Source organism: Sceloporus occidentalis, unplaced genomic scaffold (genome assembly GCF_023333645.1).
Source record: "Sceloporus occidentalis isolate IW3139 unplaced genomic scaffold, rSceOcc1.0.p SCAF_3, whole genome shotgun sequence".
Classification (NCBI taxonomy): Eukaryota; Metazoa; Chordata; class Lepidosauria; order Squamata; family Phrynosomatidae; genus Sceloporus; species Sceloporus occidentalis.
The window spans coordinates 144,486,057-144,630,235 of record NW_028316983.1 but is presented as its reverse complement, the minus strand read 5'-3'; the positions used below and the strand labels follow the sequence as shown (position 1 = coordinate 144,630,235).

General features: G+C 40.4%; 3 protein-coding genes across 8 annotated transcripts; 1 reads left to right on the top strand and 2 right to left on the bottom strand.

Moving 5' to 3' along the window:
• Nucleotides 1–39,325: 39,325 nt before the first annotated feature.
• Nucleotides 39,326–62,308, bottom strand: LOC149316928 (mitochondrial adenyl nucleotide antiporter SLC25A24-like). Its single transcript, XM_089516553.1, has 10 exons — nt 62,020–62,308; nt 58,123–58,249; nt 55,841–55,928; nt 54,322–54,433; nt 50,872–51,030; nt 49,063–49,212; nt 48,144–48,251; nt 46,448–46,615; nt 43,293–43,443; nt 39,326–42,594 (listed from the first exon to the last, which is right to left on the bottom strand). Exons 1-10 carry the CDS (start codon nt 62,203–62,205, stop codon nt 42,416–42,418), a joined length of 1,428 nt encoding a protein of 475 aa, XP_089372679.1. The 5' UTR covers nt 62,206–62,308; the 3' UTR covers nt 39,326–42,415.
• A 20,104-nt stretch (nt 62,309–82,412) lies between these two features.
• Nucleotides 82,413–121,008, top strand: LOC149316927 (EEIG family member 2-like). Of its 2 annotated transcripts, XM_089516551.1 has the most exons (11): nt 82,413–82,854; nt 103,256–103,376; nt 104,472–104,501; nt 105,739–105,855; nt 106,825–106,871; nt 109,908–110,014; nt 111,469–111,564; nt 112,004–112,181; nt 112,278–112,405; nt 114,937–115,006; nt 118,575–121,008. In XM_089516551.1, the coding sequence occupies exons 1-11, from the start codon at nt 82,694–82,696 to the stop codon at nt 118,615–118,617; spliced, it is 1,098 nt and encodes a 365-aa protein (XP_089372677.1). In that variant the 5' UTR covers nt 82,413–82,693; the 3' UTR covers nt 118,618–121,008. The 2 variants fall into 2 exon arrangements, with proteins under 2 accessions (XP_089372677.1, XP_089372678.1); XM_089516552.1 differs by lacking the exon at nt 111,469–111,564.
• Nucleotides 120,992–140,937, bottom strand: HENMT1 (HEN methyltransferase 1). 5 transcript variants are annotated; one of them, XM_089516546.1, is made up of 7 exons: nt 140,787–140,937; nt 135,655–135,775; nt 133,244–133,356; nt 132,005–132,139; nt 130,884–131,066; nt 128,263–128,437; nt 120,992–122,766 (listed from the first exon to the last, which is right to left on the bottom strand). In XM_089516546.1, the coding sequence occupies exons 1-7, from the start codon at nt 140,858–140,860 to the stop codon at nt 122,341–122,343; spliced, it is 1,227 nt and encodes a 408-aa protein (XP_089372672.1). In that variant the 5' UTR covers nt 140,861–140,937; the 3' UTR covers nt 120,992–122,340. The 5 variants fall into 5 exon arrangements, with proteins under 5 accessions (XP_089372672.1, XP_089372675.1, XP_089372674.1 ...); XM_089516549.1 differs by lacking the exon at nt 140,787–140,937 and adding an exon at nt 138,887–138,928; XM_089516548.1 differs by lacking the exon at nt 140,787–140,937 and adding an exon at nt 138,662–138,871.
• Nucleotides 140,938–144,179: the final 3,242 nt, after the last annotated feature.

Sequence of the window (144,179 nt, the reverse complement as noted above, 5' to 3'; positions counted from 1 at the left end):
GACTGAACAGTTAAACTGATGGTATGGTGGGACTACTTTTATCTCAAAGTTTTCTAGTTCCTTCTAGGGCAAAGAAATCTATTAAAATATATATTTTTAAAAAACGAATAATCCTAGTTTCTTGAGTTCTAAATTGTTCCAGTTATGATTCCAATTCCAGAAGACAATTCCTAAACACAGACAGTATTTTTCTTGGTTCATCCCTTTAGCAAAAATAAAATACAATAGTGTCACTAGTTTCAAAATGATGTCGAGAGAGTAGCAACCATGGGAATGTAGAAATTTCCTAATATGCTAAGGGGAAAAAAGAAAGGAATAGTGGTGGAGGAAACCACTATAACCTCACTATAGGTTATAGTTGCTTGTCTTGTGTAGATCCTTCTTCCTCCCCCATATTTTAACAACAACTGAGAAACTAACAGAGGAATTGGTAAAGAAAATCAGTCTATGGAAATCAAACTTTTTCACACAGCTCTTACAATCCACACAACCATCCTAACAAATGAATGCAAGAGACTATGGACTCTATCACACGGAGGAGGCAAGTATCATGAAAATGTGATTAAAACGTGGTAATAGCATGTTCAGGGGAAACATTATCACACACCCACATGCTTCTCCCATTCATGTCCCATGCGTAAAACTATAATGGATGCGTCTTTTGACAGGTCCTTCTTCCTCCCACATATTTTAAATGGGAGTTTCCGTTACCCAAAGACACATCCAGTTTACCACATTTTAATCATGTTTTCATGATGCTTGCCTCCTGTGTGATAGAGTCCTATGTGGTGTTAGAGCCAGCTGCATAATATGCTATTTGTGTGGTATATAATGATGTGCTCCTCCCCTTTTCGTTTTTGCTATCCCTAATTAATCAATTAGGAATTATATAATATAATGTATTTGTTTAAACTGTTAAGGAAAATGCAACATGGGATATACAGTAATAGAAATAAAACATGTATGTGAAAGTCACAGTGACTAAGCAAAAGCAATTAAGAAGCCATACAGGTGTAAAAGCTAATGTAATTTAGCAGTCCTGAATGCCAAGGACAGATTTATAGAATGTACAATTGAAAACACCTGAGAATCATTAAGTGTACAAGGTGAAATGATAAAATTCTTAAGTATGGGTTGAACTATGAGAACCAATCAAAATGAATGTACACGCCCACTGGGTGGAAACTGACTAAGTGGGTGGTGTTTAACAATGGCTATAATAATTGCTATGTTTGCCAATGTATTTTGTGGGTAGTTGTGTGAGTAGTTTGGTGCTTGTAGAGATTGTGATTTGTAGGGCATATAGTATTTGTATATAATAGAATAAAGTAGATCTTTTGTATAAGACTACTGAGTTGTCTGGTGTCTTGAGTGAAGATACAAGAGCCAGCAGGATCCTGGAGAAGTGTGAAGACTTCTGAGGAAGAAGAGTGAGAAGGCTTGGAGAGTTTGTCAGGGTCTTCAGCCTATTCTCTGAAACTCTGCTGCTTTGGAGAAAAGCATTAACCACCAAAACTGGTCAGCGCCGCTGCATAACAAGGTGGTGAGTTAGAGCCAGAGGTAAAGAGCTACAACTCCCATCATCCCTGAAATAAACAATGTTATTCTTATCTCCCAACTCTCTCTGTCTTTCCATCTTTTTCCATATACTATTATGCAGAGTCATTTCCTGGTAGCCACTGTCATCATTTGTGGCTTCCCCCTGAGTCACTACATTTCTCATCCTATATGTCCTCCTAACCATCTCATGTAATTCCATCTACACTGATAAATGCTGTTCTTGCAAATGTGGTGTGTGTCCAACAGGGATGTAGCTACAGGAAGGACAAAATGAGGGCACTGCCTCCCCATAAGAATTCTGCACCCCCAAATGAAAATTTCCTTCAGTTTCAATTTCTAGCACTGGAGAGGCTAAGCAGTGCAAATCATGTGTGCCTTTCTGTGCTGTATTTGCCTCCCATGGTCACTGTCTGCCACTTTGGTTTAGATACCTAAACTATGTTTCTAAATGATCCACTGAAGTTTTAAGTTACTATAACACAAAGGAAAAAAATCAGTTTTTTCAGCACTAAAAATACAGTAAGAACAAATTCTATAAATAACAATTTGCTGGCATATCATGACACTGCAAATGTGCTGCCTCAGGTAGCTGCTTCACTCTTTCTAAAAGGAGGACCAACTAGACCTGCAAACCTTGAACAATAATATGGAGGTCCTCTAACAATTATATTAGAGGGCTCGTGGTGCATAAATTATAATACCTTACAATGCCCACATTCCTGTTGGCCCACAGTCCTCAGATATAGTTATCCCCAAAGGACCCTTTCACATGACACAATTATACCATAAAGCTTGGTATAATGTACTTCTAGAGGTGTGAAACACTAATTCTGCAGGGTAAACTGCATCTGCACAGTACAAATAATGCAAATTGGCACTGCTTTAACTGCAATGGCTCAGTGTTATGGAATTCTGAGAATTACAGTTTTGTGAGATACTTGGCCTTCTCTGTCATATTGCTCTGGTCCCAGAACAAACCACATCAACTTCTTATGGAAATCTGGAATTTGCAATTTTGAGGCACTAGAACTCTCTCGGAGAATTCTAAGTGCCTTCCCAAAAGCGCAAATCCCAGGGTTGCGTAGGATGTTGCCATGGCTATTAAACCAGAATCGTAGTGTTATAATTATGTTAAAAGGCCCAAGGTGGCAATATTTTACCGGTCTTGTGAAAGACAGCAAGTTCTAAACTTCTTTGCTTCTTTCCTGCAGATCTAAAACAACTTATTGATCAGGCCTCATATCATTTTGCTATGTTGTTCCCTGAGGGAAAGTGTCACTGCTTTGGCTAGCATAGCCAATCTCTAGACCAAAGATTTGTAATTCATATGCCGTTTCTCAAAATGATAATTATATCCATTTAGATAAATTACAACATAATTGTTTCTCAATGTAAATCATAATTTTCAGATGGGTTCTGGCCCTTACAACTCCAGTTCACACTATTAACCACACTGAAATATTGCTAGTTCTGACTGTCAGTTGGGTGATTAACTTCAACATCAATAATCTTATGCCAAACTTTCTCTGCTATGTGAAACAACAAAACAAGGGTAGGTTATTAAATAGATGGAGTGACAGCACTTGAAGTGGTGTCAGACTGCTTTATTTCTACAATGTAGATGCACTCATGATGACCCTAAAGTGACCTCCCATTAAGGGTTTTTCTTCAGAGTGGGTTTCTCCTAGGCTGAGAGAATGCGACTTGCTTAAGGTCACCCAGTGGGTTTCTATGGTCAAGTGGGGATTTGAACCCTAATCTCTCAAAGTCCTAGTCCAAAACTCAAATCACTATACCAAACTGACTTTCAAACACACCATACTATATGATTTAGGCGCGGTTGCATCATACTATATGATTTAGGCACGATTGCATTTTGTAGAGAGGCGAGATATAAATAAATTTTATTATTTATTATTACTAAAAATGGTGCCCTGCCAGCGCCTGTTTTCTCTCCACAGGGAAGCCGCAGCCCCCAAACTGTGTGGCTTCCCTGCAGAGTAAAAAGAACCTGCTAAAAGCGGGTTCTTCTTATGCCGCAGCTGCAGCATAACAAGTGCACCACTGGCACACTCATTACACAAGCACTGTGCGATGCCCATGTTTACAGGGCACCATCATTTTGATGCCCTCATCACGTGCTAGGGTTGAGGGGCGTCTGGAAGTGCCACCCTGAGGCAACCCTAGCACATGACGAGGGTGTCTTAAAGGGCCATCTGTACCGGCCTTTAGTTTCCTTCTTATACAGAATCATGAAACTCTTGGTCCTTGTTGCTTATTATCATCTATGCTGTGTGGCATTAGTTTTTCATATGCCAGCAATGAGTAGGGTTTCCCCAATCCCAGGACCTTCTCTGGTCCCCAAGGTGAGGGGAAGGGATCACAGGAAAAGAGTACTGCCATGAAAACCATATGTATATCTCTGTTGCTTGACTTGTGTGTGTTTTTTTTTCCATTTGTAACTGTGCTTAATGCTTAATGGCATCACTAGGGTCATCCTGTGATGTCAAACTGGCCAATTGTAGGTCTGGTTTGGGCCTTGAAATCTCAAGACTTGGAATAGACTGGCAACCACAGCCAGAAGTAATCTTTGGCATGGAAAACAAGTGCTCTACCACAGGGCTATGTTCCTTTCCTCAGAGAGGCAGAAGAATGTCTTTAGGTCTTTAGGTTTTCTGTACCTTCTGGAACAATATGGAGGAGAGAATTTGCTCTTCTTCATGACACGTATCCTCCCAACCATAATCCCTCCACTCCGGGGTACATTCTGTAACTCGCCAGGTGTCTGAACAATTAATCCCATCCTTGGTGCTCTATTTTTCTATCCCCCACCCCTAACATTTTCGGTGTCTCAGCCACAGACATAATTTATAGATAGACACATATATGTATTCTAGATGAAAAAGTCCTCATGCGCTGACAGTAAGGAATCAATCTTTTCTCCTTAACCAACTTTCTGCAGCACAGAAAAGCCAGGGAATATTGCAAGTATAGAACAATGATTTCATAAGCCCTCATAAAATTCAAGGAATTCGACCCAGAAATGGCATGATAAAAGTCACATCTGAAACTGATTTCTGGTTTCCTCAGATGTGTTTTCTAACCCCAAGTTCAACTGCCAACAGAATTATGTACATCCTTGAAGTTTACAGGTACCTGTCAGGCAACTATGTGTAATATTTTAAAATCTAAATACACACACACACACACACACACACACACACACAAATGTATGAAGGTATGTATGTGTGTATACTTCTACTTATATACAGAATCCTCCAAGCTTTGATGTTCCCAAAAGCTTGGTAATGTTTGCTTCTTATTTCTCTGATGCCCAGTTTTTGCACTGTTGTCATTCACCAGCTAAGTTGGAAAAAGTAATGATAGCTACATTCATTATCCATGTTCATAAATAGGGTAGCTACTTAATGCATTGCTTGAAAAGATTAAATGTATCATCGCAAAAAAAAGAAGACAAAAGACTGATTTCCACAAAATGCCTATATGCCAATTATTAATTTAGAAATATTTGCTGTAATTTACATAGAAATGTAATTCAGCTCATCATTATGCAAAGGGATCTTGTAGCATTTTTGAGACAGAGAAAGAAGTTTGTAGCATAAGCTTTTGTAGACTGAGGTCCAAAACACACTGCAGAAATTAGTCAGTTTGAGACAGCTTTAACATCCCTGGCTCAGTGCTAGGGAATTTTGGGAACTGTAGTTTTGTGAGCCATTGAGCCTTCTCGGTCAAAGAGTTCTAGTGCCACAATAAACTTCAATTCCCAGGATTTCCTAGAACTGAGCCAGGGCAGTTAAAGCAGTTTTCAACTGCAGTGTGTTTTGGACCTAGGTTTACTTTATCAGATGCATGGAGTGAAGTGCCTATGGACAGACATTTATAACCATGAATGAGCAAGTGTGTGTGTGAATAGTAATAAAAATGCAAAACTTGTGGGTGATGAGGTGACAAGTTGGGTCAATGGTTGTTGGGGAACAACACTGGGAAGAAAGCTATTGCCTAAAGCAAAGGTGAGTTGATAAGCATATGAATGATGGAGAACATTCTTGGGATATGGTATGATGCTGACTTGGAACCAGCAAGGACTAGTGATAAAATGGGCAAGAGAGCCCTCAGGATGCTGGGGTATTAACTATCATTATGATATGTGTAGTGTGTCAGGAAACCATTGTTTTTGTTAACCCAATGTTGATGGACTGGAGTTTGTGAATATATCCCAGTTCTGCTGTTTCTCTTCCCATATCCACAAACTCTACTTGAGTCACCTTACGTTCTTACAACAATCTGCCTCATTCCCATTTGCAGATAAATTGGTGTGCTATCCAAATTGATGGATCGATTAGACATCGGACCATGGCTCCCACTACATTTGCCCCAATCTTATTTTCTATCATTTTCTGGCATCAAAATAACCCACCTGTGGTTCACATTCCCAAATGAATCAATTCAAAATGATTCAGTTCCAGCCGACTGAAGGGCAAATTTGAATTGATTCTGATCCACCTGTGGTTCACACTTGCGTTGAATCGATTTGGTGAAAAAGACACAGAGAAAATCAGCATCAAAAAGACACAAGTTAAATGGGTCTACTGCATGCCCCCCCCCCCTTCACCGAATTGCTTCAGCAAATCGATTTAAGTGGGAACCAGGGTCATTTGAACTGGTTCAAACCAAATTGCGATCTGGTTTAAAAGGTAGTAGGAATGAGGCCTATATGTTCCATTCACACCTGGTGTTAGTGCCAAACTATTTTCAAGAATACACATGCACTCAAGTGGCCTGTTGAGACTGGCAGTAATGTTTTCTGAGAGTCCTTTCATAAAGGTAGAATTACATGCCATGTTGCCATTTCTTTTGACCTGACTCTTGTCATGGCTACTACAAGTCCATTGGAAAGTATGACATTTGAGCAAGAGATGAATTGCAAACCGGTGAGTCTCTTTTTTGTTCAGAGTGCTGAGACCAAACATTTTGCTTAAAAAAAACACCTCAGTACCTGCTAGGACCATTACTTTGTATGGCTTGGTAGACAGGGAATGATTAATGTGGACTGCTTTCTTGTTTAACTGTGTTGCTTTAAAGGCTCCCTTGTGAAAGTAGGTTAGCTGGAGCTCAAGTAAATGGTATGAAACTAGGGGAGGTGACATGCATTGACAGCCCACCCTGCAAAAATAGGATCAGATAGAAGTGATTTATTAGGTCCTGGTGCACATTAAACTGAACATTAAAACAATAGAACTCTTAGTTAATGTAGAGCTGGGGAGGAAGTATCACCAAGAACATTTATGGTACCACCTAAAGTTCACTTTAAGCAGGGCATTTTGCTGCTAAAGACAAAACAGAAAACTGCAGCACCCAGTTCCAGTGAGGATGAGACTATACAAGGCAGGCCACCTATTTTAGCACCACAAAATCCTGTAAACATCACTTCTTGTGAGTAAAGCTGCAAAAACAACATTAGCAATAAATGAAATAAACAATTTGCTACCTGACTACGTCACTCTTTCTAATGACAGGGCCAACCATCCTCATCTTGTGTGCTCAGCACAAAGGCTGTTTCAAAAATGCAAATGGTAATCATTAAGTTTTCTTTCCTTACTTTGCCTTCCACTTCCTTCAACTATTTCCTATTTGGAGCATTATGTAAACCTGATATTGCTCAGCACAGCCAGAATGGGCCTATGCAACTCTCCAGAACTGGCTTGAAATATCAGAAATTATTAGTGTTACAGGAAATGCTATACTTTCATCTGTGCTACTGTTCACTTTGGGGGAAGCTAAGTACAGGCCAAAAATATAGAACAAATGATGTCTACTTTATCTACCACTCACACAAATAAAGCATAAACACTAAACACTGTTCACATGCAGACACAAGCTTGCTGTTGGGGCAAAGAGCATGTGAGAGAGGGGAAATTGTTAAATAATTCAAATAACAATTTGTGGGGAAATGCAGTATTCCATTAATATTGCAAGTGGAAAACTCTCAACATTTTCAGAAGTACATTTGTGAGTGGAAACTAGTCAAATCCATTTTTAATAGCTGGCATTTTAGTCTATTTTTGCCACCAGAAAATAGCCAAATGGCAAAAGTATGCCTACTATTTTTAAGGGGCAATAAATCCTTTTCCCCATCATCACATAATTTCTTTCATTAATCCCCCACTTGTCTTTTCCCACATGTTGTACTTTCCTAATCCATATTTCACATATGAATGCTTAGCTTCCCCCAAATTCAGGAGCAACATGGATGAAATGGGAATTAGCGTGTACATTTTAAAAGCTTCTCTTTGTTGTGGTCTTTATGGATAGAACTTTTTACTCTCTTATGCTTTTGTTTAGCTGTTATCTAAAGATATTGATGGGCAGAAGATTCTTGGTTAAAGTTAACATGGGTGGCTTTTGACAGCTTGTGCCTACTAGTCTTTCTCAGGTTTAGGAATAGTCTTGAAATGAGTGCCTCTGCTGTATATGAAGACTTCATTACCCAGTCTAGACTACTGAAAAATCAGTATTCCCAGTTGTGGGCCACATAGAGAATGTGGGGATAGCCTGCTCCCTCTTCTCTCTCTCCTGGATGCCTGAAATGAGCTGTTCATTTGGGACACTACACCTGTTTAGATATAAAATGAAAGAGAAATCAAATGGTACTTTGGAATATAGCCAGCAGACACTGAAGCCATAAGATTTTTCAGGTGGTAGGAGAAAGGTGAAAAGAGAATTTCCTTAGGAACTGATACTTCTTTGAAGACGAACATTGGCCTGCTACCTCACCCTGATAGTATTGACAATTGACTCTTTTATGTACTGATTCTACATGTCACAGAAAGTCAGTCCTGGGGAAATCATGTTTGTGCAAGATAGGGAAAACTGTCACCATGTAACTGGCAAATTGTCCTGTCTCATATTTTTCCAGAGGGCTGAGTAGACAGTTTCATGGATTGTTTAGAATTACCAGCCAGAGAGCAATAAAGCCTCACCAAACTACAGATCAAAGTACTGTAATGATCCTGTGTAGATACATCTTAACATGGCACCCTGCAGGTTGAAGGCATATTGATTTTTAAAATTGTCCTCCTCCCACATCAATTACTTACATTCAGCTCTAAATTTATCCCAGGTGCTTACAGCCATTTCTCACATACTTAGATGATATTGGAAGCAAAAATATCTAATGCAAAATCCTCACAGTTATTTTATTCTAAATATTAGGTTTACAAATCCAGCACCAAAGAAACAGCTTGTTATCGAAGATAACTATTCCTTTATCCTCTTCTTGATTTTTGATAAGCATATTGTAATCCATAAGTTGTTACAAAAGATTTACGTAAATTGGGGTGGGAGGCCATTTTCAGTTATATTCTATGGTTTTAGGCTCCTGCTGGCAGCATTAATTCTATAAAAGCTGATATAATTTTGCAACTGTTGCCCAGCAGACATCATAATATCTGTCTGTGAACAAAGTTAACCTCAGCTCCATATCTCATTAAATATACATTTATATAAATAGATGCTTTCAGTTGAAACAGCTGGGAGTCTTTCCATTTCCGCATTTTTTTTCACTAGTGAGAATTTCTATAAGGAATTGGCAACCGGCAGGTCCAGGGTCAAACACAGCCCTCTGATGTGCACTGAATTCTCTCTGCCCACCTGCTTTGCTGACACACAAAGGTGGGGAGCAGCAGCAGGAAACCATCTGTTGTTTCATCCAACCAGTGCTAACAGCCTGTGCCACTCCTGAAAACTAGGATCCAAAGTAGCATGGCGTAATGGCATGGGACAGGGTGTTTGTGGGGCTGGCTGAGTGTTGGCATTTGGCAGTGAACACTTAAGAAGTAAGGAGGTTGGTCAAACTTTTAATATATCCTCCAACATTTCATGGATGAAGACCAGGAAATGTGTGGCCATGCATCATTAGACTCCAGCCAATGTATAATTAATGAGAAAGAACACACAAACTACAAGAAGCTGCAGCCGTTTGCTTTTGCTAGAGCCTACAAGGTTCTGCCCCTCCTGTCCTCTGCCCCCACTGCATTAATGTAGTGCAAACTACTTTTGTACTTTCAACTCGGTCTGCAGCAACTGAAGTAATCTGAGGATAAAGAGTGAAAGTAGAAGAATGGAAAGGAAACTGGGACATTTTAAAAATTGCAGGGAAAAGTGGAATGACAGAGGATTAATCAAAACTGCCTCTGCCAATTGAAAGGTATACTTTACCAGGATGTATGTGTAAAGGGATGATAGACAACAATGGTCCTCCAGTTGTTGTTGGTCCACGATTCTCAGGATTCCTCACAATTAGCTACACCAATTAGGTGTAGAGCAGTGGTTCTCAATTTTTTTATTCTTGTGGCCCCCTTTACATCTACATGCAGACATCATGCCTCCCCATTGATGTAGTATATGGATAAAAATATTTTGTTTGTTTAGTGTGCATATTTTCAGTCATATATTCATATATTCTCTTATTTTAACATTTTATAAAAGAAATAGCTCTGCTTCCCCGCCTTCATACAGAGATGCCTTACCTTTCTCTTCCCCTCCAGGACAGAAAAAAGTTGGGGAGAGGATCAGGGCATTGAAGTCTCATGCCCCTGTAAGTAATTCTCACCCCTCCCCTGGAGTCCCGCCTCACAGTTTGAGAACCACTGGCCTGGAGGACAACATTGAGAGGGTGGTATGTTTGCACACCTTTGTGTAGACTGAGAGATACATCTAACAATGAAGCTGCCCTCTTCTTCTCTTGGCCACCTACCAACCATCCCTTCTTAAAAGACATCTGCCAGTAAAATTGACTACTGGCAGGAATTTACAACACAACTAGATATATTTTGTGCCTTTACCTTAGGGGTTTAACTATAAAAAGGCAATGTATGCTTTTCAAAAATAGATAAATAATTTTGATGTCCATTGAGATTTTTAAGGGCATTTGGAAAGTAATAATGATAGTGATAATAGAATACACTTGGAAGGAACCACATGGGCCATCTAATTCAACCTCTTGCCATGCAGAAATGCACAGCCAAAGCACTCCTGAAAGATGCCCATTTAAAGACCTTAGAAGAAGAAGAAGAACCCACCATCTCCTGAGGCAAACTAGACTTTATAATAAGCTTTATTACTAATACCTAATATTTTCCCCAGAACTGAGACTCAAGGCTGCTTACAAATGAAAATGACTACAATATAGTTACAATGTACAAAAGGTCAACATTAAAACTGACCTGAACTATTAACAATATTAAAATATAAAGCATGGAATAAAGATGAAAAACTGAAACAGTACAAGATGCTCCTAAAAATGATCCCCTTAAAAAGTGTCAGTTCTAAAAGCCTGTCAGAGAATAATAGTCTGACAAAAAGGCAGCAAATAGGGCCATTCTAGTGTTCCTAGGAAGGGAGTTCCAGAGCTTAAGGGCAGCCACTGAGAAGAGTCCGCTCTGTACCTGTGAAGGAGGTGAAACTGAGAAAAGAGCCTCTCCTGAGGACCTTGGAGCCCTGGGGAGACTCGTGTAGGGACATGACATTTGTCAGATAGCCTAGACCTAAGCTGTTTAGGGTTTTGCAGGTCAGCACTTTGAGCATTTATAAAATGACAGCTTTTAAAAGTTTGATTTGGCATGTTGCAGTTGCATGTTTGAGTGATATGTTGTGGGCTTCTGCTTGACTATTCAAAAAACATGAGCACTGTTCCTGGACCTCTGATAAATTTACACATTGATGTGTGATGCTGAAAGATGGGTGTTCTTTCATTTGCTTTCTATCACTGACCTTGTCTGAGCCAGTGCTTAAATGAGCAAAGGCACAAGAGACATTAAGGTCATAACCCTGGAACAACTATTTTGGAAAACAAAACAAAAATTGGGAAAGTTTATTCTCTTTCAGTCCCACTCTTGTTTTGTTTTGTTTTGCCTTGGCAAACTCCTTAACTTCAGATCTAGCTACTGGCACATTGGAGTAATCAAAACTCATGCTTGGTGATTCCCATGCAGAAATAAGTTGGCACAAGCCATGCAGACATGCTTTGGGCTTGCTGTGCATGGAGCAAAGAAGGTCATGAGATGAATGCCCAATTCTAGGGATTTCCAGTGGTAGCTAGCTAGGGTTCATGGGACTTGAAGTCCACCAGAACAACCATTGGCTACAGCTAGTTTAAAGTCTTCATCTGAAAAAATCCCCAATTTTTAACTGGTATAAAATGGGTCCCAGTCTTGCTGTCAGCCCATGGCAATCTTCTAACTAGCATTCTGAAATGATTGGTTGTTGTAATTGAACATAGCAGAATTTTCATTTGGATTTCTTTATTGAAATAAGAAGTACAACATTCTGTATCTGTTAGTCTTTAGATGTAGTGAAGGGGAAGGAATGGAAATACAAGCCTTTTTATTCTTCACTGCCTTAAATAGCTCCTCAGATAGTTCCATTTGGCTTTAGTGTGCTCTTTGTATCTGTTTAGGTGACCAAATCTCCACATTTTAACTTGTAAAATCTTTTTTTACAAGTTAAAAACTTTTAAAATCTCCACATTTTAACTTGGGCCTACCTACCCAAAAAGGGCCCACAGTTGTGGATTTGGCAAGCCCAGCAATTTAGGTCTGCTGTCATCATTCATTTGCATGCAGATGTGCCGGGGAGGGGGGGCAATTCTTTTAATCCTTTGATTAAAAATCACAATATGTCTCTTTCACATAATTGATGGCAACGGTTCATGCTATGTGTACATAGAATCGTGCTATGTTCACAGAAAACAGCCTACTGTTGTAATGAAGAGGTGCTTCTGGAAAATGTACATGAAGTGGTCGGTGTTAAAACTAGAAGCAAAAGGTACCTTATGGTTTTTCTAAGGTCTTGTCTGCACTGGCCAGGATACTCCAGGGACAGCGCAGAGTATTCTGGCCCCCCAGCTGCCCCAACCTCCTCCCCTACCTGACCTCCATTCCCGTGCTGCAGTGCATGTTTACACGAGCATCCCACCAAGCTGTTCAGTGTGTTTGTCACTGCCATGGATCATTTGCTTCTGTAGTCAGCACAAGGCCCCCAGAAACAGTCACACAGCCAGGCATTTTGTTCTGACCTGAGAAAGAATGACCCAGAGAAAGAGCAGCAGAAGCAGACATGCCAAATAGCTCGGCAGGATGCCCATGCAGACAGCCACCATTGTGGAAGAACAGAGGGATACAGAGTAACAGGCCAGTTATTTTAATGTGTTTAAGGCCAATTTACCCAGTTCTGGTGTAGAATGTGTCATCCAGACTGCTTGCACCAGAACTGGAATTTGGGACATGCATAATCCAAACAGGATAATGCCAGAACTGGCCTTTTGGCCTGTGCATTTCTGGACTATCCAATTTGGTATTTTGTGTAAAAAGTGGCAGTTTTAAAAGTGTCCTTGAACAGAAGTTGTTCCAGGCTCAGATCAAAATCCTACTCAGGCATTTCCCAGATGCTGTTAATAATCATGCAAGGGAAGTGGAGAAAAAGAAGGTGGAGAAACAGAATGGTTCCGAATAGTCAAGGGGATCAGTCAAGGCTGCATTCTATCACCCTATTTGTTCAAGTTGTATGCAGAAAATAAGAAGAGCAGAGTCAGAAGGAGGAGGAGTGAAGACGGGAGGAAGGAACATTAACACTCTCTAAGATATGCTGATGACACCATACTACTAGCGGAAAACATCATAGACTTGGAACAATTACTAAGGAAGGTCAAAGATAAAAATGCAAAGGCAGGCTTAATGCTGAATAAATAAATAAATAAATAATAATAATAATAATAATAATAATTAATGACTATGGAAGAAATACATAAATTCTGCCTGGAACACAAGATGCAAAAAATACTCCAAAAATGTCCTCCAGTGCATGCATGCATGTGTGCATGTGTGTGTCCATGAACATATCATGTACTGCAGAGAGTAGGCCTGAGAATGGAAGTAGAAGGATCAGCAGCAGAAGAAGTTCTGTCAAGGCATTATGAGTGGTCAGTCTTAAAAATCTTTGCTGAAAAAGCAAGTTTTAAAGTGAGTTTTGGAGACGAGAGATCAGAAATGAGTTCATGAAAATGGCGATCACCTACCAGTCCAGTTGGTTTGAGTGCATGGAATGGGGTAGGCACCATATTGTCCTTTGCCACAGGCAATAACATGTCCTAGGGGTGTGATGACCCTGTGTATGCCTGCATGTGCTTTAATCAAAGTGGTATACTTCAAACTACAAATTATTGTAGACTAATTTAACTGTCCAGAGTTCTCTCAAAGAATATGAAGGCTTGTGGCTTGTTTAGCTGTTTGCTCAGAAATTCTCATCAGTCTTCAGTTCACTAAGTCCTAGCCCCAGTTAAGTATTTAATGTAGCTATGACCTATTTGTTTTTCACATGTAGTTTTAAAAAAGACATGAAGCCATTTCAGATATTACCATTGTAGTGGACAAAGCTTGCAGCAATTTCGTGTGGTATTCTTACTAAAAACTGTAAGATTGGAAACAACTCTATGACTGCCTCCATCAATGCAGCTCTAAAAATACTGGTTAATGCTCTGCTTTTTCTTTCTTCTTGTTAAACTGAGGTGTGTAATATATTCACCTACTCATAGATATTGACCAATTAATCCTTGCAAACCACTCTCCAAAGATAAAAGCATTACATTAAAGTGAAACATTTATTAACTAAGACAGGGTTAATACCACAGATAGAAAATGTCAGTTCTCATCATCTGTATCCAAGCTAATCCTGGGATTTACGATGATACAGATGTGAGCAGTCTAGTAAAAAATTAACATGATTGTTAGAAAAAAGAGGGAGTGAAAGAAGTTCCTTTCCACTGGTTCACTGGAAAATGAGAAGGAAAGAGAGTGTGAAGTTGCTGTGATTTATCTCACTTATTGAAATCACCGGCACTCTTAGTAACTCTGGAGTGCATGGCCTCTAAATGAAACAAAGGGAGTAGGTAATGAAAGCTCTCAGCCCCAGTGGAGGAAGGAATTAGCAACGTCAGAAGAAGCAATATAGCTGAACAAGGAAAAGTTAAGATGATGAACAACATTCATCTAAAGGGCTACCAAAGAACATAGCAATCCCACAGATAGAGCAACTCAGTGTCGAGAGTAGATGGAACAAAAAAATGGGGAAGGGAGGCTTTTCTACCTATTCCTCTGCTCCAGTTTCATCCCTTTTGTGAGATTCCAAACACAGATTTGCAAATACAGTCGCCCTTTGAAACTCGTGGGGGAATCCGTTCTGGACCCACCCACCCAGGCAAGTTCCAAACCTTGTGCATTTTCAAACCCATAGGACAGTGGTGGCGAACCTATGGCACACATGCCCTCTCTGGCACTCAGAGCCCTCTCTGTGGGCACGCATGCCATCTGTTACTTCAACAGGAGTACAATAGGAGTGCATACCTGTTCCTCCTCTTCCCCTGCCCTCCCATCCCTTGTTGAGGCTGAGAGAGTGTGCCTTGGGAAGTCCCACCCCCTGGACATCCTGCATCTGGAAAGCAGATGTCCCACCCTGGAAGTCTCACCCCCAGAAGGCACAAGTCCCACCTCACGGAAATCCCTTGAAGTGTACTGGAGTCTCCTTCCCTGGCCATCTGTCATGGGGATGCTTTGACTGAGAGTTCCTGCATGGCAGAATGGGGTTGGACTGGATGGCCCTTGTGGTCTCTTCCAACTCTACGATTCTATGATTCTATGGATGGCCCTTGGGGGTCTCTTCCAACTCTATTATTCTATGATTCTAAGTCCCCCCGGCACCCGCTGATACCCGGTGTGGGAATGCCACTGAGTTTGGGCACTCTGTCTCTTAAAGGTTCGCCATCACTGCCATAGGATTTAATGGAACGCATGCATGCAGGGTATGCACATTAGGGTTAATGCTGGTCGCCCCTCCGCACATTTTCAAGTCCGTGGACTTGGAGGGGCGACTGTATACATGTAGGAGAACAAGCAGCTGGTGGTGATCTACTAGAGTGGAGAAGTAGTGGTTGGGGAAGAGGTTAGGCATCCCCTTTCCCCTACTGTTTCTTTTTTTAAAATGTTTCCCCTCCTCAGCTGCTTTACGGGGAAAAAATCTATGGGTCTGTTGCATACATTTACAATAATATACACTTCTAGAGGCTGAAGAAAATGCTAGTTTGAAACCTGGGGTATAATGGAACAGAATCACAATTTATAAGAGATTCTACAAATGATACATTATCACAGTCAGGAAAGCCCTGGTCTTCCTCCTGCTGAGCCTGCTTCACATACATGTACATGCACTTGATTTCTCTAGACTTTATTGCTATCAGCTGACCAACAAATGTGTGAAATGACTCCACTAATGTGACTGAAAGTTCTGTCTCTGGTGTTAATGCCATACCAAGACACTATTAAAAGGCAGAAACTGGATTAGAAATAAAAATAGCATTGCTTCACATGCTGAAAATTTTGTTTACAGTAGCAGATACTGCTTTTCCATTTATAATCAAAGTTATCACCTGATGCTGTAGTCATCAAGAGATGAACCCACATCTCAAAACCAACCATTGACCATTACAAAACACAAAGCGAGAGATTTTCTTTTCTCTTGTACATCTGACCTCATGTGCAGCTAGTTTTTTCAGATGTTTCACCACATTCTAAGTGTCTATGTAAGTCCCACATCTCTCTCCCAAAAAGTTGATCAAGTAGTGCTAGAAACACAGAGTGGTAACTGTTTTTATCTAATTGTGGCCTCCTTCTCTCTAAGCTTGTCAACCGATGTCCGACTTATACTTTTCAGACTGCATCAGAAAGCTCATAAGATTTCATATTCTTCAGTACTAATAAAAATAAATTTCAATGCTGTAGGTTGTTCCAGAAGTATTTAGAATAAACAGCAGGATAAGAGAGGAAAAGAAAGGGATAGACAAGAAACAATCCCTTCCAAACTAGGCTAAACATGGCTGAGCCCTTCCACTTCTGAGAAAATTGGACCACCAAGACTCCTATGTAGTTGAACCTCCTGAAGATTATCAATCAGAAGGGTACAAAATAATCATTATTTTGTTGTTGCTTTCACGATACTCAGAATTTTACTGACTTTAGCTAGATGATGATGATGATGATGATGACGACGATGATGGGAATGTTTGTTTTAATGCAGTGTATTGTGTTTTTGTTGTTTTGTAAAAATGTACCTGAAAGTAGTCAAGATTAATAACAACCTAACTGCCAATGTGGAGGGGGGCATCAAACTAAAAAACATGCCAAAACTCTGAAAGAAGCCCTCATCTGATACCAAAAAGGCATAACTCACAATATAAGGCAAGCCTTCCTGGACAAAGCACTCCAGAGTTGGGGTGCGACAACTGAGATAGCCCTATCTCTGTTCTCTGAGAAAAGCTATTCTGAACTCCTCTGATAAAAGTTAAGAGTACAAGTGTACAGATTATTGGTACTGTTCCTATTTAAAAAAAAATTAAAAAAGGAATGTAGTGCATTTCAGCATAATCCTTGAGAATGTAAACCTACATCCATTTACCGAGGAATAAACCTTACTCAGCTGTCACAATGTAGTCTTACACACAATATAAGCCTGTCATTGTAACTTGCATTGTCATTATTGTCATGTGTGATCAGGTTGGCTTCAACATATGGTGACCTTGTGAATGAGAGACTTTCAAGATACCCAGTTATTAAGAGCTGTGCTTAGGTCTTGCAAACTCAGGATCATGGCTTTCTTCACTGAGTCGGTCCATCTGTAATGGATCTTCTCTTTTTCCTACTGACTTCCACTTTACCAAATGTTATCAACTTTTCTAATTAGTCAGATCCTCTTGTGATATGAATGACCTCATTTTATTCATTTTGGTTTCCAGTGAGTCTAGGTTTGATTCACTGCAAACTCAAATAGAAGAATTTCTTCCAGAAGTGATACCCCTTCATACATGGATTGGGATGTCTGTCTTTTTAAAATATATAATCTATATACTTATTTTTGTATGCAGTGTACTACACATACATAAAAGACATACCCACAACTGTTCATACATGAGGTGGGTTAGTAATGTCACAAGCCGTAGCCAATAGATACTCTGTGTAGTAGTAGGAGTTTCCTACTTATCTACACATGGAAAAGCTACACAACCACTTCTATTTATTTGCAAGAGCTGGGCCCAGAGCAGGAAAATTGTCCATCTGTTTAAAAAGCAGCAAAGCAGCCTTTGCTGCTATGAAGACATTATGTTTGTGACCCCCAAGAAGTAATTTCATATCAGTCCAAACCAAGTAGGGCAATACAACTGAGTGCTTATGAAGTCAGTGCATTCAATTTCCTGTTTTTTCTAATCTTCCAGATTTGTCACATCAGCACAGATTTATTTTTCAGACAGTCTGAATTCCTTCGCTTGCTTTCAGGAAAAATGAAAAGGGCTAGAGATCTTCCCCAAGGCTAAGATGCACATTTTCAGTGGCTGCTTGACAACAGAAGTAACTGGTTCTTGTTTCAGGAGTTTATGGTAGACGACAGGCACCCTTGGTTCAACAGCTATTTCCAAATCTTTGGGAAGGAAGGTGGAGTTATCCTTCATACCTGTTACTTGTCATGATCACAGCCCCCAGCAGGAACCTGGGCGCAACTCCAAGGAAAGAGAGAAAGTGAACCCAGGATGGGTGGGTAAGATCATTCAGCTAAGCAACCTATTTGAGGCAATCTTGCAATTTTAGTCCAAAAAAGTAACTTTTCGAAACTCTGACAAGAACATAAAGTCAGCCATGACAGAACTGACTAGCTGTTGTGTTGTTCAGTATTCTATTCCTACAACAGGTAGTCAGATACCAGTGGAAAGCCTAAAGGCTGGATGCAAATTGAACATAACTGTCATGCTCATGTTCTCCTTTAACTGGTACTGGTAGTGATAGCATCTTGGATACTAGAGCTAATATATATCCATCATGACTACTTAAGCATTTTAGTAGCCTTATCATCAATGAGTTTCTCTAATCCCATTTTAGAGCCATTCACATTGGCAGCCATTACTACATCTTCTGGTAAGCAATTCTATAATTAAACTATGCAATGTATCAAGAAGCTCATATCCAGGAGTTCCCAGTATGAACACCAATAGAAAAAAAGCCCAAACCCTTGAACCAATACTGAACAAAAATCTATTAGCTCAGACCCTATGTAAATTGGGGCCTCCAACAGGGATGTAGCTAGGATTTTAGGAAGGGGGGGGGGGTCCAACCATTACAATGGGGCTTGGGTGCGGCAGCGCAGCAGCACACACCATTCATTTTTCTAATGGAAGGGGGGTCTGGACCCCAAGAAACCCCCTCCTTGGCTCCTGCCTCCAATCTCTGAAGTCCTTGGAGAATAAAACTAACACTTCATTATTTCCCTTCTGTCTTACTACAGTTGACAGTGGATCTGCCAAGATACTTTCAGACATTAACCAAGTACCAGTGTGGAGCATTCAACATGTCCTAGACAAGAGGATCCTGGGACAAAAAATAGTGCTGGAACCTGGTCTAGCTACAGAATGAATTGGAGAAAGGAAACTGCCAGCAAGGAGCTGTCCTTGGTTTTGGAGACAGTGACTTGTTTTCTGTTTCAAACAAAACAAAAACAAATAGCTTCATTTATATCCCGCTTCATACTGAACTAACAGTGTCTAAGCAGTTTACAACTGTAAGCTAACTGCCCCCAACAATCTGGGTACTCATTTTAGCGAACTCCTCGAAAGGATGCAAGCCTGAGTTCAATTTGAGCCCTTTTTGCTGGTATTGAACTCGCAACCTTATGTTTTGGAGTGTGTGGCTGCAGAACAGGCATTTAACCACTGCGCCACCAGGGCTCTTTTCTCATTCTTTATTATATCCACCACCATGAGCCTGTGACAGACAGGGAATTAATTCATCCTTGTCCATAGCTCTGGTCCAGAGCAATCCCCTACAGCTACTTTTATTGGCCCACCTATCTACTTTGGTTTTATGTCTAGTGCTCAATATTTTACCAATAACAAACCTAAATGGGGCCACACGAATAAAAAGAAGGCTACATACTGTATGATGAGGCCAATAAAGTTCAATGATTAATCCCCCATGAATTTTGGCTGCCCTTGTATTTTTGATCCAGCTAGATTTTGAAATTGCACCTTTGGATGTCGTCATGTGCTTTGGAGGTTGTGATGACCTTTGAAACACCAAAGAAGTAATATTTTGAATGAGGCAAAGGGCTATTGAGTCTTTTTTTTTCTCATGAACTCACCTTAGTTTCAAACTGGTTTTAAGATATAAATATAATTTAAGAAAAATTTAGCCTCCTTGCTCTCAGATCAGGGAAGAGTGGTTTCTGGACCTGGGCCCTACATGTTATTGGAAATTCTGCAATCTCCAGCCTGCATAACCAATGGTTGGGGATTCTGAGTTTTATTTTAGCCACATTTAAGGACCAATGATTGGAAACCAAGGGAGGAATGTGTGAGAAAACATCTTGTGATGTTCCTGGTCCACAGTCTAGACACTTTGATAATACTGTCCTAAGTTTGTGAGAGGCTTTGGAAGGAGAAAGAGATCAAAAACAGGCTTCCATGCAGAATTAGATAGATACTTTTCCATGGCTTTTATTGAAGTGAGAACTAGATTTTTTTTAAAAAAAAAAAAACTTTCCATCATCCTTCCTGCCCCACACTTGCCTTTAACCTTTGATCTTGATGCCAAGAAATTAAGCAGATTAACGTTTTCCTGACATTGAGATAAAGCAAAAATAAAAGCTTCAGCTGCAGAATTTTTCATATCAGACAACTGTTAAAAGGCAGGAACTGGATTAAAAACAAAAACAAAAATAGCATCTCTTGATGGCACTAGCCTTAAGTATGGGAGAGACAGAAGGGGCAAGCAGGGCCTTAAATCTGATCCTGCCAACTTCCCAGCAGGACTGGAAGTGGCCTGTGTGGCTTCTTTTCTCTCTTTCTCTCAAATCTGTTTCTGGAGTTTTTCTTCTCACCATGTACTTTCAAGTCATTGTTCTATAATTAGTTTTTCATATGTGCTTGGACTTGTAGGAAGGCAAAAAGTTACTGATCTTAAGATTTATATGTTAATTTATATAAATCTTAAGATCAGTAACTTTTTGCCTTCCTACAAGTCCAAGCACATATGAAAAACAGAAGCCCTCTTATCTGGACATCCCCAACGTTGTTATGATGCATTTTGTAACATTTTCAACAGCTTATTTGGGGTAAGATACCATCTATACATCATGTTATACAAGTTTTCTTTTAAATCACTGTTATGTTATGGCTTTGGACCACATTTTGTCCTATACATCCATATGGACATTATGCCCTTTTGGGCTCATCTATCATGTATTCTTTTTCAGGCTCATCTTGTCTCTAATTTTAAGAGCAATTACAGAACAATGGGCCGACTTTAACTGCCATGGCCAGCTCCAATGGAATCTGGCGATTTGTAGTGAGCCACACAAGGCACTTGTTCCTAAACTACAAGTCCCAGGATCCCATAACATGTTGTCATGGCAATTAAAATGGAATCTTAGCTTTATAACTGTATAGTGAGAAAGGACCCTGAGCACCTGGGGAGAGAGACCCACCTCCTTACTGCTTTTTTTTTTTAATATTGTCATTGTTGATACCCTTTGTTGTGTGTGTCCATTTACTCTTTGTGTAGCCATTGGACTGTTGATCTTATGTTAATTAGAATGGGATTTTCTGGCATATGGATGCATTTCTCATGCTGGAGCAAGAGTACAAACCCCTCACAGTATGTATAACATTATTTAGTTCTGCAACTGGGATGATTGGTTGATCTGTTGTTGCAGAAATGGTGAGTCCACTCTAGATCTTAACATTGTTCTTCTTGCTGAGATGAATGGGATCCCTGCTGCAGCAGAACAAAGGTCCCACACCAGCAAAGTTCCTATTCAACTCAGAACCGCTGTGGGAGAAACAGTGGTGAAATCCAGAGTGCTAGTAGTCACCCTGTCATGTAATGGTGTTGCCAGAGCATTTAAGGTGACAGAGTTGGCATCTGGAATTTGTCACAGGGCCTGACATCTCTGTCTATATTTCGGTTACACGTTCTGTTGTTACTAGTGAATAACAATTTTGTGTTGGGGTGGGTGGGTGGACTGTCTCTAACCAAGCACAGATCTACAGTCCCTGAGAGAGGGAGGTGATATAATTTAGCATGATTTGTAGTTCATTTATGGATTTGACTGGATTTAGTTGGGAACAGTGGCTGGTGGCTGGTCAACATCTCTTCTGGGCACCAATCTGGCTGTACTGGATGTTCTTTCTTTCTTTCTTTCTTTTTTGGCCAAAATCAGACGACTCTAAAGGGGTGGTGTCACACTGACCCTTTGTGCACTGGACCGGGGCTGCTGTGACTGGATGCTGTGGCCCTGATCTGGTCTTTTCCCAGTGCACAAAGGAGTGCCAAAAAGCTGCTCCTTTTTGGCCAAAGAAAAGGTGCCCCTTTTGCCATCACCACGGCTCTTCTCCACTCCTGCAGCGTGGTCACTGTGCCACAGGAGTGTTCCCATACTGCCCACTGTCTGGTCAGGCAGGCAGCATGAGGCCAGATTTGTGTCAGAGTCAGGGCATGTGGTATACGGTCGCCACACCTCCACACCACCCCCAAGCTGGTTCTTATTGCCAACTTGTTTTGCCCCTTAGTTGGGTATTGCAATTTTTTAAATAGCTGATTAAAACTTCTTCTGTTGTAAATCTCTTGTCTGAAAAACCTGAACGGATATGGTTATAGGGTTAGATACAGCCAATGGGTTTTGTGGTCAATTCTGAATAGACACCGGAATCATGCAAATATGTGTAACATCACTGGATTTCCAATGTGATACTTATATGTCCATTTTGTGGTTGCACAGTAGAGTCTAAAATGTGGGCCTGCTCTAGGCTCAGGCTGAGCAGGAAAAAAGTAAGACCATATTACAAGTGGACAGACTCCATCAAGATAGCCACAGTTCTGAATTTGCAAGACCTGGGTGCTGTTGATAATAGGAAGACTTGGAGGTCTCTCATTCATACAGTCACCATAAAATAAAGTCAACTTGCCATTAATTAACAACAACACAACAATACATAGAAAACTATGCATTTGTGGTGCATAACAGAGAAGTTGACATGCAAATATACAGACACACATGCATATACAAATCAATACAACATTTTAAGAAGGATTTTAAAAACATTTTGAGTCTCTCCAAAAAGTGGAAGGTTTCAATTAATTAACATGTTAAGCATTCAGATGTTTTTCAAAAGTATTTACATGTAAAAATATTGGATGCCCAATGTGTCATAAATGTCCATTTGTCCAAGTAAAAAAATATAAGGCTTGCAAAAACAGGACCAGCTCAGTAAAATGCTACCATTTATACCAGTACAATCTTAGGCTATGCAATGTGGAGACCAGCAATTTCCCCTCAAATGTGCTAGGGACCACTACCTTCTTTGTGCCCATTGGCTACAACTCTTTCTCTGTTGCCTGGAAGCTTGCCGAGACCAACAGTCGATGGCTCACATACTAGCATCAGTCCAAAGATCACCACTGTGAGTAGTACTGATTTAAACAACAGTGCAGTTTGCAAGTACCATTTTTCATGCCTGTCTGGCACAAGTCCCATGTCTGCTGTTCTTCTGAAAAGTAATCATGAATATGATTCTACCTTGGAATTGTGGTTCTTGGTGGTTTCTCATGAGAACACCATGGCAACTGGAAGGAAACACGGATAATTAGTTTGGATTCAATAGTTGTCTCTTGGGGATGCTTCTTGGAAGAAAACAGTGTGAGGGGAGAAGCAAATCCCCTCATCTCCTCCTACGTCCACTCACTCCAAAATCTTCCACTGACAGCATACTCTTTTCCCACCTACACAACCAACTTTGTTGAGTAGAAGCCATAATATCAGACAGTGTGGATCTCAAAAGAGAGGGTTAAAATCCTTCATCTTACAACTGAAAAGTAGTTTTGATATTTCCAATAACTACATTTTTAGAAGAACAGAATCTTGTCATTTCCCAGACATCAATGACAGCATGTTTCCTCAGTGACAGCATGTTTCTTCTTTTTGGAGACATATGCCCGGTTTAAACTAAGTGTCTGTCAGAGATGTTCATCTATCTGTCTGTCAAAAATGTGCAAGCTATCCCCAAAAGGATTTCAGTATGATGTACATTAAAAAACACCCATTCAGTGCAATAAAATAATAAAATCTAAAATCTGTACCATAAAATCAAGAGGCACAAAATCTATTTCAATGGGCTAAAACACAAATAGAAAATTAAAATTATAGGGGAAATCAAATGTTGTAGCCGATTAGTTGTAGCCAAAGGATACACAAAAATGAAGGTATTGATCCCTAGCACATTGGGAGGCGGGATTGCTGGTTTCCCACATCACATATCCTAACAAGCACTGGTATAAATGGTAGACACTGGAGCAAGGATGACACTGGTGCCAGGCACACCTCTCATGGGAATGTTTCCCAAATCAGGATGCCATTACAGAAAAGGCCTTCTCTTTGTAACTGATAATTATACTACTTTCACAAAAGGAATATGAGGAAAGCCCTTCTCTGATTATCCTAAGGAAGACGAAGGTTGATATAGCAAGAAATACTCCTTTAGATATCTGATGACTGATGGCTTCGTAAGAATACTAAAGCATGGGCTTGGTGCCTCTTGTGAAGTGTGGGGTCCAACACTTATGGGATCTTTGACTCCTTGGCCTGAATTCAGTAAGGAACTTACATCTTCGTAAGTGAACTTATGTATGTAGAAAATAGATTTGAGCAATTTCACAATGTCCATAATCAGCAAGGGGCTGCAATGACATTACTACATAGAGGAGCAAGAAGTAACTGTTAATGAACAGGACCCATGCACAATGGGACCAATAATGCATGAAGACATTAGCTAGGGAGTGTCAGTTCACATTGTTAGAGCCTGATGTGCATTGTGACCCTCTTGCTTGTGCCCTGGTATACATCATCATGAGTTGTAGTGATATATAATTCACTAACAGGGTTTCTTAACACCACTGCTATGTAGCTAAGTATATGTAAAGTTATGTAAAATAGAGTATGATAGAGAATTCCAGACCTGGTTGTTATTTCTAAAGAAAATGTGAGCCTTGAGGATGGGAATAAGTCTAAAGTTAACAAGAACATCAGCTCCAGATTTTGGGGACAGGCGAATCAATGTGAAGGAAAGTCTGAAATGAGAAACAGTGCCAGCTCTGGGGTGATTGTTTTGTTTTTCTAAGGAGGGCACTCAGTAAAGATCTCCTCTTCTTACCATCAATTCCCTGTATTGCCCAGAAGAAGTCCAAGAGACAGAGCAAATGGATGGCCCAGGCAAGGAGATACCAGTGTCTAGGGGAGAAACCAAAGGGAAGAACCAAAGGGCTCTGATGATTAGCTATGAACCCCCTACTAAGGCAAGGGCATCTGTCTTTGAGTGCGCAGCAATGCTGCATCCAGTGCCATTACGAGCTAAGCAACTTGAGGCACTGATTTTATATAGTGCTTCTTGACTGTCATTGTTGAAATCAGTGGGACTTCCTTCTAAGCCAGACAAAAATAGGATTGTACTCTAAATTTTTCACTTTTAATGGAATAAGCAGTATGTACATATGTTTATGATAATATATTTAGTGGAACTGAAGTGATACAGTATAAAACTGTTTGTGCTTTCATGTGTAGGAGGGCTATTGCAAACCAAGCACCGGCAGCTGCCTGGGGCTTTGAGTGAAGGCAGACGTCTTGTCTGGAACTCCGCCCAGGTTTGTGGCTTTATTCCAAGACCAGGCCCTTGTCCAGCTGGGCCTAGAAAGAAGAGCCAGGGACTATGACATGAAAAAGCATCAGCTAAAAAAGGAGGAAGAGATGCAAACTCCACGTGTGCGCATTTGTGTCCATTGCCAAATTGCAGAAGAAGTCGTCACACACCCTCTTGCCCTGATCGATTTGGCAAGCGGAATTCTAGTTTTACTCTGCACAGATGGTGAAGGACAGCAGGCAAAGGGTGGGATGCTAGTACTGAAGCACAACAGCTGTTTTCTCTTTCGATGGCTCAGAATATTTAAAGGGACAGCCAGAAGATGCAGTCCAAGTCACACAATCCAAAAAAACAGAGGAAGGGATAGTAAGTTTCTTCTAAGACAAGAGCAGTTGGCTACTGTTTGGCATCAAGCTGCCTTTGTTCGTTTTTTTATACCCTTCTCCATCACCTCAGTGCTTGGTGCTGAACAAAAACTGCTACCAAAAATCCATACAAGAAATGAAACCAGTGAAAATAAAATAAGAAAAACAGCAAAGGCATGAGGAGTGTCTATCACAAGCTTAATATGATGATGCCTAAAAGAGACTAAAATAAAGGAAGGTACTGAAAAAATGCAACAGAGGACAGTATTTCACTAGGAACAATGCCCCACCTCTGGTGGCACACCTATGGCACGCATTCCAGAGGTGGCACTCAGAGCCCTCTCTGTGGGCTTACACTCTGTCATCCCAGCACAGAGTTTGTTACTAGAAAACCAGAGGAACTTGGCACTTTGTGATAAATAACTGGGTTTTGGGTTGCAGTTTGAGCACTCGGTCTGTAAAGGTTCGCCATCATTGCAAGGCTCTGCTATGATGGTAAGGCCCACCTCCACCTCATTCTGAACAACATCTACTGTATATATTCAACTTTAAGTCAACCTCACATATAACTCAAGGGCACATTTTACGGCCAAAATTCTGGGTTTTGATATGACCCATGGATAAGTCAAGGGCAAAACATAACATATAGCCAAGGATGTGAAGTACAAAACAAAGAAAAATGATGCCAAAGAATTTACAAAATCCCAACAGGCATAACTGTTTCTTCTCACCCTAAAGGGTAGATGGATGAGGAGGGAACTACAGTAAATGGTGGCTGAGTGATGTGTGCAGGAGGCAGTCAGGCAGAGGCAGAGCTAAGAAAATGTCAAAAAGGATATGAAGACAAAGCAAATAAAATGGTGACTACATTAGCAATGATTACAGTTATTAAATTTCATGTGATCATTTTGCCTGATTTGAAGAAAAGTTGGCAGACAGACATAAATGTCTTATTCAAATGCTTCAATGGCCAATTCCTCTTCACACACCTTTGAGGGAAAGCACCAAAGAACTGCCACTGCCACCATTTCTCTATCCAGAAGTACTGTGGCATAGAAAGCAGAAGGGGTCAGTGCTTCTGGGATAAACTAAGCTTGTGCCTTTCACCACTCTACTTGGAGAAGGGGATGGTTCCTTTTTCTAATAAGAGTTGACAGACAGTACTTACATTGACCCATGGATAAGTTGACCCAGATATTTTGGGTCAATTTTTGACTAAAATTTCTAGACTTGTACCTGAGTATATACAGTAAATATAAGTATCCTCTGAAATCAGAGGAAACAATCCACCAGGTATTTTTTATATATATATAAAAAACCTTTTGCACCAATGTTATGGATTGTTTATAAAGAACACAGCCTCCAATAATTTCTAGACTTATACATGAGTATATACAGTAGTTTGTGTTAGGTCCAGATCCTCCCGCATAAGGGAAAGTCCGGCTATGCTCGAACCCCTTAGGAGATAATGGGGTGCGTGCATGTGGCGGTGTGATGCGTGCGTGCCACGGGTACATGTGCTGTTGTTTACCTCCCCGTGTTGCTTCCGCGTAAGCTGGAAGCCATGTAAAATGCGTCCATGCATGGTGCGGACACACTGTATTAGTTTTACTTTCATTTTCACTATATTTTGTTGTTTTGTGCTATCAGGTCATTTCCAGCTTATGGCAACCCTAAAACAAAGCTATCATGGGATTTTCTGGGGCTGAGAGAGTGTGATTGTCCCAAAGTCACCCACTGAGTTTCCATGGCCAAGGAGGGAATTGAACCCTGATCTCCAGAGTGGTAGTCCAGCACTCAAACAACTACACCACGCTGACTCTTTAATTATGTAAGTACAGTGGGATCTTATTATCTGCGAGCTTACCATCTGTAGATTTAAGCATCCATGGACAGCAAACCCCTATTGTCCCCAATGACAGTGCTTGCACATGGCCACACCACTATTAGGGACAACCAGATTTCAGGACAAAGGGGGCTTACCGGAAGTCCCACTGTCAATAATAATAATAGGATTTATTTATATGCCACCCAATCACTGGGAATCCGGGCGGCTTACAACAGAGGGGATAATAGACGGTTACAATCTAAAAAGACATGACACAAAAGGAGAAGGGAACGGTGAGGGAGGGGGAGGGGATCAGGTCCAGCATTCTTCTCTCCCTCTGAGGCCTGGACCAAGGCAGATGGACCGGAGGGAGGGCTCTTCTTCTTCAGGCTAGAATGACATATCACGCCTACATGCACCACCATTGGAGACAATGGGGCTTGCGATCCAACAGTTTTTAGTATCTGGTGGTGGTGGGGGGGGTCCCACTGTATCTGTATTTTTCTTCATTTGTCTCTTGATTTGGCCTTCTCTTTTTTGCATATTTTTCTTTTTTTAATGTTTATGGTTTGGGTTGTGAATTAGATTGCATGTCAAAATTAATAAATACATAACTTATGAACAATAATACCTCTTGACTAGTGATGTCAGGGCGTTTACTTGGGACTTTGTGTGTGCAAAGCATATATCCTGCAATAAGATGTAGTTTCTTCCCCAACCTCTAGATCTCAGGTACAAGCCCTAAACAACACAAATGGGTAAGTGTGTACAAAATGTGCTGTAGGAATGCAATCAAATATCTCTTCTCCACATTCTTGCTACCTGATGTAACAATAAAGCCTAGATTCACTGAAGAACTACCAGTGGCTGGAAAGCCACCGATAAGCCCCTCTTTGGTTTAAAAGGTCACATCCTTTCTGCAGTTAGCCCCCAAGTGCGGGAGGGAAAGCACAAAGACCAGTTCCCCAGCCTTCCACATGTTCCTGCCTTGAGCTTAAAGAGTGTGCTTTCAAGTGGTTTCAGTGGCCTGTGGGTGAGCAGCTAATGGAGCTGTAAAAATAATAGCTTATCATGTGCACCAAAGCACTGGCTCCAGTCCACTGCATTTTATTTCCATGGATTAACTAAGCATGTGCTTTGAGAAAGAAATTGATTATTTTATTATTACTTTGTATTACTGCTAAGCTGAGCTTCCTTCTACTTTCCAGTTAATCATTTTCCAATTGCCACCATTGGAGTCAGTGCCCTGCAATACTAAAATATAGAGTTTGACTGTCATGCTTTCTGCAATAGAGAGACGCTTTTGTGATGCATTCGCCTATAACACCAAAAGAAAGTGGGGGAAAACACAGAGTGACTATTTATTGGCAAGGAAGTTGAAATAAAATTGAGAGGAAGAACAACAGACCCACCAGTCCTGAATCTGTGGCCCTTAGCTTAATTTCAGATACCATCAAGCTATTTTCATGTGGGGTGACCATACCCTTCAAAGCCCTGCTTTCATCAGGGGAAGGGACCATCCTAATTATTCGTCTGTTGTCCCACATTTTCAACGCCTTTTAAAATATACCAGTAACTCTCTTTTTCTCCCATTTTTTCCTTAGCTTTCTTCAGTTGCTGCAAACTGAATTCAAAGTGCAAAAGTAGTTTGCATTCAATTAACTCATCAGGGGAGAGAGGAGAGGAAGAGCAGAATCATGCCCATCCCTGTAGGCTCAGGCAGAAGCAAAGAAAGGCATGTGCCCCAAGAGCAACAAAACCAAGGTTCTTCTTTTTTTAAATGGGATAGCCTAGGGACATGTTTCATTGTAGAATAAGCCGTTGCAGGGGCTGGTCTTCCTTGATCAGAAGTTGATTGGAAGTTCGAGTCTGGAAGACTCCACTGAGAAAATGCATTTTTGTTATGTCTGCCACACCTGCCTTTCTTTTGGTAACTCTATCTGGGAAAGATATGACTGTCTGACAATATGCTGTAGCAACTGCTGCAACTAACCACCCAACTTTGTCTTCCTATTTGGGAAATTCAACTGCACTGAAGCATTATTAGCAGTCGTTTCATCTATTTACCTATGCAACACCTGAATTCTGAACAGGAACAAAATCCAGCCTTCCTTCAGTTCCTGGGATTGCTAACTTCTTCACAAAGGAAAGTATCTTCACAATTGAATCTTGAATCTCACTTATCTGACACAGAGGCCTTTCACTCTACACCTTTATAGTATTTTTGATACAAGTAAGTACTATGTCTCCATCCTCTGGAATCCTGGTCTTTTTAGTTTCATGAGGCTTATAGAACTCTCAGCCAGAAACCTCTGATGCCCAACCACACTACAAATCCCAAGATCCCATAGGGTGTAGCCGTGAGAAATAAAGTAGTATCAAAGTGCTATAAACGATGCAGCGTGAAATGGCCCATAGACAGCAGTGTCAAATAAGTGCATAACTTAGCATTGTAAAAACAAAGTAAGAAAGGGGAGGAAATATTTTTAGCATGCTTAAGGCTAGCCAATTTATTTATTTTGGGATATATTTTAGCATTTCTTTATTTAGTTATGAAATAAATAAATGATTTACTCTGAAAGGCACTACAAGACTTCTTCTCCCCTCCTGCTTCTTTTATTTTGGTATTGGAAAAAACGAATATGGCTCTCTCTTTGAAGAATGATTTAGGACTAGTTACCTTCAGAACTGCTTTCCACCCACAGAACTGCCTCCCTAGAAGAACCATAAATGGCTCGGCTGTGATCCGTTCGCTTCCTGACACATAGTCACCCAGTGTTGTTAGTTTCACTCAGAAAATTACCAGAAACTAGGATCTGTGGAAAATATTATCCATCTTCATCGTGAAACTTGTGTCAGATTTCTTCCTTATATTTTCAGTCAGAAATGTTGATTTTAATGCTCTCAATGGTGAAAGATTCAGGAGAAACAAAAGTTTTTTTTTTCTTTACCCAGCATGTAACTAAATAAGGAATTTACTACTAAATGAGTGCCAAATTGCATGGATTTAGAAAAATTCATGGAGATTAAGATTATCAGTGGCTACCAGCCATGTTAACTATATACAATCAGCCTGCCGCATCCACAGATTCATTATCCATGGATTCAACCATCCACATCTTGAAAATATTTTTAAAAAATACAAATTCCAAAAAGTAAAGATTGATTTTGCAATTTTATATAAAGAACATCACTTCATTACACCATGGTATTTAATGGGACTTGAGCATCCATGGATTATGAAATCAACAGGGGCTCCTGGAACCAAACCCCATTGGATACCATGGCCCACTGTATTAGCTTCAGTATGATGGCAGTACTTATCCATACCACTAGTTAAGGAGCAGGAGCATGATGGTGATATTGTACTCAGGTCCTGCTTTTTGCCTTCCAGTGGACATGGTGGACCAATTTGCATCTTCAGTAGTGTGAATGCAGTACCGAATCGATCCAGATCACTGGGTTCCATTTCCAGCCATGAGACACCACCATGTTGATCCGAAAGTGGTGCCAGTGTGGATGCCAGACCGAGCTCCAGAGATTCAATCGTGGTAAATGTAGTGTGAACATTGATTTGGTATCACATCACTGCTCAGATCCGCATTTCTTCAGTTCCAAAAAGTAAGTGTGAATGACCCCATCAATTGTGGAACTCTGTCCTTAAAGAAATTAGATTAGTCAGTTCATCACTTTCAGGTGGACAATAAAAGCTTTGTTTGTTTTTATTCATTTGCTGTTAATGACTGATGGGAAGCTCACAACTGGGCTAATCTAACTTTGTTTTTAAAGTTTGTTGTTTAATATCTATGAGGGTTTTATATCCTGTCTTCATGGTGCTCTGGTCAAAACACAAATGAAAACATTTAAATCAATATAATTAATGAGAGCCAGCATGGTGGTTTGAGCACTGGTCTATGATTCTGGAGAACAGGATTCAAATCCTAGCTTGGCCATATAAACCCACTGGGTGACCTATGGCAAGTCATACTTTCTCAGCCTCAGAAAATGGCAATGGCAAACTCTCTCTGAAGAAACTTGCCAAGAAAACCCTTAGGGTCACCATAAGTCAGAAACAACTTGAACACACAACAATAACAACAAACAATGGCCCAGACATTTTTCTAGTATTATCCTTATCTAACAAGAGCAATTGCCTGCTTGACTTTTAAAACCAATAAAGAACATTGCCTTTAGCATTGTAGAACATTATGGAGACAGAGGCAAACTGAGTTGTTACACTTGTTTATATTTCATTTGTATGTTGTTGGACAGTATAGGAAGGTGTCAGTTCTTCATGTTCATTTTGACCTTTTCTGTTTTGTCCCCTGTTAATCTCAACCTGGAGCCATCCAAAACTTATGGCAGAGCCATCCAGACCTTTTGAACTTTGGATTTCATCAGCCAGTAGTCAGAGATGCTGGGAGCTGTAGTTCAAAGCACCTGGAGGTCCACAGATTGGCAAAAACTGGTGTAGAATTTAAAACCAATGTAATGACTTGTTATTTTGATTAAACAAAGAGAAATATCTCAGTGAAAGCCTGGTGAGATCCACTTCACAAAAATGCCAATTCAGATTTATTTTCGTGATCATTAGTGCTTCTCAGTGTGCCCTTGAGCGTGCCTAATGCACATTTCCAGACTGTAGCTTTCATTTCCACAGGCAATTTCAACAACAATTTCAACAACAAAATGGAACTGGAAAGAAAGATGAAGTGGGAATTGTATATGAAGGAGGATTAATGCTTCCACAAATTATGTGCTCAGCAAAAGTGAAAATAGGCCTTACCTGCATGCTGATCCTCCCATCATAGGTGAATAATGGTGAGAGCCTGGAAATTTATACTTGAAAGTAATTTATTTCTGTTACTTGTTATATAATGATTAAACAGTAAATGTTAGTACTCTTCAAGGTGTTTTAAAAAGAGTGACTTGTTTTAGTGCTCATTGATTGATTATTATTTGTTGTTGCATTACAAAGCACTACTCTGCTTGGGGAAAAATATAATCAGAGAAAGTGGTCAAAAAAAGCATTTGGAAAATTTCTGTCAAATTGTCTAACATGCTCTTTAAATGTGACTTTTTAGAACTAGGAAATGCTCATTATAGTACACAAATGTTTTAGCCCAACACCAGCAGGTACTGACAAGTCATGTGGAAGAGAAATGACCAAAGTGATGGGCATCAGGTGTAGAAGCACACGGATGACTAAGAAAAAAGAGCTGTACAAAATGTTGCAGCATGGAAAGTGGGTTGTTCAAAGTTCCGACCATTGCATGGCATTGCATTGCCTGATTCTTTCTGGTTTTCCATACTACAAATAGAATGAGCATTCATGGCTACTGGGCATACTCATTTCTCAGTCCCTAGTGGGTTGATCTTGTAGTCCTTCTTCTCCCTTAACTCCCTCACCTCCATTGGTTTAGTATTACTGCAAACTTTGATGCTCTCTCAAGCCAGCTGATACCTCCCTCTTGTGCTTGTTTATGGCTAGTGTCTTTTTAACTATGTAGGCAAGGACTCTTGCTACCACAACATCATGTTGTTGTTCATTTATATTCTGCCTTTCTCCTGGCATAGAGCTCAAAGTGGCTAACATACTTAAAACCATACAAATTAAAAACAATACAAAACAGAAACAGCCAAAGAAAGCTGGAAGGCCTCAAACTAGCCTTGAGTAAGGTCAGATTCCTGTGACCACCAGCAAAAAAAAGTGTATATGGCAACTGACCAACATAAAGAGTTCCCTATTGTCACCCTGTGACAGGCAGAACTCTCACATGAACAACTGTCATATTCTGGAGCTGATAACTGTTTTAACACTATTGCTAAGAAAATTGTCCTTATGGGCCAATTTGTATGCTATCCAGGAACAGATGAAGCAAGTACACTGATCAGAGCAGCAAGATCTATGAGCTGCATAGATCTGAAGATCTTAAAACTCCATAGCCAAAAGTGAAATGATAACAGCTGAGACCCCATTCAGGACCTCAGCAGATCTCAGTGCTGATATTAACATTTTGCATCTGGTTAGAGGATGTAGCCTTTTGTGAGACTTCCTCCTCGCTGTGAAGCATGGAATGGCCATGTGGGATGCTTTCAGAGGTTTTACACTAAATTGAGTGTGGGTTGGGTGCTACAGTGAAAGAAAGAAAATACCAGCCCCCAGAGCACCCAAAAAAGGACATTTGGATGTGGAAGTGAAATTTACATGTGCTGATGTCCTTAACAAAATTCCAGCCAATTTTGCACAGAGAACACTGTTTTCAGAGGGGAAAAACACCATCCATGATTCTGAGCATAAAAACAATGTGTGTATTTCAGTGCAGAATAATTAAAAACTTCTCAAAATGAGAATACTGGGAGGATACTGTGGCAGTAATCTTTGCATTCTCCTGCAGCCGGGAGAGTACAGTGGAAATTATTCTTTCTTGCACATGAAGATTAACATTATTTATGCATTTCATTGCACATGAAGATGAACAAGGAAAACATTACATCTTTCTTCAACAGTGAGTAAACACTGGGATGGAGACTTACAGTCTAACTTGGTATTTTGATGATTATTGAAGTGCTGTCACTCCTGCTCACTTTCCTTTCTTCTTCTGCATCAGGTTTTCAAAGATACTGGTGGAAGCCAGGTACAGACATATATACTGTATGTCATTGGTATGAGGGATGCCAATTGACATATATATGTCTGTACCTGATTTCCACTCCACCAAATGCATCTGAGGAAGTAGGCTGAAGTCTACGAAAGCTCATGCTGCCAATATCTTTCTTTCAGTTAGTCTCAAAGGTGCTACAAGATCTTTCTATATACTGCATCGAGTTTTGTTAACCACCATGATGGAGCATCTTGCCTTTCACCTGCCATCCCATTATGAAAAGTAGGAATGATTAGAATAGAATTTTGGATACTGTATCTTCAGCCCTATCTGCACAGTTAGTACAAAGAGCAGTAAATGGCTTGGGTGACAAATTGCACAGTATTCACTATAGGTGGGAAAGGAGATTAGAAGATGCAGAAGAATGAAACTGAAATTATGGGGGCATAGCTCCGGCTTGCAATGGGCAAAGAAAAACATTTCCTTCACTATATTTTTCTGCTTGGATTTTTCCAAACTTTTATATCTGTAGGTGGCAGAAAGCACCTCTCTCTAAATGAATGAATGAATGAATGATACATACATACATACATACATACCTAGCATTACTAAGGAGAAGGGTTGTTTTTTTTAACCTCTCCCCACTGTGCCAGTTTTGTGTGCAGAATGGGCTGGTTTTGTTTCTTCTTTAGAATAATATTATTTAAAAGGTGATCCTCCACCAAGAGTCTGGCATAAAACAGCCCTTACTACCAGCACCTCAGTTTCATTTCTTCTGGTATCCCAGTCAGATACCTGATTGTTCTCAGTGTTGTGATATTCTTGTTTTAAGTATAGCATGCCACCTAGTGGATAAGTTTTACAATTGGCAATTATAGTTATAGGTCTTTTCCTCCATAGTTTTACCTAATGTTGACTGTAACAAGAGCTGATCTTTCCTTCAAATTCCCTCCTCCCTCCCCACACCCCCAATGAGCTTTCAGTCCTTTGGAGATCCCTACATTCTGCATTATCACTGGAGCTTAGTCTTCCCTAACCTTGTGCCCTCTGGACTAGCAGCGGCTAACGTATTGTCCTCCAAATGTTGCTCAACAACAACTTCTTTCATCCCTCACCTTTGCCTAAGACTGATGGAAACTGCAGCCCAAACAGACCAGGAAGGCCACAGATCACACCTGCTCTAGATGCCTTTGGTTATACAGTGGTACCCCGGGATACGAATTGATCGCGTTACGAAATTTCCGGGGTACGAAAAAGTTAGATTGGAAAAAACTGTTCCGGGTAACGAAAGATTTTTCGGGTTACGAAATTCATTTCGGCGCGAAATTTAAATGCGAAGCGCGGCTAGCGGCTTTCCAGCGCTAACGGAAAGCCTTTTCGGGTTGCGAAATGTATCGGGTTACGAACGGCGCCGCGGAACGAATTAATTTCGTAACCCGAGGTAGCACTGTAACTCCACTCCAGTAGGAGTGATCACACATTGGAGATTGGCAGGCCAGTCTCAACACTACCAGATCCTTAGGGGGCTACAGTATCACTCCTGGCAGTGATGTTCTGATTGACCAGAAGCCATTTCTGGGCTAAAACTGTCTTCCCGAGAAATATTTTCAGCCAAAAAAAACCTGGGTTTCTAGAAAAAACACCCACCCCACAAGTCTGCATGCAGCTATTGGTCTCCATAATCCCTACTCCTCCCTTACTCCCAGGCAGAATGACCAATGATAATGGATCCTAAGAGCTGCTGTAGAAAACAACTTGACTGCAGCAGTTGGCAAAGGCTGCTATAGCTCATCGCCTCAACTTTGGAGAGTTCACTGCCTCAAGTGCAAAGCAGTGTAAAATAATGAGGAAATTTACACAAGATAGGATGAGTTAGGGGACAGAATAGAAAAGTTTCCATGGGCATTCAAGTTCTCTTTCCTTTTAAAAGAGCCCTTTTCCCATGACCCCCTCTTTTTTATTTCTTTCTTTTACTTTCTTCCACTGAATGTAGCTGTTGCTTACTAGTGTAGATGTTGTTTTGATTACCTGTTGGCTATTGCCATGTGCCTTGCATGCTGATAGAATAATACCTCCCCCCCCCCAGCTGTGCGACTTTCTTTCTTAATGTTGTTCCATTTATTTCCATGAGTTATTACCTGCTGTTGCAAGCCCAGCTGGAAGGAAAACAATGACACACCTGTTGCTGTGTGGATTACCTGTCCCTGCCTTCCTTATTTTCACACTAGCAGGAATGTTTGCCACCCTACTGTTCTTTAGTTGGCTGACCTGCTCCTTCTTGCCTCTTGGAATGACACTCAAAGACCTGCTGTCTTCCATCATCTAAGGGTTATCCCAGCAAACATAACAAACCCAACAGAGCATACAATTTGAGATTTGGCAGAAAAGATGCACTGCAATTACTGTGAAGCTGCTGTAATGCACCAGCACACAGTCCCGCTGATATTACAGCTTGGATTATATTGCATATGAGACCGGCAATTCTCTATTTTTAGTTACAATGTGCTTGCAAGTCATTTCTGACATATGATAACCCAAATGCAATCCTATCAGATCTCCTGGGGCTGAGAGTGTGTGCCCCACCCAAGGTCACCCAGTGAGTTTCCATGATCAAGTAATCAAACCCTGGTCTCAATTACTGTGATCCAATGCTCAAACCACTACACCACACTGGTTCTCTGCTAGGCCTAAAAAACAAAAATGCAACTCATAATTAGGTATCTCTATTGTGGTAATTTCCACTTGGGAGATAGTATTAGGCTTCTAAGTTTAGAAGAGTAAACATAATGTACAGTTCTCTTCAGAAACCATTTGAATCAGCAGAATCAATATACAGCACAGTTTATGCCTATCACAACATGAAATGTTAGTAAATAAGGGCTTAGAAATGGAATTGCCTATCTGAGCGGGTGAAAAAGGTGCTATTATGTAGATTACTGAAACAAGTGAAACGCTGTATATACTCATGTGTAAGTCTAGAAATTTTATTCCAAAAAAAATTGGCCCAATAAACTTGGGTTGATTTATCCATGGGGTCAGTGTACTGTATCTTAACTCTTATCAAAAAAGGAACCACCTCCTCCTCTGTGGGGCGAAAAGTGACAGCTTAGTCCAGCACTGAAAGATTTGAATAAGACATTTGTTTGCTTTTCTGGGTTAAAATCAGGCAAAATTATCACATTGAAGTTAAAGGCTACAATCACTGCTGACATAGTCACCATTTTCCTTGCTTTGCCTTTTCATCCTTTTTGACATGTGTTCATTTTATTAACCTCATCCAAGCCTGATCGCCTCTCCCACACATTACACAGCCACTATTTACATAGTTCCCTCCTCATCCATCCAGCCTTTAGGGTGAGCACAGTTATACCTGCAGGAATTTTCTAAGTCTTTGGCATTGTTTTCCTTTGTTTCTTCTTTACACCCTTTGTTACATGCCTCCAAATTTTACCCTTGACTTATAAACACATTGTGTCAAAATCCAGAATTTTGGCCCCCAAACCTTCCCCTGACTTTTACACAAGGTCGACTTATAGTCAAGTATATATAGTAATACAAGTCCACTTACTGTGATGTCACACAATCTACCACTTTTTGGCATATTAAAAGCTGTTTTATACTTACTTGCCTTTATTCCCATTTATTTCTCAACATGTGATCAACATTAACAGTTGATGGTTGAACGCATGAATGAATGCAAAGGCTCAATTGAAAAATTGATTCAGTAGAATTAGCTGAACATTTTATTTCAGTAAAGGATGTATGGGAGTCTGTGGGCACAGGTAACATAAGACATGTTGCCTTGTCCACTTGTAATGATTAAGAAGCAAGAAATTTTGTGAAATAGAAACAAGTTTAGTACTGTGCCTGTTTGTTAGTTTATTCCTCTAAGCATAAGTTTGTCAAAGCTGTCTCCTTAAATGAGCAGTAGAACTTTGTCCCTTATATACCCACTTAATATGACTGCAGCACAATAGCCCAGACAACTATGGTGGTATTATGGGGCTGAAATTTTTTCATGGAAAAATATAGCAAATTTGTAGCATTTTCAGAAAATCTTCCATTTACTGTGGAAAATTCACCATCTCACATTTCTGTTACTGATAAGAGCATAATAAAAGTGACTCTTAGCTTCTCAAGTGATTATGGGGATGCCATGTTAATCCATTATACAATTGGTTTCAGTATTTACAAACTGTAATGTAAAGGGAGCAGAATGCATGTTTCTGCAATGGAGCTTTCCCTTTTGCATCTTTTCCCTGTAGACCCCTGAACTTCCTTAGAAGGTCTTCCCAGTAGGTCAATGGACCTATGATACGTTGTGCTCTTTGGCTGCAGAAGGGATAAATTGCCAAAAATCAGAAAACTTGAATGACTGGTACAAGATTGTTCCACTTTATAGAATTCTCCTTTCAACTGCAACCTTTTAAGACAAAGCCCAAAATGTGTGGTGGTTACTCTGAGCTTCTGGAGAGGTTTGTTGTGAGGTATGAAAGGCTACTGTGGGAAGAGAAAGATCAGCTGGCCAAGCTTGCCTTCCACTCACACAATGGCAGGAACAATGCCACAACCAATGGCTATTCAGCTTCAGCAAACACAATCTCCATTATTCTACACTGAGAAAAGGCACTGGCTCTACATTTACCATATACTGCTAGATTAGAAAATGGGAGATGGAGGGAACTGACGAAGAAGATATGGAAAATCTTGTAGGGGGTGGCTGTGTAATACAGAGCACAGGATGGGCTCCTGTTCCAAGAGCTCCAGCAGATGGCTTGTCAAAATACCCAAGCCTGTATTTGCTATTCTTTTCCTAAGTGATTTAGTAATATATAAGTGAGTCTACTATTCAAATGTGAGGCCATTCTCCTCACATGAAGACCAACAAGCAAAGAACAGACCGGTGTGGCAAAACAAAACAAAACAATAATGCCGTTACTACAGTTATTTATTCCCCTAGATTCCAAGGTATGGCCTGAGGCACAGGTTCCAATACCTATGCTGAAGTTAAGCAGATCTTTGTTCAGTCAGTACCTTGATGAACTGCCTAACAGTGTTATATACAAGTGTGTTGAGCAACACTGGGCAAAATTTCCCACTTCTGGAAGAAAGGCAGGATCCCTAAAAAATCAAATAATTAAGATATAAGTGCAATGACTACACATTCAACAACTTTTTTAAAAGAACTTTATCAGTGCTATTATGAAAGCTCATTTATTATAAACAGGTATGATTTATAGGTTTACAAAAGATGATCAGCTTTTCTTTCACGAAACTGATCAAAGCATACACAATTAGAACTCAACTCTTTGCAGGCACCAATCACATTGATTGCATTGTCTCACATATTCTTCCAAGAGTCAAAAACAAATTGGCAACCCCAACATTTTCATAAGGTCACTTACACAAGAAAATCAAATTTGGTTCACATACTATTTAGAATTGCATGCAGAACAAAATATTTCAAAGGAAATTGTAGAAAAATAAATGCATCAAAAGGCAAATACATTACAAGCAATCTTTTAAAGACATAGCAAGCCTTAATTCTTTGGTTTTTATTAACTGCACCAATAGTGCAAGTTTCTATAACAAGACAGGAAACAATGTGAAAAAGCTGCCTTTCCTAAACCATGAGCACTGGCTATTGAGCACAACCCATCCTAACCCCACTGGAAAGAATAAGGGCTATGTAGAAGCCATGATTTGTAGATTATGCTCTTAGTCAGACCCTTACAAAAAAAATTTTTAAAGCCTATTAAAAGGTGCTTGCTTTACCACCTCTGACATAAAATGCCATACAATTTTAAAAGTGCTCATTTAGGTTCTCTTATGTGGAGTGTACTGTTTGGAGAAATAACATTTGCTCCCTAAGCCAGTCAAAAGACATAGCCAGATGCCCCAATTCATTTGTGGTTTTATTTTATTTTATTTGTAGTCTTGATCAGTTTGGACCCAGGAAAAGTTCTTCTACTAAAACAAAGGAAAAGCAACATTAGAAAGGAAGGGGCCATTTTTAATAGAACCCCACTTCTCTTGATCTTTTGTTTGTTTGTTTGCACCCATATCAAAGTGCTTATCATGCAGAAGCAGATACTTAACATTAATATACAAGACCAACCCACTAACTTTGTAATGGAGGGCTAAAGAAATGTAAACCAAGAGGAAGCAAAAAACATCAATAGCAAATAAATTCTGTTCTAGGTTTTTCCTAGAGACAGCATACAGAACCAAAGTGTTTCACATCAGCATACAACCACAACAAAGAGGATGATGTGAATTAGTTGGCACGGGGAGATAAGCCAACAACTATTTTTTAAAAATAAAAAAATGTGATTATTGGGAAGAACAGCTACAAACAAGGGAATGGTCACTATTTCCTTGCCTATACTAACAGTCAAAGCAGCAGATGATCATATAGTTGCATATTTGACAGCATGAAGGAACTGGTCCATAAAGAAGTTCACAAACTGACTTTTGGTTAGCTCATGTGAAGGTTCTGGAATAACAAGCAATGTTTATTCAAGACGGTACTTGCCGAGCTTCAGTGTAATGTGACACCTGAATCAGTTTGAAAGCTCAAAAAAGCAACAATAAATCACTCCAATGCAATTTTCCACATCCTCACATGTGGGCAGTTTTGTAAAGTTAGGAAGCTGGGACACATCTTGAAGAAATATTATGAAAGTCATACATTCTGTTATGCTAAGCAGTGTCTGTAACTGAGCTTTCAGTGGTATACATAACTAATCAGCATGCATCAGTTTTCCATTTGACAGACACTTTTAAATCTGACAGTTCATTCAAGAAATCTTCATTCCTTTAAAAAAATCTTGTGGCATACTTGCAAGAAGAAAGGGATTTTTCAACACAATATTTTCTTGCGTCTCTATCCTGATCAGCAAGCTGATGGCTTGATTAGTAGTTGCTTAACTGTAATTTTACTAGGTTTTGTACCATGATGGGAATGTTCCTTATTAGTGTCCATGTAAACAATGTACTGATTGCTCTTAGCCAAAATCCCATGTAATTTGATCTAGGGCTCAAGAGAAGAGACAAGTAGTTTTCCAATCATCTGCATTCTCTTCTACATCATTAAAAAAGGACAAATGGATGGGTTTCTACACAAATTGCATCATTCTTATATTAATTGTGAATTGCATTTGGTGGCCTCTCACATAATCAGATCATTAATTACTTACACTGAAACACTCCCCCATCAAGACAATTACCATATAACGAAGCATATGTTCAAAATAATATTACTGGGATTCTTAACATCCCAAGACAGCACTGATACACAAAAGGCCAGGTTTCTGTAGTAAATAAACAGTCAGCATCAAAATAGTCTTTGCTTTTTGTTTGAACATTTAGCAAGTGACATGGAAATTAGCCCGTAAGGCACTGAAATATTTGACCAATGGATGCAGTCTCCCAAGACTGTGTTTCACCAGTCAGTTGCAACTAAGTCCCATGGAAACAAATGAGACTTAATTATGACTGTCTTCTGATTTAGTCTGAGCTTTACTCAAGCCTGATTTTAGATACATCATACACACACATTTAAATTCCACTGAAATAATTAGAAATTGCTGGAAAATACACTTGTCCAATTCACATTCATTTCACCTCACCAGCTCCACTGATTAGAAGTGTTTTTGGCAGACTGTGCACCATTTTTCTTAGTATTTTAACTGACTGGGGAGGGGAAATCGATTGATATATCTAAGAACTAAGCAATTATATTGGTTCTCATTGTGCTGTTTTCCAGGACTTTTAAAGAAACATTTAAGAAAAACTTGTAACACAATTTTTAATATCTCCATTTTCCCATTAAAGAATATAAATACAAAGATTCAGTAAGCTCTCCTTTATCTTTGGTATGTAAGGGATGCCACTATTCACTGAATGACCAAATGCAAATCTTCATGATTAAGCACTTTCTATGTCATCTTTAATCTCCTCAAACGTGTTTTAGGGAAATTAGAAAAATAAGTCTACTTGACTAGAAGTGGACATCTTCCAGCATGCAACTGAATGTGCAATGAAACATTTTTCATTATTAAGGTTTAGGGCCATATTTTTTTAAGGTACCTGGTTCATGATTGTTTCAGGTTTGTGGGTGTTTTCCAGTGAAGTGCTCCCCATAGAATCTTTGCACAGAGGACATATATTCAGTTGTAAACATGATTAAATTTAGCATCCAATAAGGTTTCTTTTGATGTACATATTCCATAATAAACTCTGACTTTGCTCTCTTCTTTCATGCTATTCCCAGGCCCTCCTTCATCTTCTCATACACCACATAACTGATGCTGACAGCAGGAAGCACTTTCATGAAGTTAGGAGCAATGCCCCTATAAAGTCCCAGGAGTCCTTCCTTAGCAATAATCCTTTGGAAGAGAGCAACCATATTTAGCTGAGGACCACCATCTACCATGGCTATGGAATGACAATGGGAACAGGGGAAGAGAGAGAGAAAAAAGGAGATACTTTTACTTAAAACAATATTTAAAACAATATTGTCACACTAACAAAATGTAACACAGCCTCACAACATGGCTTATCATTATGCTTCCTTGGGAGCAATGTGAATTAAGACAGAGAACAAATAATACTCTCAATAAAACAAATATATTGACATAAACAAACAGACGTTTAGACAATCAGATGTTCTGTGTGAGGTAGCAAACCTGTCTCTTTACTATGCTACATCAGATTGCACATGGTGCTCAACACAATCAAATGCAACTATCTCTTTTCCACAAACAAAAACATAAGATACAAGAAGTGTTTTACAAAGACTTCTCCACAAGATACTAGATGTGTGTGTATGTAAGAAATTTTTTCCCATGTAAAAACATTCAGCTGGCTACCTATTTGTTGTGCATTACAGAGGTTTACCACCATACATTATATGGAAGCAGTGACAACTTGGTCTCCATTGAGCATCATAAAGTTGTGGGATAGTTTTAACAAGTGATGTAATTACTGATGACAGTAATCTAGAAAAGTATCTACCAGAAAAGAAAGGGAACTGTGGCCAACTCTTGGTGGAAAGTTTTGGCTTAAATGTTAGGGCCTTAGAAAGTTGTTCCAGACAGCTATACTAGTTCCTATAGTGTGATGCCAACACTTACCTTGAGCCTGCATTCGGGTTCGGATAAGGGCAAGAGGATAACTGGCCAACTGGCCACAGGTACTGGATAAAGTACCACATCCCAGCAACACAAGCACCCCAGGGTTGGCTGAATCTGTTGCGTATTTTTCTAGCCATGTTTTCTTCAAAGCCTGACAAGATAAATAGTTTGCAATTAATTGTAAATGATCTAATTAATTGCATGTATTCAAAATCATTGAAGACACAGCCATGTGTCCTTATGAGCTACGCCATCTTTTTAGTTACTACAAGACCACTAGCACCACCCCAAAGCAATACCATGTAATACTATACAAGACCGTGCAAACAAAGCCAGTACCAGAACATAGCATATTTATGTCCATCCAATAGGATGGCAGGTGGGTGCATCAATTTATTAAGGAGCAGCAATAGTGGCAGTGCTCCTCTAGTAAGTTCAAGCAATGAGGGCACCAGTTAGTGGCTTCAGAACCCACACTGGAGGAGCACCAGAACCACTCCTGCTCCCAGGTAACCTGGTCCATCCATCTACCCTCAGGTTTGATGGAAATAAACAGAAGGAATAAGAACTACCTATCCCCTGAGGTGGGACATTAGAGGGAACTACACCACAGGACCATCCAACCTGAAGCTTGACCCATTTGGAAAACCTGTTTACCAGAAATGAAGCTGGGATGAGCATACCCATCCCAAGTAGTGAGCTATGTTTCAGGCTGCCTTCATAACTGGAAAACTGGCTCATCTCTTTCCAGCCATCAGATAGTTGGGATTAGAATGCTGTCTGATGAACTAGCAGAGAAACTGAAGTCACAGGGATGTTGACAAGCTCCATGAAATTACAGCACATGCTAATTATCAATTATAAAGATCACTAATGTAGACTGGAAGAAAATCAGACAACTCATGTTGTTAGCAAATCAGGGCATTATAGAACAAGAAAGCTAATTAAGAACCAAGCAGAGTAGATGGCTGACAGGTAGCATATGCTGCAAAAGAGCCGTGCAAAATTATTTCAGCAGGAAACGTACTTAAATGTATTTAAATTAATGTACAGCAATCATAACAAAAGGTAGCTTAACATAATATAGTACTGGGCTCACATGCCCCCCTCCATTCCCACCTCAGGAAGGGAAATCTCCCTACGTATAGAAAACTAGCACACTTGGAGAAAGCTATACTAACAACCTTTTTTATAACATGTTAGTTTGCCATACGAATGGAGTTTCTATGTGAGAGATCGTTTTTCACCTACAGCCTGAAGTGGTGGAGTCCAGAAAGAACTCTACCAAATACTGTTACTGGACATTTGAACTGGTTTTTAGAGGAAAGATGTAACAGAGCATGACAAAGCCCCTGTGCTGATAGGCATTGGTTCCTATGTATTAAGAAAGACTTAGTACATAAAGACAAGGAAAAGTATCACACTCGGATATAACAATGTAAATAAAACACCTACGATGTAATACACCAACAATAACACTATGGATGGAGAACCTCTCATTCTCCAGATGTTTTTGAGTTACTAATCTCCTTATCATGGACTCATGTTGGCACTGACCACTGCATTGTCATTAACCACTGCCTCTGAGAAATCCAAACATTCTGGAAAACCAGAGGTTCCTCACTCTGAACTACACTTATACAACATTGAAAAATTAGTATTATACTGTAACTACAGTATAAGGATATTTTGCTCATGTGATATACACTCATCCCTCCCTGTTCACGGACTTAGAGACCAGTCTTGCTCCTTTGAGGACAGCAAGCACTGAAGGACAAAATGGTGTGTGTGCCCAAGACATGCGCGCAGCAGTATGCACAGGAGCACACCACCATTGTAACTAATGAGGACTCCAATATTTGTGTTTTTCAGGATTCGCGGTGGGGTCCAGAAGGAATCACCCACAAATTGGGTGGGACGACTGTATACTAATTTATGAAACTTCTTTCATATTGCCTTCAGCAAATAAGAACCTAAGATTCCAGGGCAATGTACAGCAAAGCACAAAATAAATGAATTTAAAACCTAATACAGCATTATAAAATGCTATCATCAAACATATAATAAAATATAGCACATTTAAAAAACTGCAGTGCAGACACACATAAATTAAAATGACTGGGTTGAAAAAAAAGTCTTAACTTGATGCCCAAAAGATTACACTGACATGTGTCAGATGTGCCTCTTCAGAAGGACTTTGCTTTCCAAATTAAAAGTGCCACCACAGAGAAAGGCCATTCCAATAAGGAAGGCACATGAATTAAAAACCCAACAAAAGATCTTAAGGGACAAGAAGAATGGAAGAGCTGCTTTAGATAGATAGTTTCAGGCTGTGCTACATAATGACACCCAAACTGGGCCCAGAAATAAACCAACCAAGACATACCTGGCTACACTTGGTTATGGTCTACGAACTATTCCTTTATGTCTTTTAAGACTCTTCTGAGCTACTCTAAATATGGTGAAGATAGGAAGGTTTGATTAATCCAAGACAAACCAAGAAAATGAATCATTATTTCATTTATATCTCACTTTGCCTCCAAGGAGCTATAGGTTTTGTACAGAAGTTAATTCCTTTCATCTAAGCTAAGGTAAAGTAGTATGCGCAGAGAAGTAGGGCATACCTACAATACAAACTTAAACTGATTGAAATAGCCTTCTTACCAAGGAACCATGAGAATTATGTTTCTGGGGGAATCCTACGTGCCAAACTAGGTCTCCTTCCCCAGTGCATATCTAATAATATTCTACACACACAATGCCAAAAATTCCACATCACCAACATACTGTAAAAAATTATTAGCAGGCTTACATTATGCAGCCCCTAAACTGAATATCGTATAGCACAACATATGTATATCAATGATCAATGTGCATAGCTAACAAGCCAATGTGTAAATACAGTGTGCAATTAGCAAAGGCAAGACATAGAAGCAATGTGCATTCACATGCTACTTTAATGTGCTACTGCATGCACAATGGTCCCACATGTACAGTAAAACTGTGCTTTTGCCACTGTAAGCGAGATATGACCGTTTCACTGTGTCCAAAAAAGCACTCCCCATCCACAGTGCAACTTATATCCATGTATTTCATTAATAAGATGCCAAACCTTTGTTTTCTATTACCGTGACACATCAGGATCATCAACTCACCTCATAAACTGCCAGGTCTATCCCAGCATAAGGAATTATGCCCAAAATATTGGGAATATAACCTTTGTAAAAGGCCATCACACCTTCTCGTCTTAGGATTTTCTTAGCACAGTCAAACATTCCAGAGTATTGTCCTGTTTTACCCACAGCTAGTCTGGTCTTTAATACCTAAACAGTTAAGAAAACATCTGATGTTAGTCACGTCTCCAACCAAATGATCCAATCAAAATATTTTTTACATTGAAAAAAATCTGTCCCCAAACCATCTTCCATCACTATTATGCTGCCTGGGGTTGGGCAAAATTTCCAGTGCTTCAAGTTTTCAGAGCTGCCATCCTGGGCAAAAAAATTGGAAGGGAGGAGCTAAATGACTTTGGTGTTCTTTTGCCTGCTTACTTGTGAAAGCTACCATGGTGTAGTGGTTTGAGTGTTGGACTTTGGAGAAGAAGGTTCAGTTCCCAGCTCAGCCATTCAAATCCACTGGGTGACCTTGGGCAACCTCAGTCTCAGAGGAAGGCAATGACAAACCTCCTCTGAACAAATTTTCCCCCTGACAGAGTAACGTTATGGTCACCATAAGCTGGAAACAATGTGAAGGCACACAACAATAATTGCCTGAGCTCTACAGTGGCTGGAAGAAGTTGGTTAAGTTGAAAGAGTTGGGAAGGAGCACTTTATGGCTCTGTTTTGGGGAAGGAAATGTGAGGGGATGTAAAGCCAGGGCCCCCATTTGAAGCACTGGGTGGAAAAGCCACCTTGAATCACATTTTGGGAGAAAGGCATGCTATAAATCCAACAAATAATCCAATAAATAAACAAATAAAATTTAATTTAATTTAATAAATAAATAGCTAGTTCCACCTGGAACTTTGGCTGGGGACCTGACAGTGTTGGGGGTCTGGCCACACACCCGACTTCTGGCTAGCAGGGTTGAGGCAATCCACCCCTCTGTCATATTTTAGCTTCCCAGCCCTGTGCATTAAAGAAAACATGAGAAGCTATACAGGGATCCTTCTGCAATTCTGGCCCCTCTTGTGGAACTATCAAAGAAAACCAACAGATTGCATTGCCTGTGCATCCAAATAGTCGCCTCCATATGGCTGGTTCTGCCAGGGCTGTTAGCAAACCTGGAGAGTTGGGCCCGGTACAGATGGGCCTATTGGGCGCCCTCATTATGTGCTAGGGGTTGGCCAAGGGTGCTCCGCCCACACGTGCATCAACTCTAGCATGTGACGAGGGCGTAACAATGGCGGCGCCCTGTACAGATGGGCGCTGCCATTGTTACGTGCAGGACGCCTTGCATCCGCACATCACAGTGACATTATGATGTCGCAAGTGCGCCAATGGCACATTGTGGCATTATAATGGTGCCACAAGAAGAACCTGCTTTTTGCAGGTTCTTTTTGCTCCGCGGGGAAGTCCCGTACTCTGTGTTCTTATGCCACTGAGGCCTATAAGTGTACTAGAGATGAGGAGAATCCCTGAACAAGCCATCTCTGTCCAGTATGGACTGAAAACCAGAAAGTATGTTGCATAAGGAGAATGCTATACTTTGCTAGACTTTGGTATTTGAGTGACTGGGTACCCTTGATGGCTGAGTAATTCTGTTTTCTTTTGTTTGCTGTAAAGTAACTTTTCCAAGCTCCAATCTACAGCACATAGATCTTTAAAACTAAGACGGAAATTGAATACTTACTTCCATAGGATAAATAGAAGTCTGTGCAGTTGCCCCAGCTAGGGAACCAGATATAAACCTTTCCATAGTTCCTATCTTTCCCTCTTCATTAACAAACATCTTCTTATACTGAATATTTAAAAAACACAGAGACATATAAACAATTTATTGATTTATTCATAGTCACACACTGCTTACAAAATTATACTGCAGTAGCTGGGGTGTGCTTGGCAAGTTTCTGCACATGATCAGCTAGCGGCTGATCAGTGTGGTGAACTGTAGGTTATTGGCACCAGGTTCAAATCCTCATTCACACACTGATGAATCTTGGGAAATTATCTGTCTCCACAGCCAACTTCTTAAGTTGTTACAAGAGTGAAGTGGTCATCCCATTATCTCATCCAGATCAACTTAGAGGAAAGGCAGATGACCAACACAAGTTGAAAAATACATTTTATTGCTTTATATGTTGGAATTTTCCAATTCAAACAGAACACTGATATCAGAAAAAGCAAAGACAAGTCAAAGTGCTTAGAGTTTCATTGTGGGAGGGCACATCCTCCTAGAGGAGGATTAGACCTTTATATAACTTACTAAAGCTGATTTAGAGGTAAATATAACCCTGAGACCGTCTTACTACAGGACAACAATAGCTCTCATTGCAAGACTTCTGTATATGACAGAAGATGGACTTATCATATATGCTCAGCTTTCCATTAAAAAAAAAAGGTGAAGTCCACAATAATACAGCTAAACTCACAGCATTCACTTTAGCATGCTCAAGTCATATTGAAATCAAATTTAAATTGCTCAGCATTTGTCTCTTTTAAAAAGTAATCCACTTAATTCAGAAAAATAAAATAGATTTGCACTCTTTAGGGAACTTTTTCCTGCCCAGCTTCCTCTATTTAGTACCAATCACCTTGATTTAACATCTTACCCGTTCATATGCCCAGAACTTGATAGCTGTTTCGGGTGCAATTTTAACAACGTTAACACCATTTCCCCTCCAGAGTGAACGGACTCCTCCTTCTTTCACCATCTGCTGCAAACCACTTGCTATGTTCATTTTTCCTTTTGAACCATGAACCTACAGTTATCACAGAAAGCAAAAACAGAATTATTCAAAATGTTTTCAAAGCTTCAGCAACAGTAAAGCGCTTCTGTGTTTTAAGAGAAGGAAAAGAGTGAGCCATCCTTCAAGATCCCATGCCCTACACAATATTTTACCTTTCCTTGCTGACGTCTTAAAGAGAAAATTAAAACTACATTTCTCATTCTCCTCCATTGTTTGTTTTGAAACCCACAACAACTTGAGTTAAGCAATTCTGAGTGGGGGAAAAGACCAGGGAAAGAGCTAAGCAGCCTCTCCTCCTTGAATGGAGAATGCCATGTGCACTGATGGCAGTATAGCAAAATATTTTCTAACCTGCCACCTACAGTAACAACATAACAATTATTTCACAGCAGATATCTTGGTTATTTCAAGTTTTTCTTCTGCCTGATTATTCAGAAGGGATTACTGTAGGAGTATGATATCTACAGGAAGTATGTACATTCATGAATATTCAGGCTCCGTCACTTTATTGCAGTTAAAAAATATTCAGCAGGCAGGGACAAACAGGAAAAAACACATCTTCAAAATTCTCTCAAATCCGGGCACATGATTATAAGAATATAGGATAGATATTAATCCCCCCACCAGCATTTTTCAGGAACCCTATTCTTCTTGCTTGTTGTTAGGAGAAATAAGCAAGCCCATTTAACCACTTCAGCTGAACAAAGCTAGATACCAAGTAATGGCTTGTTAAAAGCAGGGAAATTAAACTTTTGGCAATAAGCAGGTATGTTAAACCTCTTAATGCTTAAGCAGAAATGGGGGAGACCATTGAAGATAAAGAGCTTTAGGCAACCCTACACAACAGGAATGGGCCACAACAAAAGTGGCTCAAATACCAATCTTCCTGCCTCTTCATACAGGCCTTTTGATCATGCTATTTGTTATTGCTATTATTTACTCCATCTTGCTCTGCTCCAGCTCCATCCCAACTAAAAATCCTTAAAGGAACACTTGCACAGGCAGGGGAATGAGAATTTTTCCTCAATATGTACAAAACGAAGGTAAGAATTACATCTATCTATCCATTTTTGGTTCTGCGAACACCCAAAGTTCTGAAAGGTTTTGACTAAGGTAATGTGGGCCTTGAAAGGAAAAAGATTCCCCAATTCTTCTAGACATGTTTTCCTGAACATCAAGGAACTCAAAGAGACCAATATCAGTAGATAGCAGACTGTGTTGAAAGTCACAGGCTACTCATTCCCTTCATTCAGATAGTCAGCTTCTGCACATACACTCTCCTGTAGTGTGGTATGGCCCCATTTTCATTATTATTAGCACTAGCAGACTCTTAAAAGTAAGAGTATGATCTTTAGTCCATTCAGTCTTTGTTTTTGGAAGTTTTTTTAAAAAATAACTTGGACATATCAAGATTCCATTTTTTTATTCTCTTAGAAAAAACAAGAGAAACTACTGACTCAAAGTTCTGAAAAACTAGTTCCAAGTGTACTTTGGGCTTCCACTTCTCAAACACTAGTTTTCACATGTGCATACACACCAGCCACATGGGAAATCTGTTGTTGAAATGCAGGAAAATTCCCTAAATGATCTGTGATAGAACATGACACTCTGCTCTTCACTCCACTATGTTTCATAATCCAAGCCAGTCTATAGTAGCTTGAAGGCACTCACCTGCATCATGACTTTAAGGCGGTCAAGTGGTGCCGTGCCTGTCCGCGAGACGGCACCAGCAACACCTCCAGACAAAAGCTGCTTCCACCACTGACCAGTCTTTTTCTCTTCTTCTGTGAACTCATCTGGGATAGTTAAACTATCTCCAATGTCCAATACCTGTGAAGATGTAAAGAAAAAAAGAGGAAAAGAAACAGCTCTTCAGTTCAACTGTACTGTGTTTCTATGTTATAAAACTCATGCTGAGAACAATTTAATACAAAGAATAAAGGAAGCATACTTCTCCCCCTAAATTTAAATTTAAATTCTCTAAATTTAAAACCCACCATTTCAAAAACTGCACCATCGTCATTAAAAATGATAACAAATTTCTGCCTAGAATATAGCTGTAACAAAGACATTGCATCAGGATATAAGGTGCTTTCCAGCCAGTGCTGAAATCCAAATGGTTACAAAGCAGTTAGACTTTCTTCCAGGCAGCTTTTAAGGATTATCAAGCTTAACCTCTTTACAGCTTCCTAAAAAGATTATTAGTCCAATGACTTGGTAATTCATCCAAGTATTTTTACCTCAATGGAATTATCACATTACTCTTTTCAAAAAGTTAAAAGACATTGTGTGACTTTGCAACAAAATCAGTTTGGCAAGTATATCCCTCTAGTTCCTACCTCCACTCTCTTACTAGCTTGCATGTTTCAAGTATTGTTTATTAGCATTTTCACAGATACAGGGATTGATGTAATTATCACCAAGTTCCACTCCACTTCCTTTAATGAGAGTTTGTCATACTTAATTCTTACCATGTGCCCTCATCCACACATGTCAGCTGACATTTATATGCATGTACTCGTCTCATATAAAAAAGATGGCACATAGAACTGACACAGAATTTAGATGAATGGGGAAAACTAGCTCAAGAACATAATTGTAGATTAAGGGCCAAAACAGACAAGCCCAATAAAGTGGGCCATATCTGCTCTGACATGATTTGCACTAGGGTGGCAGCAATTGCACACACCCTGCCAGAATCCCAACCATCGCCATGGTTTTGAACCAGGCCAGCAAAAAGAGCGGTATTTTACCACTCCTTTTTGGCCTGGTTCTATGTAAAATACATGGCCTTTGCATGGTTTCCAGCCACACTCAGGGCATACATCATCTAAACGCTACGTCCCAAACACGGATGGAAACTGGTTTATTTGGCCCATCTGTTTTGGGCCTGAGTTTAAATCAGTCAAGTTATGTTATTTATTTGATTATTGGTTGGTTGGTTGGTTGGTTGGTTGGTTTATATTTCTCACAAAATGGGATTCAAGGCAGTTTAAAATTCAAGATAAATTTTAAAAGATCCATTTAAAACATTAATTTACAAAAGTGATAAAGAATAAAATATCAATACAGTGTGTCTGTGTCATACGCGAGCATACTATACGTGGCTTTCAGCATATGCTGAAAGCCATGAGGGAGCCGGCAGGAGCGCACAGGGCGCAAGGGGCGGCGCATCCCATTAAGACTAATGGAGCCCCCACCCATGGCGCGCATGTGACACCGCACAACGCACGAGTGCCATTACTTTAAATGGTGCTCAAGTATACACAGGTTTTTTTATGCAGGGGGGTCTGGAACGGTAAAAAAAAAGGCCGTACTGTATTGTTAAAAACTTGATTAAGAGAGGTAAAAACACTTAAATTTATTTAAGATATAGTTACAATAAAAGATTAAAAACAGCAAACCACTTACACACACGCTACAGCTCTATAATTAAAATTCAAAACCCTGCCTAAATAAAAATGTCTTCACCTGCTAACGGAAAGAGAAACCAGACCTCCCATGAAAGGGAGTTCCACAGCCTGGGAGCAGCTAAGCTGATTTATTAACAGTATTATACTGTTGTTAGAGAAATACTTGTAAGGAGATTCTCGCACTGTTCTTAAATAGTGGAACAGAAGCAGGATTTTAACTTTAATGATGGTTCCTAACTGTAATGGCAGTAGCTATTCATGCCAGTCTGTGCTTTTGTCGCTACTTTTAATGAATGAGAAAATCCTGTCAATACCTGTTAATTCAATGTGGTTTTCATTATTTCAAAAAAAGAAATTCCTACATATCCTTCTAATTAAGCGCCAGTTTTGTATGATTTTTGCAATAATAATGATTGTTATGTATTGTAAGCGTTCTTTGAAGTGATTGTTCATTTCCAAATACTCAAACCTAGCCTTCCTGAAAGATTTCTTGAAAGAAGATGTAGCCCTTGAAAGTAAAAAAAAATATGTACTTTTGTTTTAAACATCATGACTTCTCCACAACTTCATCCTACAACATTTCTATTACATTTACAAGGCCCGCAACCATATGAACAGAGTTGATTTGCATAGGTTGTTATCACAAAATTGTTATCATTCTGGCACAGTAATTTAGTGGTAATGTCATAGAGGCTATAAGCCTTTAAAACATCAGTTTTGTAATCATGCTGCTCTTAATAAAAATCTTTGTTAAAAAAATCTGTTAAAAAATCTTAAAGAAGCAATGAGGCAATGACTTTTTTAAAATATAAATAACTGAAATAAAGATTTTCAGTTTCATCATCCATTAACCAGAATACATTTAAGGACCATTAACTATTATAATAACCTATTTTATGATTTAATTCAGTAGGCCCCAAAAGACATTTTGAATAAACTGTAATAGTAGTTACTGGTAATTGCTTTCAAATGTGTATAAGCAACTGTCTCAGTCTATCAGTCATGCTGATAGTTTAATTTTTAAAATCTATATAAACTATGCTTCAGATTGCATCTGCACTTTAGGTGCTTTATCAATTCAAGCTGCACGTGGTCCTCAAGGCCTTGACTGGAAGATTATACAATAGAGTACCCCTTATTATAAACTATGTCCCTTACTTGAGGACCAGAAAGGTTGACCCCAGAGCGGCTTGAAGTGGCCCCCATCTGAACAGCTGGGCGGCTTCAGGGGGCTTCAGGGCATGAAGCGTCAAAATATCACGCTTCCAAGCCACCCAGAAGCCAGCTTTTACAGCTGGTCCGTTCAGGCCCTGTCTCAACCAGCCATGTGGACAATTTTAGATTTTGGAGTATTTTGTATCTCGTAATTCCAGATAAGGGAGACAAGCTGTACTTCATACACATTCTAAGTAACCTTTATAATCCACAAGGTAGTCTAGTGTTCTGATCCCTACAGAGAGCTCAGAGGTTCTTTCAGACTGTAATCCATGGTGATTATAGGAAGAGGGGGGTTACTTTTCCAAACACTTTCCTTGAATCAGAGAGACAATGGCTTCCTTAGTGTCATATACTTAGCTACCAGCATACATGCTAATATTTCTTATAAACTTTTAAAACCTTCTTCTTCCTTGTTCCTGCATTTTTCTTCAAAAAAAATGTAGAAAAAGTCTACATATAGCAATGCAATAAAAATGGAAAGCATACTCACCGTGGAATGCTTCCAGTAACGAACGATGCCCTGAATGTCTGTAGCTGGATTAAACAAAAAATGGTCCCGCCATTCATTCCAGTCCACTGACATGGTCCCATCAGCATCCATGCTTAAAATTCAAAATGAAACCATCAGCATATCACGCATTAATTTACCAACTTTATTGTTTCAAACAAGGGCAAAAAATATTATGTGTATTCTTCGCTTGGATTTCTCATCATTATATTTAGGGACCATTTGTTCTCATTGTATCCATTTGTTCTTCTACTGACATGACGTATCTATTGTATTAAAAATTAGGATTTTTTTTAAAAAGTCGTTTGCCCTTGCAAAGAACCTGAGAGTGAGATCATCATTACTGCTATTACACATACACACGCACATTCACAGAGCATGCACACATGGATTTGAATATCCGTAGATGGCAAGCTCCACTGACTTCAATGGCTGTGTGTTCACATGGTCCCAGTAGAGCTGCTGCATGTGCACCACCATTGAATACTGTCAGATTTGAGGTCCCATGGTTTTTGCTATCCACTGGGGGAGGGGGGGGAGTCCAGAATGGAACTCCGGCAGATAAGAAGTGCCGTGTGTGTGTGTGTGTGTGTACAAAACTGAGGTGGAGAAATGCTGGTGTTTTTTTGTCACTAATCACTAATTGCTGAATTCATGCTTTAGGCCTAAATTGAACTTTCTACAGTAAATATGTAAAGTCCATTAAGATCAAATTAATTTCACTAAAGGATGAGTTCAGATTGGTAGTTATAGTTCTAAGGGTTTTGAAAAACTTTTTAAAGCACTATATGCTATCATCACCCTTGGGGCTCCTTCACACTACACAGTTATAGTCCTATGAGTCCACTTTAACTACCATGACCATGTCCTATAGAATCCTGGGATTTACCATTTAAAGGGGAGCATTTAAAATTCTCAGCCAGAGAACTCTATTGCCATACCAAACTACATAAGGTGTTGCCATAACAATTAAAGTGTAATCATAGCACTATTAATTATGAAGTACAAAAGGCCCCAAGAGGCGGCTTGACACTGACCCTTTGTAGTATTTATGGTACTACATCACTGAATCATTGCAGATATATTGTTAACCATGGCTTGGTGTTATCTTAACCCTGGTTAAGGACACCAACATTTAGCGAAGCAATACTTTACCTTGCCAATCTAAACCATGTTTCCTGAGAACAAGTATAGAGTGGGAACTCTACAGCCCTCCAGATATTGGACTAAAACACCCATCAGCCCAAGCAATCATTTTTAATAGTGGGGGCCACAAGGTTTCTCATCTCTCTGCTGTATAAGATGACACCAGTGAACTTGCTAGTCACCATACTCAGGAAACTGCCATGTAACATAGCTGGAGGAGAACCAGTATAGCATAGTAGTTTGAACATTGGACTACAACTCTAAAACAGGGTTCAAATCCCTACTCGGTCATGGAAACTCACTGGATGACCTTAGACACATATCAGCACCTCATACCAGAAACAGCAATACTGACCTTTGTAGAATCTTTGTGGCTTGCTTTTCTGAAATATCTATACCAAGTATCTTGAGGGACTGAACAATCTCAGAGGCATCAATCTTTCCTTTATAAAGGAGAGAGAAAGGGGATAGGGGAGAAACAATATTCTGAAAGACTTTGCAGTTCCAGGTCAACTGCTTCAGATCTAACAGACTTTTAAGTATTACAGGCAACCCTCCGTAGCCACAGATTTTTTTTATCCACAGATTCAAGCATCCACAGCTTGAAAATATTCAAAGATAGTATATATTCCAAAAAGTAAACCTTAATTTTGCCATTTTATATAAGGGAAAACATTTTACTATCCCACTATATATAATGGGACTTGAACATCTATGGATTTTGGTTTCCACGCTGGCTCCTGGATATCAGGAGATACCAAGGGCCACCTTTAGTACATATTGAAGATAGACAAGAGAAGAGCAGCAAGATTTCCCTATACTGATATTAGCTATGAGGGACCAAAAATGCTAGTAGTAGTCACAAGCAGAGCTTTCATACTTTTGTTATTGAATTCAGTGAAGATTTACAAATAAAAGTTCATATTCAACATTAATCCTCCCTAGAGTAAAGTCAACTCATTGAAATAAAGACAGCTTTGTTAGTCACAATTACCTTAAGTCCCACTGATTTCACAGTGAAGTAAGAATTACAGTGGATTTAACCCTCAAATTTTAATGGGGACTGGATTATGTACTGCAATATTAAAAGATAGTTAAAATGCACTGTATTTATTATATTTATATTCTGTCCTTCTTCCAAGAAGTTCAGATCAGCAAATGTGGTTTATCACCCTCTTTTAACACCCCTCTTAGGAAGAACAAAAGAAGACAGCAACCAAGAATAAATGTGAGCATCTTTTTAGTTGCTGTTAATACCACATCATTGATGGAATGAGTCAGTCATTACTTACTGTATGTGCTTTACTTCCAAGCCTAGTTATGTGAAAATGAAATCTTTTTTTTATTTAGAACATTTTTATTTTGCCTTTTCTCCAAGGACTTCATGATAGCACATGTGGTCCTCCTCCCTCCATTTTCTCCTCACAAAAAACCCTGTGAAGAAGGTTAGGTCAAAGGATAGTGACTGACCTGTGGTCATCCAGTGTACTTCCCCTCTATATGACAGACACACACACTAAGTGGAATGGGAAAGAGCTGATTATTGGCTTCTAATGGATCAGAACATCTTTATCAGATATTTCATGGTGTAGCAGACATCCCTCTCCTCTCACCTTTCTTAAACAGTGAGAAAAGAGGAAGAGGTATTTCAGAACCAAATGAAGAGACCAAGTGGGCCACAAGTCAACGTTTCTCCCAATTCTACATCACACTTTCATGTATAAGGTGCAAACATCTTCTTGATATTCAGAACAAGCTTGGAGCAACTGTTCCCTTGAAAGCCCACTGATTTCTCCTTTCATGGCTAACAGATCTGCTGTGGGTGATTGTTTGCACAAAAACTGGTAATTGAAAAATAATCTGATATATTATTTCAGTTTATAGAGCTCAACTATGATTATTTCTCTAAATTTAATGCTGCCCAGGAAAATCCAAACTACTACCTAAAATGGAGTACTTGCTAACATCTAGTTCTGCCACAGTAGTTCAATGAGTATAGAACCCCACTGTCTAAGAAGATCTCCATTTCGCTACAGCCCTTTTGCAAGTAAATCTTATCATGGCCTGCTGGTTCATGTGACAGACCTGAATGTTTATGCATAAGAAATGCATTTTAGAGGTCAAAACTTTATAGCAAAAAGTGACTACTGCCTCCTTCTCTTGCCATAAGAGAACCATAAGGTTTCCCGCCACATTCGGGAAGTAGTGTTTAGATGCCACAGTAAAGTCAGAAAGTGGCAGACCTGAAAGTGCTGGCAATCCCTGAGTGATCTTCAGTAGATCAACAAGGGCCTCAAAATAGATGAGCCAAATGATGCAGTTTCCCATTGCATTCAGGGAGTAGTGTTTAGATGAAACATGCCCTGAACACAGCAAGAAACTGCACCGGACTCCTGTCATCGGAAAAGAATCAGGCCAAAAAGGAGTGGTAAAAATCTCTCCTTTTCAGCAGCCCAGTTCAGGACTGTGGCAGTGGCCTGGATCAGGACCAGGAATGTGTGGTGGCTGTGGCCCCGGCGCAAACTGTACCAGCACAGCCTGGCCACGTTTTTGTTTTTTTTAACGCAGCTCTCAAAAGAAATATATTTCGTTTAATTTTTGGCTTGCAAACAATTAAGAGAGAAAATTTCATCCTACCATCATTGTTTTTGTCCAAACTTTTAAATGCTAGTTTCATTTTCTTCTCATGATCTTTAAGATACTGTGTAAATTCTTCAAAATCCAGCCTGCCATCCTGATTGGTATCACCAGCTCTGAAAATTTTCTGTTAGAAGAAAGTATATTAAAGAAGTATTAGCAAAAGTGTCCTGTAACATTTAAACAACAACTTCCTAGACAAAAGAGTCTTATTTTCTAAAATATAATTACTTCTATAGGCATTCAGTAAATAAAAGTAAACAAAAAAAACTGGAAATGTGGATGAATTGAATTAAATCGGCAATTTGGTTAAACAGTGTTCTCTTTTTGGACAAGCTACATGGAAACTTACTATGAAATATTACAAACACTTGTTCCATTCAACGGGATAAATATCTTATTAACATCAGTATAGACTGGAGGTCAGCCATGACGTTAAAACCTCTAACCACATCATGTACTAGATATAACCATAATACACACTGCCTGGCAGAAGAGGCTAGGGATATCATGCTATTAAACACTGATTTCTTACTAGAGGATTTATCAAATGTCTGTTTCTGATGTAACTGGAATGCTTTCAGAATAATTCTTCATGAAATAATACACATGAGAACAGAACTTACAATATTTTCTAAAAGCACCGTTTTCTAACATTTTTTTCTTGTTTTAAGAAAAAGAAATGCAGAGTTTTTACTAGTTATTGAAAAAAAGTAGCTCATTGTTATTGCATTACTCTTTATTAACAGACACAGGCTACATCTACACTGCAGAATTAATGCAGTTTGACAACTCTTTAACTGCCATGGCTTAATGTTATGGAATCCTGGGGTATGTAGATTTGTGAGATAGTTTTGAGATATTTGAGAGCTCTGGTGCCACTGCAAACTACAAATCCCAGGATTCCCTAGGATGGCGCCATGACAGTTAAAGCGGTGTCAAACTGCATTCTGTAACATACCAGCAACCACACTGATAACAATTGCTATGAACTGTGGCTAAGATACTATGCAGCAGTCAGTACACACAAACAGCTTCCAAAGATGGCCTGGTTTAAATTAAACATAAACTGGTTATATAAATTGTTACTAAGCCAACAACTTTTTTATGCATCTGATCACATACATGAGCAGTGAAATAGGTTCAAAGGCCAATGTTAATTACCCTAATGAAATATTTACATTATGATAATAATACATATGCCAGTTATGAGTAAACCCAAACCCACTGATAGGAGACATTTCTGTTTCTACATGTTACTGAATATGCTAGTAGTCGTTACAAAAATGTATTCATCATTACAAGGATATGGTTCAGTGAACTGAGAAGACTAGTGTCTACTTTTCACTTTTTAATTCAGCATACTAAAACTGTGTTACTCTTTTCAGTGTAGTGGTGTGCTCCAAACTATGATCAGTTTTCAAACTGGGCACCAGTATTTGGATGCAACTACTCACACTCAGAGACCTTGCATACAGCTTGCAATTATTTGATCTCCAAGTTCTGCTGCTGCTTCTAACCAGATAGCAGATTGTGACATAGCACACTACTGCCAGAAAAGACAATCTACATGTAACCAATACATGTAGTACTACAGGTGGTTTGTTAAGAAGAATGTAGTGCAACAAGTTTGGTAACATTAGTAGTAAAAGCTCTAGGAAAATCAGCTTGCCATTCACTGAAACTAAAGCAACTGTCACTAAATAAACAAGTTGTACTGACTTGGGTGCACCCTATAATTAGTCAGGAGTACATTTTTGGACTTCAGCTTCCAGAATTCTCCAGCCAGCAAGGTTAGTGGGGGATTCTGGGAGTTGGTCTTTGGCAACTTGGCAAGATGGGGATGGAGGAGAGATTTCATTTTTATAAAGTGAGAGAAAGCGAAGCAGAAGTTGCACTCAGAGCATATGAGATAATAAATCATCAGAAACAGATGGCATGCCAATATGGCCGTTCCAGATTACAGAGGCAGAGTCCACTCACGTTCTAAGTAACATCTACCAACAAATATGCAAAACAAAATATTGGCCCAGCGTGGAAAGGAGTTGCCCCTTCTTTGTCGTGGACTTGAGATCTGCACTCTTGAATAGTCACAGAGGGGCGACTCCTGTGGCACACACCCTGCGCAAGCTTGCAGGCACGCGCCCCATTCAAGCCTATGGGGCTTGAATATTGGCAAGTCTCTGTTCTCGTGGGGTGTCTGGAATGGATCCCCACGAAAACGGAAGGCCAACTGTACATTCGATATACATTCCAATCCCCAAGAAAGGGGATACCAGGGATTGTATCAATCACAAAACCATTTCGCTAATCTCCTGTGGAGGAAAGCAATGGTCAAAATTTTACAACAAAGGCTTTCACCATATATAGAGCAGGAAATGCCAGATGTCCAAGCAGGGGTCAGAAAAAGAAAAGGCACTAGGGATCATATTGCAAACATATATTAGATAATAGAGCAGACCAAAGAATTTCAGGAGAAAACCAGCCTGTGCTTTATAGCCTTTGTTTGGGTAGATCATGAAAAATTATGGATTGCTTTTAAAGAAAAGGGTGTGCCAATCTATACTCAGGACAAAATGCCACCATCAGAATATGGAGAAGCAGAATGGTTTCCACTTGGCAAGAGGATCAGACAACACTTTATCAGCCCTACTAAGCTCCGCAGGTCAGTTCATGTTTGGAAATACCAACCAGATAGCCTGAAGTGGCCATAAATCATTACCCCATGACTGGGAAGTACCTACTCTTTTAGGCCAAAATAGCCCAAAGTCAAGGTTTACCTTGCTCAAAAAGTGGGCAAGAAAGTTCCTTCATTAAGTAATTCAAAGACATAGCTGTGTTAAGTCTGGAAAATCATCACACAAAGGGATCTCGCAGCAAGGTTCAAGTCTATGAAAGCTGAGGCTACCAACTCCTCTCTCCCAGTTGGTCTCAAAAGTGCTGCAAGATAATTTTGCATACTTCAACAAGGAAGTGCTTGACTCCAGGCTGATGCCAGAACAACCTACACTTCCCAGGATTCCACAGCACTGAGCCATGGCAGCTAAAGTGGTGCCAAACTGGATCATTTCTGCAGTGCATTTGTAGCCTTAGAGAGTTTTTGTTTGTTTGTTTTGTTTTGTTTTTTAATAGAGAAAGGAAGCTGTACAGTTTCCACTCCTTGGAGGGAGGTAGCGAGGAATGTTGTGTTGGAGGGGAGGAAGTTGCGTTTGAAGGATGGGGATGTTGTGTTTAAGGGGGGGTTGGAGGAGTGGGAAGATTGTTTTGGAGGGGATGTTGTACTGGAGTGGGGGGTGTTGTGTTGGAAAGGTGGGGTTGTTGTTTTGGGGGGATGTTGTGTTGGATGAGGGGATGTTGTATAGCAGGGAGGAATGTTGTGTTGGAGGAGTGGGGGTGTTGTAGTGGATGGGGGATGTTGTGTTGGAGGGGACATTGTTTTGGATGGGGAGTGTTGTGTTGGAGGGGTGGGGAGATGTATTGGAGAGGGGGATGGTGTGCTGGAGTGGGATGTTGGGTTGAAGGGGGGGTGTTGTATTGGATGAGGGATGTTGTGTTGGAGGGGTGGGCATGTTGTATTGGAGAGGGGGTGTTGGAGGGGTGGAGAGACCTATGGGGTGGAACTGTGTGTTGGAGGGGGGTGTTGTGTTGCTGGGGGGTGATGCACTGCATGGGGGTGTTGTGTTGGAGGGGGAGATCTAGTGTTGGAGGTGGGAATGCAGTACTGGATGGGAGTGTTGTGTTGAAAGGGTGGGGACGTTGTGTTGGAGGAGGCGTTGTGTTGCAAGGGGGGCGTTGTGTTGGAGGGGTGGGGAGGAGATGCATTGGAGGGGGGTGTTGTGTTGGAGGTGGCCTGCCTCCTCCTGCCTCCTTCCAGGCCCTGGCCCAGAGAGGACCCACCTTCTCGGCGTCGTCCCCGAGGGGGAGTCCCAGGGCCTGGAGCCCGGCCTGGAGCTCGGCGATGTCGACGCGGCCATCCTGGTTGAGGTCTAGCTTCCTGAAGAGGCTCTCGTACCTGGAAGGGCCCTCGGGGGCAGCTTCGCAGGCGCCCTCCCTGAACACCAAGCCCCTCAGGAAGGGCAGCATGGCCACGGCAGCAGAAGGAGGGGAACAAGGCCTCCTCTCCTCCTCTTTCTTCCTGGTCCTCGGTTTTCCTTGGGAGGAGCAGCCCACACCCAGCAGGAAGGAAGGGGCAGAGCCTTCTCCTCTTCCTCCTCCTCCTCCTCCATGAAAGACGACCAGGCCCCGTCCTCCTTTTCCCGGACGCGCCCTCCATTCCGGCCTTCTCCTCCAGGAGGAGGCCCCAGAAGGCCCTCCATTTTGAGCAGGATTAAGAAGCAGGCTGGCCCAAGAGGAGATCTGAAAGCACGCCTACGACTGTCAGGCCATGCCTCTCCTTGGCCCTGCTCAAAATGGAGGGCATTCAAGAAAAAAGGGGAGGGAAAGCTTAAAACTAAAAAGAAAAAGCTAAAAACAGACATAGACATTAAAACCCGTGCTTCTCAGTCATGATTAAAATGGAGGACATTCAAGAAGAAGGGATGGCCTGACCAAAGAAGAGCTGAAAACAGTCATGGAAATGTAAACCCATGCTTCTTGGCCATGCTCAAAATGGAGGACGTTCAAGAAAAAGGGAGGGCATGATCAAAGAAAAGCTAAAACAAAACACTCATAGGAATCTAAGTTCAGGCTTATTGGCCATGCTCCAAATGGAAAAAGGTCTTCCTGCATGCCTATATTACAGAAGGCTGAAATGGAGGACATGGCCTGGAAAAGGAGGATGCCTGGCCACCCTGCTTACCAGAGAAGCAGCCTTGAGTTTCAGTGGCACAAGGCCATCACTCCTAAGAAAGGCATTGCATTGGATACCAGGAGACATATAAATATAGATGCACACACATACACCAGTGGCATCACTAGGATTGTGGTACCCCAGTGCAGCAACTCATGGTGACACACACACCATTGGACTTCTTCCCACACCACACCATATTGTTTTTGGTACTCATGTTCCTAATAAATCGTAATTGTAGAGCATCACTGAATGTAAGGGTAATAGTTGTCACATAAGCAACTAGCATATTTTTAAATTACACTGTATTTACGTGTAGATAGTTTCATGAGGTCAAAGTGGAGGGAAAAAACTGGTAAGATGTGATGTTTTTAAAGGAGATTTTAAAAAATTAAATAGTTGCTTTTTTAAAAAAAATAACAATTACATTTCACATTTTTAAACCTTTCTGTATCACATGATTGTTGCTAATATGTGTGAGTCATATGCTGTCGTCCCACCCCACCAACTTATATGTACTATATATAGACAGAAAAGTCTTGAGTAATTATTAATGTATTGAAGGAAGTAGTGATAGTCCGCAATAGCTCATACTGTCTGAAGCAGTGTAAGTCTTTGAGGTGCCACATTAGGCACCTTTTTCCCCCTGCAAAAGACTAACACTGCTGCTACCCATTCAGGAGCAGAAAGTAATGTGATTGTAAAATGTGCATAGGCTACAGTGCATGATCTTACAGAAAGCCCACTAATTCACTAACCTCCTAAATTCACCCAGAAAAACAGCAGGTAAACAAAATAAAATTTCCTGGCACTAATAAAGCAAATAGCAAACTCACAAGCAGTAATCGGGTTCAGATTTCTCTTTTGGTTTATGAAAATTGTGTGTACAGTTTTTGGACAAGCGTGCCATGATTTCATCCCTCAGAATCCTGGGAACTATCGTTTTGTGAAGTACTTAGAATTATCTGACAGGGAACTCTAATGCTGTATTTCAAAGGAGTGCACTAAGACTTAAACTATAAATCCCCAGGGTCTTAGGATAGAGCTGTAACACTATGAAACTGCTATAATTGTGCCGTGTGGATATACTCATAATATTTCCATTTGTGAATGTTAACCTTTTTCATGTTTTGTTCTGTTTTGATGGCGTTTTGGTTTTTTGAAAAATCAATCTTATTTTTAAGATACTGTTGTGAGTCATTTTAAGCACAATATTGAAACGAATAAGAAACTCAGTAAACAGTACATTTTGATCAATGGTGTTACTTCATTAAATTAGTAATGAAAATAATTAAATAATTGACATAATAAATAATTAACATGTTAAAATGTACATTTATACTCTATATTAAGGTACATTTAAATACGCATTGTTCAGCTAATATAAGCTGAGAACACTGTCATTCCTTGATATTGAAATAATATATTCGGTATTAGAAATCTAAATCTTCCAGCTAGCCTCTGGTGTCCTGAAATTTACTTGTACTGTACTGTAGGTTGTAACTAGGAGGGAGCAATGTCAGTAGATCTAAGAGGTCACTTTCTGCCATGAGGACCCTCCAAGGGGCGCCAAACTGCCAAACATAAGGAAAAAGTGGCTAGAAGTCCACTTCTGATTTGACAGGGGGATGTTTTTTCTGTGTGTATTGAACAGAGTAAAGAAGCTCTGTCATGTATTTAAAAGGTGAATCACTACTGCTTGAAATTTCCAGAACCAGTATTTTACCTTTTCTTCTTTTTTCCCCTAGAGAAAAAAAAAATCCAGGAGTCTGGGGACCACAAAAACAGCCTGGGAAGTGTTAAATGTGGCCCTGGCTGCACTTTGCTCACCCTGCTGCAAACAGACCATCAACTGCTGTGAGATTTTGTCTTCCTAAAGCACAATCTCAGTAGCTGTATCGACTGGAAGTACGGTTTCTAAGGCAACACCAGCACCCAAGGGACCGATGCAGCCAGATCAGAATTGCTTTTGCAAAAGATATCTCCTGTTGCCGACATCAATATCAGGAAATCTCTTTTAAAAGTGAACTTGAAATGTTCTTAATTGAAGTTGAAAATCTCATTGCAGCTCACAAATAATGGATTACAAGCATGATCTGCCAAAAGATGTATTATCTTTCCTCCAGAAACAAAACAAAACAGAACCCTAGGAAAGAAATCTGCTTGGAGACTGCTCAGTTTGGATAAAACAAATGATGGACATGGAAAAGGTAACCTCCCTGCTTACATACACTCCTACATTTAACAGATGAAAAACAGGATACCAGCAACGTGAGAGCATGATCAAGATGGCAAAAGGTATTATGAAGAACACAAGCTTCGGAGTCTGTAGTTTCCTTTTATCTGAGCCTACTAGGAAGGACAATATTCCATCCCCTCTTCTCTCTCCATGGAGTTGAGTACAAACAACTTTTGTGGGGGGGAGGGGGGGTTGCAGCAAATGAAGTAAACTGAGGACAAAGAGAAATAAAGATACAAACTGGAATATTTTAAAAGTAACCACAACAGTGAAATGACAGAGTTAATCAGAACTATCCCTGTCAAATCAGGACAGTTGGAGAGTGTGTGCTTACCATTTGTCTGTTCAGATATCACGCTTTGCTTTTCCACTTCCAAAAAGGCTATTAGTCCTAATATGTTAGCCATAATATGCAATTTGATACAATGAAAAACTGTACAAACAAGAGACAACTGACACATTTAGCTGAGTAATGTACTTACAAAGCTTTTCCAGCATTTTAAAAAGGATACTTCACACATTGCACTTTTAATGGGTACCTAAGTGCACATGTAAGACCCAGAGTGGTATAATAATTGCCGCATTGGACTACAATCCTGGAGACAAAAGTTTGAATCCCTGTTCAGGCATGGAAACCCACTGGCTGACCTTGGAAAAGTCATACTCTAGCCTCAGAGGAAGGCAAAAGCAAACCCCCTCTGAATAAATCTTGCTACAAAAACCCTATGGTAGGTTCACCTCAGGATAGCCATAAGTCAGAAACACCTTGAAGGCACACAGCACCACCACCAACAACAAAGTGCAATTCTACAAATGTAAGGTATGAATATGAAAAATCTGTATATTAGAAGAACACTTACCAAGGAAACAAGTTCACCTCTCTCTTCACTATAAACTCAAAAACAAACCTAGATTTCCTTCTGTGTGATTTCTGAAGGGGCCTCAGAGTGTGCATAACTATCATTTCAGGTATGTCCTCTGCTGTTCCTAAGAATATATTCAAGGGTGCTATAACATCAAGATTAGAGCTACATATAGTATTTTCCCCATTTATATTTATCATACATCTTAATATGTATTTCTTTCTGCATTTGCAGAATTCCCATGTGATAAAACAAATACATAAATTCTTGCCACATGATATTGAAAAACACCTAGTCTTAATATGTGAAGCCTCCTTCTGAACTTAGAACAACAACCAATTTTACCTTTGGTACAGAAGAAATTTGTTATTGTTGTTGTTAGCTGCTGTCCAGCTGACCTTGAATCATGGTGACCCTGTGGATGAGGTATCTCCAAGCCCCACTATATTCCACTGCTCTGCTTAGGTCTGTAAATTCAGTCCTGTGACCTCCCTCATTGACTCTATCCATCAGGCACACAGTCTTCCTCTCTTTCCAGTGCCCTCCACTTTTCCCAGCATTATTGTCCTTTCAAATGAGTCATGTCTTCCCATGATATGGTCAAAATACAATAGCCTCAATTTAATCATCTTGGCTTCCAGGAAATGTTCAGGTTTGATCTGTTCAAGGATCCATTTGCTTGTCTTTTTGAATGTCTACAACAGTAGTTCCCAAACTTTGGGTCTCCGGTTGTTTTGAACTTCAGCTCCCAAAAGCTCCAGCCAGTGTGGCCCACAGTCAAGAATTCTGGAAGCTGAAGTACAAAACATCTGGATGATCAGAGTTTGGGAATCACTGGCCTACAGTATCCTCAGCACTCTTCTCCAGCACCACATCTCAAATGAGTTTATTTTTTTAATCTGCTTTCATCACTGTGCAGCTCTCACATCCGTACATGGTGATGGGAAATACAATGGCTTGGACAATTCTAACTTTAGTGCTGAGTTGTATATCTTTGCTCTTTAGGATCTTGTCCAGTTCTTTCATTGCTGCCCTTCCTGTTCCTAGTTTTCTAGGAATTAATATGTCTATTAATCTCATTAATAAACTGGTACAATATCGTTTCCTTTGGGATGCCTGAAGCATAGCTGTCTTTGGCTCTTGGCAACTGCTATAGGAAACTAGTTGGGTCAGAGGAATTTCAAGAGAGACAAGTCATTCTTACATCCTATGCCATCTTTTGTTTTTGTTTTGTTTTTTACCTGAACAAACATTACCTATAAGACTTAGAAGAAAGGATTGCCTTCACCGGTTTTCTAGTTCGGTTAAAGCAAAGACTACCATCTTAAATCATTCAAGTATGACTACTGTTATCAAAATGGAAAACTGCACATTGCAATAGTGCATGACAATGGCTTCTTTAAGGTGGAAGCTTGATCACTAGATTTATTGGTCTGCCTTCTTGGCTGGGATCAACTGCTACTCAGTTTTTTCTTTCTCAGAATCATCATTTATTTATCAGCCATTCCACCTAGATGAAATAAAAAATGGATGAAGCAGCACAGGAATGTTTCAGCTGGATTCGTGCTTCTTTCTAGAATTCCCAGAATATACTACGTTTTTGTTTGTATCCTCATGTCTCTTAGATTGTATGTCTGAAGGAAGATATTTAGGCATTATTAGTTTTAAATCCTATAGGTTAACAATGATTGAAATATAGTTCTATTTATAAAGTCTTCAAAACATTACACAGAAAGACAGACAGTTTGTACAAAATGAAATGAAATGAAGAAACACTGTTTTTACCTGTTTGTGTTTTGTACTGTTTCAGTTTCTTGAGAACCCTCTTACTCAGGGGTAGGCAACCTGCGGCCCGTGGGCCGGATGCGGCCCGGCGAGGCCTTGGGACCGGCCCCAGCCCGGTCCTGCCGCCGATTGCCGCCGGGGCCTTTGGCCTCACGCACGCAGGGGCAATTGTCTATAGACACCTCAGAAACATGCATTTATATTAACATTTTTTTAAAAAATCAGCAAAATTTTTCACGTGTTCTCCACTTTTTTAAAAAAGTGTCCACCATTTGAAAATTTTGTCCTACATTTGTCCCGGTTTATTTATTTATTTACATTTTTTAAAAATAATTTAACTATTTATTTTTTGGCTTCGCCCCCCCCCCCCCCCCAGTTGTCTGAGGAACAGCAACCCGGCCCCCGGCTCAAAAAGGTTGCCTACCCCTGCTCTTACTGAAGTGAAACTGGAGTTGGGCTTCTGCATTGCATTTATACAGTAGTTACCTTAGTTATGACAATGGCTTTTGGGGAGAGGGCTTCAAGATGAGTTTGAAATTTTGTAGGGCAGTGCTTATTAAGGTATCCTCTTTAGAAAATCCCCCTCCCAATGTGCCAGGGACTGGCACCATACTTGTTTTCTATTGGCTACAACTGTTTCTTTCCAGGAAGGACAGGCAGCCAATTGCTTGCAGACTGGCACCAGTCCATCATGGCCCATCGCTTTGAGTTGCACTGCTGGAAGGAACATAATTGGTCATAGGTTCTGGCCAGAAGAATACAAAGAAGGAGAGTCAGACTTTTGTTCAGACAGTAGAGGCAGTGGATGGCAGTTAATGGTTGTTGGCTGAAGAAACCTGACTGGAAGTTAGTAGGATTTGAACTGGTTGCTCAGGAGACAGAAAGCCATGCTCTGAGTTTGTTGTGAACTTTCAAGGGGTTGCCTGAATCACTTAAACTAACCCTTAAAATTATTAAACAAAGGTCACATTCTCCCTGCCTCAAAGGAAAATGATAGCAAACTCCTTCTAAACAAATCTTGCCAAGAAAACCCTGTGGTAGGTTCGCCTTAGGATTGCCATGGGTCAGAAACAACTTAAAGGCACACAACAACAACAAAAACGTTTAAACAAGTACATAAAATTATGTCAAATGCTCAAAGTGTAAAGGCAAAGCTTTATTTTCACTTGTCGTAGCAAAACAACAAAGGCTGTGGAGATCTCTATGATTTTGAATGTCCTTTACAAAGATATCTTAAATTTCTTTAACCAGCTTCAAAACGGAGTTGAAGACCATCCTGCTCATAGAAGCCTTCCCAGGCATTGCATAATTGTCGCTTACTATTTGATGTTCTTTTGGTGCCTGTTTTATTGAATCATTTCCTATATTGCTATGTATTTTATATGTATTATCCTACTAGAAAGGCCCCTTCCCCACCACCACTCCCTTTGTGTCGTGTCTTTTTAGATTGTAAGCCTGAGGGCAGGGAACCTTCCAATTAAAAAGATTGTATGTACAGCGCTGTGTAAATTTACAGCACTTTATAAATAAAGGTTAATAATAATAACAACAACAACAACTCTTATTTAAAACCTAGATTCAATTCCTTGGCTTTGCTAACCAGGTAAATTACCAGTGCAGGACCATTTAACTCTTGCATTAATCTTAACATCCAAACAGATAACCACTTTTGAATCTGTGGCCTGAGTGATGATTTCAGATGTTTTCTCAATGTGAATCCAGTGAGTTAGCTCCAGTGAGGCACTCTGTTTGTCAAGGTTTGTGAAGCTTTGATGACGGCTCCTTGTTTGTGCTCTTCTGAGCACCTGAACTCCAGATTATTTTGGGACTGGGCTTGCTGTGATAAACACAGCCTGACTGAGTCTGGAATCCAGACTTCAAACACCATTTTTCCTGCACTCCCCACCTTCAGTGGACTCCTCATGGTAAAACTGGGCTGCTTCTTTTGTCCTCTTTTATATTAAGGATTCCTCACCCCACCTCACAGAGATTTCAGACACATGCTCAATTTTTTCTTTCTCTGGAAAACTTTTTTGATACTATCTCTGTGGAACCCCAACATGATGTGCCTGTGATTCTGGAGACAAGGTTTCCAGTCCCCACCAGGCCACGGAAGCTCACTGGGTGACCTTTGACAAGTCACACTGTCTCGGCCTCAGAGGAAAGCAATGCCATCACCACTCCAAGCAAATCTTGCCAAGATGATTTGTTAGGGGTGCCATAAGTCGAAAACAACCTGAAAGCACACAGCAGCAACAATTCTGCCTCCCAAGTGACTTATGGGGACCCTCCAATATCCAGATGTCAGCCCAATATTTGTTTATTGAGTAAAGGTGATGTCTTCTGGTTCCGCTCTGTTGGAGAGACAGTATTTAGTAGTTACATATGGACACGCTTAAGGCTGCAGTGAGAAATAGTTCCCACAGCAAACTTAAGTTACATTTGCCATTGTTACTCATATTCCAGAGAAAGCCAGTGCAGTGTAGTGGATTGAGCATTGGATTACAAACTGATTCCCCACTTGGCCATGGAAATCGGATGCCCCTCTTTGATTCTCTGCATCAGTTTGATTCCTCACTTAGCCATGGAAACCCACTGAGTGACCTTAGGCAAGTCACACACTCTCAGCCCCAGAGAACTCCATGATAGTGTTGCCTTAGGGTTACCATAAGTCAGAAACGTAGGTCCAAAACACACTGTATGAATAATCCAGTTTGAGACCTCTTTAACTGTCCTGGCTCAGTGTTAGGCAATCTTGGGAATTGTAGCTTATTGTGGTACCAGAGCTCTCTGACAGAGGAGGCTAAATATCTCACAAAACTACAATCTCCAGAATTCCCTAGCATTGAGCCAGGACAGTTAAAGCAGTCTCAAACTGGATGATTTCTGCAGTGAGTTTTGAATCTTACTTGAAGGCACTCAGCAACAACCACAGATTCAGATTCCAAAAGGGTTGATTCTCAGCCTTGGAGAAATAGTTTGCAAACATAGAAGACCATATATCCCAGGCAAGCATGTTCTAAACATTTGCCTGGGACAGACCAGCCCAAAAAGGTGGCCTGCCAGCGGCCTATTTCCCTCCAAGGAGACGCCACAGTCTCCAAACCGCATGGCGTCCCTCCGGAGTAAAAAGAACCCGGAAAAACTTTGAGCCACTGGCGCACTCGTGACGTAAGTGATGGACAGCTATGTGTATATGCTGTGCATTGCTTACGTCAAAATGTACACAAGACACCGGCATTAGTCCACCACCGTGCCGTGCTAGGTTTAGGGACTGTTCGATCGGTGCGTGGTCCCTAACCCTAGAATCAACAGCGGCACAGAGCTTTGGGACAGTCTGTCCTGTGTTGTGATTCATTATTCTCTAATCAAAGGAGATGAATCTTAATTACAAGTATATAACAGTAACATCAGAATATTTTCAATTGTAGAAAAGTCTATAGTTACCAGATACAAAGGTGGACAGTTCCCATATAACTTGGCTACATGTAAGAGAATTTTGCCAAATGCAGTTTCTTATGCATGGGAAAGAAAAAATGTATTCACTAAATTTCACTCTTCTGAATTGTAACCAAGGATTCCGAAGGCTTATCCATTTTTTGTATCTGTCCATCATAGAAAGATAATATTCTTATGATCTTTTAACTCTGCCATACCATGGTTATTACTATAAAGTGAAACATCTGTTTCTTTTATTCTTCTGTTCTTCAGGAGCAAGGTATCTAGACCTAGAGTATACAGTCGGCCCTTCTTATACACGGATTTTTTATACACGGATTTAAGCATACACGGTTTGAAAATGTTCCAAAAAAGTATAAATTTACCTTGATTTTCCATTTTTTATAAGGGACACCATTTTGCTATGTCATTATATCTAATGGGACTTGAGCATACACTGATTTTGTTATACATGGGGGATCTTGGAACCAAACCCCAGCGTATAACAAGGGTCCACTGTACTGCAGTTTTGAGTGGCATGAGCTATGCATTCATTTACTGTCACTGCACATAATTTTATGAAACACTGCTAGCATAACATGCAATGCATTGATTGATATTACTGCCAACAACAGATGCATAGAGATGTGATTTACATGCATGGGTTGACTTATACGGTATAACACAGTCGTAATCAGTGTGATTCCTATCAGTCACAATGCTTCCTACATCTGACAGTATTTATAACTCTTTTCCCAAGAACACAACCTCCCCGGCTTAATACTTTTTATAAATAAGCTCTATGTAAAACATGCATCTTCTAACCAAAAGGAAATGCGGTATCCGGGTATGGATTCACAGAGATGCCATGTAGCTTATTACCCATCTTGCTCACTTGCTTACATAAGGTTGCCAGCTTTTAAATTGGTTATAATGGCACTTCAGTAGGCAAACACCAGCAGGTTAATTCTCTTGCTGTTAAAATCTTCAGCTGCAGGTTTCCACACGCCAGGCTGCAGCACTGCTTCAGGGACAAGATCAGGGCAATATTATTTTATCTGCTCAGTTAGCGAACATATGTGCAGCACTTTCCAGCATATTGAAGGCAGTGGAAGTAGGCGTGGGTAGAAATTGCATCTCCTCACTTTGCCTACAATACAGATGATAATTTTCTTGACACCCTGTTGTGGCACCCTAGCATTCCACCCACTTTCTTCAATATATTTATAGTTTGCTTTCTAGGAGGTGCTGCCTTTTAAAATATCTGTTATTAATAGCACTAGAAAGAAAAGGCAAATCAGATGCAGTTTACAATATAGTTTCTGTACCAGGTGCATCCATTCAAAACCATATTCATCTTTTGTATTGTAGGAGTCACATTCTATCTATCAAGTCAAATTTGTCCTACTGCCTCCAGATAAGTTATCTTATCCCTGCGTTAAGATAAAATCTGCACCACAGTTCTGCTGGGTTCAGTTACTTTTCACATAGTGCACAAGGTGGAGTTTATCAGCAGACTACTTGACTCTTGAGATAGAATGCAGCCTGGAAGAGGAGGCAGACAGTAGAGAAAGACTCTGGATCCCCGCTTCCTAATATCTTTACAAATCTGACGACAGAACTAGGAATGCCAAACATTTCAACACTTCTTCATAAATAAAGAAGGAGCTTGAATCATTCATTCCCCTGTGTCACAAGATAAGCTTTTGAGTATATCTCCATGACACTGAAGCACTCTTTCTTTAAAGCTGGGGTTGTCAGTTTGGGGAGCCTGCACCTGCAGGGGGTGCAAGATGGGATTTCAGGGTGTGTGACAAAGAATGGCTTGTGTCCTTGAGTGATGAGTCACAAGTCATCACAGTCAGCTGCCAGTGTGCCTTGAGAAGTGGTAGGGGGGTGGCTGTGTTGTGTAGATAGTAGTATAGTTGTTTATTCAATCAAAAGAAGAGAACAACAATTAACATAAAAGTAAAGTAAGTAAGAGTACTGCTGTTAAAATCATTATAATGCAATAATCATTGTATATGGTTTCACTCATAAATGCATGACATCCTCCAGGCCTCTCAGCTCACCTATTGCCTCTGTTTACACACACTATGCCTACCCATGTCCTTTAAACTCACTTGGCTAGTCCCATGTTTATCCCCCCTTTGTCCAGCCAAACACCTTCCGTGTTGCTACTGATTTCCCCATATATAATGCTAAGGACCACAGGGGAGATAGGAGGTGGCATCCAAGCACACTCTGGTCTCCTGCTTCCTGAGTTGACAGAGATGAAAACTCCTGTGTGCCTTTCTCCATATTCTGGTAGCCGAATCAATTTATTTACTAGCGAGTTGCAAGTTTATTGGAAGTGAAACTGACTAACTACACAGTGAAATTAGGCTTCTTCATCCTCAAATGTGATATTATTTTTGTAGAGGTGCAAACATTAATCAAACATTTCCTAGGGGTGTGGGGCATAGAAAAGGTTGGGAACCACTGTTGTAAAGGATTAATTTTATGTCACATGTGATGTTTCCAGGCCAAAATTGAGAATAAGGAACTGAGAGGGTTATATTCTGAAAAAAGCTTTGGTTGCCCTAAATAGTACATCTGAATTATCATGTCTGGCCCAACATGCTGTTTTGCACAAGTCAGTGTCAAACATGGTATCTCTATGCCAAACGTGGTGGATACATTTATGAATAAGAGTGTATTTGGTCTCCAAAATGTGTCTTGGCAATTCCAGGTGATTCATGACCACTTATTATAAAACTATCCCAAGACACCCTAGTCTGGTTTAGTACTTTTTTCCCTCGACAATTGATTGCCTCATACTAGAATGGCTACTGATATGGCTATGACTGAATTACAGACTGGGATGTGCAGCCCAAAACAAGTTCTGAGTCACCCCTAACCACATACACCCCGCTGCTAGGAGACTGTAACCTCAATTACTACAACCCCCAATGTGCAGAAGGTACTGGCAATGTTTACAATCGCATTTATTAGGTTTTGCTATTCCTCTTCCATAGCTACGAAACAAAATGTACTCAGAGAACCAGTCAAAAGTGATGACTCAACATGAGCCCTTTCTAATGTCATCCCAACTGAACAAAGGATGCCATGACGCATTCAATCTCTATAAAGCAAAAATCCTACTAAACAAAGCATATGTATATTGGTAGTGATTGCTTATTTGAGTGTGATGCAGCTCTTCATTTCCCAAAGCTCTTCAGATAGGAGGTTCACCTACACCTGTGCATGTTGAAATAATAAAGCGAGAGGCATTGCAGGACCATGCAGGCTAGCGCTGCCACTTGTGTCAACCATGCGTCCCAGTGGTACTGCTAATGATAGAAACACATGCATGCAGGAAAGGACTTGCATTAGGCTCCCATGTGTGAAGAGGGACTCTGTATGGTCATCTTGTTCACACATTCAGATGGAGTAGGAAAGAATTCTTCATGCATACATAAATATAAGTCTTTCATACAATGACTTATATTTATGTACGCATGAAGAATTCTTTCTTACTCCATCTGAATGTGTGAACAAGATGACCGTATTTCTGCTGCAGCCCCTGGTAGAGCGCACTGGTGACAAGAGGTGGAGCTAAACTACAGCTTCCCTCTCATGTTCCTCTAATGGGAGGGGACAGGGTGGGGAAATGTGAACTTCTATCTATGGGCCAAGAAATTATACTTTCCTAAAGCAGAAAAATAAATATAGATATGAAGGAGAGTATCTTTGAAGAAAGGAGATTCCACCTCAACATTAGGAAGAACTTCCTGACAGTAAGAGCTGTTCAACAGTGGAACACACTCCTTCAGAGTGTGCTAGAGTCTCCTTCTTTGGAGGTCTTTAAACAGAAGCTGGATGGCCATCTGTCTGGGGGGGGGGGGGCATTGTGTATTCCTGCATGGCATGGGGTTGGACGGGATGGCCCTTGTGGTCTCTTCCAGCCCTTTGATTTTATTCTATAAGATGTGTTTAGTAAAACAATCCATAAAGTTTGTGAATCTGTACACACTTAGAATATTCATGTGGTTTATGCTGCTTGAAGTTTTTTGTGGTGATTACGTGGACACAATAGATACACTATAAACACAATCATCAGCTTTAAATTACAAAATAATCGCACTGTTATTTTGTATTGAATAGCCATAATACGAATACCTAATCCATTCTACATCACAGTAAACTACCTATGGTGCTTCTTTTAAACATACACTGAATTCTTCATTCATTCATTCACGTCTGCTTAAACCATGCTGTTAGCTAATAGATACCACGGTGGCATTAAAATATTAAAACGTAGCAGTAAAAGAACATCATAATAAAAACCAGTGGAAGACATAAAAAAGTAGCACAACAAATCAGCTTTTAAACATGGGCTGTGAACATGGAGAAGGCCCTATTCCTTTTTCCACACATGGATCTTCCCCTGATAAATGAACATAGAAAAACTCCACCTACTTGTTAGACACAAGCAGGTTGGTAGAGGAAGAAGTGCTATTTTATGTTTGAGCCCAGGATTCATAGCTTTAAAGGTAAGCACAAGCATTTAAAATTTGTCTCAGAAGTGAATAGGTAGCCAATGTTGCTCTCTTTGGGAATCTATGGAAGATGGTGCTATCTGGCAGCACTGCTTAGAATTCTGGCAACTCGTTCTGCCCTAATTGAAGCTTCCAGGTTGTCTTTTAGGGCAGTCCCATGCGCAAGGCTTTACACTAATTCTTGTGCCAGGCTTTCTGGCTCAGGAAGAGCTAAGTCTGTATCTTTTAGAGAAATGTGTCTGAAAACTAATCCCTAGCCAGCTTTGCCTCAGCAGGTACTCCCTTTATATATTTGTTTGCTCTACCTCAACAACCTTGTTGCGCAATTGTCCAGTATTCCCTACTATAATCTTTTATATGTAATATCTTTCTAAATCTATATTTGCCTTATTTCCTTCCTGCTCCACAGATTTAGCTGCAGCAAGTCTTCCTCTTCTCTTACCTCTTCAGTTATATGTAAGAACAAGGTTTGTGTTACATTTTATTGACTTTGCATTCTGATACCCTCTGCTTCCATGGAGGTCAATTCTTAAAATATTGTTTTCAGGGGATTTGTCCCACCCAGATATGGAAGACCCCCATAGGACATGGCAATTAAAACCTTGACTCTTAGTTATTTCCTTCTTGGATTGCCAGCTGGTATTATTGTAGAACACTCTACAACTGTAGCAAAATTCCAGATATTAGATAGTTCTGGAGTGTAAAGTTGCTGGCATATAAAAATCTGAATTGGCATAATGCCTATGGTTTCAAACATGTTAAAAGACCTGGTGCAGTCTATCGATTTCAGTATTTACTTACTATTCTGTTACAGATTAGGCGTGTTAGCTCCTGCATCCATATCTTTTCCTTCTACTCCAGGAGTGAGAATCATGCAGCCGTCTGTATGTTCTTAGACAACGAAGATTATCACGTGTGACTCGCACATTAATATCCCCAATGGGATAGACGTGCATTTAACCGTCAATGACAGATCTTATTGCACTGTCCCGTGATTGAGCCATAGGCAGCCCGTATGCATCTCAGGATTGTCTTGTTCTTGAAAAGCAATGGGACAAGCCTGGATTGCATACTGACCTGGGTTGCATACTGGGTTGTATACTGGCTGCCTACGGCCCAAACACAGAAGAGTGCAGTAGGATCCGTCATTGACAGTTAATTATACATCTTTCCCATTGGGGATATTTGTGCGCAAGTCACATCCGATAATCTCCTACATATCCCAGAAGCCCTAGCCAGCATAGCCAATTATGAGAAGTACTTCGAATTGTAGTCGAGAGACATCTGGAGGGTTGTTCCATTTCCACACATACCCATGCATCTGAAGAAGTAGGCTCAAGTCTACAAAAGCTCATCCTCTCAGCTTCTTTCTTTCAATTAGTCTCAAAGATGCTGCAAGATCCCTTTGCATGATGATTTTCCAGACTAACATGGCTATGTCTTTGAGACAGCTGGCAAACCAATGTACCACACTTCTCTAACCAGGCGTGCTCTATTTGGGTCCTATCAAACATTGCTGCCCATATTTTTCAAAGTAACTTATCCTATCTCTGAGTCAGAATCTGGCCAGGTTTGTTGCAACTCAGAAACATTTGTCATTTTTAACATACCATACCTGCAGCTGTGAAAGCAGGTACGTCCAGTTTCCCTTGACTTCTTACTTCCCCAAGCACGTTGCTTATCTTTTCTCTCTCTCTTCACCTGCTGAATGAAACAAGACTGTTATGTAAAGCCCAATGAATATGGCTAGTTTGGATAGAATGAGCATGCAGAAGCCACAGCTATACCTTTCTCACAACTTGGCTCTCTCAGAGCTATATGCAGTCATCTTAATTTCTCTGGTAACCCTTACTCATAGCATTTAATTATGGGAATAAACAAAATCCTAAGATTTATTACACATCATGTCTGTCAATAAATGACACAGAGAATTGCAAAGCACTCTGAGCTAGAGATGTTAGCCACTGTGGGGTCAGCAAGGGCCTGAAGTTTGGGGAAGCAGTTAGTTTTTAATCAAATGCAGTACTTTATTGTTCCTCGTAGAAGTAAATAATAACCTTCCACTAAGAAGGGGCAGGGGGGAACACAGTAATTTCAGCCATTGAGAATTCACCCATGCCAGTACAATCCTTCTGGGTTCTCTTTAGGGACAGTGCCAGGACCCAGCAATCGGTACCATAAGACATCTAGTGAAGTTCATGGTCCAACAAAGTGCAAGCCCCAAACTTACCCCTCTGCTCCTGTGCTATCACTACTTGTTCACCTCGCTTGCTAAGTGAATCAACACTGGTAGGCATCAGGAAAAGGTTCAGAAGCCATCTAGCTCACGCTCAAGAAACAAGGACCACTGGGCATTTCCCCAATGGTCCGTCCAGTCCATTTGTGGTGCCTGTTGTAATTCTTGGCCACACTGCAGGATGATGGAATATTAGGAACTGGTTACTTTGCCATAAAAGTTGTGCAATAGTTATACTAGTGAAAATGAGATTACCTTTGTCTGTTTAGTGCAGAGGTTAGTGAACACTGCTAGCTAGCCTTGCAACATGGATGGAGGAGAAAATCATGCACACTGCCTTGTGCTCCTTGGATGAAAGTGTGCTTCCCGACATACCAGGAGGTGAGTTTGCAGTCCTGGGGCAGTGCAGAGCAGTTGGCGCCATGCTGGCAGTGGCGCTGCAGTGGTTCTTCCCAGAAGCCTGTGTACTTATAATGGGATCTGAAAAAGGTAGGAACATGCCAGTCAATAGATTTAAAGTGTTAGCTGGTGGACGGGACTGCTAACAAATTTTCACTCAGGTTGGGTACTGATGTATTTGTTATCTCCCGAGCTGGCAAGGAAAACTCAGTTCCCTTTGTAGTATAGTGGTGTGTGTGTGTGGGGGGGGGGGTTGCTCCTCAAGCTTAATTTTCACCACTTGTCAGGTGGTTCAGCATGGGATCTCAATCTGGGGAAATAGAACCAACAATTTGGGGGGGGGTGGGATTTGGGGGCTGTGGTGTAGGAAGTTTTATGCCACACTTCTACAGGGGAACTGCACAGAGTCTGTCTGCCACATCTCTTCCACAGGGGAACTACACAGTGGTGCCCACCTATGTCAAATCCTATATCTGTCATCCCTGGGGGATCCCAACAGTTTGTGAATCGGCTCATCAGTCAACAAGCACGTTGGACAATGCTAGGGTCTCTGGACCCATGATGACACCAATTTTATATGCAGCTATAACCAATAAAGCTATGGCAACTTTCCTTGTTATGTTTCTCTCTGTGTTTTGCTGGTGGCAGCTTGTCAATCCGCAAGGAGGGATATAAATATGGTAAATAAATCAGAATGCACTAGAACTGTAGATGTCTTCAACTTTTCTGCAATTAGGTGATCTTTTAATAAGGTGAATAACGATACTAATGGTGTCTTTATACTGCTGTATTTTTGCTGAGTTTATTTTCTTAAGATAGCAAGTGTCTTGCTATTTTAAGACACTTCTCCTTGACTGAAGGTCCATAATACATTAAGCAATCTATTCTTCTGCCAAGATTTCGGCCAAGAAGGTCATACGAAGGGTGTGAGGAAATTTTTCCAAGTCACTGATCTGATAATACAAACACATCCAGCTGCAAAGACAGTGATATATTGAGGAGGTAAATTATTGTACACTCCCCAAGCAGTTAAGTTTTATACACACAAAAAAAAGGGGGGGCTAAAATGGTCACAGTTACTGAAGAAAAGCCAAATTATAATTCACATTAGTGGCTGTGAAAGCGAAACCAGGATAGTAATTATTGTAAAAAGGATGTACAATGCAATCCTATACCTGATTACTTAGAGGCAGAGGCCTCACTGAGTTTAACAGGTTATTCCCAGGTAAGTGAGTATAATGTTGCCAACAAAATATGGGTGGATGACATTGCATCTAGTGACGCAGGCTCAAGTCTATGAAAGTTTCTGCTACCGGCTTCTTTCTCTCAATTAGTCTCAAAGGCTCTACATGATCCACCAAGACATTGCTCCTGTGTAATATAGAACAAGTTCTGTTTTTCTTATAGAGTTGCTATTTTTCTTAACAGGGTTACATGACCAACAAAAATATAGCCCTCCCAAGGATTGCCAACTTAAAAAAAAAGTAAACAAATCTACAATTGCTTTATAAAGCCGGCACAGTGTAATTGACTAGGATTTTGCCAGGCCAGGGTTCAAATCCCCACTCAGCCATGGAAATCTACTGCTTGACCTTGGTGAAATCACACTCTATCGCCTTCAGAAGAAAGCAACAGAGGCAATCCTCCTACCAAGGAAAACTTGTGCTAGGTTAACATTTAGATCAGCATAAGTCAGAAACAACTTGTGAAGGCACTCTACAACAATTTTAATGAAGTACTGCAGAGGGAACAATTACTAGGAAAGTTAAAGAAGAAAGTGCAAAGGCAGGCTTACTGCTGAACATTAAGGAAACAAAAATAACAGCAACAGAATTTATTCTGCGTAAATTCAGCCTAGATAATGAGGAAATCGAAATAGTCAAAAGATTTATCACGCATTGAACAGAGACTGCAGTTAAGAAATAAGAAGATTAGAAATGGGAAGGGCAGCCAGGAAGGAACTAGACAAGATTCTAAAGAGTAAAGATATACAGCTGAGCACTCAAGTTAGAATCACCCAAGCCACTGCATTCCCCATTACTATGTATGGGTGCGTGAGTGAAGCAAGTGGATAGGAAGAAAACCAATTCATTTGAGATGTGGTGCTCAAGTGCTGAGAATACCATGGATGGCCAAAAAGACAAACAAATGGGTCCTTGAACAGATCTAGCCTGAACTCCCCCTGGAAGCCAAGGGCTTTATCACATGTGGCATTTAAGCAGCGATTCCCACGGGTGGCATTGATGACGCTGATCGCACAACGCCACTTCCTTCCCATAGCTGCCCCATCCCTGTCCTGTCTTTTCATTCACTTGGAAATTCGTGTATGAAAGGCCAATTGTCCACTGCTGTGGGTGCGAAAAGTCATTCCCGTGGCAGAAACGTGATTGGCAGTCATGTGGCATGACTGACCCCTCTCGCCTTCCCCTTCTCCCCCTTCCTTTTAAAATTCCCCCCAAAAAAATTTCATGCTATTTCAAAGCCCTGAAGTTTTAAAAAAAATGTTTTAAGTGACTAGATGGGGGCTGCAGAACTTCATAATTTCAAGGAAAATGTTGGGAAAATAATTTTAAAAAACCAAAAGGTATGCTGGGCAAGGCATAAGAGAGGAAGGAAGGTGTTAAGGGAGAAGACAGGAACGGAGCACGATGCCGGCAGCATCTTCAGTCCCACAAAAAGCAGAAATGTGGTGGCTGCTCTTATGCTGGCACGTTAGCATTTTATTTTTGGCATGCATGACTGCAGTGCAAAAGGCGCTGGTGCGATAAGGCCCCAAGATGATCAAACTGAGACTGTCGTACTTTGGCCACATCATGAGAAGGCATGACTCACTAGAAAATACAATGATGGTAGAAAAGGTAAAAGATGAAGACTGCGTTCCAAATGGATAGATTCAATGAGGGAGGTGAATTTATAGGACCTAAGCAGTGCAGTGGAGGACAGGGGTCTTAGAGATGTCTCATCCACGAGGGCAGTTAAAACAACTGCACAGGGGAAAGCCAGCATGGTGTAGTGGTTTGATTGTTGGACTATGGCTTTGGAGCATTAGCCATGGAAGCCCCCTGAGTGACTTTGGAGAAGTCACACTCTCTAAGTCTCAGAGGATGGCAATGACAAATCCCCTGTGAACAGGATGGCATCCTTAACAGCAAAGGAGGACAAGCGGCCTCAAAGCGCAAGGAGATGATGAAATAAAATCTAAAAACACTCCTGTAAATGTACAGTCATCCCTCCATATTTGCAGCTTTGATATTTGCAGATTTGATTATTCACAGATTAACATGTTCTCTCTAGGAATACTGAGGTCCTCCGGTGCAACTCTATGGTCAATTTTAACTAAAAATTGCACTGAAATACCTAGAGAATACTCTACTAGGCCTTTGTAGCTCCTCCAGTGTCTGTCGGACGTTGGCCACAGAGTTGCACTGGAGGACCTAGAGATTCCTAGAGAAGTGTCCTCTCAGGTAAAAACATGTTTTTTGTTATTTGCGTTTTTTCCATATTCACGGGGGTCCTGTGCCCCTCACCCTTGCGAATATGGAGGGACAAGTGTAAATTCTTCTTCTTCTTTTTTGCTTTTGAATCACATATTGTTTTAGCTACTACAAATGTAAATCTGTGCTTCATAGTCATGCTCAAAATGGAGGGACATTTTGAAATTCCTCTCAGGATAGAACCAAAATGGAGGGCAGGCCTTGGTAAAAAGGAGGAAAAAAAGTCTGGTCAACCTGGGACAAGGCAAAAAACCCAACCCTGTCAACATTGCCAAGGGGGGGGGGGGAACCATGATGAAACTGTGGCAATGTTCACAAGGGATAGGGTTGCCTTTGCTCAGAGCGATTAGACTTTTCCTCCTGACTGCCATAATAATAACTGGAGAGAGAGGGGGGAGGGACCTATTTCCAGGTAACTAGGGAAGGCACGCTATTGGCCCGCTCTGAGTGTGACTGACAGCAGGAGAAGCCCCGCCCCTGGAGAGCAGGGAGGCGGCGGGCTGGTTTGAAAGGCAGGCGGCTGTTATACCGCTGCTGTTGTTGTTGTTGTTGCCTTAGAGCCAGGAGCGCGCGGGCGGGCTCAGCAAGACGAGTGTCAGGACGAAGCCTCTGCGTGGCAGCGCCCCCGCCTCCTTCCAGAAGCGACGCGGGCGGGCGAGTTCTTCTCTCTCAAATCACAAATCAGCTTCTCCTCCAGAAGAGGAAGCAGCAGCAGCAGGAGCCATGGAGGAGGGTTAGCTGGAGCCCCGGCCTTCGCAGCTGCTCCTCCTCCTCCTCCTCCTCCTCCATGGCCTTCATGATGATGAGGAAGAAGAAGTTCAAGTTCCGCGTGGAGCTGGAGCTGGACGAGCTCTCCTCGGTGCCCTTCGTCAACGGGATCCTCTTCTGCAAGGTCCGGCTCCTGGACAGAGGAGGAGCAGGAGGAGGGTTCAGCGGGGAGTCCTCCAGGTCAGTCCCCGCCAGCAGAAGAATAAAGGCTGCATCCACACTGGAGAGATAACCCGGTTTGGTACCGCTCTAAGCCTCTTGCCTCAAGGCTATGGGATTCTGGGAGTTGGAGCCCAGAGCGGCCCCACAGCAAGCCCCAACTCCCAGAATTCCATAGCCTTGAGCCAGTGTGGATGCAGAGGCTGAGATAGAGATGCATGGATAGAGAGTCAGGGGTTGGACTCTATGGCTCTGGGGACCAGGGTTCGAATCCAGACTCAGCCACATGGAAGCCACTGGGGGACCTTGGGCAATAAGTCACACTCTCTCAGCCTCAGAAGGTGGCAATGGCACACACCCCCTTTGAGGGACCTTGCCCCTCCCTCAAAAAAGAAGCCCCAGGATAGGTTTCCCTTAGTGTCACCATAAGTCAAAAAAGATGACTTGGAGGCACACAACAACAACAACAACATACATACATATATATATATAGAGAGAGAGAGAGAGAGAGAGAGAGAGTTGTTGTTGTTGTTGTTGTTGTTGTTAATATCCCCATGATAAGTTCACATTAGGGTCGCCATAAGTCAAAAGTGACTTGGAGGCATACAACAACAACAACAACCACAGATACATATTTGTTGTATATATAGAACCAAGTCCCACTGAACTCAGCAGAGTTTAGTTCTGAGCACCCAAATCCTGTTGTAAAAGTAAAGAGCAAGGACAACGTTCTTGAATCCAGCAAATGTCTAATATGCTGAATACACACTTGTGAAGGTGACAGCTATAATACACACACACTTACATGCATATTTGTTGTTGATGTGTGCCTTCAGGTCATTTCCAACTTATGGCAGCCCTAAGGCAAACCTGTCATGAGGTTTTCTTGGTAAGATTTGTTCAGAGGCAGTTTGCCATTACTTTCTTCTGAAGCTGAGGGAGTGATATGTATTCTGTATTACATTTGCTGTTGTTGTTGTTCAAACACTCGCACTCTTGGCCAGTTTGGCTTTTATTGCAAAAGCACTGAATAAGAGTAATTTTTGTTGCTCTCTTAATTCCTCAAAACACCTGTTAAGAAGGCTGGGTGCTTCTTTTCCTCCCTTGGCCAGGAGAGATGTGATCCTTTTCTCCCTTCCAGATGCAAAACATATGTGTTTCTGTCAATGGGAGTGGGGAGGTATAATGTGTGTCTTTCAGATAGGAATGGGGCTTGTTGTCAAATATTCCTGCAGTAGATAATGCGTGACAAGCAGTATGGTGTAGTGGTTTGGGTCTCTGGAGGCCAGGGTTGAAATCCCCACTTGACCCGGAAAACTCATGGGATGATCATGGGTGAATCACACACTCTCAGCTTCAGAGGAAGGCAACAGCAAACCTCCTCTGAACAAATCTTGCCAAGTAAACCCCGTAGGGCCTCCATACGTAAAAAGATGACTCGAAAGCACATAGCAACAACAATAATAGGCGATACATATTACAAAGCACCCACTTTCACATCTTGAAGAATTCAGGATGTGCAGTTCTTGCACAGTAACCTATGTCTGTCCGGTTGGTAGAGAACAGGAATCCTAGAAACTCTTGGGTCAAACTAATGGCTTTTTTGTCATAGCAATACTGTATGCTGAAATTGTGGAGATGATAGCAACAATATTTAAAAGTATAAACTTATAGTTAGTTGGCTTTCTGGTTCAGAAGTATTATCTGCATGGGAGTTTCTATTAATAATAATAATAATAATAATAATGTATTTATGAAAACTTACTAAACAGTTATCATTACAAATATTTAAAGACTACAATTTCTCCTGTTGATGCACTCTGTAACTGAATCTGGGTATGAAAGACCTGCCTGAAGATACCAATGTAGCCATTTTTAGTGGTCTCATTTGCTTTAACAGGGTTCTTATGAGAATGCGAACTTTCTAGTGTCTCTTAAACAAATGTTGTAAATGGGAATCAGTAAGAATAGCTGTGTCTATATAGAACTGTAAACTAGGATTACAGGTAACTTGTGACTTGTGAACAAGCTGCATGCTGGTGCAGCCTTGCTTTACTCTTGTCTGCTAATGCAACTCTTAAAACAAACCTGAGATAGTTTGGTTAGTGTTTTCATCTTGCTTGTTGCTTCCTTCACAAGATAGAACTGCAATCCAGGGTCTGTGCGAGATTTATTGTTAAGAACAATAAATTGCTATTTACTCGTACAATAAATTGTTCTTAACAATAAGAACAGTGTTTTGAAGCAAAAGGCCATAAACTTCAGTTTGGATAACATACTAATCCATGCATTGAGAACTTCTACTCCATGACCCAGAAGTAGACTGCAAAATACTCCACCCAGCCTGTATTTAAATAACATTTTCTTAAGCGTTCAAACTGTTACACGGACTTTACAGAGATGTGCTAGCACCCTGTTGCACTGGGACTTACTACTGGAGACATTGGAGGAACTGGACTGTGCTTTAAATGCTTGATGCAAAAATTTCCTGCTTCCTAAAAATTGCATGCAGCCCTCATAACTTTGCTTTGTCCCCACTTACTCCCACACACATCAGTTATCCTGCCCATTGCTAAAATGTGGGGCTTCAGCATCTACCAGTTTGGAGTGTGGCCACAAAATGAAAACATTACCCCATCCCTGGTTTGTTTAGCAGTTGTGCTAGGAAGGAGTGAATAGGAGAGAGATGAGCAAGTGAGGGCAAATGCATTGCATGCAATAGCATAGCTGTTACCTAGAAGAATGAACCAGAATTATTCAGAATTCAACTTGTGACATGCAAATTGCAGCTGTTACCATCTGTAGCTGCATACAGGTTTAATTTTTGGATAGGCGTAGCAGCCTGGATTAGAACAGTGATTCCGCTTGGGGTGCTGCAAAGATCCAGGGGGCAGTGAGAGGGAAAGGGGGCAGCAGGGGAGCTTTTAATCAAAGTATTGTGCAAGAAAGACAAGGGCAACCAGTGGCCTTTAGGGCCATGGTGGGGGTGAAGGTTGTATAAAACCTCTTTTCAGGGTCTTTTAAAACCATTGCACAGCCTCACAGATTGCTTTGTGTGGTGGCGCCTCCCACTCTTTACCTCCCCACACATGCTCACTCCCTTAGCCATGTCTTTTAGATAGTAGTGGCGGTTGGGAAATTAGTAGTAGTGGCAGCAGGAGAGAAGTGGCAGCTAAAAGCAGCTTTAAAATTTGGGACCCTACATAATCTTTGTGCATTGTGTCAGGACTTGGCTGGCAGGTCAGAGTTGCACTGCTGTTTCTGCTTCTTTCATTGGACAGGCTGAGAGAAGAGATCGCTGAAGAAACAGTGTTTGTGGGAGTGGGACATTTGAAGCTATGTGGAGAAGTCAGGTCTCGGGGAAGGAGTATCTGGGGTCAGTTCTTGGAAGAGCCCTTTGCCTTGGAGCAGCTGCAGTAGTTAAAATCTCTCCATTTCCTTGTCCATGCCAGTCTTTAGTCCAGAACATGTGGCCTCTGTAAGCCCCTTACCCACATTAGCTGCGCCCCTGTCCACCCCAACAGAGAAGGATTGAGAGTTCCTTCCTCACTGGGGAGAAGCTTCTCCCTTTTGTACCTTGTTATTTTGGGAATAATAACTGAGCAACGGCCATGAGACCCCTTGACTCCCACTGGCCTTTGCCACAAGGCAATGGCGTCACTAGGATTGGCGTTACTTGCTGCAATAACGCATGTCACCCTCCATTGACCTCCTCCCCTACCAGACCATACAGAATCCTTAGTATATTTGTTGTAATAATGTTACACCTTAATAATGCCATATATTACTGAATGTAATGGCAATAGTGGTGACACAAACAGCTCCTAAATAACTTCTTTGTCATCCTAACTTCTGAAGCTTGAGGAGGCTGTCTCCCATTCACACAAGAAACTCCAGCTTCGTGAGTGGGATGCTGGAGGAATCCAGGGATTCTTTCTCCTCCTATTTACTATAGTGGAAGGCTGTTGTTAGAACTGGTGACAGCAGCCTCCAGCTTTGTAAGTTAGGTACAGGAAGAAATCCAGGGATTCTTCCTCTTAATTTCCAAAGCAGGAGGCTGGTGTGTCAATGGGTGACAGCAGCCTCCGGCTCCCAAAGCAGGAAGCAGAATTGACACAACAGCCTTCTGCTTTGGGAGTTAAGAGGATGAAGAATCCTTGGATTCTTCCTGCACTCCACTCCTGAAGCTGGAGGCTCTTGTGTCAATGGCAGACAGCAATAGCATTTACATTTCTGTATCACTTCATAGTGAACTCAGCACTCTCTAAGCAGTTTAGAGTGTGTAAGCCAGTTGCCCCCAACATGCTGGGTATTCGTTTTACTGACTTATGCAAGGATGGAAGAAGGCTGAGTCACCTGTAGCCCTCTGGGATCGAACTCACAATGTTGTGGCTGCAGTGCCAACATTTACCACTGCACCACCAGGGCTCCTTTTGGAAGAAACAGGGCGTAGGAGTAACATACCTTATAAGTTATGAGGAGCTCAGCAGAAGAGAAGGTATGGACAGATAGTGGGACAAACAAGGCCTCTCCTTTCTCTGCTCACTGAGATTCAAACATCCTCTGGGAGAAGAGGAGGAGACACGGCAGTTCTTTCTGGGTTCTTCCATCTTTATGGTATGGCCTGGCCCCATACCATTCCTTCCTCACACTCACTGGCTCCTTGATTCTCCTGCTTACTTTACCATCTCTCATGGATGGGGCCAGGTCATACCATAAGGATATCATTCCTTCTCTTCTGCTGAGCTTCTTGTGTCTTATGAGGTATGTTAATACTATGCCCACTTTCTTCCAAAAGGCAGACATTTAGGGAGCAACAGTGGCATTACTAGAATGGTGGTCATGGTGTTATCCGATGCAGCCTGTACTCACCTATACCACCTAGTGATGCCTCTACCACAAGGCTGGCATGGGCATGAGGCTTTTCAGTCACTTCTCAGCCAGATACTCAGTTGCTTCTCCCAAGATAGTCGGGTGGCAAAGGGAGCAGCAATGGAGAAAAACAGGAGCAGTAGCCCAGAAAAGTGTGGGAACCCAGGCTTAGAACATACTGTCTGCTTTAATGTTTTTCAAACTTTATAAACTTTGAAACTGAGTTATAAAAATCAGCTATATAAAAATGAAGATTTTTACATTTTGATTCTCTTCAGTGTCTCATAAGTTTTTTGAAATCACTCTTAATAATGTGAACCTCATTTATCTTTTTGGTACCTCATGAGGAAATGACTGGATTAAGAAAGAGTATCTAGTTGGGCTGCTGCCAGACTACAGAATTAATGCAATTTGACACCACTTTATCTATCATGGCTCCATCCTGTGGAATCGTGGGATTTGTATTTTGTTGTGGCACCAGAGTTTTTTGACAGAGAAAACTAAATACAGTATCTCCCAAAACTACAAACCTCAGAATTCCATAGCATTGATCCTAGGGCTTCATCTGCCCTGCAGAAATAATACAGTTTGACACTGCTTTAACTGCCATGCCTCAATGTTATGGAATTCTGGGATCTGTATTTTTGAGAGATATTTAGCCTTCTCTGTCAGAGAGCTCTGGTGCCACAACAAACTAGAAATCCTCGGATTCCATAGAATGGGGCCATGACAATTAAAGCAGTGTCTACTGCACTAATTCTGCAGTGTGGCATCAGTGGCATTTACCCATCCAGAACCAAAGCTCTCTGTTTTAACTCAAATTTATATTAGGATTTCTCAGGATATTCTACCCATACCATCTCATTCTTATTTGTTGAAATGCTGTTGATCTATGCTACAGCACAATTGCTTTGGATTTAGGGTTGACTTTTTTTTGTTGAGTTGTTAAAATCAGGAGTATAAAGTGACAGAGGGAACTTGTTTTGGGGCCACATTACACGCTGCATGATTTTAGGTGGATGCCTTGGTATGCATTTTTAACCTTCTGTGCTTTGAGAAGAATCTGTGTTTTTTAAAAAAATCACCATGGAATGGCCCTTTGTCATGTGCAAATGAATTGAAATATGTCTGAAATGCAGGACTTGGAAAGTCCTGTCTACCCCTTCCAACCTTTTGTGTATTTTGGGGCTTTCATTTGACATTAAGGATATTTATCGTTTGCATTTCTTGGGTTGCTATTGTTAGTGTAAACTGGCAGTGTAGGTGGGGAAAGTAATGCTGGAACTAACCATTCCATAGTGTTCTGCGGTGCTGGCATACTACAGTACTGGGTTTTATTATTAGGCTCTGGTCCATAAAACCTTCTTTCCTGGCACAGTAAACAGTCTTAAAGTGATAGTACTGCATTGTGGGCTAATTATTCTGGTATCCAACCTTCCTCAATTTCAGATGTATAATCTTAGATGTACTCGGCAATAAATGAAATCATACATTTTTAAAACTGGAAAAATCCTTTTCTTTTCACTTTCACACTTTTCTGAGCTCAGCATGACTTATCTTAAGGCTGATTTTAAAAAACATAGATCTATATGGTTTGGCCACAGAAATGGAAATCATAAGAAAAGTATGATTTGATTGTGAGTTCCTGCATGGCAGGGGTTGGACTGGATGGCCCTTGTGGGATCTTCCAACTCTATGATGCTATGATTCTAAGGACTGGTCAAAGAAAAAGCCATCCCTGGATATATTTTGGAAGAAACGTCACTTGGTCTCTAGAGGGTTCAAAATGTTTTTGTTTGCTTATGCAAGGCTTGCATGATGTGATTGTTTCATATTTCATATGCTGTTCTGTGTGTGCTCCGTCAAGTCACTTGTTGACCTATGAGAACACTGTGAATTTCATCGAGTTTTCTTAGGCAAAGGAATAGTGAGAGGTAGTTTTGCCAGTTCCTTCCTCTGAAATATAGCCTACAGAACCTGGTATTCATTGTTGGTCTCCCATCCAAGTATAGCCACAGCTGACCCTGCTTAGCTTCCAAGATCAGACAAAAATGGTTCCTTTTGGGTATTTAATTATCACAGTCAACTGTAAAGGTTCATGAAGTAACAACAAAAAGATTTTGGGAGGGCCTCATGTTCCCTACATCTAGTACAGGAAGATGGTTGTGGTCTGCGACAAGTTTCTTCGAGATGAAGTGCCAAATAAAAATGCCATGTTCTTCCAAGATGGAGAAGATTCTGACTAGGTGGCTCTCGCTACTAATGCAGAGCTTTCCTGTTCTTGAAGAAGAAACAGCATGCATAAAAGAGCTCTTGGCTGCCATATATTTCACTATACACTATATATACAGCTTAATGAAAGAAGTAGATGTGTTCCTGAGCATTACCTCTTTATTGAAAAGTGTGGCACCAGAGGCAGAAATAACATGGCAAGAATGTAAATAGGTTCCTACACCACAAAAGAGAAAGAAAGAAAGATTTCAACATGCTTCAGTAGACTTTTTGTCCAAAACTAACAATACAGTCAACCCTTGAGTTATCTTATAAGCCCCCTTGGGTCCTTTTCTCAGAGAAAGGTGGCATACAAATTAAGTAAATAAATAAAATAAATAAATTTGTGGGGTTAGGGGCACAAGACCCCCACGAAAGTGTGCACATGTGACATGACACTCATGAATAACCAAATTTGTGAGTGTCAAGGCCACAAAAGTGGATGGACCACTGTATTGCATATGAAGCCTATTATATACCCTAAAAGGCACCAGATTCCATCTGATCTTGGAAGGTAACAACCTCAACAGACCGGCGATAACGGCCGACATTGAGGTGGAGTGAGGCGCGGCATCAGCACAATGGATGCCCCAACTCCACCCCTATGCCGACATGACATCGCGCACCACACCTCACAGTGGGTGGTATCACGACACCCCTCTGGCGCTGTGTCCAGATGATGCAGCACCAAAGGAGCGCCAAAAAGATGTGGCACTGGCGGCTATGGCACCCTTCCCTTAGCACAAAAAGGAGGAAAGGCCGGATTGGAGCTGCGGCATGTAGTAGTCCTGGGCTGCTCAGGGCTTGATTGGGGCTGGAACCACTACAAGCCGTTGTTCTGTTTGATTCTCATATTTCAGAGGAAGGGAATCACAAAACCACCTCGTAGTACAGTGGGCCCTTGGGGTTTGGTCCTGGGAACCCAGTGGATATAAGAATCAATGGATGCTGAAGTCCCATGCTAAACAATGGGGTAGTAAAATGGTAAAACCAAGTTTGCTTTTGGGGGGGAAATTTGGGGAATATTTTCAGGCTGTGGATGGCTGAATCCATGGATGCAGAATCTTTGGATACAGAAGCTAGCTGTATTCATGAGGTCACCATAAGCTGGCAGATGACTTGAATGCACACACACATACACACCCAGCATATGAAATGAAACAAACAGGTCAGGTAAGCCTTACATAAGTAAACAAAAACATTTTGAACCCTTTAGAGACCACTTGATGCTTCTTCCAAAATGCATCCAGGAACAACTTCTTTGATCAGCCTTCACTTTTCCTATGATTCCTGTTTTTGTGTCCAAACATAGAGATCTGTGGGGTTTTTTTAATAATGTAGGATAGTTGGTGAGGTAGGCTAATCTGTTTTCTCCCTTTTATTTCTGTTTTGTTCTTCATGTTTGCTCAGCAAGAGATTTTGAAGGCAGATGCTGTTTACCTTGCCTGTTGTAGGCAGGCACACACAGATACAGTAGGATGGGCTAGAGTAGATTCCTACTGTTTTCAAGCTCAAACTACTGCATTGTTTCTTAAAGACATGCTTTTTGAATCTGGCAGAGAAAATATCTGTTTTTCTCATCCTGCTTAATCATCCTCCCTGGGCCAGTGGTGTTTACAAGGAGAAAAGACAGGCTGGACAGATATAAAAAGACCGTATTAAAACAAACCTCTTAGTGTACACCTGTCTTTTCAGTCCTATTTACATGATAGTCATCTTACATTTGAAATCTAGCTTTCCATTCAGAAGTTAACTGCATTTTTATATATAAAAAGTATGAAAACTGATGCTGTTTCCTGTCAGAGGCACATTTTACTGGCAAATGGCTTGAATTTATTTAGTGCAGCAGAATAAATCCAGCTGTGAGGACTTGGCTGAATTCCCTTTTGTCATATGCAAGAGAACTATCAGCTGAATGCTTTTTTTGAAAGCAGAAGGCAGAACTGAGTGCCAGTATATGGAAATTTGTGCACCAATATGGAGAAATCAAGGAACAGTTTTGTTTCTGGTAGTTTCCAAATAGTTTAATTTCTAAGTATGTACATAAATAAGAGAAGAAAAAATGGTAAAGCCTCCATTTCAAAGACTATTATACTTGTTGAATCCTTTTTTTTTTCCAGTATAGAGTGCTGTGAGAGAAGCATTAGGTTTTAACAGTATTTTCCTGTTTACTGCAAGCTTGACTGAATTATTTGTATTTACATTTGCAGATGGAAATACTTTAGGCATTGCTCTCTGGAATGAAATTGGCTCTTGTTCTTTTTCCAAGGCAGTATTAAAAGTACCGGAATGCATTTTAACAATATCTTTACCCTTTGGTACCAATGCTTTTTTTCTCATTTTGAATGGTCAAAATACATTGTCTGATGCTTTGTTACTGCCAATAAGCATATAGTGGAGCAAAACTATGGAGATATTTAAAAGTACAGTAAGCACAATACCGTAAATTAAGATGAAAGATGTGTGGTTTCTTGTGACACAAAACTGAATGTTTTATTTCAGAAATTAGCAAACGAAAAGGAGCATAATGTGTTGATTTATGTCTACAACTGTTCTGGTGGTGTTGCATTACAGATATCATCCTAACAAGATAAAGCATGAGGTCAATTTATCTGTTGTCCCTTCTCAATTAAATATGTGTCCGAATGCAAGTTGTGTGCTATCATAATTCTGTCTCCAGGCAGAAATAAAACCATTTATCCTAACTTGAATTAACCTCTCTGCTTTGATGCCTGAAAATAAAAATACTAAGCACTGATCATGTTATTTTGAACACTGAAGTACTGTGCTTTACACATGCTGTAAAGTACTTCAAAAATATGGAAAATAAATATTATTCACATACTTCAGATATGGTAAATTCATAGCAGTAAAGTTAAAGCAGAGACGGTTCCATTTGGGATTTCCTGATGCTTTCTCCAGCCTTGAAGGATGCTTCATTCAGGGACGTAGCCAGGATTTTGGGAAGGGGGGGATCCAGATTAAGTGTCACCATTATAATGGGCCTTGGGTACGGGCGGTGCAGCAGCGCGCACCATTCATTGTATCTAATGGAAAGGGGGTCCGGACCCCACAGCTATGTCCCTGCTTCATTGCTGTTGAACTCAAGACCTATGTATAGTGGTTTTTTTTGATATTCTAAGGGCCCATATAAACAGGCCAAAATAAAGCTGCTTCGGCGGGTCACTTTGGAAGTATGCTGTTTAAATGATGCATGCGTCCTAAGAGTCCGGAAGCCATGCCAGAGCCATGCTCCGGTCCTAAGGACTGGACTACAGCTTTAGCACAGCTTCTGGCTTCTTAGGACGCATGAATCGTTTAAATAGCATACTGCCAAAGTGACCCAAAGCAGCTTTATTTTGTCCTGTCTGTTTGGGGCCTAAGATAGTAGATTTTAAAACTGTTGCTCCAATGTGGACAACTTATTCATTATTTTCTGGTGGGAATTAATAAACTGGGTAAGGCAAAATGTCACTTTCAGTGCTTACAATGGGCAAGATGCTGGTAGAGTAGCAAAATCCAGTAGGATTTGATCCTGCTTCCCACTGCAGCATCCTGTAACTCTGTAAGGAGTTTCAGGAAGCAAGGAAGGAAAGGAGAGGTAAGTGCAGCTGCCAGTGCCATATTATATTCAGCATAGGGTCTTACTGTACATTGCAGCTTTTAAATGAATTTATTAGTAGATCTGATTCTGATAAAACCTTAAATAATGCAAAAGGTTCCACTACCAAAAGTTGCTGACTCTCTTTAAATATTAAGCATTTTAAGAAAGTATATATTATCAGGGATAGCTCATTTCTCATTGAGTGTGCCAGTGACAGGTTTTGAAGAGCCTCTGTGCAAGTTGGTTTCTGTGGGTTTTCATTAGTAGTGCAGTACTACGCCAGCCTCACACCAAGTGCGAACTTGTTGTGTCATTGTAAGCTGATCTTTTTAAAGCACGGTGTGTACAGTGTTAACTAGCATTTGAGACACTACACCAGTCTTGCAAATGTTAAATTGGTTACCATCCTACTAAAGTCTTTTACTAGCCTGTCTGCCTGAACCCTCATGCTCTTAAAAACAATGGTAGGAAATAAAATAGTTATTCAGGTCTTAGAGGATTAGGGCTTCAATTCTGTAGATGCTTACCTGAGAGAGACCCACTAAATTTAGTAGATTTAGTTTAGAGCAGTGATTCCCAAACTTTGGTCCCTCAGGTGTTTTGGACTTCAACTATAAGAAGCCCCAGCTAACTTGGCCAACAGCATGGAATTCTGGGAGCTGAAGTCCAAAATATCTGGAGGACCAAAGTTTGGAAAACACTAGTTTAGAGCGACTGTGCCTAGAGATGTGTGAAAGAAAGAACAGAAAAGCAAAGCTAGGTATTACAGCTGAAAAGTAACAATACACTTGGTCCTCCACATTTGCACCTTGACTTTTGCAGATTTGATTATTCGCAGATTTATTATTATTATTATTATTATTATTATTATTATTATTAACCTTTATTTATGAAGCGCTGTAAATTTACACAGCACTGTACATACAATCTTTTTAGTTAGACAATTCCCTGCCCTCGGGCTTACAATCTAAAAAGACATGACACAGAAGGAGAAGGGAGTGGCGGCGGGAAAGGGTAAGAGGTCCAGCAGTTCCTCTCTACCTCCGAGGCCTGGACCAAGGCAGATGGACTGGAGGGAGGGCTTGGCTTCATAATGGATGGTTAATCTTCTTCCAGGGAAAATACATACTCTCAAGTAGGATAATACATATACAGTACATAGCAATACAGGAAATGGTTTGATAAACATGCACCAAAAGAACATCAAGTAGTAAGCGACAATTATGCAATGCCTGGGAAGGCTTCTCTGAACAGGATGGTTTTCAACTCCGTTTTGAAGCTAGTTAAAGAAGTGATGGCTCTTGCTTGTGGGGGAAGAAGGTTCCAGGAGTGAGGGGCAGCAAGTGAAAAGGGGCGAATCCGGGATGGGGCAGAGGAAATCCTGGGCTGAGACAGGAGCCCTTGACTACCAGAACGGAGGGCCCTGGTGGGAAGGTGAGGAGAAAGAAGGTCTGATAAGTAAGGAGGGGCCAGTCCATGGAGGGCTTTGAATGTCGACAGCAGGAGCTTATACTGAATGCGGAAAGGGAGAGGGAGCCAGTGAAGGGATGCCAACACAGGAGAGATGTGGTCAGAGCGGTGGGTGGAAGTGATAATGTGTGCAGCTGAATACTGGAGAAGAGATTAAAGGACGGAGGTGAGAAAGAGGAAGCCCAGCCAGGAGGACGTTACAGTAATCAAGTCGTGAGATCACTAGGGCATGGACCAGGATCTTGGCAGTAGAGGCGGAGAGATAAGGTCGGATTTTGGCAATATTGTACAAAAAGAACCTACAAGCCTTGGCTGTGGTCTGGATCTGAGGGATACACGACAGAGAAGAGTCAAAGATAAAACCAAGACTGCAGGCTTGCTGGACTGGTTGAATAGAAATGTTGTCCACAGAGACAGAAAAGGAGTGTTGAAGGGTGGGCTTAGGAGGAAAGACAAGAAGCTCCGTCTTAATATTTAATATTAATATTTAATATTAATGTTAATGTTAATATTAATATTTGATTAATATGTTCTCTCTGGGAATCTCTAGTTTTTCTAGTGTGACTCTGTGGTCAACATCTGGCAAATGTCCTTCTCAAGGAACTGGAGGTTCCTGAATAGAACAGTTCTCCAGGCATTTGTAGGTCCTCCAGCACAATTGTGTGGTTAACGCCCAGCAGATGTTGTCCTGGAGGATCTAGAGATTTGTAGAATAGTTCTCCAGGCATTTGTATGTCCTCTTGCAGATGTTGGCGATAAGTTGTGTTGGAGGACCTAGATTCCTAGAGGTGTTCTCTCAGGTTAAAAAAAGTGGGTTTTTATTTGAGGTTTTCCCACTCTCATGGGGACCTTGCCCCCTAACCCCAGTGAATGTGGAGGGTTCACTGTACTCTTTTACCTCCTTCCCTTCATATAACAAAGATAAGCAAAACGAAACCTTTTTTAAAACCCAGATTAATACATGCAACCCTGTGTTATTATATTCACCTAAAGGGCTTGCAACCCAAATTCTTGACAGTATATAGTCATGTCCTTTCCAGTAAGAGGAAAAAACAATCTTTGTAGAAAAGAAGCAATCAGCAGAATAACAAAAAGAGATCTATAGGACTGAAACCTTTTCGGATGGAGGGTTTTTCCAGCTGATAGAAAGCAGTCAACAGAAAGACTAGAGAAGCTTTCCCTGGTGGAGTTTTCTAGAATCTGGTGCAGCTACTGAGGAAGCTTTCCTAAGAAGCCAAATGTGCACCTGATGCTGCAGGGCACAGAGAAGGGCATCCAGAACATCTCAGCCCCGCCCTGCCCCGATGGGTTTTTAGGGATGATTGGGTTCATGTGGAAGCAGAGTTTGCATGCTGCTTGACTGAACTCTTTGAATGCTTTCTTTTGTGTATTTTAGTGCATGATCCCTGGTTTCCATGTGTTGATGGAGCACATGGTATAAGGTAGAATTGCCAGATCAGGAGCTTCTCATGCTTGAAAAATCAAAATCTGACACCCAGGATCTTCTCTTGGTAATAGTATGTCACTGAGTATGTTACATTAAACATCCACCGCAGTTACTCAGATATTAAACACCGAACACAAATGACTGGTTAGAAATGCATTGAACAGAAACACATACTTTTCCAGACTCTAGTTTTAACACCTTTGAGATCACTGTTTTTAAGAATATATAGGAGCTACAGTCCAAACAAAGAAAGTTTTTCAAATTCTGTTTTGAACAGAAAATTGTCAACAGTGGCTGCAGGGAGCTGAATATGTATACATTTCAAGGCAATTGGTTCTGTGCAATTCCTCACTCTGAAGATCATAGAAGAGGTTTCAGGCCCTGAGATAAGGCACTATGCAAGAGGCACTGTATAAGAGGAAGGAACTACTGTTGCAACGAAGAGAGTCACTGACTACTGGTTCAGGGCAAAACTAGCAGTAACTAGGGGCTAGTCTATACATAAAGGTACTATGCGAATTGGTGTGTATTTTTGCACATTTGTATTAACTATTAATTGTCTACAATTCCTACATCTGTTCACCCTCCATCTGACAAAACTGTGCAACCATCAGAATGCTTGTGAAGGAAACAGATGGCCATATGCACAATAATGTGCATTTCTGTGGATTTTATAGTGAAAATGCAAAGACTTTTCCCACTGAGTTTAAGGAATCTCCCCCCCCCCCCCCGCAGAAAGCTCAAACGCCTGTGAATCGTATGTGGCTGGATCACATTCTGTTTGACTGGAATTATGACTACAGTATTTTAAACATGTAGACTAGCCTGATATCTATATAGCTGTCATTGCAGTCTCTGTAAGTGCATAAACAAGATTTTGTGAACAGGAAGAGTAAGCAGGACCTTTGTGTGAGTGTTTAACAGGGGAGCGTGAGGGGGAGATCAAGGATGCTGTCTCGTGTTATAAACAGGACAGAGAGGCCTGGTGAGTGGTGGAGCTGTTGCAGTGACCTGCAACACACATGCCATTTGTTTTATGTGCCTGGGGATGTAGGCTGAAGAACTAGGCCAAAAGTAACGAAATGAATGTGAGCAGGCATAAACGTAAAGAAAAATATCATGGAAAAATGAGTGTCACCTGACTGAACAGCAATATGTGTGAAAAGGATCTAGAAATCTTTGTAGACCACAAGCTAAACAAGAGCCAACAGTGTGATGTGCCAATTTTTTTTTTAAAAAATTGCAATTCTAGCACCAATAAGACTGTAATATTGTGATGTGGAAGTAATAGCACTATGCTATTATGTTTTTGTCAGACCTCACCTGGGGTAAAGTGTCAAGTTCTGGCCATCACAGTGTAATAAGGATATTAATAAGGTGGGACATGTCCAGAGGAGACAACCAAGATCAAATGCAAGCCCTATGCGACAAGATTGCTGGAGCTGAAAATGTTTAGCTTAGAAAGGGTTGACATGGGATCCATCTATAAGCATCTATAGGACAGTTATGTGGAAGATACAGTGATCTTGTCTGCTGCTTCTGAGGATAAGACGTGAATAAAAGGATTCAAATTACCAACAAAGAAATCCAGACTAAAGATTATGAGCTATTTAACAGTGGAACAGAATGCCTCAGAAGGTGGTGGACTGTCCTTCATTAAAGGTTTTTAAACAGGTTAGATAGCCACTTCGCAGGGATGCTTTAACTATGGCTTCATGTACTGCTAAGTGTTCAAGCTAGTTTGCCCTTGGGACCTCTTCGAATTCTATGATTCTAAGTTTGCATTTAAGGTAACTTGGTCTTAAGTTGTTCAGGAGTTTAGGAGTTATAACTAGCACATTAAATTGTGTTCCTGCATAGGAAAAGAGTTCCTGAAAATAAGCCATATCCAAAATAAATGGAATAATCCTATAGTACTAAACTAGGGGGGGAAATTGAAGTTGATTCATCTGGTTACAAGATCTCAGATACACAGTCCAATTGTAGGGCAGTTGCACTATTTGTAAAATAGCATGCTTCTGAATAAATGTTTATTTCTCAAGGGCCAAATGTTTACTGTAAATAAGTACTGTAAATAATGTTTACTGATCTAGAGGGCAATCTCTGGATCAGGTTGTGTGGAGCAATTTATACTTGCACAGATGACTAGGAAAGTTGTAATTTTCAACTTTAAGAAGTTTGTTTCTTGAAGTGATTATTTCCTAAGTATGTTTTGTACATGATTGGAAGCAAAACTTTATCTTGTTATCTTTGGGTAGAACACAGCATCATGAATGTGTATGTGCCATACATACATCAGACTTTTATGTGAATGTTTGTGTGGCGTTTTTGCCATAAATTATCTCTAAATACAAATCCTGAAGTTCAAGTTTTAAAGAACTTATACGTGAGAGGAACATTTAAAAAAATAAATAAATGAAGAACTCTGTGGCATCTTAAAGAGTAATACGTTTTTATGGCACAAGCATAGTTAGGAGGAATAAAACGCCTCAGGTGTGCCTAAAGGGACTCTTTTGCAGTCACAGCATGAAACTGCAAAGTTATAATATAAACTGGAATCACTTTTTTTTCTAATGGTTCTTGATTAGTCAAGCATTTAAAGACTATTCATAGTGCATAGTAAAAATTGCACTCTTAAGCCTAATAGGAAGTTGACTCACAATGGAATGTTTGCATCAACATGCTCTTTAGTACAAATGTCAAGTAAGTTGTCATATTTGCACGCTTCCCTGGTAACCAGTCAATATGAATGTCAAAACAGTTGGGGGGGGGGGATTAGAGAATACTAGATCTAAAACAATAGGATGGTTTTAGTTTGATCAGATTGTAAGTGCAGGAAAAGGAACAACATGGCTGGAATTTTCAATGCAGGGAAAGGAACAACTTGGTTTGTACAGCAGTAAGACTTGATATGAGCTAGGAGTTCGTTACCACAACTGTACTGGGATCTCTTAAGCGTACCTTTTATTGACTTGGATTCTTTAGCCTGGTGCATTTACAGTGGACCCTCCACATTTTCTGGCGTTAGGGGTGCAGGACCCCCATGAAAGTGGAAAAACAACAAATAAAGAAAAACTCCTCTATGAATCTCTAGGTCCTCCAGTGCAGATCTGTGGCCCACATCTGCCAGAGGTTCACCATAGAATTGTGCTGGAAGACCTACAGATGCCTAGAGAAGTGTTCTCTCTAGGAACCTCTAGGTCAGTGATGGTGAACCTTTTAGAGGCCGAGTGCCCAACCTGCAACCCAAAACCCACTTATTTATTGCAAAGTGCCATGTTCCTCTGGCTTTCTAGTAACAAACTCTGGCAAACTCTGTGCTGGGGTGACGGCACATGTGCCCACAGAGAGGGCTCTGAGTGCCATCTCTGGCACGCGTGCCATAGGTTCGCCATCACTGCCTAGGTCCTCCAGTGTGACTTCTGGCAGACATTGACCATAGAGTTGTGCTGGAGGACCTAGAGATTCCTAGAGACAACATATCTGTGAATAATCCAGTCTACAAAACTCAAAGCTATAAATGTAGAGGGCCAACTGTTTTTGTTTATAGCCTGACAAATTTATATGGGTCTTTCCTTTAAGTGACTGTGAGAAAAATCTAGGTTCCAATTCTCAGCTAATGTGAAATAGGCACCATGCCAGAAAGCATGTCAAAAGATACAGAAATAAACCCTGTCCTTGGTCTAATTTTATTTATCGATTTTTATAAAGCAACACTTTCTCTAAAAGCAGCCCAACCTGTGTTTTTAATTTCTGTCATTAGAATCTGTGGCTCATAGTTCTAAAATTCCAATAGTAACTCCATCGTTGTGTGGGACACTGAGCAGATTAAGTGTGGAAATAACACAAAATACATGGATGAACAGAAGTATTTTTTAAAGGGGGAAACACTAGCTTCATGTCAGCATTAAGGTGTGACGCTGCCTTTAACTCCTCAGTTCAGTGAAATAGTCAAGCTAGTAGTGTTAATTTCGTAACAGGAGTTTATTTTAAAACTGACTTCTCTTTTAAAAAAACAGAATAAATATATAAGTTCAAGGTGTCATAGAATCATTGAATTGGAAGAGACCACAAGGGTCATCAAGTCCAACCCTGTGCCATACAGGAATGCACAGTTAAAGCATCCCCAACAGATGGCCATCCAGCCTCTCTTTTAAAACCTCCAAAGAGGATGAATCCACCACTCTCTGAGGCAGCTTGTTCCACTGTCAAACATCTCTTACTGTCAAGAAGTTCTTCCTAATGTTGAGGTGGAATCTCTTTTGTTTTATGTGGCTAGTTTTAAATTATTTTTTAAGGGAATGCAGTCCGGATATTCCTACTGCACCACTGTTTCCTGGGTACAGACTGCCAAGTAAATTTCAAATAGAACCTAAAGAATGACATTTTTTCTTGACATGAGAATTCAAGATGTGATCACGACCTTTCACAGAGCAAAAGAATTCGCCAAACCATTAGAGGTGCATATAGAAGCTCTGTTTTCTTCCTCGACCTGAATACTGGCTGTCACATTTGTTAGCTGCAGGCTCTGAAACCACCGCTTGTTATAACCTAGATTTCAGCAGCCTCATTATATCAGTTTGTTAAGACTGTCTGCCAGCAGAGAAAAACCTGGGATCTTTTTATTGTGTCTCTTCCCTACACCTTCAAACTGATAATTTTTTTCCCTCCAATTTTCTCTTTCTCTGGAGTTCCTCATTTCTCATTCTCTGTCTGCCTTTATAAAGGAAGTTAATGATTTGTAGGTTGAAGGATTTTCATGGATCTTTGCAGTTATGCATCGTTTTCTTTTGTGTGCTTACCAGCATATAGAATTTTTTACATACATCATGGATGTGTTTCAAGAGTAAGCTTAACAATTAAGTAATGTAACAAATTAGGTTTTACTTCCACTTTTCAAGTGGAAGGTAATGACTGAATTAATAGTCTGGTTTAAATATGCTGCAATATTTATAATAAATACTTTACAACTAAGTTTAAACCAGTTCCCACCCTCATGCATACATAGTAATAGTTTGCCACCACAGAATCTCACATCATGGATATGCTAATTCTGGTTGTACTTTTAGTTAAACAAAATGTTGGGCATGTGAAATATCATATAAATACTTAGGCCTATAACAGATGGGCCAAAAGGAGCAGCTTCCGGCTGCTTCGGGGGCGTGACATTCAGATGATGCATGCCCCCAAAGCAGCCATAAGCTTCTCCGAGGCCACCAAAGGCGGCCCAATGCCACCAGAAAAAGGAGTAGCAATAAAACATTCCTGCCAGCAGCTCATGCCATCCCCGCCATCCCCAACCAATTGTAGCTGGAACAGCCAGAGGCCTCTCCTTACCGCCTGTCTGCTTTGCCCCTGAGTTTGTGTAAGCCAGAACATAAAGTCTGAGAAAATAAATTGTGTTTGATGCCTAAAATTCCAGTTTGAGTAGATCCTTTCAACCAATGGAACCTGAACACTTGCCTTTCACAACTCTACTTCAAGAAGGGGATGGCTTTCTTAGCCCACCCATGCCCAGCCACCTCTATACATCACACAGCCACCATTCACTGTAGTTCCCTCCTCATCAGTGCAGCCTTTTGGATGAGCACAAACAGTTATGCCTGCTGGGATTTATAAGTACTTTGGTATCGTTTACTTTTGCTTTGTCCTTTATGCCATATATACATATACATATATACATACATATATATATACATACATACATACATACATACATATATATATGCCCCTAAGTTTTACCCTTGACTTGTTCAAATAAAAATCCAAAATTTTGGCCCCAAAACCTGCCTTCAGCTTATACATTAGGCTGACTCCTGCATATGCACATATGGTGCTTGGTGTATGTTGTGCCATTTTCCAAGTGATTTACTGGGCTTGAGAAATCAGAGTTAGTTCAGTTGCCTCTAAGATCCTAGAGGCTTTTAAATGCTTTTGGCTGTATATTGTTATTGTTGTGTGCCTTCAAGTTGTTTCTGACATGTGGCGACCCTCTCATGGGATTTTCTGCGGATTTGTCATTGCCTGCCTTTGAGGCTCTGGGATTGTGGCTAGCCCACGCTCATCCAATGGGTTTCCTTGGTAAAGTGGGGATTTGAACTCTGATCTCCTAGAGTCCTAATCTTTCCACTCAAACAACTGTACTATGCTGGCCTCAACATACATACCTTCATCACCGATAATAGGCTAAACTCATTCTTCTGCACCATCTCTGCTGTAATGAATAGAAATACTGCAAAACAATAATAATGTAGCCCCTGTCTGGTCTGGCTTTGTTTACTTTATTACCATATATATTCAACTATAGGTTAACCTCATGTATAGGTCGAGGGCAAGTTTTGGGGCCAAAATTACGGATTTTGATATGACCCATGGCTAAGTCAAGGATAAAACTTAGGGGCACATAACAAAGGATCTAAAGGATGAAGCAAAGGAAAACAATGCCAAAGAACTTACAAAATTTCAGAAGTGTAACTGTTTGTCCCAAAAGCTGGTTGGATGAGAGAATAATGAGGGTGTCAGTGCTACCAGGACAGATTACACTCTTGCCTTTCACCAGAGGATGGCTCCTTTTTTATATAAGAGTCAAAGTACAGTACTTAGATTAACTCATTGAAAAGTTGACTCATGTTTTTGGGGTCAATTTTTTGACTAAAATTTCTAGACTTAGTGAATATATATAGTAGTTTTTCACTTTTCTGAAAATATCCAATTTGTCTGGTCAGTATCTAATGTTTTCTCATTTCTGTGATTTATAGGGAAGTGGTGCAGGCAAACTGTGTTCATTGGAAGAAGAGATTTTCATTCATGTGTAAAATGAGTGCAAATACCACTACAGGGGTTTTGGATCCCTGCATCTGCAGAATTTCTGTACGGAAGGTAAAAATGAAAGCTCTTTTCTAATTGTATTTCTATTTGGGCTGCAGCATTGTGCCCTCAAAGAAGGAATTTGTGCTGCAACAGTGTTCTCTTAAAGAACTATCAATGTATACTATCCATTAATTGTATATGCCAATTCTAATTATAGTATGATTAGTTATACCCTTCTATTTAGCTTGCATACAGTACTTAAAGTTTTAAGGTTCTGTATTAATTTTCTGCCCTACATATTGAGTAATCTCATATTTACTCTTTTAAAATGTTTTTCACAAACTGGTCTGGGTGCTAATATGGAAGGCTCTGGGCAGCTGCTAATACATTATGTCAATATTTACCATGAAAACCAGACCACATAAGTGATAATGCTTTCTCCCATAAGGCAAGGAAGCTGTTTTGGTCCTAAACTACTGCTTGCCATCAGGAACGGACTGAATGCGGACAAACAAATCAGTAATGGTTTTTCTCTTTCCTTCTCTTCACTGCCTGCCCCAAAAGGAAGTCACCAAAGAGAGAGAGAAGGGAGCCATTGCTTCCTTCAGGCTTTCTTGCCTTGGCAAGAACCTTCTGACTCTTGGTCCGTGCCAAGAGAAGCTGAAAGAAACACCCGTCCCATTTGCTCTCTTTGCCACACCGGGGAAGCCCAAAACAAACTGCCGGGGGCGGGGGGGTGGTGCTTTTGTCAGGCTCTACCAGAAAGGACTAAACTCTCATACTAGTTTAGTCTATGTGAGAGAGCCTGAAAGAAACAGGCATATTTGCTCTTTGCACTGTGCTAGAGAAGCCCCAAAAGAATATTGCTTCTTTCAGCAAGGACTAAACTCTCAGACTCTGGAAACTTAATCCATGCCAAGAGGACCTGAAAGAAACACTCACCCCATTTCTTCTATCAATTGAAGTGGGGGATCCCCATTTTTTTAAGCAAGCCTTACAAAAGGCCAGAGGTGGCAGCATGGCATACCACTTTTTTTTTACAGATTTTTTTTTACTTATAGACGATTATATATGGTAGTATTTTGGATGTATAGTCACAGGTCCAGCCAAATTTCATCTTCAAACAAGCAATTATTAAACTATAGTTTTGTTGTTGTTTTCCAGGAATTAAAAGGTGGGAAGGCCTATGCAAAGGTAAAAGAACATAAAAGTATAAATGAAATCGTTTGTTGCTTTTTCTTTGTTCATTTATATATTTTAGTTTAGAATTGTATTTAGGGTTCATGTCACTTAAAAGAATGTTTGTGTTAAAAATACTTTTTGGACTACACTCATCCCTCCATATTTGCGGCTTTGATATTTGCGGATTTGATTATTCATGGATTTGATTAATATGTTCTCTCTAGGAATATCTAGGTCTTCCAGTGGAATTCTGTGGTCAACTTTAACTAAAAGTTGCACTGAAAGACAGGCGGGTTATAGACAGCCAATTTTGGGTGGGCTGCACCCACCCCTTTCCCCGCTGTATCGGGGCCTCAGTGTGCAGAGCGGCAGCCGCTGAGGCCCCGATCCGCCGCTTTTCAGGCTGCGGGGAAGCGGCAAAACGCCGCTTCCCCGCAGCCTGAAAAGGGGTGTCCTTGGGGCTTCAAGCCCCAAGGACACCCTGCGGCAGCGGGAAGGGGGAGAAAGGGGCCGCTTGGCCCCTTTCTCCCTTGCTTCGCTGGGCGCAGCCGTCTGAAGGCTGAGCCCAGCGAAGCAAAGCGGCGCCTCAAACCAGGAAGGAGCTCCGAAACGGAGCTCCTTCCTGGTTTGCGCAAAGGGCGCCCTAGGCGCCCTGGCGCAGAGGGAGGATGTCACGTCCGCGCCGCCCTGTGTAGAGGCGGTGCAGCCGTGATGTCCTCATGATGGTGGCCGTCATTTTTTATGCGCAGAGCTCGTATTAGGGGTAGGGAGGTGCGGAAGCACCGCACCTCCCTAACCTTAGTACGCGCTCTGCGCGTACTTTAATGGCAGTCTATAACCCACCTTAGAGATTCCTAGAGAGAACACTACTCTACTAGGCCTTTGTAGTTCCTCCAGTGCAGTTCTATGGTCAGTGTCTATTGGATGTTGACCACAAAGTTGCACTGGAGGACCTAGAGAGAGGTGTCTTCTCAGATAAAAAAAAATGGGTTTTTGTTATTTAGGTTTTTTCCATATTCATGGGGGTCTTGTGCCCTTAAACCTAGCAAATATGGAGGGGAAAATGTAGTTGCATATCACCCAAAACTGCATGCAGTGTGATGGGCCCCTTAGCTTCTTTGAATCCTTCTTTATCTAAAAACAGTGTTTTTCATTCTTATGAGAAACCATTTAATTTGCTTTACATTGCCTAAACTGTTAATGGATCTTCCTTATTCTGTGACTTCTAACAGTAATCTTTTGTCTGTAGCTAGGTTTTGCAGACCTCAACCTGGCAGAGTTTGCTGGATCAGGAAACACCACTCGCCGCTGTTTACTGGAAGGTTATGATACCAAAAACACAAGGCAGGACAATTCAATTCTCAAAGTAATTCATTTTATTGTGGGTTTTTTATAGATTTATTTTTATTTTTTATTTTTTGGAAAATGGGGTATTTCTGCTAAACACTGAGAAACCAGCATCCATTCTCCCTCCCCCTCCCTACTAAACAGTGGCATAAAGTGAATGAAAACCTCAGCAATTAGGTTGTCAAAATGTGAAAATCAGTAAAAAATTTGACTATCCAAACACAATACCGTAAAAATCTCACAAAGAATGAAAAATATGTGAGTTTTATGTAACTACAGATGGGATAAAAATGAACTAATTACAAAGGGCAATTTTCAAGGTAGGTTTTTTTATTATTATTTACTTGTTATTAGTGAAAATATACTCGTTTTGCCTAAGTCATGGCTTGTGATATGGTAAATAGAGAAGATGTAAAAAAAATGTTGTCCCTTTATTCACTCCTTAACTATGCCAAAGGAATTTGTACTGAAATTTATTGTGTGCAGATAACATTTGCTTGTTCCAATCCTATTCCTTCTCAAAAGGTGGCCGTAGTGAATGTAGTACTTGCTTTTATAGATTTTTGTGGGATACTGTATAAGCAAAAATGCTGTGTTCTTTGCAGGCTGACCATGGCCAGAAGACAGCTATGTACTTCTACGATTTCTGTGGGTGGAAATGGGGTTTAGATTCCTGCCCTGTCACCACTACCTTGCACCCTAAAAACCTGTCCAAGATGATTGGAAAGTCTCTGGAGCAGGTTTACAGTGCCACAGAGGGCTGCAGTGGGAGAGGAGAGAAGAAAGTCCTGGTTTTGTCCCACAGAAGTACACCCTTGGATCCTGGCTATTTCCATAAGGAATTCAGCTGCAAAGCTTTTTTTTTTACAGTTAATTATCTTATTCATCCATAGCAACTCTGTGCAGTAGGCCAGGGATATGTTGATTTCTTTATTGTATTGCTGATTGAATTCTGATTTTATTTTCATTTCTTCTTCCTTCCATACAGGTTTTGATCAATATGCAACTAATGTCTGGGGATCCATGTTTTAAAACGTAAGTTTATGCTTATAATACATGAGATAAAAATGTATCTACTATGTTCTTAGTTAGCTGATGAGTTCTTGAGTAAATTGTAGAAATTCTACTCTAATTTTTTTTAAAAAAGAAAGTTGTGAGGGTCAGTAGTTACACAGATGAACCAGTTGTAAATCAGATGTGGGCAGATGCAGAAGAGATTGGGGGACAATTTTCATTCCTCTCCCCCCCCCCCTTTTTTTTTTTTTTTCAGGCTGCATTAGCACAACAAATCCCACACAGCCCTAGAAAAATGAGAAAAAACATTTTTCTCGTGATTTTGTGACCCCCAAACCCTCTATACAGCTTAAAGCTACTGCAAAATTCAAGAGTTTTGCTCTCACAACCCTTCCAGTCTTCCCATATACCTTAAAAAGCCACAGAAGCCCAAAAATCCAGCCAAAATAGAAACAGGAAGTGACACCGTTTCTGGTTTCAACTTCAGCTGATTTTCAGCTGATTCCTTTGGCTTTGGGGAGCTTTCATGGTATGGGGCCTTGGCTATGCTTTTGAGTCATGCAGGGGACTGAGCAATTTTTTTTAAAGAACATATAGGAGCTTTGATGGCTTCAAGTGTGTGGCTCATTACTTTTGCTCCCACAGATTTGTCTGTCTGTCTGCTGCTTCTTTGAGGACAATATACCCATCCTATTTATTGCTATTTTGTATTTTCCTGATCTTTCTGAGCTCATAACAAATGTGAGATGCTTGTTGAGCAGCACAACCTGAAACCACACCACCTACTAGTGAGTTATACAAAAAATAATAATCTATTCGGCCACCTAAATATAATTTAAAAATCACAAGCCTTGAGTACTTCAGAACTCATCGAGGCCTTACAAAACTTGGGACCAGCTGTAAAGGCCAAGGGACCTGTAATTACAGGAGTTAACTTAAAGGCATGTTGTTGTGAAGTTTCATTTCAACAGAAGTAGAATCCTTTGTCTGTGTCCCTTACTATAGTTAGTTGCTACCTCCCAGTTAGTTGCTACCTCCCAGAGGACTTTTTCTGCAACGGCTCCCAGCCAATGGAATGGCCTGCCGGATGAGATCCGTCAAATCACCAGCTTAGATGTTTTTAAGAAAGCAGTTAAGATGGACCTCTTCTGGCAGGCCTTTCCAGAATAAAGTCCTCAGCCATATAACAACCATACAACGACCACTCTCATACACTCTATGTACTATGTTATGACTCTGCCCATAACTGTTATATTTTATACTTAATGTCTTATGTAGTTTTAATCGCAAATATTATTTATTTATAGCCCAGGAGTGGCCAGCTATGATGGTCACAGGGGCCAGTTTTTACCCCTGCAAACCTATAGTGGATTATACCACCAATTTTTAGCTGAAAGTGTCACCCAGAAGTAATTGGAAGGCCACTTCCTGATTTTGACTCCTGGGTTTTTCTGCCACATTTGGGGGTTGGGGTGGTTTGGATGTTGGGTACAGGTGTGTGCAGATGTTAATTATCATTAGATTCTTAGGAGACATTTTTTCATCTTCTAAAATATGTAAAAATTGGGGGGGGGGGATCCCAATTCAATCACTAATTTATATATGTTAATCCATATACAAAAGTTTATTTCAGATTTTTAAACAGAAAACTGAAGAGATGATTGAAAATCATAACTGGACCTAAAATACAAAGGAGATACATTAAGCAGTAAATGTTTTAAAATATCAGCTATATTGATACTGAAGTAGAATTTAGTTAGAACAAACTCTTTTTTCAAGAGACTATTAAATGGCCCGTTTTTTCTAAGAAACTAGATGAAATGGTCTTTCAAACATCAGAATTCTGCAAAACAACTATACGGTCTGCCCTCAACATTTGCAGGGGTGAATACAGGGAAAAGCCCAGGACAGAGGAGGAGCACCCACACCCATCCAAACTGCTCTGGTCCTGGGCTTGGCTTTCATCAGGCGGGGGGAAAGCCCAGGACAGGAGGAGGAGGATGTAGCTGCTCCAGTCCTTAGCTTGGCTTTTCCCCCTCCTGTTGGGAAGGAGAAAAGGCCCAGGACAGAAGGAAGAGGAGTATGGTGCACACGTCCTTCCAAACTGCTTCTGTCCTGGGCTTTTTCCTCTTCCGTGTGCGCACCCTTCCGGGCCATGTAGAAGGGGAAAGAACACAGTCAAACTTCAATAATCAAATCCATGAATGTTAAATCTGCAGCTATGCATTCATTGACCTTTGTTTAACAGTATGTGTGAAATGTATGCTTATTTCTTCTATGTACACCATGGGCTACATGGAGCATCCCAGCCATTTCTGCAGATACACCTGCTGAAAAGAAATTTCTCCCCCCCCCCCCCAAAATAGTACTCTACAAAGCAAGGAGCAGCAATTCTTTTTCAAAATAATATGCAGTTGCTGACTTGCTTTGCCTACCAGCCCTTCTAAAGAGGCTTTATACAGGCAGAAGTAAACTTCATGTCATTTCCAGTTTTCTTTGTGGGAGTGCAATGGCCCATGGCAGGTCCTAAACCCCTGGAGTGTGCCTTCCTGTGTTATTTGAAGGATGTTGTTCTCCCATAGGAACCTGCCTGTGCTTTGAGATCTCCTTTGGAGGTCCTTCTCTCTGTCCCACCACCCTCCCAGGTACATGGGTAGGAACACGGGAGAGGGCCTTCTTTGGCTTCTCCCAGGTTCTGGAACCCTTCCCAGAGAGGTTAGACTAGCATCCTTCTTGCAGTCTTTCTGCAGGTAGGTAAAGTGTTTCGTTTGTTTGGTTTTTGGTTTCATTAGGCCTAGGATTACTTGAGGGGAAGAGGCCTTGCATAATGTGGCAGATATTTTTATTTGCTGTTTTTCTTTTAATGGTTTATGTTTTGAATAGGTTTTATTTTTGATGATTTAATTTTATTTTTCACTCTTGTGAGTTGTGAATTTTTAGCTATGTTTATTTTAACTGGGGGAAAGATGGAGGTATAAATGAATGTGATGATGATCATGATCATGATCATGATGATGAAAGGTCCAGATTTACTCTCAAGTCTCTCTTTGATTGCAGTCCTCCATCCACAGGGATGTCTATATCTATTGCTGGAGAACCAGAATCTCTGCAAGAAGACAGAAAAGGTGTAAAGAACACAACATCATCACATCTAGCTATATCAGGTAGGGAGCGATACTGTGATACGATAAGGACCTCCTTGGAGAAGAAAACATCATTCAGTAAATGAGGGATGGATGGATGGATGGATGGATGGATGGATGGATGGATGGATGTGAATGTCACTTATGTAACATTTCTTCCTATACTTGACATCAGAGTCTTTTTAGGAAAACCGTTTGGATAACTCAGAGAAATTCCTGAGGTATGATCTTCATATTCAGGAAGAACATTGTGTCATTTCTGCATGTCTAAATTCATTCTCATGGCAGGCCCTTTCTTTGTAAAGAGCTAGATTATTTGTTTCACCTGAATATGTAGATTAGTTCTTAGTCATTAATCTACATATTCAGGTGAAGCAAATAATAAAGCATCTAGCTCTCTACAAAGAAGAGGCTAGTGGCTTAGCGGTTAAGACACCAGTTCTGATGACTGGAAGGTTGGCAGTTTGAGGCCCAAATGCTGCATGATGGGGTGAGCTCCTATCAGTAGTCCCAGCTTCTGCCAACCTAGCAGTTTGAAAGCATGCAAGTAGATAGATAGGTACCACTTCTCAGTGGCAAGGCAGCAGCATTTGGTGCAGTCGTGCTGAACGCGTGACCACCAGTGCGGCCCTCAGACATCACTGGCTCTTCGGCTTGGAAACGGAGATGAGCACTGCCCCCTACAGTCAGTTACGACTAGACATTCATGTCAAGAGACTACCTTTACCTTTTCTTAGTCATTAGAATTGACAAGTGTAACTCTGATTTTACAGAAAGGGTACAAAGCCATAGATAACCTATCTCATTAGCTGAAAATCACTGTTAGTCAACCTGCATTGCAGTGATAAGAGGGGATATAACAGTTTATCTCTTCACTCAGTCGGGGCACAGTTAAAGACCCAGAGTACTACCAGCAGAAATTATTTCTCCCTCTCTCGCCCCCCTCTCCCTCCATAATATGTGTGTGTGTTCTGCCTTAGAAGCAGCCAATCTTTTTTTTTTCATTCCAGTTATTGATAATTTATAGAACTATCAGGAGAACAAAGCAATGAGCATATTTCTTACACAAATATTTATATTTCTTCTGCATGTTACTTACCCATGTGCCATGTTGAAACTTACAAAAAAAACCCACTGTAGTCCAAAACACACTGCAGAAATAATCCAGTTTGAGACTGCTTTAACTGCCCTGGATCAATGCTAGGGAATTCTGGGAATTGTAGTTTTGTGAGACAGTTGGCCTTCTTTGTCAGATAACTCTGGTGCTACAATAAACTACAGTTCCCAGGATTCCCTAGCACTGAGCCAGGGCAGTTAAAATGGTCTCAAACTGGATTGTTTCGGAAGCGTGTCTTGGACCATTGAGAACTATCTGCTGAAGAAAGTGGACATTTTCAGCATTTAAAAAAAAGAAGAAAAAATACGTAACTCAGGAAGTACGTCAGCCTTGTTGTTCCATCTTGCTTTCTTGGCAGATCTCTCAGCCAAGAGCCCCTCTATCCCAGATGAACTTGGAGCATGTGGGCATTCTAGGACTTCCAGTCATGCAAGTCAGCAGTCAAGAGTGTCTGGTAGGAGGTTTATTGATGTAAACTAATGCTGCCAGTAGTAAATTGAAGTATTTCATACACATGGTCAGCAAGAATAATAAAACTTTACATCTTGGTTTGTACAAATTTCTCAAATGGAGAAGTGGTCTACATGTGCTTCCTTGAGGCATGGGCTTGACTTCGTATTCTTCGTAAAATGCCAGGTAAATAGATGGTGTTGTGTAATATACAATGCCTGGCTTACACGCTTTTTGACTCTTGCGTGTATCTAAAATTTGTTATTACATGAATTCCTAATGGATGTCAACAACTGAATTAATCCCATATATTACCCCAAATGTTTAAAGGTACAAGAAGAAAAGTTGCATATTTGAGACAGAAATGGAAACTGAAACACTAGCGATCAGCTAAGATAGAAGCACTTGCTTTAAACTAATGGCTGTGAACTGTTCTTTTCTAGGATATAGCACCTGCCACTCAAGATCATCCAGTATCTCTGAACTCTGCCATAAAAGAAATACCTCTGAGGGAAGTACATCAACTGGTATAAGTAGTATTCTTGAACCATGTGAAGAGACTGGATTACAAAAAAGTGACAATGCGGAGGTGAAAGAGGCAGCTCCAGAAAAAATCAACAGGTACAAGACTTACTGAAGCTTCTTCCAGTTTGCTTAAGTATTCAGAATTATAAGGTCAAAGATCTGAAAGTTATTAAACTTCTAAATATTTTATAGACATCCAGTGAAACAGGATTCTGTGGAATCACAGCTGAAAAGAGTTGATGCTACCAGAGTTGACGCAGATGATATTGTTGAAAAAATACTTCAGAGTCAAGACTTCAGTTTGGACTCAAGTGCAGAAGGTATTTAAACTACAAGAGAATAAAAATCTGTTAATCATTGTGATTCCAGGCTTTCTCATTGATGAATGTGTGGAACTGGATTTCCCTTATGTAATACTGAGCAAGTTTACTCATCATGTAGTGCTTATTAGGCTATAGAAATAACAGAGAATTTTAAAAAAAAGCTCAGCCAGTTGCAAAGGAAGTTTGCTAAGCAAATTGTTGCTGAGTGGAAACGATTGTAAATGAATTTTTAGATGTTATATTTTGACACCCAACAAATACAGAGGGTTAGACTCAGAGAATCTAGCAGGAGCAGAATACATCTCCAGTTACATAGGGAAAGTCTGCAGTTTCCACTCATGTCTCCTTCCACCGCAGCCACTCTAACTACATCCCAGATTGATCCTTATGGCCCCTTGGATAGTCTCTTCATCATTCTCTCCTAATGACTTTGCTAATTATTTCATCTCTAAGATCACCACTATTCGCTCTGAGATAGTCCCTCCCGATTCTTCTTCTGCTCATAATCTTCTATCGCCCTCGTCTAACAAATTTTCTGCGTTTCCTCCTGCTTCTTTGGATGAACTCTCTACACTTCTGAACTCTTGCAAACCTGCAACTTGTTCTCTTGACCCAATTCCTACTCGTCTTCTAATCTCTATAGCTCCTTCTTTTCTGCCCTCGCTTCTCCATATCTTCAATCTCTCTCTCTCTACTGGCTCCTTCCCTTCAGACTTCAAACATGCTCTCATTTCCCCTATTCTGAAAAAAACCTTCTCTTGACCCCTCCTCTTTGTCTAGCTATCGTCCGATTTCTCTTCTTCCCTTTCTTTCTAAGGTTTTGGAACGGGTTGTTTATTCGCGCTGTCTTGAGTTTCTTGAAGCCAACTCCATTCTCGATCCCTTTCAGTCTGGCTTCCGCCCACGGCATTCTACAGAGACAGCCCTCACCAAGATCTCAAACGATCTTTTACTGGCCAAGGCAAATGGCCTTTACTCTGTTGTCATCCTTCTTGATCTGTCTGCAGCCTTTGACACTGTTGATCACTCTCTTCTAGTTAATATACTTTCTGACCTTGGGTTCTCAGACTCTGTTCTCGACTGGTTTCGATCTTATTTGTCAGACAGATCTTTTGCAGTGGTTGCAGATGGTCAGACTTCTTCTCCTGTTCCCTTATCTGTTGGAGTGCCCCAGGGCTCTGTTCTGGGTCCCCTTCTGTTTTCTCTCTACACACTGTCCTTAGGTAACCTCATTAGCTCTTTTGGTTTTTCCTACCATCTGTATGCCGATGACACCCAGTTGTATCTTTCCACCCCCGACCTTTCTCCAAGGCTTTAACAGCAAGCGTCATCATGTTTCACAGCTGTCTCGCAGTGGATGCGCCATCAGCGTTTGAAGCTCAACATGTCCAAGACGGAGCTTCTTGTCTTTCCTCCTAAGCCCACCCTTCAACACTCCTTTTCTGTCTCTGTGGACAACATTTCTATTCAACCAGTCCAGCAAGCCCACAGTCTTGGTTTCATCTTTGATTCTTCTCTGTCGTGTATCCCTCAGATCCAGACCACAGCCAAGGCTTGTCGATTCTTTTTGTACAATATTGCTAAAATCCAACCATATCTCTCAGCCTCTACTGCCAAGATCCTGGTCCATGCCCTAGTGGTCTCACGACTTGATTACTATAACGTCCTCCTGGCTGGGCTTCCTCTTTCTCACCTCTGTCCTTTAATCTCTTCTCCAGTATTCAGCTGCACGCATTATCACATCTGCCCACCGCTCTGACCACATCTCTCCTGTGTTGGCATCCCTTCACTGGCTCCCCCTCCCTTTCCGTATTCAGTACAAGCTCCTGCTGTCGACATTTAAAGCCCTCCATGTGCTGGCCCCTTCTTACTTATCAGACCTTCTTTCTCCTCACCTTCCCACCAGGGCCCTCTGTTCTGGTAGTCAAGGTCTGCTGTCCCAGCCCAGGATTTCCTCTGCCCCATCTCAGATTCGTCCCTTTTCACTCACTGCCCATCACTCCTGGAACCTTCTTCCCCCGCGAGCAAGGGCCATCACTTCTTTAACCAGCTTCAAAACAGAGTTGAAGACCATCCTGTTCAGAGAAGTGTTCCCAGGCATTGCATAATTGTCGCTTGCTATTTGATGTTCTTTTGGTGCCTGTTTTATCAAACCATTTCTTGTATTGCTATGTACTTTATATGTATTAGCCTACTAGCCCCAGCACCTTTCCCTTCTCCTTTTATGTCATGTCTTTTTAGATTGTAAGCCTGAGGGCAGGGAACCGTCTAATTAAAAAGATTGTATGTACGGCGCTGTGTAAATTTACAGCGCTTTATAAATAAAGGTTAATAATTAATAATAATTATTTTATTTTGTTTGTTTGTTTGTTTGTTTTCTTTCTTTCTTTTCTTTTCTTTTCTTTTTTTGGTGGATGTAAGGTCAACTGGGGGAGGCAGAGACCAGAAAGTCCTATTCCATGAGCAGTTTGAATCCAAGTCAAATGTGATAATTTGCCCATTTTTACTTTTAATGTTTTCTATTTCAGAGGAAGGGCTGAGACTATTTGTAGGTCCTGGAGGGAGTACTGCATTTGGAAGTCATCACTTACCTAACAGGTATGTTTATGGCAATTACTGTATCTACTCATGTCTAAGTCTAGAAATTTTTGTCGAAAACTGACCCTAAAAAGGTGGGTTGACGTATCCATTGGTCAATGTAAATAGTGTATTTTAACTTGTCTCCTCTGAGGAGAGTGGCAGAAGGTAAGAGCTCATTTCATCCTGGGAGCACCCAAAAGATGCCCCAACTCTGTTCTTTCCACCATGATGCTGTTTCTGGCCTTTTTGAATGCTTGGGTAGGAAAATGGCAGTGGTGGCACATTTTTGGTGCTTTCCCTCAAAGGAGTGCCAAGAGGAATTGGGTTTGAATTAGAAGGATCTGAATAAGACATTTCTGTATGAAGACATTAAACTTCATCCTTTACATCCTTTGTTACATGCCCATAAGTTTTATCCTTATCCACAAGTCATATCAAAAACCATAATTTTGGCCCCAAAACTTGTCCTCAACTTATACACAGGGTCGACTTATAGTTGGGTATATATGGTCAGTTCCTTATCTATAATAAACACTGGGCAGGGAATCTAACATTTAATTTATAAAAATTTAAAATCTGTTCCAGACTTATCAGCCATTTGATGTCATTACTGTAAAAAAAAAGTTTAAAAACCTCAAATAGCTTAGATGGACTCCACTATTATAATCTCATACTGATAGAATGTTGAACTAAAAACTGATGATAAAAGGATCTAAATATACTAAAAGTCACAATCCATGTCAGCAGGTGTGCAACCTGGTATAGAAAGTCCAAAAGGAAAAAAAGGATGGGGCAGAGAGCAAAAGACAAATAAGGAATAAGGCTGATTACTATTCCTATTTCATTTGGTGTGACAAAGAAAGTAAAGAAAAAGGAGGCAACAGACATTCCTTGTTCAAATTACAATGAACATATCTAAGACTATTTATTAATATAAAATGTCTGTAAGTATTCTAAATTAATGTACAGTGCAAGACCAGATGTTTGTATGAAATGTGAGCATGGAAAATATAGACAAGGCAGCTAGATAATCCAGATCAGAATGAAACCTACATTTAATTTGTTGCATTTACTTACTGACCTTGTATGAAAGTCTACACATGCAGACAACTTGGAGGGCCACCTAATGCAGGACAATTTTCTTGAAAGGGGAAAAAAGATATTCATGTTTGCGATCACCTCAGAAAAGGCAAATTGTGATGTCCTAATTCTGTCAGTTAGTAGGACAAAATTTTCATTATCTTTCTAGAACTATAATTTCCAGATAAATTAAAAGTACTCTGTAATGAAAACTATGGCCCGGTACAGACAGGCACATTGTAGCAATATTAGGGCTCGATAGGACTGGGCGTCCAGACGCACCCAGCCCTAGTGACCTCCCAGGTGCCCGGATCCCTCCACACAGCGGGCGGCTCCACATACAGATGCCCGTCAGCAGAAGCGGCATCGCAGCCCTTATGATGGCGCAAAAAAGGAGCTGCCTAGAACGGCTCCTTTTTGAGTGCGCATCTGTGCAGCCACATGTGGATGCTGCTGTACGGCTGCGCAGCAAAGAGCGTTTCGCCACGGGCCTATAATAGCTAAAAAGATTATAGCTTTTACAGCTATTGACTAATATATTGGTAAATTCATTTTAATCAACTTTTCATTTGGAAAGATTACAGTAGAAGTCCTTTGTGTGAGAATTCACATGCCTTTTTCAGATACACATTTTGAAAATGTGTGAATGATAAATAAGACCAATGCATGAAAGATGTGATTTCTTGAGTTTACTACTTTGCAATGTATGAAAAGGCACTCCACTAAATTACAGTGCTGAAATAGAAAACCACTGCATTCCTGTTTCAATAGAAGGCCCTACAACTATACAATATTTTTAGCAGAAACAGTAATTTGGTGTTTTCAGACCTGGATTCAATTGCCATTGATACTATTTTCATTTTTCAATACACAGGCCAATATGGTGGCCATGACCCAGACCTTATGATCCTAAGAATAAAAGCCTACAGGATAGGGTCACCAGTGTTGGGGTAACTGTGTCTTAAACAAAATATTTTGAGTGACAGGTGACATGGAGTCAAATGTATATTATGTGACAACCATAGATAGCGGAGTCATGGGCATATGGCATGAGACAACGTTGCGGCAAGCTGGCATCATGCTGTGTGACACAGATTAATAACCCAGAACCAACCTCTTATATAAGTGGGTGAAGAGATTTGTCATGTGCGGGTTAGTGTGGAATTGGTTGGAGTAACAGTGTATAGTAGTTGGTTGGAAGTTAAGGGAGAGAAGTCGGAGTTGTATATATGCTTTATTGTACACATCATAACTGAAGATATTTTGGATGAACCACTATGTCTGTGAGTCTTCTATGTGTGAAAAGTGCGTCATTGCCAATGCTAACAGCCGATGTTTTGCTTTTGTGGTTTTCATTTTTTGCTGCTACAGTATTTTTGGCTGCATCTGGGTTGGTTTGTCCCCAAACAGTGCCAGTAACTGGCTTTCCCCCTCACCCCTCTGAAGCCTGCATAACTCAATTGAAATTGTTGTTAGCTGCCCTCAAGTCAAGCCCAACCCATGGTGACCCTATGGATGAGACATTTCTAGTTCTTAGGATTGAAGCGTGGCTTTGGCATGGCTTCCAGCTTCTTAGGACTCATGCAGCATTTAAACAGCATACATCCAAAGTGAATCAAAGCAGCTTTATTTTGGCCTGTCTGTTCGGGCCCAAAGTTGCAGAATTTTGTTTGCATGGACAAACCATAGGACAAATCAATGCAATGTCCTATGGTTGAACAGTTGAAATTAGTAAGATTTAAATTCCAGTGAAATCAGTGGAAGGTTGATAGCTTAGTTTCCATTTAACTCAGTAGAGCTTAAGTTAAATTGAATCAGTCTGTTTAAGTGTGTGTTTTGAGAAACTATTTTCTAGATAGTTATTTAAAACTTTATTTACAGCATTTATCTATTGCTTCTCAATCCACCAGGATGTCCTAGTCATTGTACAACAGATACAAATTAAAAACATTAACTATAAAAGTAATGATAATAAAAGACCAAAATGACTTTTTAAATGTAGGTAGACAGATGGACAGATAGGACCAGAAGCCATGAAAAACAATATAATCCTAGCTGCCCACAGGAAACTCAAAAGGGCTGGAACCAGCCTTACTTCCCTTGGGAGTTCCAGTCTGGATGCTGCAAGAGTAACATCCTTGTCACATGTGACTATCCCACCTTGCTTTGTAGGGTGGATCTCTAGTTAACATACTGGGAATAGAAGTTGATGTTTCAAGATATGCATGACCACTGCTGAAATCAACAGCTTAACGTCATATATAATTTGAAAAATAAAAATGGATGCTATTGTTTCCAGTTCCATCCCGCCCATTTACTTCCATTAGCTGCCACTCACTTCAGCACAGAGCATAATGTTACAGCACACATTTTTACTTGACATGGATTTTTCTTGACAGGAGTCATGTAAGTTGCAAGTCGTGACATCAGATTTCTGCAGTATGCATGAACATAATGTTGCTCTATTCTTTGCTTCTACTTTTTAACCTTTTCCCTACCTTTTCAGAGTTGGATCAGGAGCATATGAACAAGTAGTGATTAAACGGTAGACCTGATGTAAAATGAGAGAACTCGTGGAATTCCAGCACTTGCTTGCTTCTCTACATTACTGAAGATGGGCTCTTCTGAAATGTCAGCTTACATTGGCCTGAGTTTGGTATCATCACACTGAAATGCCCTATTCTGTACCTACCTGTGGTATATGGCAGTTTTCTTCTAGTTATTTGCCAGCCATTGTGGATCTGTACATGGATTTGTTGCATTATTCTATGTTTAAAGTGAATCATTTGAGCAGATAGAACAGATGATATTTAACTGAACATAGTATGTTTACATTAATTGTCAGCATATAGAAACTCATGCAGTAGTGTGCATTGGTTCAGCTTCATTTTCCTTAAGCCCCCAAGAATCCGTTTTTAAACACTATAATTACCTTTTTATAGTAAAATGATTTCTGTCAAGACAAAATTAATATAAAATCAAATGTGCTGCTTCAAGAAAGTGACTGAGCTAACTATGTTTGAAGAAGCTAATATGAAATATTTTTACATACTGGTAAAACCTTAAGCTGAGCTGCATGTGAGAAGGAGAAGTTTAACCACTAACTTATGCGACTAGCTCTGGGTAAATGTAAGTATGATACGTGCATGTATTGGTTTACTGTTTACAGTATAGCATTCAGTGTCAGCAAGAAAATTGGGGCCCTTAGAATTAACTTTGTGAAATAACTTTGAACATTTTAAGGTTGTCTTGACTGATATTTGGTCTATACCAAAAACCAAAACTGCATAATAGGTGTTAACTGAAACCTCTGTAATTTGTAATGAAGAGCTTGGACAATTTGTAATGAAGAGCTTGGTGATACAGAGTATCAAGTTGACTTAACATTGGAAAGAGTGCCTTGTCCTGAGGAATGTTCTGAACTATCTTTTATGAAGCTAAGAACAACCAGCAAACAGTTAATATAATTGCTATTAATTTAAGCTATCCAAAGAAGCACTTTATTTAGCTATTTTCTTCACCCTTATCTAAAAATCAAGTTTTTTTTTTCTTTGAGGACTGCATATTCAGATCCAATTAAATGAGGCACATCTGTGGGCAAATAAGATATTATTTCTTCATACATGTATACATTGCAGTTAAAAGATGTTTGGCCCCATTTTCCTAGAAATATATGCTCTAATGTTTTCTAGAACCTTATACACTGCAGATGTATAGTCAGTGCATGAAGTAAGCATCATTTAAAGGTAATGCCAGCTGTGTGGAACGTCCACATGGGTGAATGGTATGCTAAGTCCCATTTTAAACTGGGCCTAATTTTTATCCATTATCTTACTGAGCTGTTCTTAAGTTAGTACCCAAGGGAACTTTTGCCAATAAACATCCCTGGGGAAGTTGTGACTAGCGCATTTGTACAAACGGAACAGTACAGTGTGTCTATGCAACAACTGAAATTGTATTTTCTGACAGCTAAAGTAATTCATTTTATTTTTATAAAAAGGATATTAAATTTGGGGTGTATGTGAAAAGGCTATAAATAATTTAGAAAGTCGGACATCTGGTTTCTGGTGTCACAGACTTTAGCTGCTAGAAAAAATTTGATTGAGATTTCTGCTTTTTAACTGGTGTATGCAAAACATTTCATATTCTTAGTGGTTCCCAGGAATCAGTGAGTGTTCTTGAAGAAATATGACTTACGTCTTTTGCAAAATGTTTTTTTAAAGTCTGAATTATTTTACATATATATATAAATATATAAATTTTGTCTTAACTCCTTTTCCTTTTGCTTGAATCATACACATGAATTGTTCAAATGAAATCTATTACTTCTTTATTATGGTACCAGAAATAACCTTGTTGCTGCTGCTTTATACAGCATTTTATCCAGTCTGAACTTGTTCTAATTCAGTATAAGCAGAGATCTCATTTTTAAAAGCTGCACAAAAAATGCACATTTATTTTGAACTATACTTTGAGCTTGCTATTGGAGTCTTTAAAAAGCTACTAAAATAGCGTTTGAATTTATTGAAGGATATTCTAGTTCTGAAAATTGTCAGTCCTAGATAATGGTACATTTCAAGAAATGCTGGCATTGAGAAAATACAAGGGACAAAACAATTGTTACAAGATTGGTATAAAAATTATTACATTCACATTACTCTTATGTCCATCATGCTGATATGTTTTTCTTTAAATTCCATATGCAAGTTCTATTAATTGCCTGAATAACTATCATGCACTTTTGTCAACTGAACTGTTTCAATGAAGTGATTCCAATCATGTCCCTGAGACATGGGAAATGACCTTCATATTTATGTATGGCATTAATTTTGTGTAAACTGTACAGTGATGTGCAAAAATATTTTAGTAAGGTCAGTTTTTTTAGTAAGTATTTAACATACAAGGTGTCTTACAAATTCAATAAAAGTTTTTGTCTTCAACCTCTATTTGTGATGTTTTGTTTCTTACATAAGAAAAGAACAGGGGGGATGTCTTGTAGTGGTTACATAAAAGGGGGTAACAAACTATACTGACAACCTGTACTCTTCTGTAAAATTAAGGTAGAAAAAGAATTTTCTATGCATTTCTTACTGAAAATAGTAGGTTGCTTCATCTAAACTAGAATCACTATATACTTATTGAACTAATTCACAGATTATATTCATGCTTTCTATACACTGTTTGCATGGAATTACTCTAAATATATTTTGTATATTTTGATTTCTTTTAGACATATTTTGTCTGCCATAGTGCTCACACTGGCACACAAACATTTTAAGTGTAAAATGACAGTTACTTGGCATTGATTCATGAGGAACACAAAGTAAGATTAGTGGTATTCCAACAGTAACTATAAAGTTTACTTCACATAACATTAATTATACAAACTGTTGTCCAAAGTTATCAAAGAAACAACACTATACCATTTTTTCTGAGCAGTCAGTGTTGTGTATTTTTGTTCACATTTTTGAGCACCACTTCCTCCCATGTTTTTAGACTACTATTTTTTCTCTAATCTCAATTCTAATATCCCTCTGCCTCACCTGCAAGACAGTTCCCATTTCTTATTCTTGTGATTAATTTCCAACCACACAGATCATCCAATGAACTGCATTACAATCAGCTAATTTGTAAGTTTAAAAATGTAATGTGAACTCAAAGGCTTTCACAGCTGGCATCCATAAGTTTTTGTGGGTTTTTTGGGCTGTGTGGCCACGTTCTGGAAGAATTTTTTCCTGACTTTTCGCTGGCATCTTTAGAGGGTAATGGCATGAAAGTGGTTTACATGTTAATGGTGTAGTACAGCACACAAACTAACTCCACCATTGACATGTAAACAGCCACTTCCTCCCAAACAAGGGTCTCATAGGTATTTATACTCCCCACACTACCATGCCACCACCCTCTGAAGATGCCAACCACAGATGCAGACAAAAAGTCAGGATAAAATTCTTCCAGAATGCAGCCACACAGCCCGAAAAACTCACAGCAAACTATTTAAGTGTAATTTATCCATCTACAGCTTTACATTGTGTGGATACATATGCACATGTTATAAACAGCTGGAACAAAAGAACTAATCTTTTCTGTAGCTGAACTATTTATTAAATGGCTATTGCAAACTATCCCAGCACCTCCTGCTCCCCGTCATCATCTTCTATTAGTGTGTGTACTAGGTCCTTGTTTGTTTTGAACTATTAGCTACCCGTGTTTAACTAAAATTCCTTCCATCAGTGAAGTAGTACCATGAACATGCATTTTAAAAGTATCTACTAGTAATTATGCCCTTCATTTTCATATTCAGTGTCAATCAGCACTGCTGACCCATCACTGCTCAGTGCAATTTTGCCAGTTATGAACTTACTAAGTGTTTCAAAGTTCCCACAAAGTTGCCTCACTTTGGGAAAAGAAAAGATTTTTGCAAGAGGTATGGAAACTGTGTTTCCATTAATAAAGGGTTCCATATTTTTATTGTTAGGTTCAAGTATAGAAGGATATTCCAAATACTTCAGGAAGCTATTACGTGGCTTGAATCGGGATTCTGTTTCGACAGAGTCACCACAATGCTTTTTATATTCAGATTTTCGGTGGTCCAACAGTTCGCTTGCAATTATTTGCGCTGTCCAAACTACTTCATTGACTACTGCATTCTGCAAGTACTTCTCCTCTTTAAGGCTTGGATACACAGCTTTGAAAACCTTTGACATGGAGGGAAAACCCAAAACATTTATAAAGTACAATTCAAGTATACAATTTAAGTTCTATCTATTTAATTAATATAAGTAATAAACAACAAAATAAGGCTTGAATTCAAACTTGCCCCTCAGTAAATGGGAGGGCTTCACATTGAGGGAAGGGGATGCTGCAGCTGTTTCCCCCTCCAGTGCTGTTCTGTAAGGAAACAAAGAAGGGGGAGGGCAAATGGAGAAAATGGCTACTTCCTCATCTTCCTCTACTGCAGGGAAGGACAGCTGTGGAGCATGCAGAGACCACTTTTCACCTTCACCCCTCCCAGCAGGCCATAATCCATAACATTTTCTTTTGTCATTCTGTTGTTGTTATTGCAAGCAGATGAGGACTCAGCAGTGAACTAAAGGCCTCTGTGAGTAGCTCTGGACGGACTTCTGGTAATTTGGATACAGTGATGAAAGGAGTTTGGCAGACTAACAGAAATCCCCTGGATGACATATGCAGCCTATGGTCTGCAATTTGCCCACGCCTGCTCAAAATTATGTCAAATTTCAATCCTATGATTCCCTCTGCTCTTAAATTTACAACTGATGTCTTTCTACAGCACAATAGCTGCCACACTCCTTGTTCCAATTTTCAAGGCCACCAATCTGTGCCTTGAAAAGAGAGAGATGGAGAAGCAATTTCAGTTTATCTCCTCTGTAAGAGCTTCTTGCCAAAAGGTATACAGTTTACACAAACTAGCAGCAGACCTATTACAGTGTCATTTGAATGTCTCCTCAAAATCAGTACAAAGACAGATTGGTTATTTGTAACTAGTTCTTCAAGTGGTCATCTGTGCCTCACAGAAATGGGGTTTCTGTGATTGAACTCACGGAATGTTTCAGCTTTCCCTTTGGGGCGCAAACATAAATCATGCCAAGAACTATTCCACTCAGTTCCAATGTCCATCATAAGGTCAGGGGGACCTGCAAGAAAGGAAAGGAGGAGGATGGGTTTGTGTGAAGACATAGAGGACCACTGAAAGAACTACAGTTACAGGTAAGGAAACTCCTCTTTCATGGTCTCTGTGCCTCACACAAATGGGTGACTAGCTAGCTTACTGATGGAGGTGGGACAGGTCAGCAGAAGACTAGACAATACCTCCTGGCTTAACTGTCTGTCCATGCCCTGTAATCAATCTGGTAGTTCCAGATGAAAGTAGAAGGTAGAGCCCAGATAGCCACTCTGCACACTTCTGGCAAGGAGATGCCTCACAGCCACACTTGAAAGGAGGAAAATGCACAAGTCGAGTGGGGTCTGCGCCCCAATGGCTGAGGTTTCTTAGCAAGTTGGTATGCCAAGTTCATGAGATCAATGATCCATCATGACAGTCTCTGTGAGGAAACTGAGAAACCACTTTTATATCCTCTGTAGCATATGAACAGTTTAGGGCAGGGGTAGGCAACCTGCGGGCCACGGGCCAGATGCGGCCCGGCAAGGCCTTGGGACCGGCCCCAGCCCGGTCCTGCTGCCGATTGCCGCCGGGGCCTTTGGCGTCTCACGCGAGGGGCATGGTGGGGCAATTGTCTATAGAAGCCTCAGAAACATGCATTTATCTAAACATTTTTAAAAAAATCAGCAAATTTTTTCGCGTGTCCTCCATTTTTATTTAAAAAGTGCCCTCCATTTGAAAATTTTGTCCTACATTTGTCCCAGTTTATTTATTTATTTAATTTTTTTTAAAAAAAAATTATTTAATTATTTATTTTTTTGTTTCGGTCCCCCAGTTGTCTGAGGGACAGCAACCCGGCCCCCGGCTCAAAAGGGTTGCCTACCCCTGGTTTAGGGGGTTTTCAGAGGGGCGGTATAGTGAGTATAGTAAGCCAAAGCCTTCCACGCATCCAAACAACACAAGGCCTTTTTCAGCTGGGTTGAAGGGTCCTGGTGGCAGCTGGCAACACAATGTCTTGGTTAAGATGGAATAGGAAGATCAATAGGTAAACACAGGATTGAAATAGAGCACCAACTTGTCTCTATGGAAAATTATATAGGGTGGTCCAAACAAGCACAGGGCTATTCTGCATGCTTAGCTAAGGTGATTGCCACAAGGAAAGTTTCAGGAGCCAGAGATCGATACTGGCCATTGGTCAGGGTCAAAAGCCTGACAGCCTGCAGCAAGGTTGGAAGCAAAGGTGGCATGGCTGAAACTGCATTCTGTATGTTGATCCTTTGGAAAATCACGTCCAGGGATGTCATGACCTGGACTTTACCTTGAGCCCGAGGGTGTAGAATGAGGTCTACACAGGGCTGAAGATGAACACACCAGAGATGTATTGGCCACTTCTTCAGGTATCAAAGAGGCATGCAGGAACAGCAACTGACAGGTCACGTCAGGGAATACCTTGTCTTCATCATCTGAGGAATCTGAAGAGGAACAGGTCTCTTGATGTTGCATTACAAGTGGTGATGCTGGAAGGGCTGAAGCCACAGGTGGAAGTCTGCAGGCCTGACATGTAGTATGACAAGATACATGTAGTATCTTGATCTTGTTGCCAAGGAGGCTTCCCAATTCAGTTGAAGCACTGTCAATGCCAAAAGGGTTTTGCGCTCCAGTGGTCTTAAAACCATAGAAACTTTAGCCACAGCTGTGGATGGGAGCCACTGGGTGAGATACTGAAATGGAAGACATAGTATGGCAAGACTAGGGCCAGAATGAGATCCAAGAACAAAACCAGTATCATCAACTTGGGGAGAGCAAATGGCAAGGTGAAACTAATGAAGATTGTTATCAATGGCTTTGGTCCCAACAATGCCCTCAAGATAGATAGTGATGTCTGTATTGCTAATATGTATGTTCTATAAATGGGAAGAGAAGGTACATATAACAGCTCAAGGCAGCTTAATTAGACGCTTGAAAGGGTTCTGAGTAGTGATGTTGGTATCAGGAATGTTCAGAATTATCACAGCAGTGGTGAGTGAGAGTCTGAATATACTGGTGTCATAGCCAGCCAATCCCAGTATCAGAACCGGCACCAAATCTGAAGTGGCCTTTCACAGGATGAGGAACGGCTGCAGGGGGGTGTACATTCATGCCTGTCATGCAATAATGCCAAAGACACAGATGCCCAATGAAGTGGTAGAGATGGAGGGCAAGTTGAAAGGCATGGTAGTTGGTGGGCAGGCAACTGGCTGTCCAGAGAGGCATGGTACTCTACTGAGGGCTGGTTGTTTGAATTCATACCACTTGCAACTCCTCTTGAACTGAACAGACTCTTCAATCATAACTAGAAATGAAGCACTGGTCAGACTTGAACACCCCATTGAGTCACTTACTGGTAGCGATGCTGACCAAGACAGTTCTCATTTTGCCTTATCTTTCAGTTTTGCCTTTTTCTTCTCAACAGGTGTCACCGAGTCTTCCATGCTCTTTTTGTGCCCTTTGCCTTGACCGACAAGGATTTCCTTGGAGTCAATGGGGCTGGAATTGCCTCAGATTTCAGATTGGATGACCGAAATTACAGTATAGGAAGTCAGCTGTGCTACCAACAGTAAAGGGGAGCCAATAGTAGAAAAGGAGGTGGACAGATCCTCCAAAACAGAAGGCAGTGACCACTTATTGCAAACTGAGATGGACATGGTATGCAAAGGATAGGTCTTTGCAACTTCAGTAGCCTTAAGAGATTGCTCCTACAAGTGTTTGTATCCTATAACCCTGGTTTCTCAGGGCTTGGTTGGTAAAGCTTCAGCAAATTGTACACGAGTGATATGGTGACCCTCTCCAAGACATAACAAGCATTCTGCATGGCTGTCTGTACAAGGAATTCCCCCACAAAACACATTTTTTCAAAAGGACCTTGGAGGCCATACACAAAAAGTTAAAGCCACTAACGAACTCGGGGATAAGGGAAGGGAAAAGATGGAAAAAAGCCTAATGCTACAAGAAGGTGTGTGTGTGTAATCAGAAAAAATAGGAAAGAAAACTAGAACAAAAAAGAGAGAAGTTTGCTACTCAACACTGAAGATCCCAAAGTGAATCACATGACAGATAAAAAGGAAGTAAAGGGAGCAGCTCTTGGCGCTACTTATGCTGGTACCCAAAGAGGTGGGATTACCACCAAAAACTGCTCAGCTCTGGAACATTCCGCAAGTTAGATCTGTTCGGGTGCAAGACTACATCCCAGATGAAAAGACTTAAGGAAGGAAGCCATAGCCCCGGGTTTGCAAGACCTGAGCAGGGGTATTTATTAGAGAGTGATCTGGAGGTCTCTTATTTCTAAAGTTGCCATAAGTCGAAGTTGACCTGACAGCAGTTAATGACAAACAAAAAAGTGTATATTTTCTTTTATAACCATTACCCCTGTCCTGAAAGCTTCACAGAAGTGCTAACTGGCATGAAAAGAAAATGTCTGTATGCTGCATGCCTTCTTTTAAGCAGAACTGTATGTCTGAAAATATTTTTTGCTGGTGACTTAACAGTGGAAGAGGTTGCAGTCCCTTGTGTCTCAGGGGATGACAATATACCAAAACGTTGCCCACCCTAGTGTATAAGACTGCATCTGTAAACGTGTAAATGCCTAAGCAAGAGTAATCCTTTCCTCCAAAAATCATATTCAGTTCTTCTTAAAACCAATAACCATTACTTAAAACTAAAGCCAATAACGTAAAATTAAAATTTCACTTGCAATTAAATTAATTTGAATTAAATGTTTAAAGTAACATACGTAGTTGATTCTTCTGTTCTACTTTATCCAATTAAATGATTATTCAAGCTTACAGTGGCCTACCAAATTAAGTATTTAAATTCAGGGTCAAATATAATTGACTAAATTCAATTTTAGCATTATGAAGTCCAAATTCACTTAAACCAGGCTTAGATTAGTTGTGCTTAACATTTTGATATGTTTACATAGGGCTAACACTGGATTTAGCCCTCTGGTAGGAACTTTCACACCACACTCTAAAAGCTTTTATGCAGTTTCAAAAAATGGTCTCTCAGGGGTGAAGCAAGCCAGAAATAAAGACTACTGCTGCGATCCCGAATGGGCTGCTGGCAGGAGCAATTTTCACTGCTCCCTTCTGGGCCAACTCTTGCGGCCTCTGTGAGTGCCACACCCCCAAAGCAGCCAGAAGCTGCTTTATTCAGCCTGTGTGTTTCGGGCCATAATTATCTGACCATAGCTTTCCTTCACATTTAAATGGGAAGAAAATACAATGAGTAACAATCTCCCTTCAGGTAAAATGTTAGTCTGGAATATTTAGATCATCTCATTTAACAGCAAAAATTACTCTCACGCTTTTATCTCGTCTCCATGCCATTGGTTTATCCATCATAAAAAAACATTTGTTTGGAAGTTCATTTGAAAATTAATAGGATTTCCATCCCAAAAGGTATTTAACAAAGACTGCAAATCACCAACAAAAGTCATTTCATATCACAGAGGTAACAACATTTTTTCTCTCTAATAAAGTAGTTCCTCTGTACTAAATGTATTCCATTGCCCAGAAGCAAACAATCTACTTACAATTTTATAAACATGATCTTGGTATTTCTCAGATCGGGTGGCTTCCACATGCTTTATACATTTTCTCACAAACACACCTATTTGTGTACAAAATCCAACATCTTTTCCAGGAGGTGGGATTCCTAATCCAGTAAATTCAACTGTGTAATTATAGCGAGCAGCAGTCTCTTGGGCCCTAAGTATGACAAAAAACAAAACCATTGAATAAATGTATCTTAATTATCAAGCATATCCCAAATATCACAGAATATTTTGGGAAAAAGGGGAGTCTATAGTTGGATATGCATATAGTACAGTCAGCTCTCCCTATCCATGGATTCTGCATCCTCAGATTCAACCTTCCATGCCTTGAAAATATTTACTGTATATACTCACATATAAGTCTAGAAATTTTAGTCAAAAAATTGGCCTGAAAAACCTGGATCGACTTATCAATAGGTCAATATAAGTCCTCTACTTTAACTCTTATAAAAAAAGGGAACAATACCCTGAGGAAAGGCAAGACGCAGTGATGGCGAACCTATGGCACACGTGCCAGAGATGGCACTCAAAGCCTTCTCTGTGGGCACATATGTGCCATTGCCCCAACACAGAGTTTGCCAGAGTTTGTTACTGGAAAGCCAGAGGGACACAGCACTTTGCAATAAATATGTGGGTTTTGGGTTGCAATTTGGGCACTCGACCTCTAAAAGGTTCACCATCACTGGATCTGTCCTGGAAGCAATTATTTCCTTCTATTGTGTCATCCATCCAGCCTTTAGCACAAACAATTATGTCCACTGGAATCTGCAAGTTCTTTGGCATTGTTTTCCTTTGCTTCATCCTTTAGATCTTTTGTTACATGCCCCTAGGTTGTACCCTCGACTTATCCATGGGTCATATAAAAAGCTATAATTTTGGCCCCAAAACTTGCCCTCAACTTATACATGAGGTTGACTTATAGTCAAGTATATATGGTGTGTGTGTGTGTGGGTGTCCAAAAAGCAAATCTTGATTTTGCCATTTTATATAAAATACACAGTTTTACTCGTCCACTGTATATAACAGGACTTGAGCATCCATGGATTTTGGTATCGACGAGGAGTCCTGGAAGCAAGCCCCAGAGGTTACCAAGGGCTCTCTGTATTATCACAGTGCTGGGAGTATGAATGCTGACATAGAGAGCAACACATGCTGCACGTACTAGAGAATCTTTGTCATGTAAAGTTTGATAAGCACTGTCAAATTGCTGCTTGCTTATCAAAACCAAGCCGCTCCTCACTTATCAAAAGTAAGTCATGAAGGAAGAACAAGCAAGGACGTCATTTCAGAAACGGATTAGTTGTATCTCCCTTCCTATTACTATTGCTGTACTTACTGATGAGCTGATGCATCTAAAGGTTCTGGCAGCAATGACAGAAAATTGCAACTGCTATGAAAATATCCACTTCCTTAGGAGCACCTTCACCAAGGAGCTTATTGCATGTATTAAACTGGCTTACCTCTCTCCGGTTTACGGGTTAACTTGGCTGGCAAATGGTTAATTTGGCTGGCAGAGCCACTCTGGCAGCCATTTTCTTAAGTCGGCCATTGCCTTAAATTTTGTTAAACTCCCAAATTCAAAAAGAGCCGGGAGGAGTGGCTCTGCAAGCAGGGATGGCCCCAGACTGTATTCAGGTAGCAATTTCAGCAGTAAAAAGCATGTGATAAGATCAGGGTGCCGCCCAAATTAACCCTTAAACCAGATAGAGGTAAGCCAGTTAAATAATACATGAGATAAGCTCACAAGATGAAACCAATGGGAAAATGAAAAAAAATGCCACTTTTCCATTTCTCCTCTGGTGTTCCTGCACTAGTAACTACTAACAATACTGTATTCTATTACCAACAAAACGGAACACCTCCACTGATTTGCAAAAGTAATCTCCATTCCTCAGATTATTAAACAGACACACGAGCAAACAGTCTGAATGTAATGTGTGAACTGACACCAAGTTAACAGTTCTGGAACATGAGTATGCTTGGAGACGCTCAAATATTCTTAGGAACTATGGTGAGGGGACAACTAGTGATGATTTAGTGGAGATCAGGTGCCACAGACAGAGGTTGCAGTAGTAATGTAAAACAGATGGATGGAATTTGGCATTACTATGGTGCAGAGGCAATATTAGAATTAAACATCCCTACAGTATATTAGGGAATGCACCTTCCCCAATTACTCACCACATCTTAAAATGAGAAGTTTCCCCAGCTCTCTGCCTGTTAAGATGTGTATTCAGTGAAAGAAGTATGCATGTCTTTTCAAAGGTTTGGGAATTCCCACAAAGGAATAAAATAGAGTAAAAGTAATTATCCCCCCCCCCCCCCATTTTGTCCCTATCTACTGCAATTTCCAAAATGAAAAGCAAGACAGAATTGGGAATCTTAACAATGAATTTAAAATCATGAAGGCTGTCAACAATAACGGAAACATTTCATTTTAGTCCCCGCTACATATACTAAAACAACCACCAATGTGATTTCTTTTCTGGAAGCAAACATATTTTCTCAAACATATTTTCTGGAAGCAAACATCTTTCAGTTAGTCTCAAAGGTGCTACAAGATCTCTCCATGTACATATTTTAAAAATGATCGAACTCACCAGTTCTGAAATTGTGATCGATTCCATTCAAATTTATGATCTGGGTGTCTGAACAATGTTACAGTTGGAAGCAAAGGATTAAATTCTGAATTTGGTGTGCTAATTATGATCATAGTTGGAGACATAAAACCAAATACCACTTCTTGAAATTTCTCTAATACATTAGCCTCCAGGTGTTCTATTCTGAAAGTAGAAGACATCACTATTAGTAATATCATGAAACTACACAGGCACAACTATAATGAATAATTCCGAGATTATCTTCTGAAAGAACTATCTTTCAGACAAAATAATTATTTTTGGGGTGAAACAGACCACCCAAAAGGGTGGACTGGGCTGCCCCGGAGCTGCTCGCCCTGGAGCCACAGTAAACAAACACATGCGGCCACAAACCACCTTGTGCCACAGTCCCGGACGGTGCTCTGAATCATAGAATTGGAAGAGACCACAAGGGCCATCCAGTCCAACCCCCCTGCCATGCAGGAAATCTAAAAATTCAATTTTTAAGGACTCCTTTTCAGAGAGGCTTTTCCAGGTTCAGGCAGCTTCGGGGTGTGAATCATCTGATCACCACACACCCAAGCCGTCCAGAAGCAGACTTATTTTCCCGTCTGTTTCACCCCTTGGTCTTTGTATCTAACAATATATAGTTAGCTTACATTTGATGTACTCAGTCTAGCACTGTTACTTCTAATTAAGCAATATCTTAGCCAACCTATATTGCCACTTGAGACAGAGCCTGGAAATTTATATATACAAGGTATATGCTTTTCCACTAAATTACGAGCACTTTCTCATCCCATCCACACTACCTTGAGCTATGGATTCTCATCTCCCTTTTCCACACACATTTCTCCCTCACTTGCACCACAATATTAGCTGTACCACACGTCAGGTATCTGTACAAAGACTGGATAGTTAAGTCCTAAATTCAGTGATATTAATTTGTGCCATTTCACCTAAGATATTTAGCAAACTTTAGTTTATGAAAAGTTGACTAGAAACAGGAAAGCGAGATTCAATATATATGCCCTCTTTTAGTGGCATATGTATGTATGTTTTCTAAAGAAAATCTGTGGTTACTTTTTTAAAAAAGTAAATATTCTATTTCAAATACTCACAATTCAATACATGTAATCATATCGAAGCCCAACATACAAGGGTCTTTGAGAGCAACTGAACCCTGATAGAGGATAATTGTGAGGGATCTTTCACTTGGCTGGAGGTAGTCACCAGGAAGGGGAGACAGTTTATGCCTAGAAGCAAACAACAAGTTGTACAGTACAAAAAAAAACTGATTTCTTCCCCAGATCTTTTCCCCTCAGCTTCTGGTATCTTGTGAATCATTTTCTAGATAATACCAGGTGAAGTCATTCACTATGAAATGGCCTTTTGAAAGCAAGACATGCTTAAACATCTAGTATTCTTCCCAAAACACTGCCAGGGGAATGCAACTAGATGGTTTCGGATTTCTGAAAAAGTTAATATATTGACTCTTGGCTCACTTTTAATCTTCACCAGCAACGTCAGTTTTTCCCTACAGTATAGACAGAGGTGACTTATAAAGTCCACATAGCAAGATGCATACTTTCAATTCACTGAATTCACTTTCTTTCAGATTTATCATCATGGTATAAGATCAGACCATAAATATTTATCACACATACGTATCCTCAAATTGATTCCAATTTTGTCTCCTTGTGGCTTCAATTATGTCTTACTCACTATATACAGTTGGCACTTCTTATACATGGATTTGTTATACACAGATTCAAGTATACACGGTTTGAAAATGTTCCAAAAAAGTATAAATTTCAAATATCAAACCTTGATTTTCCATTTTTTATAAGGGACACCATTTTGCTATACCATTATATTTAATGAGACTTGAGCATACACGGATTTTGTTATACACGGGGGAGCTTGGAACCAAACCCCAGTGTATAACAAGGGTCCACTGTACTGTAGAATAAGATGATTTAGGTGTCATTTTTTGTGGAATTCACTCATACTTAATTTGTCAATAATGCCACATTTAATTAGTTACATACTGACTATAGACAAGGCTAGCTGAACCAATATTCTCAACTGTAAAATACACTTTTTAATGGCTATGAAATCATCACCTTAGAAAACATGTGAAAAATGAAGTACAAACTGCTGATCACATTCTTAATTCAAACTAGCTCTCAGTCTTTTGTCAGACTCACAAGAACTTAGGAGTCCATCCTTCTATTGTTCAGAAAGGAAAAATAAAGCCCCCGGTTTTCCTTTCTTCTCGCAAAATAATAATTTATTTTAACTGACGTTTCTAAAACTCAGAAAAAGTACTTTAACAAAATAAAGGATAACTTACTTACATTTTTTCCTTCAATACATCTTCACTGATATCTAGTCCCACAAGCACTTCAATGCAGTTGCAAAATTTCAGCATCCATAGTAGCATGCAGTCAGCACATCCCAAATCAGCCACCTGTCAATTAGAGTTTCATACTTTCAGGTATTCTGTACTAACATTTTTGAAAGAAAAAATTACACAGATCTTTAATTCTTAACTTACCAAAAACCTGAATGAGACAGGGCAGAACTGAGATCTATACCAATAGGGAAAAATACTTAAGATCCCAGTAGAAAGCTTATTCAATAGAAAGCTAATGGGGGGGGGGGGGGGGGGAGGAGCAGAATGCACATGCTCTAGCTTTATGTCTGTGGTTAATTAATGAAGATTTATCCAGTTTCCTGGTTCAGATATAATAAAGAACTTCAACTTAACACATACCAATCTTTGCTGCAAAAGCAAACACCTGAATAGAGAGAGAGACAGAAAGGGGTATGGGAGTACTTTGTAGCCATTGTGCTCATTTAGAGCTTGATAAACTGTGAGGGTTTTTTAAAAAATATTTTTATTAAATTTTCACAAATTAAAATACATCATATCGTGTCCGTTACATTTCATGATTAATTGAATTTACATCTTTTGTCCTTCCTTGACTTTCCATCAAGATTGTACTTCATTCACTAATAAGTTGTCACTTTATATATCTCATTCATATTTACAATTTAACATTGTTCTTTATATGTATAATTGTCAACTCTATCTTTACCAACTGTGAGTTATTAAGCCTTCTTACAAAGTTAATTATGGGCTGGAATAGATCGGCAGCTTGGGAGTGTGGTATTTAGACACCTCATGCCCCCAAGACATGTTGAAGCCGCCCAGCTGTGAATGGTTACATGACGCTCTGACGGCACAGTGTTTACATGCTGCACACTGCCGGAGTGTCGTGGAGCGGTGGGACAGGAAAAGCTGGCTCAAAAAGAGCAGATCTTTGCCGCTCCCTTTTCGTCCAAAGAGGCAGATTGAGGCTGGGCATGTGTTCCACTTCTCTGTTTCGCCACTATATCATGTATATCCCACACACATATATGGGCTCCCAGCAGTTTTCCATCTAGATTATGGATCAGGTTGCAATTTACATTCCTAGACTATTTCTTAAGACATCTGTTTCATGAAACCTTACATAACCATCCAGCCTATGCCTTCATTTCATAGGGCCTGAACAGATATGGCAAAATAAAGTTGTTTCGGGTCACTCTGAAGGTTTGCTGTTTAAATGACACACGCATCTTAAGAGTCTGGAGGGTAGCTTTGGCGCAGCTTCCAGCCTCTTAGGACACGTGCGTCATTTAAACAGCATACCTCCAAAGTGACCCAAAGCAGCTTTATTTTGGTCTGTCTGTTCAGGCCATAGTTCACATTTTGACTGGAGCATCCCCCAATGGTACATGAAAATACCCACATATCCAGGTAAAGGCTCTATCACGCTGGAGAGGAGTGAGATGCATGTACAATATTCTATTTGATATTCAGAGCTTCATTTTGCTCACATACAAATCTACAGAGAATCAGGCAACACTACCTATATTATGCATAAACAGAATGCAGTAGGAATCTGTGATAACATAAACATATTCCTGGTATCACAAGCCAGTTAACTGCCATTAACTGGGCCTTGAGTCTATTACTATTTCAGTTGTATTATCTAGATTTCTGGAATTATGTTCTTTAAATTCTTCACATTTACAGCTATATTTGTACATTAAAAATAAGGCTTTTCCTATATAACTAGATAAGCAATATTTCACTATTAAATAGCATGCTTTTGATGTGTTCAAAGATATCCAATGGATGCTGGTTACATTATTTTAAATTCATAAACTTTTAACTACTACAATCAGGGTTGAAAAATAGTTTTTAAAAAAATCTTGGGTTTTTTTTGGTTTAAACCTTTTTTTTAAAAAAAGGCTTTTTTATGCATTAATGTTTTAATGAAAAATAATTGAATCCTGCTTATTATATTAATACTGTGAAACATGATTTCATGTATTGATCAACCATGTTTTAATGCTTTCTGATATTAAAGTTATTAGGCTGTGATATGATTTTATTGCAGAATAACACATCTGAAACAGTACATACAGAGATCTTATAGCACCTTTGAGGCTAACTGAAAGAAATTGGCAGCATGAGCTTTCACAGACTTGATCTGATCCAAATGCATCTGAGGAAGTAGACTGAAGTCTACAAAAGCTCATGCTGCCAATTTCTTTCTTTCAGTTAGTCTCAAGGGTGCTACAAGATCTTTCCACATACTGTTTCTACATACTAACACAGCTATATCTTTGAATTCTACCACATCTGAAACAGTCAGGATTACTTCAAGAGAAAAAGAAAAAGAATGATGAATTTTGTTAAGAGATGCATACAAACCTTTTTAGGCTTATGTTTGCTCACTAACTGTTTTATAAACTGGTAGCGTTGTTTGTACAATGGTGGTGTAAATGTCACCTTTGGGCATTCTTCTTTCTGCAGCATTACATCCATTGCCAAGCTAAAAGCAAAAAATATGAATCCTCCTTAAAAACTATATTCATAACCATTATTTTGTAGACTAGAATTTATTTAACATTTTGTCATATTACATGTTGGATTCTACTTTTACTGAGATCTCACATCTTAGCAATGACACTGTCACTCTGACCTAAATATTTCATTTCTCTGTGTCCACTTTTTTCACACTTTCCACAATTTACTCCATGGAATTGGCTTGCAATGTTTGACAGAGGCATCAAGATTGACTTCTAGCCTCTGAGGTAAAATATGTTGCTAACACACTAGTAAAAACATTTGTTTTATTGTTACAGGAATATATGTGTGGATTACTACCCTCATTTCCCAATACATCATAATTGTTTTGACAGCTAAAAAGGTGTGTAATTTTATTCCTAAGTACGGTATATTTATTTGAAAGTAGCCATGCTGAAATCAAAAGACCATACTTCTGAATAAAGAAGCCCATGTATAAGATTTATACATGAATTCACAAATTATTAAAAGCTCAGCTTGCAGCAGATAAGCAATATCACCTTTTAATATAGTGCTGAGGTGCTTCACTTGTTGAGAACAGATTTCTGGTGAGTTAGATCAGCATGACCTACAAAAGTGTCCAAAAATGTTCTGACAGAGTTAGTAGTAAGTGCTTTTCATGCATATGTCAGATTTTAGGATACTGTCTTAGCAAGAAGATGCTGTGCATTTATTGAAAAACACTAAGTAAAGTGGAAACAGAAGGACATTCTTCTTTGCTGGCTGCAGCCAACTCTGCATACAAATGACATAAAGCTGTTAGTTCAGTTCTTCTACCCCATACTATTCAGAAGAAGTACTGTACTCTTCTTATCCCATTTCTCTGCAAAATCAGAGGCAGACAGTAAAGAATGTTAATCTATTTCCACCTTATTTTTTTCAACCCCTTTTTCAGAGATGTTTTCCAATAAATTCACAGCATCTTGTTAATAAGACAGTATTCTAAAATGTAGCATATGAGTATGGAGTAAAAGAAACAATGCCCTGCCTAAATACCCTAAAGGCCCCTGATCCCATCTGGTCTCAGAAGCTAAGCATTTCCAGTTCTGGTTAGTTCTTGAATGGGAGACCACCAATTAATAGCAGGTGCTGCAGGCTACCGTTCAGAGGAAGGAACTGGCAAACCCGCCTCTTGAGTATTCCTTGCCTAAGAAAACCCTGTGCAATTAATGGGATTGTAACTTGAATGCACACAAAGTAATTAAATGTAAACTGATACATACCACACACCACAGGTATTGCACCCTCCAAATTAAGAGACACAGGGCCCGAAAATAAAGCTACTTCAGGTCACTTTGGAGGTATGATGTTTAAATGATGCATGTGTCCTAAAAGGCAGGAAACCGTGCCAAAGCCACGCTCCAGTCCTAAGGATTGCAGTGCAGCTTTGGCGCAGCATCTGGCCTTTTAAGATATGTGTGTCATTTAAACAGCATGCCTCCAAAGTGACCCAAAGCAGCTTTATTTTGGCCTCTCTTTTGGGGCCCTCACTTTTCTCCTGTCTTCACTAACTTCTTTACGATGGAGGAGCCTCACTACTCACACATTCATTAGGTAGGAACCATGTTCTACCAAAAACAGTTGCAGTGCTGAGGTCCTAAAAAAAATTTCCCCAGGTGAAATTAAGACTTGCTTTAGAAATATGGGAGACCTTTTCATTGGGGAGCAGGATGTCAAAGCGTAAAGTTTACTTCTCTATGTATTAAGCACCTGATCTGTAACTTCTTTTCTAATAAAAAGCTTTTAAAATGGTTTCTGATCAGCACTACTGTTTCTAATCTCTTTCTTTCCTTTTTATTTATTTGGTCATGGTTTCACTGTTCTCTCTTAAGCAACACATTGGAGTTTATCACACGAGAGGAGTTTCTCTTAATTTCGAAGTTATTGAAAGGTCAGCTGAAGAAACAAGCATATAGGCTGAGAGAGTGTGACTTGCCCAATGGGTTTCACGGCTGAGATGGGAATCGAACCCTGACCAGCCGCAAAAGAGGTCAAGGCACCTCAAAATGTAAGGCAGTCAAGGAAAAATAGAGGACATGGCCAAAGAAAATCTAAAAGCACTCAACCTTAATGCAAAGTCATGCTTCTTAGTCATGCTCAAAATGGAGGACACTCAAGGAAAAGAGGGCATGACCAAAGAAAAGATCCAAACACTCAATATAAATGTAATTTCATGCTGCTTAGTCATGCTCAAAGAACTCAAGGAAAAAGGGAGGATATGATCCAAAACACTCAGTGAAAATATAATTTCCTGCTTCATGCTCAAAATGGAGGACACTCCAGGGAAAAGGGAGGACATGCTCCAATAAAAGATCAGAACTCCCAAGAATAATTCCATGCTTCTTAGTCATGCTCAAAATGGAGGACACTCCAGGGAAAAAGGAGGACATGACCAAAGAAAGGGTCAAAGCACTCAATATCATTTCCTGCTTCACTCTCATGAAAAATTAAGTCGTGCTCAAAATGGAGGACACTCAAGGGAAAAAAATGGAAGGACGTGAAGAAAGAAAAGCTAAAAACACTCAGTATAAATGTAAACACATGGTTCTGAATCCTGCTCAAAATGGAGGACATTTTGGAATTCCTCCTGGGCAGAGGGGGTTGGTATGGAGGACGCGCCCTGGAAAAGGAGGACCCCTGGCCACCTAGGGCCCCTCCTAATCTGCAGAGTCCAAAGCTCAAACCACAACACTGGCTCCCAATGTTTCCATTAGTCCACCTCCAAATGTTTGCATCCACACACAACGCCTTCCCCACCATCACCAGACTTCCTTCCACTATTATCCCTCAGCCCCTGGGGAACTACAACTCCCTCAGAGGCATCCCTACCCTCCTTGGTGCCTCTGTATACCTCTGCAGGGACCAAGTGGCTCTGGGACCCCTCAGGCCTCCATCTTCCCAACAGCCACAACTTCCCTCCCAAAAGGCTGCTGGGCCTGGCCTTCTTCTTCCATTGGCTTTGCCACTCCCATTAAAAAGCCCGCCTTCTTCTTACTCCAAAGTTAAAGCCACTGGGAAGAAGGTCCTCCATTTTCTGTAGCAGCCCCTTTTCCCCTTTCATGTTTTTTGCACCAACCAGAGTGTTTTGCTGGAAGCAGGGTGACCAAATGTCTGGTCCTCCTAACTGCAAAGGAGGACAAGGCACAGCAAAAGAGGGCATTTCAAAGGAAAAGGGAGGACATGACCAAAGAAAAGCTACCAAAAAAAAACTCATAGAAATGTAAATTCATGCTCTGGTCCTGCTCAGAATGGAGGGCATTCAAGAAAAAGGGAGGACATGACCAAAGAAAAGCTAAAAAACAACAACAAACACTCATGGGTCCAAACACACTGCAGAAATAATCCAGTTTGAGGCCACTTTAACTGCCCTGGCTCAGTGCTAGGGAATCCTGTAGTTTATTGTGGCACCAGAGCTCTCTGCCAGAGAAGGCTAAATGTCTCAGAAAGCCACAGTTCCCACAATTTCATAACACTGAGATAGGGCAGTTAAAGCGGTCTCAAACTGGATTATTTCTGCAGTGTGTTTGGGACCATTGAAATGTAAATTCGTGCTCCTTAGGCCTGCTCAAAAAGGAGGGCATTCAAGAAAAATGAGGACATGACCAAAGAAAATCTAAAAAGACATTCATAGAAATGTAAATTCTTGCTTCTTGGTCCTGCTTGAAATGGAGGGCATTCAATAAAAAGGGAGGCCATGACCAAAAGTTTATTTATATAGCACTGTAAGGTTTACAAGGTGCTTTGCATAATCATAAAAACAAGGTAAAAATAAAATAGGTCCTGCCAATTGCTCACAGTCTAAAATTACATACAAAACATAAAATTTAACATGAACAATTTAAACATCATGTAACTCTAAAACAGTGAACTATTGAGGAGCAATAAACTCCCAGTCTAACCAGGCCAATATATCAGGGTGAGATATGAAAAGCTTCCATAAACAAGACCATTTTTAATTCAGACCAAATCAAAGCTCAGAACACTCCTATAAATGTCAATTCATGTTTCTTAGGTCTGCTGAAAATGGAGGTCCCTAGGTAACTGTAATGGACAGGCAATAGAAATAGAGGACATGTCCTGGAAAATGAGGGCCTCTAGTCACCCTGGTTAAAGGGAGAACTTCACAGATTAGCTTTTTTGCAATAATCCTATAAATTTGCTTTGTCCTGGGTGTGTGTTTATGTGCCTCCAGTCTCCTGTCGACCCCATGAATTTCATAAGGTTTCCTTGTTTATTGTTGTGTGACTTACAATAATAACAACAATAATAACTTGTATTTATATCCCTCCTTCTCCGCCTAAGACTGAGGCGGTTTATGGTAAAACAGTCCAATACATAGTAAAATAACAATATACAATAATCCCAAATTCTAACACCCCCCTTAAAATAACAATTAAATCACAAATACATTAAAAGATTCATACTAAAATCAATTAAGTCAACTAAAACTGGAAGGAAGGATGGGGTACAAGATAATCGACGGCATAGCCTACACGATAGTCATTTCAATGGGTGGCTGCAAACTATTCCAGAAAGGCCTGTCGGAAGAGATCCGTCCGTCTTGACAGCTTTCTTAAAGCTATCCAAGCTTGTAACGTGATGGATCTCGTCCGACAGGCTGTTCCATATTTTTGGAGCGGTTGCAGATAAGGTCCTCTGGGTCACCATAGTTGTTCTAGTCTTTTACAAGTCAATTCTGACTTAGGGTAACTCTATCACGGGGATTTGTCTTGGCAGATTTCTTCGGAGGTTTACCATTGCCTTCCCGAGGCTGAGAGAGTGTGACTTGCCCAAGTTCACCCGCTGGGTTTCCATGGCTGAGCCGAGGGTTTCCTTAGGCAGGGGATGCCTAGTTTGCCAGTTCCTTCCTTTGAATCTAGCCTACAGTGCCTGCTATTTGTTGGAGGTCTCCCACCCAATTCTTAACCAAGGCTGATCCTGCTACAATCAGCACATTCCAGATTACAGCTGCTCACCAGTTTAAATGGGCTTGTCCCTTGTTTCCCCCCTGTGACAGCCACAGTACTGGACAAACTTGATTTCCTGACATCAAGTAGATATAAAAGGCAGGAGTAAGTGACGCTCAACAGTTCAGTTCAGTTGAACTTCAGTTGGTTGAGTTCAGAGTTCCGTTGAGGGAGTAGAGGGTTCAAGCAGATGATTTAAGTTCAGGGGAAGTTCACTTAAGAGAAATTGAGTGAGGAATTGCTGAATTACTGTAACCATACCACCTTTAAAACATTCTTGGTATATGTTATTAAATAAAGTTAAAATTTGTTGCAAAAAAACCTTTTTGCCTGAGTGAATTCACAACCATATTGGCTCATAAAACACGCTACCAAAGATATAAAACTTATAAGAGGAAGACAACAGGGACCCTAGCCCTTATACATTTAGTTCTCATTCCCACTTGCAGTATAACCCGGTTTCTAATTTGGCTTTGCTCTGTGTCGGTAATCGATTCCAAAAGATCCCTCATTCCCTTTATGAAACGGGATCTTTTCATTATGCCAGTGGAATCGCTCTTTTTTTGGCCCAACTGTCATCCCCATTAGTTTGCACCAATTCAAAATAAATATCAGTTGTCACGGCAGCCCAGGCTTTGGGTGGGGAGGAAGGCAGGGACCCGGCAAGAGGAGGACGAGGGACATGGCATGTTTTTTGTAAATAAAATTAATCAGTGAATCAATAGACTGGTCAAGCAACTACTTGCCTTTGTAAGCAGTTGCTAAACCAATATATCAGTTCATCGATTAATTTTATTTACAAAAAAACACACCCGTCACACCAACAAATAAAAAGGCAGCATTGTGTGTGTGTGTGTGTTGTGAAATCTCCCAAACCCAGGGATCCAGGGATGACAGGGGGGAGAAAGACCCCCAAGGGTTCCCTCCAGACCCCTGCCATCCCTGGATCATCCTTGGATCGGGTGATCCAGGGATGGCAGGGCTCTGGAGGGGACCAATGGGGTCTTTCTCTCCCCTGACATACCAGGATCATTTTTTTAAAAAATACATTCATAGAAAATTCAATTCATTGGTTTTGCAACTACTTGCCTTAGTCCCTCTCCTCCAGAATGATGAGATTCAGATCTGTCATTCCCACTTGTTGAACACTTTTCAGAATTGATTCTTTTCAAAAGAATCTCTTTCAAACTACTGTCTGGAAAAATCAGGGGGGGGGGGGGGTTGCCTTTGCCTCACTTTATCACTACAGGAATCGATCACTTTGTGACAGGAACCGGTTTCAAATGGGAATGAGGGTCATTTACACCGATCAGTAATTTGATTTTTTTCATAGTGGGAACGCAGCCACTGGATGTATAAAGGGTGGATGCTGGGCAGGTATCACATATAATGGGTCTTCTCATGTCTCTGAGATTCAGGTCACTTCTTTTCATGTTATTTATGCTTGTTTCCTTATTTCTTTGGTGATTTCTTACTTTACTTCAAACTTTCCCCCCAGAAATAACTCAGGGTTCCTGTCATCTTGTGGATTTTCCTTGTATTTACTTCAGCTTAATCTCTTAATTTAGCCCATCTTTTTACCTTAGGAATTACAGTTTCCCCAAAACCTTTACTGCACCTCTTCCTCAGGTAATTCAGATGTGTCTTTCCAACTCCACTTGTCCTCAACACACATTTGACACAACTCTGCTGACTAGTCAAGACCTCTCTTTGGTTTCCTCTAAACCAAATAGTTCTTCTCGCAATATCCCTGGCACCAAATATATAGAATGTTCCCTTTCATACTGTCATTGCAGTTCCAACTATTGGGCTCCTGTCATTCATCTTGCCCCTTTCCTCTCTTAATCCCTTGAGTACCTAAAGGTGACCCTCATTTACGTGGACCAGAGGCTGCATTGTTTTGGTGGCTTTTCTGTGGTAGGCATGACCATACTTTCCACCAATTTAATAAGCACAGAGACAGTCTTTAAAAATACACACACACACACATGTAAGTGGAAGTTTATTAGTGGTTTGAGTGTTGGATTATGACTCTGGAGACCAGGGTTTGAGTCTCCGCTCAGTGGGGAGTTTATCAGACAAGGGAAATTGGAAGCATAATCCAATGGCAATCTGAACGCAATCATGGGGTTTCACATTATTGCATGATAGCCTACTACAAGCAAATTCGGGCAATGGGAAGTCAGTCCAAATGCAATCATGGGGTTTAACGTTATTGCGTGATAGACTGCCACACGCAAATTCGGGCAATGGCATGCTATTTTTGGGCAATGGGAAGCCAGTTAGAACGCGATTGCCATTCACGTAAATTCGTTGAACTAGTGAATTCACTTGAATGCGTTCTGGCCCCACTTTCTTTTCATTTGAAATTAAGAGAAAAAATTCTCCCGTGGGATAAAGTCTTGGGTGACTTTCAACCTCAAGGGAAGGCAATGGCAAGCTCTGAACAAATCTTGCCAAGAAAACCCTGTGATAGGTTTGCTATAGGGATGCCATAAGCTGGAAACGACTTGAAGGCACACAGGTGTTTATCAAACGGGAGGAATAAACTCCACAGCAAAACAAATAGCTAACCCAAAACCACAGTTAGTTCTTTCCACTGACTGTCTTCTCTATTACAATCAGTTCCTTTCCTCTACACCCTCATTTCCCTATCTGTTTTCTGTGTTCCCTGAACTGTGACTGGCTGGCTCCATCCAGGGTTGCCCAGTTCCTCCCTTCACAACCACCAATAACTTTCTCCAGATGGTGGACTTGTATATATTTATGTTTTACAAATTTATTTTAAAGTGGGGTTTGGTTCTAGAACCCATTGTGGAAAGCAAAATCTGTGGATACTCAAGTCCCATTAAATATAAGTGGCACAGGAAAATATTGTGCCTTAAATGAAATGGTGAAATCAAGGTTTGCATTTTGGAATTTATATATTTGGGAAATATTTTCAAGCCATGGATGCCTGAATCTATGGATAACAAATCCATGGGTAAGGAAGGCTGTCTGTATTCATAGCCCAAAACAGGACTCAAGATATCTTGTAAAAGATTAACATGAAACACAAAATAATCCAAAAGTTGAAAAAAAAACCAATTACAGTAGTTCCTTCCCTTACGTGGGGATCTGTTCTGGATCCCCCCGTGTAAGAGAAGTACTGCATAAACTCAAGCCCCATTAAAGCCAATGGGGGCTCGTGCTGTGCACATGCACATGGGTATGCGCACCATTACTTTTTCTGGTACAATACAATTTTGGGCCAACCAAAATGCATAAAACATGTGTCACAAGCTTTTGAAACTCCACTTGCTTCTTCATCAGGAAAAGGTGTTAAAAAATAAAACAGGAGAAAAAAATGTTATTGTGCTTTGCTGTATGGCCAACACGACTACTTCTAGATATGTTTCCTGA

What these genes read in the sequence shown, in the direction of transcription:
- LOC149316928 (XM_089516553.1), bottom strand. Translation starts at nt 62,205, where the DNA reads ATGCTGCCCTTCCTGAGGGGCTTGGTGTTCAGGGAGGGCGCCTGCGAA. An exon ending in TTTGGACAAAAACAATGATG is followed by an intron (nt 55,929 to 58,122) that starts GTAGGATGAAAT and finishes TCCTTTATAAAG; the next exon opens with GAAAGATTGATGCCTCTGAG. An exon ending in GCCACAAAGATTCTACAAAG is followed by an intron (nt 54,434 to 55,840) that starts GTCAGTATTGCT and finishes TTGAATTTTAAG; the next exon opens with CATGGATGCTGATGGGACCA.
- LOC149316927 (XM_089516551.1), top strand. Translation starts at nt 82,694, where the DNA reads ATGGCCTTCATGATGATGAGGAAGAAGAAGTTCAAGTTCCGCGTGGAG. An exon ending in GTGGGAAGGCCTATGCAAAG is followed by an intron (nt 104,502 to 105,738) that starts GTAAAAGAACAT and finishes TTTTGTCTGTAG; the next exon opens with CTAGGTTTTGCAGACCTCAA. An exon ending in ATCACATCTAGCTATATCAG is followed by an intron (nt 110,015 to 111,468) that starts GTAGGGAGCGAT and finishes CTTTCTTGGCAG; the next exon opens with ATCTCTCAGCCAAGAGCCCC.
- HENMT1 (XM_089516546.1), bottom strand. Translation starts at nt 140,860, where the DNA reads ATGTCAGGAAATCAAGTTTGTCCAGTACTGTGGCTGTCACAGGGGGGA. An exon ending in ATGATTACATGTATTGAATT is followed by an intron (nt 131,067 to 132,004) that starts GTGAGTATTTGA and finishes TTCTACTTTCAG; the next exon opens with AATAGAACACCTGGAGGCTA. An exon ending in CGATCACAATTTCAGAACTG is followed by an intron (nt 128,438 to 130,883) that starts GTGAGTTCGATC and finishes TGTCATACTTAG; the next exon opens with GGCCCAAGAGACTGCTGCTC.